We start from the raw sequence: 144,179 nt of genomic DNA on the forward strand, positions 1-144,179 counted from the left end.
CACAGCCCTTACTTCAGCCCTGTGATTCAGACTCAGATACGAGATTCTTTTTAACAGATCTGTTTTGCCCTTGAGCTCTGCCCCAGCAAGCAGTAGGAGTTAATCAATCTTTTCCTTTCTCAGTGCTTGGCTCCAAACTAAAGCTCTGGCTGCGGTGACATTCCTTGTGGGCTGTTGCAGCTGGCACACAGCAAAATTGAAACTATAATGCCAAAGTTACTCAGAGTAGCTTTTCAGATGGAGAAACACCCAGTACCATGTTTCCAGATAACTCTCCTCTACCTCTCAGACTGCTGGCATATATTTGAGAGATTGTGTCTTCCTAATTGGACACATCTGCATTTTCCTGTAGAAAACACACACTTTATGCTTGCAGCTTCCATTTGGCAGTTTTTATTTTAATGCTTTCTCTATGAGTGATACATATGTGTTTACTATAAGCCTACACATTTTATGCTCTGTAATATAAAGCAGACTGTATGCATGTCTACCTACATTATCATATATTGTGCATCTTGTAAAACACCTTTTCTTCCTTCTGTACAAAAGTATCCTGAAAATATAAGAACTAGTGAGAAAAATGCTCTTAGAGCAAAAAAGATGATTATATTTGATTCTCGGCCATTTCACTAAGCACGTAAAAGGTTCAGACTAGGAACAATGCCAATGATATTTTCTGAATGTATAGTTAAGCTCTGAAAAGAAAGGAACTAGGAAAAAGTGAAAACCACATGTTACCATATGGACATTACATTTGTAAAACAGCAGAAATACTGAAAAATGTTTATACACTTCTGCCAAATATATTCTGTGGCCTCAGAGCAATTCCCTATGAAATGTGATATGATAAAGCGAATGCATAGTCATGTGCCACAATATTTCGTAGCTATGTATGTATCTATCAATCAAGTGAAATGTTCTTGATATTGCATTGGTTGAAAAATGTATTAATGTATGCATTCTCCATGAAATATTTTCAGCATGGCAAATATTTTCCCAATAAATATTTGCCCCTTAACATTACAAGCAAGCTGACATTGAATTTTCTGCTAAGTTTGTTGCAGCAAGATTTTAATAAAGTATGGAGGTCATTTATCAAATCGTGTTAGGGCCTAATCATGGACATTTAGGGCCCTATCATCCATGGTAATGCCATAATGCATGCGATAAATAACGCAAAGCGAGACGGTATGCAAAATTGAAAAATGTAGTCAAATGGGAGGAGTAAATGAAAATGAGGGATGCTTAACATTATGTGTGATAACATAATGTACACTATTGTGGGATTTAACTATACTTTTTTTCCCAGTGCTATGCCTGTGATAGCTGTATGTTGCTGCTGAAATGGGATTTATTGAAAATCCCTTTTCAGGCAAGGAGAAGGGAAGGGAGGAAGGAGAGAGAGAGCCTCTAAGGAGGCACACATATTAGTCAATGTTGCGCTTGGAGGTGGACCCTTGTCCTGGAGCAGTGTAGGACGGCTCCCTGGTCGGGCCCAGAGGGCAGAGCACAAGAGGAGACAGAGGCTAGAAGTAGCTTCACAACTGGAAGCCCACGGTCCCCCCGGGTGGAGCCCTTGGGGACCCAGGCCACTTGGACTTAGGTGGGCCTCACAGGGTTTCCCAGAGAGGAAGTATAGAGGTGTGCCCACCAGTAGCAAGGGAGCACAGTCGGTCACTAGACTGTAGGCCTGGAGTATCAGAGAAGGCCAATAAAGCTTAGGCGGTGACAAGGCAAGGGATAGAGCCAGAATCAAGGAGGCATGGTCAATGGCAGCTGGGGTCAGGTTCCGAGGATCAGTCCGAGGGATGTCAGCCAAAGCAGGAGTCAAATACCAGGAATCAGTCCGAGAGTAGTGAAACGAAGCAGGGGTCAGGTTCCAGAGGTCAGACGAGGTCACAAAGGCAGGCAAAGGTCAGAATCCAGGCAGCAATCAGAATGGTCAATGAAGCAGGCAGAGGTCAGAACCAGAGTCAGTACGAAGGTACTACCTGGGGAGACAGGGACAAACAGACGCTGGAACAGAAGGACGCTGGAACAAGACTGGAACAAGACTGTGAACGCTGAGGCAAACTAGTACACATACAGTGCCGACCCGATTGCCAAGGCAAGGAAGTGCAGACAGGAACTTCCTTTAGTACGTTCAATCAGGGTGCGCCGAGGAGCTAGGATGCACCCCATGGTCCTACTAGAGACTGGGTGGTCCGTGCGCACGTAGGGGCGTGGTCGATGCCATGGAGGACACCGAACTATGGTGTGTGACCTGGTGCGCAGTGGAAGGCCCGGCGACCGCCGCTGCGGGACGCCAAGGCCTGGAGGAGCTTGCAGCTGCCGCTGGGGAGGCTTATCCATGACCTGCAGAGGAGCTAGCGAGGTGAGCAGGCCTGTGCACGGGCTCAGCGCAGATGGGATGCGCAATAGTACCCCTTCTAGGCCTCCCTCTATGCAGCTGTGGTTTTTCAGGATGATCCTTGTGGAATGTCCTGAGGAGCTCTTTATCAAGGATATTATGGGAAGGTTCCCATGAGTTCTCCTCAGTCCCATAACCCTCCCAGGATAAGAGGTATTCCCATCTACCTTGACACCGACGGACATTGAGGACTTTTACCTGGAGCGTAGAATCGGGTTCAGTGGAGATCCGCGGAGGTGAGGGGTCTCTGAGAGAGGGCCAGGAGAGGACCAATGGCTTCAAAAGAGACATGGAATGTGTTGTAGATGCCCATGACATGAGGTAGTTGAACTGGAAACTGGCTGATGAACTTGGGAGCCAGGCGATGAGAAGGTAGTCTCAACCTTATGTGTCGGGTGCTTAGCCACACCTTCTGACCAGGATGGAAGAGTGGAGCAGGACGTTTGTGGGCATCTGAAGTGCGCTTGGAGCACTCGGTGGCTTCAGTAAGGCATTCTTTGACTTGATTCCACACCTGGCGAATAGTGTGGGCCATGAATTGTGCGGCTGGAGAAGGAACAGAAAGAGGAACTGGTAGTGGCAACAAAGGTTGTCACCCAAATATCATGGAGAACGGTGATACATCGGTGGCAGCAGCAACGTGGGTATTATGCAACAACTCAGCCCAGGGTAACAGGTCGGACCAGTTGTCCTGATGGTCATTCACATAGGAATGAAGAAATGTTTTCAAGGTCCAGTTGGTCCTTTCAGCTTGACCGTTGGCCTGTGGGTGATAGGCCGACATGAAATGCAAGGCAATGTTGAACTTTTTGCATAGAGAGCGGCAATATCTTGCGGCGAACTGTGGTCCTCTGTTGGATATGATTTCCTTTGGGAGTTCATGGAGATGGATGATATGTTTTAAAAACAACTCGGCTAACTCTGGGGCCGATGGAAGGCCAGGGAGGAGAATGAAGTGACCCATTTTCGAAAAACGGTCAATGATGACCCAGATCACGGTATTATTCTGGGACGGAGGCAGGTCTGTGATGAAGTCCATTGAGAAGCTGGACCATGGCTCAGTAGGTGCTGGAAGCGGTTGGAGTAGGCCCCAAGGCCGTCCGGTAGGTGGTTTCTGTTGGGCACAGACGGGACATGAATCTACATAGTTACAAGAGTCTTGCACCATATTGGGCCACCAGTAATATCTACGCAACATCTCTATGGTCTGGGTACGACCTGGGTGTCCTGCCAACTTGGAATCATGAGCCCATTTCAGAACTCATTCACGTAATCTACATGGAACAACAGTTTTTCCAACTGGAACTGTAGTGGTCATGGCAAGGGATACGCAGGCAGGATCTATGATGTGCCTGAGAACATCAGGAACATCCTCTGGCTCGAAGGATCTTGATATTGCATCAGCATGGAGGTTCTTGGAAGCCGGGCGATAGCGAAGTTCGAAATTGAACCCCTCGAAGAAGAGCGCCTATCGGGCTTGTCTAGGATTCAAGAGTTTAGCTTCTTTAAGGTGCTTAAGATTCTTATGATCGGTAAAAATGGTAAATTTATGTTGTGCCCCTTCCAACCAGGGGTGCCACTCTTGGAGCGCCAGCTTGCCAGCTAGAAATTCTTGGTCACCAACGGTGTAGTGTTGCTCTGTAGGAGAGAACTTGTATGAATAGAATGAACATGGTATCAATTTACCCTTTGGAGAAAACAGGCTTAAGACTGCCCCAACTCCGATTGTGGAGGTGTCAACTTCTACAATGAATGGGCATCTTGGGTCTGGGTGCTGTAGACAGGGACCATAACAGAATGCTTCTTTTAGCATCTGAAAGGCGGCTTGTGCTTTGGGAGTCCACACACGAGTGTTAGCCCCTTTCTTGGTCTTGACGGTGAGAGCAGCTAGGGTAGAGCAATTGGTAATGAAGCTCCTGTAATAGTAAAGGCAGTAGACCAACTGGCTGGGGCCAGTCCCGGATGCCCTGGACTTTCTCTGGATCCATGGAGAGTCCTCGATCGAATATGATGTACCCTAGGAAGGGTAAATGGTTTCGCTCAAAGAGGCACTTTTCTAATTTGGCATAAAGATGATTTTCTCTTAGGCATTGAAGTACAATCCTAAAATGATCTTGGTGGGATTCAAGGTCCTTAGAAAAGATCAAGATGTTGTCAAGGTATATGACTACGAAGGAGTACGAAAGGTCTCAGAGGATTTCATTCATAAGGCGTTGAAAGACAGCTGAGGCATTACATAGACCGAAGGGCATCACGGTATATTCATAGTGACTGTCCCTCATATTGAATGCGGTCTTCTAAATATCTTCAGGTTGGATGCGTACCAGATTGTACGCACACCTCAGATCCAACTTGGTAAAGATCCGAGCCCCTTGGAAGTGGTCAAACAGCTCACTGATAAGGGGCAGTGGATACTGGTCCTTTTGGGTTATGGTGTTGAACCCTCTGTAGTCAATACAAGGGCGTAATCTGCCATCCTTTTTTCTTGACGAAGAAAAAGCCCGCTCCGGCGGGAGAATCGGAGGGTCTAATGAACCCCTTTTCTAAGTTCTCTTTAATATACTCAGACATGGTTTCTGGATGAGACAATGGATAAGTTCTACCCTTGGGAGGCGTCATGCCCGGCAGAAATTCAATAGGGCAATTCAGTTTACATAGCGGAGGTAGCATGTCAGCCTTCTGCTTTGAGAAGACATCTTCATACTCAGCATACTGAGTAGGCAATCCAGATAGGGTGGTAGACTTCAATACGGAATCGGCTGGAGATACTTGACGTTAGGGATGTGAATCGTGTCCTCGATCGTCTTAACGATCGATTTCGGCTGGGAGGGGGAGGGAATCGTATTGTTGCCGTTTGGGGGGGTAAAATATCGTGAAAAATCGTTAAAAATCGTTAAAAATCGAAAAATCGAAAAACCGGCACATTAAAACCCCCTAAAATCCACCCCGACCCTTTAAATTAAATCCCCCACCCTCCCGAACCCCCCCCCCCAAATAACTTAAATAACCTGCGGGTCCAGCGGCGGTCCGGAACGGCAGCGGTCCGGAACGGGCTCCTGCTCCTGAATCTTGTCGTCTTCAGCCGGCGCCATTTTCCAAAATGGTGCCGAAAAATGGCGGCGGCCATAGACGAAAAAGATTGGACGGCAGGAGGTCCTTCCGGACCCCCGCTGGACTTTTGGCAAGTCTCGTGGGGGTCAGGAGGCCCCCCACAAGCTGGCCAAAAGTTCCTGGAGGTCCAGCGGGGGTCAGGGAGCGATTTCCCGCCGCGAATCGTTTTCGTACGGAAAATGGCGCCGGCAGGAGATCGACTGCAGGAGGTCGTTCAGCGAGGCGCCGGAACCCTCGCTGAACGACCTCCTGCAGTCGATCCTCCTGCCGGCGCCATTTTCCGTACGAAAACGATTCGCGGCGGGAAATCGCTCCCTGACCCCCGCTGGACCTCCAGGAACTTTTGGCCAGCTTGTGGGGGGCCTCCTGACCCCCACGAGACTTGCCAAAAGTCCAGCGGGGGTCCGGAAGGACCTCCTGCCGTCCAATCTTTTTCGTCTATGGCCGCCGCCATTTTTCGGCGCCATTTTGGAAAATGGCGCCGGCTGAAGACGACAAGATTCAGGAGCAGGAGCCCGTTCCGGACCGCTGCCGTTCCGGACCGCCGCTGGACCCGCAGGTTATTTAAGTTATTGGGGGGGGGGTTCGGGAGGGTGGGGGATTTAATTTAAAGGGTCGGGGGTGGGTTTTAGGGGGTTTTAGTGTGCCGGCTCACGATTCTAACGATTTATAACGATAAATCGTTAGAATCTGTATTGTATTGTGTTCCATAACGGTTTAAGACGATATTAAAATTATCGGACGATAATTTTAATCGTCCTAAAACGATTCACATCCCTACTTGACGTAGGCATGTCTTCTGGCATTTGGAACCCCACTAAACCAACTGCAGGGAATGCCAATCAAATTGGGGTTCGTGGTCCTGGAGCCAGGGCAGCCCCAGAATGACTGGATGTATGGAGCATTTTAACACATAGAAGGACATCCCCTCCTCGTGGATAGTACCCACGGTAAGACGGCCACTGTTCGATGGGTGATGAGCCCTGGAAGATGTTCTCCTTGGATGGAGGCAGTACGAAGGCTCACCTCTAGTGGATGGAGAGGAATGTATCGACAAGGGGAGTGGTGGTGAAGGAGTGGGACTCAATGCCCAGAGAGACTGGAAGCAGAAGATGGGGGCCAGTGACAGTAGTATCCAAGCTCGGGATCCCTGCTTAGCTCAGGTGTTGCAGTTTTCTGGACGGACCAGACAGGACTGCCGAAGATGTCCGGAAGTGCCACAATAAAGGCAAAGACCTTCCTTCCTCTGACCAAGATGTTCGGTCGGAGACAGTCGTTCATGATTCTCCTCCATGGGTTCTACAACAGGAGGAGGTGGTGGTGATAGAGTCTTGGCTGGAGGACTCTCGACACGCATGGAACATGGTGTAGGAGAGCGAGAGGCCTTTACTTCTAGGCGCCGTTTCCAGAGTTGATGGTCGATCTTCCCAGTGAGGGAAATCAGGTCCTCTAGAGACATGGGAGTCTCACGGATGGAGAGTTCATCTTTGAGAGCACTGGAGAGACCATCTAGGAAGATGGCTTGCAGACAATCTTCTTGCCACCTGAACTCAGAAGCCAGGGTCCTGAATTCCACCGTGAACTCTGAGAGGGTCCTAGGTCCTTGACGGAGGTGGCGCAGATTATGGCTGGCTACAGCTTGGTGGCCTGGGTCTCTGAAGGTCTGCTTGAAGAGAGCAACAAACTTGGATAACATGGAGAGCACTGGATAGGAGCATTCCCACAATGGAGAAGCCCATGCAATAGCCTTCCCCTCTAGGCGGGAAAGGATGAAGGTCACTTTAGTAGTTTTCTTCAGGAACAAGGAGGGTTGCAGTGCAAATTGCATGAAGCACTGATTGAGGAAGCCATGACAGAAGCGTGGGTCCTCATTGTATCGAGGAGGTACAGGGAGCACCAAGGATGCTTTGGGTAGCATATAGGCTGTTAGACCCACAGAATTGGCCAGAGCTGTATTTATTTATTTATTTAAAAGTGTTTGTATACCGTCTTTACAAACAGTGTTTAATCAAAACGGTTTACATAACTAAATAAAAAACAAATGTAAATAAAGATTTAAATTTAAAAGAACATAAAGATTATCAAATTATAAAAGCTCAAAATTACGAAAATATATAATAAAAATAAAAATCTAAAACAATGAATAGTTTACATAAAAAATAAATCAATATATAATAATGTTGTGCCCTGTGTGATGGAGAAGTAGTTATGTTATTTAGTGTGTGATATATGGAAAGCAGATTGAAATAAATGTGTTTTTAGGGATTTTTTGAAGTGTTTGGAGTTGGATATGGATCTTAAAGAGTCTGGTAATGCGTTCCATAAGATTGGTCCAATGACAGAGAATGATCTTTTTCTGGTGATGTCAAGACGGGCCTGTCGTGGTGATGGGATGTCTAAGAGGTTTTTGTCCAGTGATCTTAGATGTCTAGTGGGTTTGTAAATCCGGAGAATGGAACATAAGGTAATTGAATTAGGAGTGTAGATGAGAGAGTGTATAATGGACAGGATCTTGAATTGTATTCTGTATTTAATTGGTAACCAATGTAATGATTGAAGTATCGGAGTGATGTGATTTTTTATGGAAGAGTTTGTTAAGATACGTGCTGCTGCATTTTGGATCAGTTGAAGTGAGTGAAGTGTGTTATCTGGGAGACCTATATAAAGAGAATTACAGTAGTCAAGCCCAGAAAAGATGAGTGATTGAAGTATAATCCGAAAATCGTGAAAGAAAAGTAGAGGACGAAGCCGTTTAAAGAGTTGAAGCTTATAAAATGAATTTCTGGTAATTATGGATATGTGTTGTTTTAATGAAAGATCTGAATTAATGGTTATACCTAATTTTTTTGCAGATTTGGAGATGGGGATAGTGATACCGTTAAATACTAATTGAGGGGGGGGACCTATGGATGAATCTGTAATTGATGAGAGGTGGACTATTTCTGGTTTTTTTGGATTTAGTTTTAGTCTATTGTGAGAGAGCCATGTGTCAATAGTCGTGAGGTATAAAGATACTAAGGATAATGTGTGAGTCCAAGAGGTGTTGTATGGTACCATAAACTGTATGTCATCGGCAACTGGGAACGAAGCTCTTCCACCGAAGAGGCTAGCGATTCCAAGGCTCTGCAATGCACTTGGACTGTTGTGGCCAAACCCAGTAGGGCCCTGGAGGCGGAAGACTCCACTGAGTACATGGCCTTGGCAACCTGTTGCACTTGGAGGTGGACCCTTGTCCTGGAGCAGTATAGGACGGCTCCCTGGTCGGGCCCAGGGAGCACCTGCCCCCCAGGGGGCGGAGCACAGGAGGAGACAGAGGCTAGAAGTAACTTCACCACTGGAAGCCCACGGTCCCCCCGGGTGGAGCCCTTGGGGACCCGGGCCTCTTGGACTTAGGTGAGCCTCGCAGAGTCTACCGGAGAGGAAGTATAGAGGTGTGACCACCAGTAGCAAGGGAGCGCGGTCGGTCACTAGACTGTAGGCCTGGGTTAGACAGACACCGGAACAGAAGGACTCTGGAAAAGGACTGGAACAGGAGGACGCTAGAACAAGACTGGAACAAGACTGTGAACGCTGAGACAAACTAGTATACATACAGTGCTGACCCGATTGCCAAGGCAAGGAATTGCAGACAGGAACTTCCTTAAGTAGTACATTCAATCAGGGCACACCACGGAGCTAGGACCCGTCCCTGCCCCTACAAGAGACTGGGCGGTCCGCACGCGTGCGTGCGAAGGGGCGTGGCCGACGCCATGGAGGACGCTGAACTCTGGCATGACACCTGGTGCGCAGTGGAAGGCCCGGCGACCACCGCCGCGGGACGCCGAGGCCTGGAAGAGCTCGCAGCTGTCGCTGGGGAGGACGACCCGGGACCTGCAGAGGAGCTAGCGAGGTGAGCAGGCCCATGCATGGGCTGAGCACGGATGGGGTGCACAACAGTCAACTTTTTAAACCACTGTAAGAGGGGGAATTCTTAACTCAGGTTGAGGTTTTGTGATGTGATAAGTTTTGGGGGGCAGTTTTACATGCACAGTCAGAGGTACGAACAGCACACTTACCATCAGTAAAGATTTTATGTGATTTGGAGTGATGAAAGGTATAAAAAGATGAGATTTGTACAATGTACTCTTGGCCTAGTTTGATGCATGCTCTACCTAGCTGCTATCAAGCTAGTTTGTGTATAATGTACAAATCTCATCTTTGTGTACCTTTCATCTTGCCAAATCACATAAAATATTCACTGATGTCTACTGTCCTGTTCGTACCTCTGACTGTGAATATAAAACTGATCCCCAAAACCTAGCGCACCACCAAAGCCTTATGCCGAGTTACTAGTTGCTCCTCTTATGGTGTATAAATAGTTTACTTATATGAAAGCCTTATAAAGAGGTTCTCTCTCTCTTTCTCTCTAATCACAGTAAAACCTGCCTGCAAATACCTATGTGGTACCTGAAAAATGAGCCTAACCATGCCCCCTTTTTTTTTTATCACAGTCCCTATTTTCACAAAAATTATAGCAAAATGATAAATCTAGGCCAATGAGCTCATTAATAATAATAAAAAGTTACTTATGCATGAAAATTGATTACAAAATATAAAAGATGTAAGAGTTTGATAATGTTTGTTTTCAGCCAATTGTTTTAAATATATTTAAAACAATTCCTGTTTTATTATTGTTAAAGCCAAAATCTCTGGTGGGAATTTTATGAAAGATGGTTGACTGTGGATTTTTATATTTCCTTAATTTTTGGTGAGAACTTTACTGCCCTGCATACTACATTTTTTAACTTTGCAGCAACTAGATTAGTTGGCTGTCTTTATACACAGGATTCTGTCATAGGAGTTAATAATAGTCAATGGAATGTTAAGATTTTATTCACTACCAGGCCAATGCAATAAGATGCACACTCAAAATGGGTGCTTGCATTAAGCACCTGTTTTCCTAACGTGCACACATCCACTTTCCCTGTGCTTCTGATGCAGTATTTAAATAAAAGTGAAATAGAGGTGGCATAAAAAAGTGGATGCTAATGGGGCAATTGTGTGCTTCTGGTGCTCAAAGGTTTTTATTGCATTGGATGCCCATTGCAACGGGTGCTCAATCGGCCCAATTTTCAAAGGCCTATGTGCATAAAAACCCTGGTTTATGTGCGTGGCTGGGCATTTTATAATGGGCCCGGCCCTTGCATAAACTCGATATGTGCACAAGTGTTGGGCCCTGAAAAAAGGGCGGGCTGGGGAATGGGTTTGGGGCAGGGTGGGGCAGGACAGAGGCTGGTCAGACTACTTCTGCTCCAGAGGAGCAGCAAGTGGTAAGATAAAAAATTATGGGTAGCTAAATGGGGGTTAGGGGTCAGGGTGGATAGGGGAAAGAAAAGGAAGTTTAGGCAGGAGGGCTGGGAAGTTCATAATTGGAGTAGACTGGGTGGAAACTGGGTGGAAACTGGGGGAGGCCCAATTGCATCACTGCACGTATCATTCGAAAATTTGTTCCCTCTGCATGCGCCACTTGATTTTAAAATCTGCTGCGCATGTGCGCATGGCCAACAGATTTTATAACATGCATGTGCCAGCGCATGCATGTTATAAAATTGGTATGTCCATGTACGCACGGTCTTTTTAAAATCGACCCCAATATGAGCATCCATTTTGAGAATGCTTCTTTTTGATTTTTGCATAGACTTTGCTGACTTTAATGTTGAAGTTTATTATATTAGGTGCCCATTGCTATAGGCATCTAAATTGTGCATTTATAACAAGTGTGCTTCTTTGAAGAAACCAGTGTATACATATTTTTATCCATCAGAAGCAATAAATTCAAGAGTCAGGATGATGCTAAGGAGGAGGACAGATTTATTGTAATACAGAGGAGCATATTTTTTTTAAGGTTCTCAAGAGCTCTCAACTGTGTGTTAACTTTACTCTATCTCTGGAACTGGAGTTAAATTCCCTACATTGAAAAATGTATGTTGGGTGGCCAGCCTTTGGGCATGCTTTCTTGCATTGGGCAGTAATAGCGAATGCCTTCATCTACATGGAATTTAAAGGCGAAGGGCACTTTCTGGTATGCTTTTGCTAGGTCATGTATTTCAAATGTACTGATCTCTTTGCTGCATCAGACACTATTATTGTACACTCAAAATGTGTGCCTAACTGCGAGTAAACCCATGCGCTAGGCTGGGTGCACCTCATTGCTTCGGCCTGTAAAATATTTCTGTATTTTCTCTGTAGGCTGTGTAATATATGTGGTGGAAGTGATTGCACATTTTTCAGTAGTTCTTCCAAAGTATAAATGAAACGTCCATATAGTAACTCTTGGTTTTCACTTTTTTCTTGTTCCTTTCTTTTCAGAGCTTAACTATACCTTCAAGAAGTAGCACTAGCATTTATTTTTCTAATCTGAACCTCTTAAGTGATTAGTTAGATGGCTGAGAATCAAATATATACACTTTTTTTGCTCTATTCAACACATTTTTCTCACTTTCCTTGAAAGGCAAATTAATGTTTGTTTGCATACTGTGCAGGTGAATTTCTTGCATTTCCTAATCAGAGGAGCAAAAAATGTTGAATTAAGTACTTTTTATTCAGCTTGTTTCTAGCTATAAGATTTTGCTTATATCTCATTTAATCTCCCTGGATGATCCCCATTCAGTTCATTCATTCCTCCCCCTTACAAACCACTCATTCATTAGGTCCCCCTCTCAACCCTTCACTCACCCTAGGTCACTTCCTTCCTCCCACAAACCCTTCACTTACCCCTTTATACTCTTTCCAAAAAACTTCTCACTCATCCCAGTTCACTCCCTACGCACACTCCACAAAATCCTCACTTACCCCAGCTGCCCCCTCCAACTCAATGAACCTCTCACTCACACCAGTTCACTCCCTCCCCCACCCCATGAAGTCCCCACTTTCCCCAGTTCACTCACTGCCTCTGCCCCATGGTTCACTCACTCCCCCTCCTATGATCCCCATTTGGCACATTCACTCCTCCCCTACCCCCAAGATCCTAAGTTCTCTTTCTTTCTATCCCACCCATATTCTCTTGTTCCTCAGCTTTGATGACAGTAAAAGAAGGTGGAGGAGGAGGGCAGCCTTGCAGTGCATCTGAAGTGTCCTTCCTCCTCCCCTCCCAGGGCCTGGGCATCATGATGCACTTTGAACCTCGTGACATAAAGTGCAGGGCATTGCTCGGGTTGTCTGGTCAGTAACAGATAATACAGATTGAGCAACAGTGAAAACATATATATTGTTTTATTTTATTAAACTAAAATAACAGAAAGCATAGAGAAACATAGAGAACCACTATGGCTGAGAGAGAATAGTGCTGAAGGGTCCCGGAGAGGAACTGAAAGAAGAAATTTGGATTGGGAGAGAAAAGATAGAAACTGTGAGAAGAAGATAGGCTGCTACTGAAGCTGAAGAGAGGAGGTGTGAGGCTGTAAGGGTGAGAGGGGCTGGCAGAAAGCTGAGAGAGGATACACGGACTGTGCGGGAGGGAGAAAGGATTACAGCTGAGTGGGAGGACTTGGCCTATGAGATTTGCTGGGATGAGGGGTCAGGCAAAGAAAAGAGGGAGATGAAGAGGTTTGGAAAAGGAGCTGTACGAGACAGAGAGGAAAGGGTTGATAAGCAAGATAAACCAAGAGAAGGGTTGTGAGAAGAGAGAGGATCATGATAGAGGGAAGAGACATGGAGGGGTGAGGAGATGAATGGAAGTGTCAGGAGAAGGTATTACCAGGATGAGAGATTGCTGGCAGATAGAAAGATGTACATGTGGAGGAAAAATAATAGAAATGATAAAGAAACAAGAGGAAGACCAAAAAATTAAAATTAAAAGAAAAGGTATGAGGAGTCAAATAGGAAACTAAAAGAAAAAGCTGTGCAAGCAGAGATGAGCATAGATTCAAACTACAGATACAAATGTTGGAAAATTAAGTTTGGTGAAGATTTCTGTGCTAGTTGGGATGGGTCAGGGATGGGAAATAGGTGATACCTACACTTTTCTTGCAGTCCTGCAGTCACTGGGGGCAGGGCGGAGAGTGCGCTCGACACTCCCCTACTCTGGTAAGAGGAAGGAGAGAAGAGAGAGTTGCCGGTACCGAGTTGGCAGGATCACCCACCACCCACCGCATGCACTGATTTTATATGCAATACTTGGCGTAGCTACATGAGATGGGTTTTATGCTATCACTTATTGTTCTATTCTCCGCACCAAGCCTCTCCTTCCCATCCCTTGGAGACCCTTTAGTTGTGTGGGTGCATTAAATGTCTCTCCCTAAACATACAGCTGAGAGGTGGAGTTGTGGTCTATATTCGACAGAGTAATGAATATCAAATCAGTGAAATCATTAAAATTAAGCCTGCTACTCACTAATGTGACCCAATTCCAGCAAGTTCCTTGAAACAAGTATCATGTTATCACCCCAACAATAACAACCTTAATTAATCATTCTCTGTCAGAAGGAATCGTACCACATGGGTTAAAACAAAATGAGATAAATCTGATTCTCAAAAATAAAAATGGTAGAATTGATGATTGGGACAACTATCATCCAAAATCCAGTCTGCCTTTTCTATCAAAAGTACTTGAAAAAGCAGTATTAACCCAACTGGTAAATCACTTGGAAGACCAAGATATTCTCTTCTCAAATAAATTCAGATTTAGGAAACAATGTTCGACTGAAACACTCTTTCTCTCATTTACAGACTCAATTTTACGAGGATTTGATGTGGATAAATCTAATTTTCTCATACTAATCGATTTAACAATGGACCATACCCTACTGTGCCATCAGCTGTGCAACATTGGGATTGAAGGTAGTGTTCTCAAATGGTTCTCTTCCTTTCTGTCTAATAGAACATTCCAAGTCAAACTGGGCAATCACATATTTGATTCTTTGAAGATTGATACAGGAATCCCTCAAGGCTCTGCACGCTTGGCAATTCTATTAAATATCTATATGCTCCCACTGTGCAAACTACTGGTGGATTAGGAATTAGATTCTTCCTGTATGCTGACGACATACAGTTTTACATTCCATTCTCCAAAACATTTGAAAGCACAGTATCGACACTTTCAACTTATATGAAAACAATACAGCAGGAACTATTGAATCTTTAACATTAAACCCAAAAAAGACTGAAATCATTGGTTAAGTAGAAACTCTTCAATAGCTAAACCACCGACTCTTGACCTGGGTAATATTCAAATTACTCCCTCAGACCAAGTACAGGATCTAGGGATCCAGTTAGATGAGAATCTTACTATGAAAAAGCACATCAATAAATTAATCAAGACAGGATATGCCAAGCTGCATTATTATGTATTAACTCTCAAAGACATGCAAACTATATTGGAAACTCTACATTTCTCAAACCTAGACTACTGTAACTCCTTATTGCTTGGGCTTTCCGTATATCTCCTAAAGCCATTACAAGTTCTACAAAATGCTGCTGGAAGACTTTTGTTAGGAACTAAGAAATTCAATCACATTAAACCCTCATTGGTCTCATTGCACTGGATGCCAGTACAATCCCAAATCTATTTTAAATTATTAATGTTAATATTCACTCAAATAACACCGGTATGATAAGCATGTCATTACAACCATACTCACCACAGCAAACACTAAGATTGCAAAATAAAGGACTACTGACTGTCTCCACAATAAGGAGCACATACCCAATGAATGTAAGAGATTCTGTATTTTCTATAGCGGGTCCAAAACTTTGGAATTCCCTACCTGAGTGCTCCATTTGAAACCAGACAGAAAGAAATTTAAATGAGAACTAAAAGCATGGCTATTCAAAAATGCTTATAACTTAATTTAGAAACATCAGAATGGAGAGAGCTACAATAACAAGAAGGACAAGAGATACTAATTGAAGCATGAGGAATAAACTTAACGAGAGAATGTAAGAATCAATATAACGTACCAATTAAAATTGAAAAGTTGTTGTATTATTTTACTTTATTGTCTGTAATCCTCAGCTTATGTCCCAGATCTTTAGTCAAATAAATTGGAACATGTAATTTTATAGATGTTAATGCCTGTTATGAATACTACCTACGTAATCCATCTTTATTTGTTGATTTATAGCTATGGATGTTACTTTTGTAAACCATTGTGATCTATACAGTAAACGACGGTATATAAAATATCTAAATAAATAAATATTTAAATAAAAAGTGCACCCCCAAGATAAGAAACGTCGCCCGTATGACATAGTGAGGGCAAAGGTAGCGCCGGCGCCATTTTGAATATTGGCAATACGGCGCGAGTGCAGGAGGTCGCTCCCGGACCCCCGCTGGACTTTTGGTAAGTCTTGTGGGGGTCAGGAGGCCCCCCCAAGCTGGCCAAAAGTCCCTGGGGGTCCAGCGGGGGTCTGGGAGCGATCTCCTGCACTCGTGACGTCGGGTGTCAGGAACCAAAATGGCGCCGGCGCTACCTTTGCCCTGTCATATGGTAAGGGCAAAGGGCTACCGGCGCCATTTCTATTAACGCAGCCGTGGCCCGAGAGCAGGAGATCGCGGGAGATCATGCCGGGATCCCCCCCCACTGGACCCCAGGTAATTTAAAACATTTTGGGGGGTTCGGGAAGGTGGGGGATTTGTTTTAAAGGGTCGGGGTGGGTTTTAGGGTTGTTTTGGTGTGCCGGTTTTCCCGCCCTCCCCCGATTTACGATTTTTAACGATTTTTAAAAACAAACATGATGATCAGATTTCCCTCCCCCCCCAGCCAAAATCGATCGTTAAGATGATCGATCACACGATTCACATTCCTACATTCTAACAAGTGCCATTAAGGTTTGGTTACATCATTTCATAATAAATATTATTTGATGAGTGTGATAAGTCTTGTCCTTTTATACATGTATCATACTTTATTTACAAGTATAATTTTCATGCTCTGTGTATTTCTATTATGTTAGCCGTGAGTTAAAATAATAAACTAATAAAAAAATGCACATGTTGGAAAAAAAAAGTGCTGTGTGCTGATGTTCTTCTGCCAGTTTTTTATACTTTCAATTCTACGTTCTTTTTGTAAAAGGCTTGTTTAAAAAGCCAGGTTTTTAAACTTTTAAAAAAAGTTTTGAGGTCTCTTTGTAGTCTGTGTAGTCTGATCTCTAGTGACATTTTATTCACAAGCCTCCTGTGTGGTATCGTATCAAAAGCTTTGCTGAAATCCAAGTAAATCACATCGAGTGCTCTTCCTCGATCCAGTTCTTTAGTCACCCAATCAAAAAAATCAATCAGATTGATCTGACAGGACCGTCCCCTGGTGAATCCATGCTGCCTCCGGTCCAGCAATCCTCCTGACTGTAGATAATTCAGTATCCCTTCCTTCAGCAGAGTCTCCATTACTTTTCCCACCAATGAGGTGCGGCTAACCGGCCTGTAATTTCCAGCCTCCTCTCTAGTCCCACTCTTGTGAAGCGGGACCATCACTGTTCTTCTCCAGTCACTTGGCACCACTCCTGTTTCTATTGAACAGGTCATTCAGCAGACCTGCCAGCACATCTCTGAACTCCCTCAGTATCGCGGGATGAGCCTCATCAGGCCGCATGGCTTTGTCCACTTTTGGTTTTCCTAGCTTTTCTCAGACTTTTTTCTTCTGTAAACGGAGTTTAATCTACGCCACTTGTTAATTACTGTTCAACAAATTCCCAGGTTAGGCCATCAAATAAAGGAAAAATTGAACTAATGATCAAACTTCAGCAGTGACATGCTGATGAATTTTCTGTGATCAGTGAATCCACGAGCTGCCAGCCAGAGCAGACCATTTTATTCAGCCATTCTGTTCCTTAGACAGCGTAGTTAGAAATGCTTCAGTGGCTTCCACGGATTTGTAGATTGTTACTGTGCTTTTGTAATTGATCCAAAGTTTTGCTAGAAATTGTAGCATAAATTGAATCTTCCTCTCAATCAGCTGGGAACAAATCAATGCAAAGGCCTTGCAGTTTTGCAGACACAATCGGAGAATAGTCTTGGAAAATCATTATATTTTCACCTTCATACTCCAACTTATGTTGTTTGCGATATGCCTGTAAAATATACAGTTTGAGGGCTGAATTTAGTAGTTTAGCAATCACTGGACATGGTCTTATTCTCTGCGTTGACTGGTGAGCTCTTTCAACTCTGAGCTTGCCATGCTTCACTCCCAGTTGCAGTGCATGTGGCAGCCATTTTTCCAACATGTCAGTGAGAGCCGAATGGCTTATGTGTTCTGCGGAATCAATTTTCCAAATCATCTATTTTTTGAGATTGTGAGTCCCGATCGGCTTTTGTTTACTGGCTTTGGCCAGAAATGAAAAAACCTCTTCAAATTTATCATATACATAAGTCCCTTATATATCAAAACCAAGAATACAAACCCACTCATCTTGTTGCGGTCCCTACCGCTTCCCTTCTGTTAGGGCCCAAGCCCGTCTACCTCCATTGTAAGGTTCACCGCGTTCCGCCCGCTCCGGGCCCCAGGGGCTTCTCTCTCTCCATGTGGTGGCTGCCATTACGTGCCTGCTTCTCGTCAGCCTCGCGCGTGCGAGAGGACGTCCCTCTTGAGCGCCCAGCTCCCGGAAGCCTGGCCCCGCCCGCGCTGCTGACGTCACGCCCAAGTCCCGATATAACCGGCGCTCAGACTCTCTCTCATCGCCTTGCAATAAGGTTCACAACTCCATAGTTGTTCTTAGTTGCGTTCCTGGTGATCTTCACATTTGTCTGCTTCCGACCCCGGTTTGCCTCTGACTCCGCTTCTGCCTGCTGCCTGCCTCTGACTACGGTTTGCCACAGACTCCGCTTCAGCCTGCAGCCCGCTTCAGACTCCGGTTTGCTACAGACTCCACTTCAGCCTACAGCCTGCTTCAGACTCCGGTTTGCTACAGACTCCGCTTCAGCCTACAGCCTGCTTCAGACTCCGGTTTGCTACAGACTCCGCTGCTGCCCACTGCCCTGCCTTCAGCCGGCCCTCAGCACTGTGCAGCCGGTCCCCTGCCTACCGGGTACCTTGGACTTCCTTTCCTTCCCCTCACTCTGGTCCCGGCCTACGCCTCTCTCAGCCTCTGGATTTTCTGTCTCACCTCCAAGTCCCGAGTACCCGGGACCCTATGGGCTCCTCCTGGGGGGCCCTGGTTCCTGGGTGAACTCCTCCGGCTTGTGGCTCCGCCTCCCGGCCTACTCTGCCTCACTAAGTAGGTCGGCCCAAGGGTCCACTATCTCTCCAGCAGTGTCCAACTGCAACAGTTTGCAAGGCCATGGACTCGGCGGAGGCCCCAGGCCTGCAGGCCATCCCGGGGATGGCACAACATCTTCAGCAGCAACAGCACTGTATCAACACGCTTGCTGCTACCGTGGAGCAGCTGGTCTCCCTCCTGGAGGCTCCTCCTCCGGAACCACCTCCAGCCCCTCCTCCGGCTCCAGCACCCAGTTCAGCTTCAGTAACTCAGCTACCCATGCCGACCCGGTATGCTGGGGATATCAAGACATGCCGTGGCTTCTTGAATCAGTGCTATGTGCGTTTTGCTCTCCTGCCTGCACAGTTTCCCTCAGACGCATTCAAGGTAGCATATATATTCTCGTTACTGGACGGTAAGGCCCTTGACTGGGCTTCGCCAATGTGGGAGCGTCAGGACCCCTTGTTACAGAATCTGCAGGAATTTGTCCTCAACTTTTGCCTTGCTTTTCATGATCCTGCACGCCAGACCACCGCGGCCTCCAAGCTCTTGCACCTCAGGCAAGGGACACGCTCGGTGGCCGATTATACCATAGACTTTTGCACGCTGGCCGTGGAAGTTGGCTGGCGGGATGATTGTCTTAGGGGAATCTTCCTGGAGGGGCTTGCCAGCTGCATCAAAGATGAGTTAGCAGGCCGGGACCTCCCGGAGGACTTAAATGATTTAATTGACATCGCTGGCAGGGTGGATCGCCGTCTTCAGCAGCGGGATAAGGAGACCCACGCCTATCATAAGACATCAACGCAGTCGTCCACTGCTGCCAGAACCCCGGTCCCTAAGGTTCTTCCAGGCTCTGCCAACAGTGGAGAGCCCATGCAATTGGGTAGATCTCCACTAACTCCCGAAGAAAGGAGGAAGCGCCGTTCGCAGGGCCTCTGTCTCTACTGCGGAGGCAAGGGGCACTTCCTCACCAATTGCCCGGAACGTCCGGGAAACGACCGTGCCTAGGTTATACCGAGAAGCTACACCTAGGCTCTACAGGATCAGCTCCTCTATGTACCTTGCCAGTGACTCTTAAATACCCGGGTGGGAAACTCCAGATCCGGGCTTTCATCGACTCTGGTGCTGAGGGGAATTTCATTGTGGCCGAGCTGGTGAAGCAGCTGTCTCTCCCCACACAACGGATGATTCCTCCGCTACTGATTTCCTCTAACCGGGGTACGCTGCTCCCTGGTACCATCACCTGCTCCACAGCCCCTGTGACGCTCCAGACAGGCCTGCTACACTCGGAAGAGATCTCCCTACTAGTCCTGGAACGAGCTGTACACCCCCTGGTTCTTGGACTACCGTGGTTGTGACAGCATTCACCCATTATTCAATGGGATAACTTTCAGCTAACCCAATGGAGCCCCTTTTGCTTTGAACATTGTTTACGCCTCCCACGCCCACTGAAAGGCGTGGGAGGCGTAAACCTCCCACTGCTTGCACCTCTGCTCCTCTCTCCTGCTGCCCGAGCCATATCGAGATTTCGCCGACGTCTTCTCCAAAGAAATGGCTGAATTACTGCCTCAACACCGGCCTTTTGATTGCCCGATTGACCTGCTGCCGGGCACCACGCCTCCCCGTGGCCGGGTGTATCCTCTGTCCTTGCCAGAGACTGCCGCCATGTCCCAGTATGTGACTGAGAACCTTGCCAAGGGTTTCATCCGTCCCTCTCGTTCACCTGCCGGAGCCGGCTTCTTCTTTGTGGCCAAGAAGGACGGCTCCCTCCGTCCATGTATAGACTATTGTGGCTTGAATGCCATCACTAAGCGAGACCACTATCCGCTTCCCCTGATTCCTGAGCTTTTGGATTGCCTTCAGGGAGCACGCATCTTCACCAAGCTCGACCTCCAAGGGTCCCATAACCTTGTCCGTATTCGCCCCGGGGATGAGTGGAAGACGGCCTTTAATACCAGGGATGGGCATTACGAGTACCTAGTAATGCCCTTTGGACTCTGCAACGCCCCCGCCGTCTTCCAGGATCTCATGAACGAGGTCCTACGCGACATGCTCCACTCTCATGTGATAGTCTATCTTGATGACGTGCTCATCTTCTCCAGAGATCTGGATAGCCACCGTCTCCACGTCGCACAAGTACTGCAGGCCCTCCGAGACAATCACCTCTACGCCAAGCTAGAAAAATGTGTTTTCGAAGCTGAGGCCCTGCCCTTCCTGGGGTACATCATCTCTTCCACAGGCTTCCGGATGGACCCCGAAAAAGTATCTGCCATAACTAGATGGCCTCAACCCAAGGGTCTCAAGGCCCTTCAGAGATTCTTGGGCTTCGCTAACTTTTATAGACAATTTATTCCACAGTACTCGCATCGAGTCACTCCCCTTACTGCCCTGACTTGCAAGGGAGCCGACGCCAAGAACTGGCCTGACGCTGCGGTCGCAGCCTTCACTGACCTGAAAGAGGCATTTCTTACGGACACCTGTCTCCGTCACCCCGATCCAACCAGACCTTTCATTGTCGAGGTCGAAGCCTCCAGCATAGCCGTCGGGGCGGTCCTCAGTCAACACTCTGAGTCCGGACAACTCTTGCCATGCTCTTATTTCTCTAGGAAGTTCTCTCCCGCCGAGACAAACGATTCCATCGGTGACAAGGAGCTCTTGGCAATCAAACTCGCGTTTGAAGAATGGAGACAGTGGTTCGAGGGGGCCAGACACTCGACCACTGTATATACGGATCACAAGAACCTAGAGTTTTTGTCCCAGGCTCAATGATTGAACCCTCGCCAAGCCCGCTGGGCCCTGTTCTTTAGCCGCTTTGATTTTGTCTTGCAGTACCGGCCGGCGGCTAAGAATCTCCGAGCTGATGCTCTCTCACAGACTTCATTGTCCGAAGAAGACCAAGAACCACCCCAGTACATCCTGGATCCTAGTAAGGTTCGCCTGTCGGGGAACCACGGTCCTCTCCCAAGATAGGACCGTGGTTCCCCGACGAGACCTTTTAAAGACACTACGCTGGGCTCATGACTCCCTCACTGGAGGGCAGGCAGGACGCGAGAGAACCGTGGAACTCCTTAACCACTTTTACTGGTGGCCCAACATGCGGCAGGATGTTCGCATCTATGCCGGTTCCTGCCCCACCTGCGCTCGCCAAAAGCCCAGTCCTGGACCCCCCTGCGGTCTCCTACAGCCTCTGCCAGTTCCCACGGAGCCCTGGACCCATCTCGCTACAGACTTTATGGTGGACTTACCCCCATCTCGCGGCCAAACGGTTATCTGGGTTACCGTCGACAGCTTCTCGAAGATGGTACACCTTGTTCCATTGCCTAAGTTACCCTCTGCACCCGAACTAGCTCTCCTCTTCGCCCAGCATATTTTCAGGTTACACGGCCTCCCGCAAGACATAGTTTCTGACCGTGGGCCCCAGTTTGTCGCACGCTACTGGAGGGCCCTCTGCAAATGTTTCAAGGTGAAGCTCAGCTTTTCCACGGCATTCCACCCGCAGAGTAACGGACAGTCTGAAAGAATGAACCGGTCTCTGAAAGCCTACCTTCGAGCCTTCACCAATGAAAAACAAGACAACTGGTCTGAACTACTGCCCTTGGCCGAGTTTGCCTATAATAATCAGGCTCATGCTGCCACTGGACTCTCACCATTCCAGCTAGTCTACGGGAAGCAGCTGAGACTTCCACTTCCCATCGCTACTCCCAGCGCCTCTCCAGCCGCCCAGTTAACGGCCCACCAGCTACAGACCTTGTGGCAAAAAACCCAGAACAAACTGGTCCGTTCAGCCTCTTCCGCCAAACAGGTGGCTGATCGCCACCGACGACCGGCTCCTACCTATCAACCAGGAGACCGAGTCTGGCTTAGCACCAAAAACATTCGTCTCCGCCTCCCCTCACGAAGATTTGCTCCCAGGTTCTGTGGACCATTCTGGATTGCCGAGAGAGTGGGCTCCATTTCTTATCGACTGAGGTTGCCATCCTCTCTTCGAATCCACAACGTTTTCCACGTGTCCCTGCTAAAGCCGGTAGTCCTCTCTCGCTTTCACTGAAAACCTCCGGATCCTTCACCCACTTCCATCGACGATGATCCCACATACCAAGTACGCGAGGTCCTTGATGTTCGCTTCTACAACCGGAGGTGGGAGTATTTACTCGCATGGGAGGGTTGCGGCAATGAGGACAACACCTGGGAGCCCAGTCGCAACATCCTGGACAAATCCTTGTTGCAACAGTTCCACCGGGACCACCCGGAGAAACCCGGTCCTCTCAAGAGGGGCCGTAAAGGGGGGGGGGGTACTGTTGCGGTCCCTACCGCTTCCCTTCTGTTAGGGCCCAATTCCGCCTACCTCCGCTGTAAAGATCACCGCGTTCCGCCCGCTCCGGGCCCCGGGGGCTTCTCTCTCTCCACATGGCGGCCGCCATTACGTGCCTGCTTCTTGTCAGCCTCGCAAGCTTGCGAGGACATCCCTCTTGAGCGCCCAGCTCCCGGAAGCCTGGCCCCGCCCGCGCTGCTGACGTCACGCCCAAGTCCCGATATAACCGGCACTCAGATTCTCTCTCATCGCCTTGCAATGAGGTTCACAACTCCATAGTTGTTCTTAGTTGCGTTCCTGGTGATCTTCACGCTTGTCTGCTTCCGACCCCGGTTTGCCTCTGACTCCACTTCTGCCTGCTGCCTGCCTCTGACTACAGTTTGCTTCTGACTCCGCTTCTGCCTGCTGCCTGCCTCTGACTACGGTTTGCCACAGACTCCGCTTCAGCCTGCAGCCTGCTTCAGACTCCGGTTTGCTACAGACTCCGCTTCAGCCTACATCCTGCTTCAGACTCCGGTTTGCTACAGACTCCGCTTCAGCCTACAGCCTGCTTCAGACTCCGGTTTGCTACAGACTCCTCTGCCGCCCGCTGCCCTGCCTTCAGCCGGCCCTTGGCCCTGTGCAGCCGGTCCCCTGCCTACCGGGTACCTTGGACTTCCTTTCCTTCTCCTCACTCTGGTCCCGGCCTATGCCTCTCTCAGCCTCTGGACTTTCTGTCTCACTTCCAAGTCCCGAGTACCCGGGACCCTACGGGCTCCTCCTGGGGGGTCCCTGGTTCCTGGGTGAACTCCTCCGGCTTGTGGCTCCGCCTCCCGGCCTACTCTGTCTCACTAAGTAGGTCGGCCCAAGAGTCCACTATCTCTCCAGCAGTGTCCAACTGCAACACATCTATACCTTTCATATATTTCTTTATTCTGTTATCAAATTAATATAAACATCCTTTTATATTAAATCAACTTATTTACTCTCACGTACTACATTCATACATCCACACTTATCGTAAAAACTTTAAATATTTTATACAATGTTAGCAATGGAAGTACAATATTAAATGGCGTGCTATAACTATCATAATATGATGATTATGATCATCTTTTTTCAAGAAAACCTCACAATGAACAAGTTGCAAACCATCTATTACAGTCATAGACTTCAGGTCTAGAGCAATATGCCTTTCATCAATAAAATATTTTTAAACAGCAGACACATGAAATAACACCCCATAATTTAAAATTAAAAACATTAATTAAAAAATCTCCAGCTCTCCAGACCATTAAATAAATGAATAAACTGGCATCTTTTGATTTCCCAGAGATTGTTATGGAGTTGGGGTGAAAGGGGCCACACAATCTTTATCCTCTCTATCTCCTTTAGACATATAGGCACTCTCTCTCTCATACACATGTAGGCTCTCACACACACATTCAGGTTCTCTCTGTTTCTTATACACACACATGGGCTCTCTCTCTCTCATGTACAACAGAAGGCCCTCATGCACACATGCAGGCATGCTGTCTCTTATACCATAGGCAGGCATTCTCATGCACATATGCAGGTTCTCTCTTTCATACACACAGGCAGGCTCTCTCTCAAACATATGCAGATGCTCTTTGTCATGTAAGCTGTCCTCACACACACACACACACACACACACACACACACACCTTCTCAGGCATCCTCCTTTCTTCTGGGCCTTTGCCATTCCCGAGATGCTCCGTATTTACTGCCAGAGGGGAGGTGGGAGTAGGTGGCCCTACTAACACCAGATGTGTCCTTCTGTTGACCTTGCATGTAGGCCTTTCTTCTGGCCATGGGGGGTTGGGCTCCATCATAGCCCCGCTGATACCTCCCTCGGGCAGTGATGGGTTGGGCTGATAACTCCTTCAGGCCATGTTCGGTTGGGCTCCAACGCGGTTCCACGAAGGCCTCCGCTGTGATGAGTTGGGCTTCATTATGGCCCCACTGAGACCTCTCTCAGGTCGCGATGGGTAGGATTCCATCACAGCCCTACCAAAGGCCTTGTTCCATGGTAACCCCTCTCAGCAGGAGCTGAGATGAAGACCACGTGACTAGTGCGACCAGCCCACTGGAGAGATGCCTAATCCTCAGATAGGCCAAGCTGCCCCTGGACATTAGTAGCATGGGATCTATTTAATGTGTGGTACTTGCCAGGTACTTGTAAGCTGGATTGGTCACTGTTGGAAAGAGGATGCTGGACTTGATAGACTCTTGGTTTGACCCACTATGGCAACTTCTTATGTTCTTAAGGAATATCAGGAAATGTTTGTCTTTTTGCAGATGATAATAAATTCTACACCAAGGTAGACAGGACAGTGTGGAAAACATGAAGAGAGATCTATTAGAACTCAAGGAATACAGTGTCTGGCAGGAGTAATCTAAGGAAATATTTTTTTACAGAGAGATTAGTGGATGCATAGAACAGCCTCCCTTTGAAGGTGGTGGACACAAGTACAGTATCTGAATTCAAGAAAGCGTGGGATAAACACAGAGGATTTCTGAGAGAGTTCATAGGAGTTGTAAAGTGACTAGTTTGTATGGACTGTTAGACTAGATAGGCTGTATATTCTTTTTCTGTTGTCAGATTTCTATGTTTCTGTCTCCCATTGTGTAAATTTCTTTCTCTCTCCCTATCTGTACCTGTCAGGATCTCCTGAGTTTGCAGAAATCCTGCACCAATACCTCAAAAGGCTCCATTGTGGCCTCATTAAATCCTCCTTACTTGGCTATATTATTCAGTTTTTAATGACAATCTGAAACTGCTGTTAAAAACTGGAGATTGTTTCTTTTTCTTGCAACATGGCTTTCTGAGCTTAGAACTGTTTAATAAATGGCTGCTGAATACCAATTTCATGCTTTCCTCACAGTTATAAACTGCATTCTGGGGGCAATTTTCCAACAATCTGCAGAGTTTCAAACTGTGTGGGCGGTTTTAACGCACATACTTTGCATTCATTTTCAAAGAGAAACTACCCGCATTATTTCTCTTCAAAAGTTATCCCATGCAAAATACATATGCTAAAAACATCTACGTATTTTGCAGTTGCTGTTTATATGAGTGGCAGAAAGGATATAAAACGGAGCACTTACTTTTGGAAATCAAATTTATGCACATTCATTTTCTCCCTCGAAGCCCATAGGAACACCTCTTTTACTCACAACTAAAAGTTTTTGTTTTATGGAATCTGTACACAGTTTTATCCTGCTTTCTGGAGAGCAGTTTTCATTCATGGCATTTTACTTGGGTAAATGCCTTTGAAAATTGCCCTCCCCAAGGGATTTGCCTTTGTAACATACTGAAAGCTCAGCTGTTTCTATTACCTTATCATATTTTTTTCATTTAAAAGCTACTACAGTAGTAAAAATGGCTAGCTGCATGATATATGGGTTAGCTGCATGATATTACCTTGCAATAATTACTAGGGATGTGTAGGGGTAAAAAACTTGTTTCATTTTTCAGTTCATATATGGAGGCTTTTTACCCACAAATTATAATTCGTGGAATATTTGATTAATTCAATTTTTTACAAAAAAAGAAACAAAACAAAACCATCCCCCCCAAGAAAAAAAGGAAACAGGGCCTCCCTACTATACAATCCATCCATCTCACCTGGAAAAAATGCTGGAACCAGGATCCCCCCAGCTCTCACATACCTGTCCAGTGGGGATCTGCTTGCGAGGCCTAGGCCCAGGCCTAAACCTTGGTCTTGCGTAGGCCAAGACCACAGTAGATCTCTGTGACCTTGGCCTAGACTCTATGCAAAATTGAGGCTTGGAGGCCTGGTCCCAACACCATCTGCTAGGGTCACACCTGAGTAAATTAACTCCGGTGCATCCTCCTCAGTGGAGGGCACCTTTTTGCTGTATGGCAATGCTGTACATCAAAATGGTGCTCTTTGCCGAGGAAGATGCACCAGAATTAGTTTAGTCCAGTACTATTCCAGCAGAAGGCATCATTAGAAGAAAGAAGAAGAAGAGAGAAGACTTAAGAAGAGGACCACTGAGGCCTGGATTCTGGGCCAGGCCATGCCCTGGCATCAAGCATAGATCCGGGCTGAATCTCCAGCAGATAGCCACTGGGCCAGACTGCAGCATTGGGCTAGGGCCTAGGCCAAGGACCAGGCACTAAAACCCAACCTCTGGATTGGGCCTGGATCTGGGCTGAGACCCCAGCATTGGTCATTGGCATCGGCCCTGGTTCTAGGCTGAGTTCTCGGCCTTGGGATCCTGCAGGCCATGCTTCAAATACCCAAACAATAAGGTAAGCAATTTTGGGGGGATTCTAGACCATTGCTCAGGTCTCAGTCAAGGCCCCTGCATCAGCCCGGGGCTAGGTCAAGAGACTGGCTTTGCACTTGGGCCTAGACTGTGGCCCTTGCATTGGGCTTCATTCTATGCTCTAGGCGAGGCTCCCGGCTTTGGCCATAGGTCTAGGTGCTGGCATTGCAGTAGGTCATAGGTCATGGCCATTGTTTTGGGCATTGGCCAAGCCCCAGGTGAGGCCCTGGCCTCAGGCCTAATCCTAGGCCTGACCGGAAGTTTTAAAGGAATTAAATAAGATTCATTTAATTTGGGGAGCCCTTGAATTGGTTTTGTCGTCCCCAAATAAAACAAATTGCACCTTATTCGTTGTGTTTTGCAAATTTTTTAAAACAAATGCACATCCCTAATAAAGTCTGAGAAGTTGATATTCAAAAGATCTAGGTGCTTAATTTATAGGTGGCATCAATTGACCACATGCATGGTCTCCACTGGTAACATAGTGGAGTGCCTGACCACCCCTTCCTCTGTCATTACCCCTCCCCACCCACTCCTGCCAGCACACTGGTACTGCGAGGAGGAGGGGTGGATGGCATTCTTCTATCCCTTTTGTGCCACTCCCATCCAGGTCTCTGGAGGGATGAAGGTTTTTTTCCCATCCCCTTTCTTGGATGCAGACTGTGGCTGCAGTTATTTATTGGTCTCCATGGGCATGTGGGAACTCAATAAGCATGACTGTGCTGCTACTTCTGGGTCTGTCCCAGTACGCTGCATATCTCCCTTCTGGGAGGGCACCCTTGGCTGGCCTGAACATTCTCTGGGATTGGCTGGCTGTGGATGCTGATGAAGGACAAGGGTAGGATGGGTGAGGGATTCTAAAGAAGAGGGCAGCATCCAGCCCTCCCCTTTTGCTTCTGTTGACCCATCTCAGGAACCACCATCTGAACAGTTATCCTAGCTCTCCAGCTGTCTCTTAGAGACAAGAAGCTTTAAAATGACATACGGTTTTTGAAACATTGAGTTTCTGGCTGGACCCTCACCGTTTGGGAGAGGATTACATAAGAACATAAGAACATAAGATTCTTATTTTCTTCTACATCTTTCCTGTGAGTGTGGAGGAAGACTTCTTAAAATAACTGAACACAAATAATAATTACTGAATTGTTAGCAAGTATTCATTAAATAATTGAATACATTGGATAGAAGTCTGAGATCTTGCTATGCCAACCTGTCATTGGACTGGGCCCAATGCAGATGCCTCACCAGGACACTACAATCATGAGTATCCCATTGCTCAGTATCCCTTATCACTAGTGCTAGCTAAGTAATTAGGGCAGAAAACTCAAGATTCCTCTCAACAAGCCCTACTAAAGCAGCATGTCTTAGTCAACATTCTTGACTAAGACCTGTCATGCCCCCATAGAAGGTTCGACTACACTGCTAGTGAGTGTAGTCCCATAAGAGCTAATGAAAGTGGGACAGGAATGCCCCAATACAACAGGTTGAAGGCAAGTGGATGCTATTGATCAACATGTTGTCTAGATAGGTCAGAATAACTAATGGATTGGAGAGGCTGGGGAAGGGAAAACACATAGGGTGGAGTAGGCAAGCAGGCACCAACAAGTGGTGCCAAAGGAAAACAAGGTGGTTAAAAGGTGAGGTCATAGTGGGCTCCATTATTGAGGATCCAGCTAGGATGCTACAACAAACAAAGGGTAGGAATGGGGAGGAGGAGGCATTGGGGTATGAGGCAAAGATAAGGATACATGTGAATGGGGCTCAAATGTCAACATAGGCTGTTCAGTTTGGAGAAGAGACAACTGAGGTGGAATATAATAGAGGTCTACAAAATCATGAAAGGACTTGAACAAGTTAATGTAAACTGGTTATTTACTCTCTCAGATAATAGAAGAACTATGAGGCACTCAATGAAGTTAGCAATTTAAAACAAATTGAAGTAAATTCTTTTTCACTCAGCATATAGTTAAGCTTTGGAATTCATTGCCAGAGGATGTGGTTACAGCATTTAGTGTAGTTGGGTTTAAAAAAGGTTTGGATAAGTTCCTAGAGGAAAAATCCATAAATGGCTATTAATTATTAAGCAATAATAGCTTGAGATTTATTTAATGTTTGGTTACTTGCCAGATACTTGCAACTTGGATTGTCCACTATTAGAAACAGGATATTGGGCTTGATGGACCCTTGGCCTGACCAAGTATGACAATTCTTATGTTCTTATTCCTGCACCTCCTGATTTACCTATGGGCCCAAGTCCCTGGGACTGAAAACAAATGGCTATGAAAGATATGATGAGGGGGCCAGACCTTGACCTGGTAAATAACCAAGTGACTCCCACTTAATACCTTATTGGGGTAGTTAAAGACCTCTCGCATAATGAGGACACAGGTCTGAGTGCAACATATGAATATGCTTATGGTCCATTCACTTGATGGTATGGGCTTGATCCTAAGACATTTGGTCTTTGGAATTGTGGCATTAACTTCTGGCTCAGGGGTGTTCCACTGTCCCTGTAGTGACCTCTCTTACCTTCTCTGGCATATTGCAGACTGGATTGACGGTAATACAGCCCACTGTGCAAGGACCAAGGAGAATGGAGGCCAGCACAGTACTGGAGGGAGCAACGATGTTTGTGGTTTAGGACGCAATGGAAGGTGAGGCATCAATAACCCAGGAAATGGGTCAGGATACCATGCAAGTGCCTGTAGGGCATTCCACTGAGATAAATATGTGCAGGAATAAAAGGCACTCCTTCATTTCTAGTTCAGACAGCAGTTAGAGAAGGTCCTAAAGCTTTTAGTCCTTGAGGGATTCCTTAGTATCATAAGAACATAAAATTGCCATACTGTGTCAGACCAAGGATTCATCAAGCCCAGTATCCTGTTTCTAACAGTGCCAAATCCAATTCAGAAGTACCTGGCAAGATCTAAAACGGTAAATAGATCTCATGTTGCTATCATACAGTGATAATTATTTTTTTACAGGTAGATTTTAAAGTGTTGCTTGTGCAAAAATGGCCCCTTAGACGCATATGTGGCCACATTCAAGCAATGCAAATTTTAAGAAACAGGGATATATGTGCATCAAGAATACTTTCTCCTCCAGGAATTTGCCCAAACCTTTTTTAAATCCAGCTACACTAACTGCCTTAACCACATCCTCCGGCAATGAATTCCAGAACTCAATCGTGCATTGAGTGAAATCAGAATTGTTTACTTGCGACAGGTGTTCTCTGAGGACAACAGAATGTCAGTCCTCACACTAGAGTGACATTATCCAATGGAGCTTGACATGGAATTTTGATCTCAAAGACTCTAAAGAGCCCAGCTTGAAAGAAAAGTGTGTTTCATTATCAACCGAGTAACAAGACAGATTGGGCATGCACAGTGATGCCCAAAGTATGTTCAAAAGGAACAGTGGGCATGGAAACCAAATGTCTGCCTGGAGAAGAAGTGGCAAGAAGCATTAGAGTCTACAGCAGACTCCACCTGCCGAACTACTACAAATACAAGGTCTGACGCCAAGGTCAGATTGATTGATTGATTGATTGATTGATTGATTGATTTATTTATTTATTTATTTATTTATTTAAAGTCTCTTATATACCGATGTCCGTTCGCACATCGCATCGGTTCACAAAGAACAATAACTTTTGGGTGGAGCCCTTACATAGAACAGATATAAACAGTTAAATTACATATAAATAGAGATAACACTAAAAATGGGGATGGGTGATATTGGCTAGAGAAAACAATATAAAAGATTCAATGATACAAAAATCGATACAAGGAACTATAAATTATATAAAATAACTATGTACATAATTCTCAATAGTACATTGCACAAAGTAAGAGACATACCATATTTCGTTTTCATACCGTATTCATAGACGTAGTTCGCAAATATACATTACAGATGAGATTTATGTGATGGGGGAGTCGGCTTGGGCGCAGCATATCCCCTAGGGATGTGAATCGTGTCCTCGATCGTCTTAACGATCGATTTCGGCTGGGAGGGGGAGGGAATCGTATTGTTGCCGTTTGGGGGGGGTAAAATATCGTGAAAAATCGTGAAAAATCGTTAAAAAATCGAAAAATCGAAAAATCGAAAAACCGGCACATTAAAACCCCCTAAAACCCACCCCCGACCCTTTAAATTAAATCCCCCACCCCCAAATAACTTAAATAACCTGCGGGTCCAGCGGCGGTCCGGAACGGCAGCGGTCCGGAACGGGCTCCTGCTCCTGCATCTTGTCGTCTTCGGCCGGCGCCATTTTCCAAAATGGCGCCGAAAAATGGCGGCGGCCATAGACGAAAAAGATTGGACGGCAGGAGGTCCTTCCGGACCCCCGCTGGACTTTTGGCAAGTCTCGTGGGGGTCAGGAGGCCCCCCACAAGCTGGCCAAAAGTTCCTGGAGGTCCAGCGGGGGTCAGGGAGCGATTTCCCGCCGCGAATCGTTTTCGTACGGAAAATGGCGCCGGCAGGAGATCGACTGCAGGAGGTCGTTCAGCGAGGCGCCGGAACCCTCGCTGAACGACCTCCTGCAGTCGATCTCCTGCCGGCGCCATTTTCCGTACGAAAACGATTCGCGGCGGGAAATCGCTCCCTGACCCCCGCTGGACCTCCAGGAACTTTTGGCCAGCTTGTGGGGGGCCTCCTGACCCCCACGAGACTTGCCAAAAGTCCAGCGGGGGTCCGGAAGGACCTCCTGCCGTCCAATCTTTTTCGTCTATGGCCGCCGCCATTTTTCGGCGCCATTTTGGAAAATGGCGCCGGCCGAAGACGACAAGATGCAGGAGCAGGAGCCCGTTCCGGACCGCTGCCGTTCCGGACCGCCGCTGGACCCGCAGGTTATTTAAGTTATTTGGGGGGGGGTGCGGGAGGGTGGGGGATTTAATTTAAAGGGTCGGGGGTGGGTTTTAGGGGGTTTTAGTGTGCCGGCTCACGATTCTAACGATTTATAACGATAAATCGTTAGAATCTGTATTGTATTGTGTTCCATAACGGTTTAAGACGATATTAAAATTATCGGACGATAATTTTAATCGTCCTAAAACGATTCACATCCCTAATATCCCCTTCATGCTGCAGCATTCTGGGATAAACCCCAGAATGCTGAGGCATGAAGGGCTACTCATCCACTGGGAGCCCCATGGCAAGATGCTGGGCAGGGCAGTGAGCTGCAACTGAAGCTCAACTAAATGATGCACTTCTTTATCAGGTAAAGCCAGGCAAAAAGGAAGCACCGTGGCCAGGGATCTGGCCCAAGCAAGGAAGGATTGCATAGCCTTCTGTGAAGATATATGCTACGATCACTAACATGTACCCCCTAATTAACTCCTGGACTATTTGTCTGAAAACCAGAAGAAGTAAACACCAGAAGCAGGCAGCCTCCAGGGTTTTGAGAATGCAGTTGAGAGACTTCCCAACCATAGGAACTCTCTGCGAATCTGAGATAAAACATAGCCACAGGGCCCATCTACCCTCAGAAAACATAGGCAACATATACTGAAAGAGTCCTAGACTTCAACTGGCTGAAAACAACCTGAAGAAGTCTGCAAACCTCTCTGTTGAGAGTGAAAACAGGAATGCTACAAGAGGCAGGCCCTATGGACGAAGACATCTTCACCGATCTGGGAACCCTGAGTGTACCAGAGGAGAAGCAGTCTAACAGAGCAGACTGCTCTTCAACCAAGCAGAGATATCAAACCTATGGCTCAAGAAAACATTGTGGCATTCAAGTGGAAGCATTCGCTTGCATAGGGATTGCCTGGTCTGCCCATGATTGCATCTACTAGTACTAACAGGGTCATCTCTGAAAGAGAAAAGAAGAACACAAAATAGGTAAGGATCTGCTTTTGTGAGATCCTCCACATCTGAACCAAGCCACCATAGATACAGCCAGAAGGCCAACAGATCAGTCAAGAAATAGAGGGAGACGAAACCTTCCCCCAGAGGTAGAGTGCCATCCAAACTTGATAGGGATGTGAATCGTTTTTCTGACGATTGAAAATATCAGAAGATATTTTCAAACTTGGCAGAATTCAGGGGGCCCCCCGAACCCGATAGGAAAACCCCATGAAATTTTTCATGGGGTTCTCTTATCGTTTGGGGGGGGGGCGGGAAGAAAGGGCACTTAAAAATAAACCCCAAACCCATCCTGACCCTTTAAATTTAATTCTTTCACATCCCCCACCCTCCCGACCCCCCCCCCCCAAATTTTTAAAGTACCTGGAGGTCCAGCGAGGATCCCGGGAGCGATCTCCCGCTCTTGGGACATTGGCTGCCACTAATCAAAATGGCGTCAATTAGAGATGTGAATCGGAACCGGTATCGGTTCTGATTCTGGTTCCGATTCACATCGTGAAATTTTTATCTTGCAGTCCGATCGGGTTTTTTTTTTTATCGGCTGCGCCCAAGCCGATAACCAAAAAATACAGCTGACTCTTTAAAATGAGTTTGTTAGTATCCCCCCCCCCTCCAGACCCCCCCCCCCCCAATTTTTAAATACCTGGTGGTCCAGCGGGGGTCCCAGGAGCATTCTCCCGCGCTTGGGCCGTCGGCTGCCAGTAAACAAAATGGCGCCGATGGCCCTTTGCCCTTAGCATGTGACAGGATATCCGTGCCCTGTCACATGGTAGAAGCAATGGACGGCCGGCTCCATCTTTAAAAATGGCGCGGGCCATCCAGTGCACCTACCATGTGACAGGGCCCGACCAATGGCACTGATAGCCCCTGTCACATGGTAAGAGCAAAGGGCCATCGGCGCCATTTTGATTAGTGGCAGCCGTCAGCCCGAGTGTGGGAGAATGCTCCTGGGACCCCCGCTGGACCACCAGGTATTTAAAAATTTTTGGGAGGGGGTCCGGAGGGTGGGGGGATACTAACAAACTAATTTCAAAGGGTCAGGTTGTGTTTTTAGGTTGTGTCCTTTCTTCTCCCCCCCCCCTATAACGATAAGAAAACCCACTAAATTAATCGTGGGGTTTCCTCTCGCTATCGGGGACCCCCCCGATATCTGATGATATTGAAAATATCGGATGATATTTTCAATCCTCAGATAAACGATTCACATCCCTAGCGTCAATGGCCCTTTGCCCTTAGCATGTGACAGGGTATCCGTTCCATTGGCCGGCCCCTGTAACATGGTAGGAGCATTGGATGGCCCGCGCCCGTGGGCACCATCCATTGCCATCCATTGCATCCATTGCTCCTACCATATGACAGGGGCCGGCAAATGGCACGGATACCTTGTCACATGCTAAGGGCAAAGGGCCATTGATGCCATTTTGATTAGTGGCAGCCAACTGCCCAAGAGCAGGAGATCGCTCCCGGGACCCCCGCTGGACCACCAGGTACTTTAAAAAATTGGGGGGGGGGGGTCAGGAGGGTGGGGATGCGAAAGAATTAAATGTAAAGGGTCGGGGTGTTTTTTTTTCGGCACGATACAGCAGATTAAAATGGGTAAGAATCGCGGGAATGAAGCTGTCCCACAGTTTTTACCCGAACTCGATACCGGAAACAAGTCTGGTACCGATTCACATCCCTAAAACTTGACACCGAATAGTAGGAGCAGCACAAAGTGAAACCATGCAGGTTGTGCTTAACAAATTTCCAAACAAGCAGTCAATCAATATGAGAGAATCTACCACTGCTACTGGGGAGCAGATTGCTCTGAGGGCTACCCATCCGGGTAGCTCATCGCCCACCATAAGGCATTTCCACTGTGCAGTAGTGCAAAGGTGGAGCGAGAGCTCCCAATGGACAGTCTTCGGATCCCGTGCAAAAACAGAGGTTAGCTGCCATTCAGAGGCTAAGCCAACCCAGAGAATAGGGCATGAAAAACAATCCTTTCCATGAGTGGAAAACATGGCACAGAGAGGGAACCTACCAAGGGCACTCCTCAAAAGGCAATAGTTAGATCTCTCATCCCCAAGGCGAGGGGAGAGTGCACTTCTCAACTGGATCAGTTCAATTCCAGAAACCCTCCTACACTTCAAGTGAGAGATTGGTGTCATCAACAACCTATGAGTTTCTATTGGTGACAAGGACTCTTGCTGATTGCTGCCTAGTTGGACAATAAGGTCAACATGGCAATTTGGTGCAGGAAAGGACAGTGAAAGTGATCTATCAATTCACGATGTGGCACTGATTCTTGTGCATCAAGGGCTGTATCATCGCTCCAGTCGGAGCCATGGACTGGAGAAGGCCAATAAGGGAGGAGGCCTGTAAAGGACCATCCACCTCCTGATAGGGGCAGTTATCCCTGCTATCCACTCCAAAAATAGAGTGAATAGGAATGTATTCTCGGCCAAGACATTTCAGTGCACTGGCGACTTCGACACACAGGTATGTGATGTCCTCTAGCACAAGAACACACAGATACACACGCCAGCGGGTACCTAGTAATGGAAGCACCCCTTCACAAAATCTGCATCCTACCACGTCAGTACTCTACATTGCATCCTACCACGTCAGTACTCTACATTTCAGTACTCTGTTGAGTTGACAGTGACATGAATGCACGTAAAGATGCAATGCAGAGGGCTTAACAGTTCATGCCACATGCCTGAATGGCATAAAAAATGTGACAGTGGACAGTATGTGAGGTGCCTTCATTGGTATCATATAGCAAACCCAGGTGCCAGACTCATGAAGGCACTAGAAGTTGCTCATGGCACCATTTGCAAACAGCTCCTAATAGCAACCAAGAGCCACTGTATTGATGCACTTGGCACAGGCAGTCTGGCATGGAAGGTCTATTTGGTATGATTAGAGATGGTATATCTTGATACCAGAGATGTTCTGTATAGCACCTACAATAGTGTGATGAAAGGAAAGGTGCCCAAGGAGTCTACAGCACCCAAATACTCTCCACAACAGCGCCTGACATTGAATTGCGCCCATGGCTCCAATGGTAACAACTCTGCCCATGGTACCCAGGCACTCAGCAGTGCAGACAGCGATGGTAGTGCCACAAAGATGTACATGGCAATCAGAGGCATATATGACCCCAGCCGGTGGCCACCCAGCCTTCAGGGCTCCACTGTCCCAATGATGCTCTATGGCAGCATCTGTGCTCCCTGCACTCAAGTGAGGGCAAAGATGCCAACTGCATTGGCCTACAAGCTGTAGCAAATAAACACTGCCCATCTATCTCGAAAAGAATTAATCCTTTAAAAAAAGGAAATCAACCTTGGTACTCCAATGAACTCAAACAGATAAAACAAGAACTACGTCACAAGGAAAACAAATGGCGTAAAGCCCCTTCCTCCTCCACGCTTTCTTCTTACAAAGGAACCTTACATCATTACAGGTCTTTAATTTAAAATCAAAAAAAGTTTTTTACGCCTATAAAATCCATGATCTCCAATATGACGCGAAGGCTCTCTTCTCATATGTGTCTCAAATCACAAAGTCACTACCACCACCGATCCCAGACGAACAAGCTCAATCCAAGGCAAACGAGCTAGCCATTTTCTTTCAGCAGAAGATATCAAACTCGCTCTCACTCCTCCCACCCAATAACAACACCCTCGCTTCATTTACCAATACCCATATGCTTAAGGGAGCCAAATTAGTCAACTTCGAATTAACTTCATCTAAAGAGATTGAATCCATTCTCAAGAAGCAGAAACCATCCAGCCACCCCTCAGACAACCTACCAACCAAGTTACTCCTACTCATACCAAACACAATTTCTGGACCTCTGGCCAACATCATAAACTGCTGCTTAACCCAAGGTTTGTACCCAAACATCCTAAAAAACGCCTCTCTCAAACCCCTCCTTAAGAAACACAACTTAGACCCTAGTGAACTAGCTAATTTTCGCCCTTTATCGAATCTTCCATTCTTAGCCAAAATCACAGAAAAGGTGGTTAACACCCAGCTCTCAGAGTATTTAGAAGATTACAATATACTATATCCTTCACAGTATGGTTTCCGCAAATCACGCAGTACAGAAACCCTGCTCATCTCCCTAACTGACCATATTATTATGGGACTTGACAAAGGACACTCTTTTCTGCTAATCCTCTTAGACATATCAGCGGCGTTCGATACTGTCAACCACGCCATTCTCCTGAATCGTCTATTAGACATAGGCATCTCAGGACAAGTCTACAACTGGTTCAAGTCTTTCCTTAGTGATAGAAGCTTCAAGGTCAGAATAAATAATAAAGAATCACCACCAACAAATTCATCACTAGGAGTACCTCAAGGATCCTCCCTGTCCCCCACACTTTTCAATATCTACCTCCTCCCCTTGTGCCAATTGTTAACAAGTCTCAACCTTATTCACTACATTTACGCAGATGATGTGCAGATCCTGATCCCCATAACGGAATCCATTACCAAATCACTCTCGATCTGGAACAACTGTCTACAATCTATCACTAGTCTCCTCAACAGTTTAAATTTGGTCCTCAATGCTAACAAGACTGAACTCCTTCTCATTTCCGCCAACCAAGACAACATCCAATCACAGACCCATCATAACCATGCCCTCACTCATACTCAGGTTAGAGACCTGGGGGTAATACTCGATAACCGTCTTAACCTAAAGAGTATGATTAACACTATCACCAAAGACTGCTTCTTCAGACTACAGGTATTAAAAAGACTCAAACCTCTCTTATATTTCCACGACTTTAGGACAGTTCTTCAATCCTTGATATTTGCCAAAATAGACTACTGCAGCGCTCTCCTCACAGGTCTACCCAGCTCAACCATTAAGCCACTTCAGATGATACAAAATGCTGCTGCCAGAATCCTAACAAGCACCAAGCGGAGTGATCATATTACACCCATCCTCCGAAATCTACACTGGTTACCAATCAACCACAGAGTCCTTCACAAATCTTTATCATTAATACATAAATCCATCTACGATCTCCTTTATCTCGACCTTGAAATTCCATTAAAACTCCATACTTCTAATAGGCCAATGAGAGAAATATCCAAAGGAACACTACAAGCCCCTCCAACCAAAGCCACGCGACTCATTGCATCCAGGGACCGAGCATTTTCAACAGCAGCCCCAGCTATCTGGAACAACCTCCCTGCTGAACTCAGGTTGGAACCTTGCCTGCTAACTTTTAAAAAAAAAACTCAAAACGTGGTTGTTCCGCCTAGCCTTCCCAGAACCCTGGGATACACATTAGACTTTATCTACTCACGAACAATTATACCTCCCCTCATCTGATTCCTGGACAGCATGGATACCAACTCTAACATGTGGACTAATTCTATTCTGAACTATCTCTAGTCCGGAATTTGTTATTTCTCTTTTCTTTACTTAACTTTATCTCTTTTCTTCCAGCTACCTAAGCTTCCAAGTTCACGGTCCTCGTTTAATGTAACTTTGTCTCTTCCTTTACCTAATTATTTTTATCCCTGTTCGATGTAAACCGTCCTGATATGGTATTTAACCATGAAGGTCGGTATAGAAAAATGTTAAATAAATAAATAAATACATGGCTTGGAGGCACCTTTAGATGGTGGCACTCTCTGGCATCGATGGTGTCTACATGTGTGACAATGAGGGCACTCACGATGCTCAATGATGTGGAGGTGCCCCTAGCACCCATTGGCATGTGATTGCAGCAGTGGTGTATGATGGCAATCATGGCACTTGATGGCAACCATGGTGTGTGAATGGCACCATAGGTACCCAATGGTGAACATTGCGCTCTACATTGACCATGGCACCTGATGGCAACCCAGGTGCTCAACAAGACCATGGGACATGATAGGCAGATGATATTGCCAATGGCCTCTATGGTGCTCGATGGTGAGGTGCCTGGTGGTCAATGAAATCGAGGGTAACTCTGGAGCATGACAGCAACATCCTCCATGGTGCAAATCATATCCCCCTCAGCTAATTAAACATCCCTTGCCTCTTTAGATTTCCTCATAAAGAGACTGTTCCATTCCAATCCTTTATTATTTTGCTCACCCTTCTCTGTACATTTTCCAATGTTACTATATCTTTTTTGAGATGTAGCCTCACCATGGAGCATTATGACATTCTCCGTTTTATTCTCCATTTCTAAGAATTGCTTTTTTGACTGCTGCTGCACACTGAGCTGAGGATTTCAAAGTATTGTCCACTAAGATGTCCAGATCCTTTTCCTTAGTGGTAACTCCTAATATGGAACCTAACAACATGTAACTACATTTTGAATTACTTTTCCCCATGTGCTCATTTTGCACTTCTCCGCATTAAATTTCATCTGCCATTTGAATGCCCTGTCTTCCAGTCTTGCAAGATCCTCCTGCAATTGTTCACAATCTGCTTGTGATTTAACACCTCAGAATAAATTAGTGTTGTTTGCAAATTTGATCACATCACTCATTTCCTTTCAAGATCAGTTATAAATATATTAAAAATCATAGGTCCCAGTAAAAACCTCTGGTGCACTCCACTGTTTACCCTTTTCCACTGAGAAAACTGACCATTTAATCCTACTCTCTGTTTCCTATCTTAACCAATTTGCAATCCATAATAAGACATTGCTTCCTTTCCCATGACTTTAAGTTTCTAAGTAGTCTCTCATAGGGCACTTTGTCAAACGCCTTTTGAAAATACAAATACACTACATCCTCTGACTCATTATTATCCATATGTTTATGAACCCCTTCAAAAAAATGTAGTTCATTAGTGAGGCAAGATTTCCCTTGTATAAATCCATGATGGCGACATTCCATTAAACCAGGTTTTCCTAAACCTGTCCTGGGGATCCCCAACCAGTCTGGCTTTCAGGATAACCACAATGATTATGCATGAGATAAATGTGAAAATCATGAAGACTCAGTAAATGCAAATCTTTCTCATGCAAATTCATTGTAGAATTTTCTGAAAACTCGATTGGCTGTGGGGTCCCTAGGACAAGTTAAAGAAGTCCTGTATTAAATCATATCTTTTTATATGTTCTATGATTTTATTCTTTAAATTACATTCTACAATTTTTCTCAGCACTGAAGTCAGACTCATGGATTTATAGTTTCCAGATCAACCCTGGAGTCCTTTTAAAGATCAGAGTTACATTGGCCACCCTCCAATCTTTGGGTTTATTGGATAATTTCCATGATAGATTTCAAATTACTAGTAATAGATCTGCAATTTAAGTTTTGATTTTTTTTTAGCACTCTGGAGTACATACCATCTGGTCTGGGTGATTTGCTATTCTTTAGTTTGTCAATCTGCCTTATTGCATCTTCCAGCTTCACTGTGATTTGTTTCATTTCTTTTGAATCATTATCATTGAATAGTTTCCAGCATGGGTCTCTCTCCATCATCCTTTTCAGTAAACCTTGAAACAAAGAATTAATTTAGTGTCTCCGTGATGGCCTTATCTTCCCTAAGTATCTCTTAAGAAGGATAAGGCCATAAGGAAAGTGATATTGTGCCTGTATAGGGCCCTGGTAAGACCTCACTTGGAATACTGTGTACAATTCTGGACACTGCACCTTCAAAAGGATATAAACAGGATGGAGTCGGTCAGGAGGGTGGCTACTAAAATGTCAGTGGTTTTCATTCTAAAGCAGATGGGGATAGACAATATCTAAACATGTATACCCTAGAGGGAAGGCAAAATAGGGAAGATATGATAGAGACATTAAAAATATTTCAAAGGTTTCCATGCACAGGAAGTGAACATTTTTCAATGGAAAGGAGGCTTTAGAATGAGGGTTCATGAGATGAGGTTGAAAGGGGATAAACTCAGGAGTAATCTTAGAAAATAATTTTTACAGAGAGGGTAGTGGATGTGTGGAACAGCCTCCTAGTGGAAGGGAATTCAAGAAAGCATGGGATAAATATAAGGGCTCGCTAAGGAAGTGATGATAATTTTAATGCTAAATTAATTGGATATATGGGTCAACTAGATGGGCCATACGGTCTTTTCTGCCATCGTATTTATATGTTTCTGTTTCTTTGTTTCATCCCTCATATATCTAACAGTCCAAATTACTCCCTCACAGGCTTCCTCCTTCAGTTATATTTTAAAATGTTTTTATTACGAGTTTTTTCCTCTATGGCCAGCTTCTTTTCAAAATCTTTTAGCTCTCCTTATCAATGTTTTATACCTAACTTGCAATGCTTATGCTTTTTCTTATTTTCATTAGATGGATCCTTTTTCCAATTTTTGAAAGAGATTCTTTTGGATAAAATAGCTTCTGTCACCTCGTCTTTTTAACCATGCCAATAGTTGTTTGTCCTTCCTTCCAATTTTTTTTAATGCATGAACTATATCTGGACTATTCCATGATAGTATTTTTAAATAATGACCACGCTTGATGTAAAATAGTAACCTTTGTAGCTTCATGAAGGGTCATGGGTTAAGGGTGAAAGGTGGTAGACTGAGGAGTAATCTAAGGAAGTATTTCTTTACAGAGAAGGTGGCAAATGCATGAAACAGCTGCCCAATGGAGGAGGTGACTGAGAAAAGAGCAGTATCTAAATTTAAGAAAGCATAGGAGAAGCACAGGGGATATCTGAGGGAGTGGTAGGGATAGGCAGACTTGATGGTCTTTTCCTTCTGTCATCTGGCTATGTTCATCTGTTTCTCTTTTTACATTTAAAAAATCATTGCCATTTAATGAATAAGCCCCTAAGCATTTTCATTGATTAATCTGTGGATGGAAGTATTTCAATAAACTTGATGACCTACTATTTTGTGGAACTTCTCAATTACTATAAGTGAACTTCAGAAAATATGGAAGCTTTTTTGACATTAACACTCTATGCATGACTGCACTGAGAACTGCTGTGTATGTTCACAATCTCAGTGCTGCTATTTTTTAACAAGTAAAATTATCCCTGATTAAAAGCTGGATGCAGCAAATACTAATTATAATCTTTTTGAATTTTGACTGTTCTTGCTGAGATCAGAACATAACAGTTGGGACCTCGGATTAGCTTCATGCGAACATTTATATTCAGTTGCTCAGATATCACATTCACTAAATACAGCTTTTAAAATTATGGTGGGGGAGAGAGAAGAAATAAAAGCAAAAGGACAGATGGAAGGATGAAACAGACACAGAGATCACTCATTTTTTCAACTATAGAAATGCTATCTTGTCACTCATGAATTTCAACTGTGGTCAGATATATGAAAAAAAAAAGAAAACAGGAAAAGTAATGTGTAGTAAAGGAATCTAGTTTTAAGTATTCAGGGAGACATTTTCATAATGGCTTTCCTGTAACATTTCATTTGTCATGGGTTTTAGAGTTCATTAGAACAATAAACACAAGTTCAATTAAATAATAAAGCACGAATCAATTAAAAATAAGCTTAGAAGGTCCTATATACCCCTTGGTCAGACAAGAACATTTAAGACCAAAGGTTCTATACAAAATAGTACATACAATAGCACTATCAATCATATTGCTCTTTATTTATTTAAGTTAGGACACAGTAAAACTTCACATACCGTATCTATGCTTTAATTCTTAACATAAATCAGAATAAGATGGGAACATATTTTATCAGTTAACAAAGTTTTCCATGGTATTCTGGTGACAGTCATATCAACATTTATTGTAGCTGAATGTAACTTGCCTTGAGCTACAATGAAAAGATGTGAAATAAAAACAAAAAGAAAATAAATGGATAGAAAGATAAATAAATAGGATGGCCATTACTTCATGAGGTCTGCTCAATACAGAAGCTCATCCTGTGCTTCTTCATTTTGCTATATAGTAACAGACTTGGGTGGTTATTCCCTTAGGGAAAAATATCATTGGAGTCACAAAGCTATGGTAAAAAAACACCCTGGTTTTGTGAATCCCTTTGCAGGAAAATACTGTGGCAGTGAAAATCCCTCAAAAAAGGAGCTGATGGCCCCCGAGTTCAGCCCCCCCAATAAGAGTAATTCCAAATACTAGGGGTCTGCATAGCCCCCTGTCCCAGCCCCTAACCTACCAACCCTTGAGGTGGTCTATTATGTAAAATGGGGGGTTTGGAGCAGGAAGTCCAGAGAGGTGAGGATATTGGCTCCTCAGCCAACAGAAGCCAGATATTTTTATGGAAGGGGAGGAATTGTGATGGGGGGGGGCATATTTCTCTTTTAAACCTCCAGGGATGGCAGGGGTAGGGTGGGAGTCCATGCAGACTCCCAAGGTTTGGAACTACTCTCAGGGAAGTCCCATACTTGGGGCCCTTGGCCCCTTTAAGGCTAGGCCCTGGGTGCATTGGAATTATGTTAACATCCCGATGCACCTGGGGGAAGTTAGCTACAACTCCCACAGAAATGCCTCTGCTTAGCATGCAGTAAGTACATGAGCTATGAATGTCCAGGCTAAATTGGACAATTTTTATCCAAGCCATTTTACATGGATAGAAGGCTTTGAAAAAATGTCCTCCCTATTTCATTCCAAGATCTTATTTTTGCACAACTTTACTCTTATTACTGGAAATTAAGTTACAAACTATCGTTGAGCTGACTCAACTCTGTGATCTTTAACCAAAATTCCTGCTTCACCTAATGGCTGGATTGTGTTCAAGACTGAGAGCAATAAAAAAATCATATTAATATGATGGGAAGGGGTAATAAAGAAGAAAGCCTCATCATATATTAGATAGATACTGGACGTAATAGTCACTATCTTTCTTTAATTCCATGACATTTAAACATTTTTCTCTCATGTTTGCTATAATGATAAGATAATTTACAGAGCATTTTTTCTCTGTTCTGCAGTTTTTACATTATGAAAACATCTAAAGCTCCTTGTTTCCATGAAAGTTCATTTTTTATTGAACTCTGATGTTTTAACTGTTTAAGTCACGTGTCTGTTGGTATCGCTTTATGGCTGTCTTTCCATAAGACTTTCTTTGTGAAACAAACACTTTGTTTTACACACAAAAATTGAATTTTCAAAAATAAATTAACCATAATTTAATACATATATTAATAACAGCTGCAGCTTGCCCACTAATTCACTAGTTGATGTCTAATGTTGCTTATCAATGTAAATGAATACAAGAAAAGCAGGTGAAAGATGTGGTTATCACTTAATGTATCAACAAATGTTGATCACCTTCTCACTGTACTAAGCCCTGACACCCATGTTAAACAGGAAATTGTTTGAAGAAGAGTTACCTTGGGGGTATAACTCTTCCTCATATTCAGTTCAGATGTTTACAAACTCACCTTACTTCTCTCTTTCCTATCTTACTGTGCACCCTTCTGTTCTTCACCCTTCCATGCATCCCAGTTCATTTCCCTTCATCATTCCTCCTCCTTCTTTTGTGCTCTTTCCCATCCTCTTCTCCTCTGCCTTCCCTTTCCACACACCCCCTTATTGGAAACATGGATTTGCATTTATTTGAGATAAATGGTTAATCCAAAAAATAAACCCAAAGCAGTGCATTTTTGTTTCATTTGGATAAAAATGAAATGAGTAGATGGTGCCTCCCTAAATAACAAAACTATTCGAATTTGGATCACATTTATTTTTTTCTTTTCTTTTTATTAGTTTCAACATAATCAAGCAAGACAACTCTCACTTCTGTAAACAGAATGATGTTACAAAAAATGTAATATGTAATAAACATAGAAGAACATCATCATATCTGATACATCATTCTTTTAAAGGAAACAGAGATTACAAGGGCCAGTAATCATGGGGAGAACTCAGGAAACAAATTTTTAAAGAAATGGCCTAACGTGCACAGTGAATACAACTTATTTGGATCATATCAAATTGTAAAGCACTGTTGCTAATTTCAAGTTATCTGTAAACCGATGTGAAGTTACTAAATGAATGTCAGTATAAAAAAAACCTAGAAATAAATACAAAATATCGGGAACACTATTCCCCAGGAGGAATTGTTGTTACTATACTCCTGGAGTTTAAAAAGGATTTTAGTTGCTCAGGAAAGAAAAATGTATAGCAATCATTTTTACCCCGTATCATACATTTACTTGGATACCTCAGGATACATGAGTAACCCAAAGCAATCGCTTGGGCTCTCATAGAAAGGAAATCACGCCTTCTAACTTGTGTCACCCTAGCAAAATCAGCATATATTTGGATAACTTGACCATGGGAAGTTAAGGAGATATTGTTAAAATACCTCTTCATTAATTCATTTAAATCTTGTTCCATTATTCAAGACACAAGAAGGGCAGATCTCTCAATGACTTCGGCAGTCGAGTCCTCCAAAAACTGAGTTAGGTTGGAAATAACATCTATATGACCTTCTTTAGGAGGACTACCTTTGCTGAGGCTAGGGAGGAAAATAACTTTATTTATAGAAGGTGTCTTATCCTTTTCAAATCCAAGAACTTCATGTAAATATGTCTTGAGGGTGATAACTATTTCCTCACCCAGAACTCTGGGAAAGTTCAAAAAGCACAAATTCAAATGTCTAATATAGTTTTCAAGGTATTCCAGTCTCCGCGAACAGGTCCCATAATTTAACAAGCTTAAAATTACAAGCTTGAGTTTGTACCATGGTCTGTTGCGAGGACGCCATTTGGTTTTTTAAATCTTGAATTTCGCTTTCAAATATAACATTCTGGGAATTCACCTTGGTGGGTAGGGTCTCAATTTTATTCTGACAGTCCTTTACATTTTGAGGGCATTTTCAAGAAAAAATGAAGGTAACCGTGGAGGGGGTTCCTCTGCTGCCACTCATGCCACCATCATGACCCTCTGGATCACATTTCTATAAGGGAAGTTGAGTGGAGGAGTAGCCTAGTGGTTAAAGCACTGGGCTATGAACCAGCTGACCAGGTTTCAAGTCCTGCTCTCACTCCTTATGATCCTGCATAAGTCACTTTACTCTCCATTACCTCAGGTACAAATTTAGATTGTAAGCCCTCTGGGGATAGGGAAATACCTACAGTACCTGAATGTAATCTGCTTTGAAATGCTGCAGAAATATAAATACATTTCAGAGTTCTTTTTCTGCTCCAGGCAAGTCGCTTAAGCGAGCCAGAACAGAGCCAACATGGAAGGAGAAGGACCAATCAAGGTCTCGTATTCTTTAAACCAGCCTATCCCGGTTAACACTTGCATTCATTTACAATGAGTTCCTCATTTTTCTTTTTTACCTGAAATGAAAAGCAACATGTAACTATGAATGGTTACCATTTTGTAACGTTATTCCTCTGCTGCATTTCATAGAGGTTGTGCTTCTGTAGCTCTTTCTAAAAGCTAACAGCCCAATTTTAAATGGGCAGCACATGTAAAATAAAATGGAGGCTATGCGTGAGGCCGGGCCTTGTGCGTGTCGTGTGCATTTTAGAAGGGGCACGACCGTGAGCATAACCATCGTTGCACACACAAGAGCTGGGCCAAAGAAAAGGGCTGGGGATGGGAGTAGGGAGGGCTGGGGCTTGAGGCTCTGGTACAGTGGCCATTTGCCGCTGTGCTGGGGAAGCGCGCACTGGCAGGGTGCTGGTGCGCGTAACTTGCTACTGCTCCTTTGGAGGAGCAACAGGTAAGATAAAAAAGCAAAGGTAGATAGGATAGGGGGAGGGGGAGGGGGAGGGGAAGAGAGGGGAAGGGGAAGTGAGGTTAGGGAAGGGGGGTAGGGAAGTTCCCTCCTTAATTGGAGTGGACTGGGATGGAATTGGGGAAGGCCATGATGCATCACCGTGTGAAACTTGCAAAATGTTACCTCTCCCCTTGTGGACACCGCCCCAGATATTATAACATGCATGCGCTGGTGAGCATATGTTATAAAATTGCAAATCCGCTTTTAAAATCGACCCCTAAAGAAGCAGTTTAAAAAAAAATATTTAGAATGGATGAAGAAGCTTAAAGTAAGTAGGGCTGTGCTGTTACATTGTCACTGTGTGAGAAGGCAACTCTGCAATTTATTCTGTTACAGAATTAAGGTACCATTGAACAGGCAGGAGTAAGAAAGTCTCTCTCTACGTGCACTTGTAGGAGGGAAAGAGAGACAGAGATTTTTATTTTAAGAGCTGCAGTGTCCCTGACCAGTGACCACTGATGAGGTTTGTTGTTTTTGACTTTCTGAGTGTGGGAAAATGATTCATTATACACTGACTACAGTGTGTGTGTGTGTGAGATACTTTTTCCACAACTTGTGTCATTTCCTAGTGGAAGTCTACATAATTACAGTGTGTGGCATATTTTGGACCAAAAGAGATTCTGTGGGTTCTGATGCCAGTCTGTGTGCCTCCATACCACACTAGTATTGCTGTATACAATGCAACAGTTTAATACATTTCTTGTAACACTAAAAGCCCTGGGCTACTACTAGAGACCGAGAGACTGTGTCAAATTCCATCATGGCACAGGGAGCAAAAGGTAGATGTGAGCCCAGTACCAAATGCAATGGCAAAGGAAAAGGGAAGGGCATTTCCTCCAAAGAGACCTAAAGTGCACAAGTAACATGATTGCTGATAGCAATGAGAAGAACAGTACTCCCCAAGACAAAGACATTTTTTATAGGCGGGGGAAATAGCAGGCAAGATTGGGCAAGAAAAAGTTCAAGTTGGAAGCAAATCTGTTGCTTGTTCCCACTCTCATCTCTATTCTTATAGAGCAGGGGCATAAGAAGACAGAATCGGTGGAGGGACAGGGACACAGTGCTCCCTTCTCCCTGATTCCACTTGAACAGTATGCACAGCAGATACATGGAGAAAGTACTGATTCAGATGAGTCATCAGATGGATTCTCAGTCTTCCAAGACATTGGACTTCTAGTAGCTTAGGAGGGTTTGGGAGCATGCAGTCCTCTATTAAGCAACCAAAAGAAGCAGAAAGTGATACTGCCTAGATAAAGAACACCCCCCAGGAAGAGCAAGTAGTGGAAAGCATGAGGGGTGCCCCTGGTCTTTTCCCTCCCTGTCCATCCTCAATCCAAGCCCCCGCAGCAGCACCCAAGGATCTAGAGAGGGGAGAGGTGATCTCATAAGACATTGGCATATTGGGCACACTAAGCTGCAGTCAGACCAGACCTAACCAAAGTGGCTTAGCTTTTCCGCTCCTGTCCACCAACCATTTTGCCAAGTGAATGGATATTCTCAATGGCAGGGGACATTGTGAGTCAAACCATTTATAGCTGGTGTCAGAGACAGTGGACAAGCTGGTCTTCATTAAAAGAAACCTTCTTCTATTGGGTTTCCCTACATTTCTATGCAAGTGAGAAGAGGATTGAGTGCACAGCTACAGTGAACCAATGCCCATATCGTTGGCCCTCTGCACTTCTGTGTTGTTGGCAGTTGCCACTTTTCTTGCTGCTGCTGCCACCATGCCCACTTCTTATTTACAACCTCTTCCCTGATTACTTCCTTCATGTACTGTTCTACTCTTTTACTGTCCAGACTCCTCCTGGCCTTTTCATGGCGCCTTTAAGAACTTCTGCCACAGGTGGTACCATTTTGCCCTTTTCATTGTGCTTTGAGCTGTTCATGCCATTTTTGTTCTGCTTTGCTGGATATTGAGCTGTTCATGCCAATGTATTGGCATATTTTGCTCCTCTTTTGAAGCCTTGGTCTGTTTTTATCACTCTTGAATCTGTTTTGCTACTCACAATGCTTTGGGGTTTTGATGCCTCTTTTTGGGCTGTTTTGACCAGTCATGGTGCCTTGTGCTACTGATGTCACTCTTGATGCCGCTTTGCTTATGTCTTGGAGTGCTCTTCCATTTGTTGTTGATGCCTGTCTACAAGTTTCAATAAACTTGGATAGAAAACTCAGTTTTTGAATAGTATGCATTGCTTCCTCGATTGACTTTAATGGGAAACAAATGACCTAATGACACAGAAAACCCCCCCAAATAAAAGTTCTGGAATAGAACTGAATAAACTTAATGAACCAAACTGACAATCTTCTCCACACAATTTCCTAGAAGCTGGCAGGTAGAAGCCCAAGACAGGGAGATGTTCAGTACAGGAGACTAGTGGTATGCAAAAGTAAAAATGTTGTTTCATTTTTCATTTTGTTTTTGGGTTCTTTTTTCCTCATTAATTTTATTTAATGTTTCTTTCATTTATTTAGTTTAAAAAACAATAAAATAAACATAAAAAAAATAAGAAATGGGTCTCCTGAGGCCTCACGTACTAACCACACATCCTTTTAACCCAGAAAATGAAGGGGACAGGATCCTTGCATAGGTTTAGGCTATGGTAGGTTAATAGTGACCTCAGCCTAGGCTCTGTGCAAAGCCCAGGCTTGGAAGCCTGGTTCCAATGCCTGGGCCTCGGCCTAGGACAAAGCCAGGCCTAGATTGGACTTTGAGGCATGGTCTGGAGATCAGGTCTGATACTTAGGCCTCAACTCAAGCCCAGATCTGATGTCAGGGCATAGCCCAGAGACTGATCCCTATGTCTGGACTTAGGCCTAGGCCTAGGCCAGGGCCCAGACCCTGGCATAATGCCAGAGCCCAGCCCAGAGGCCTGATCTCAGTTCCTGTGCCTTGGAGGTCTTCTTCTAACATGTATTTTATTCTTTCTTCACTTTTCAAATGATACCATCCACTTGGGATGCACCAGAGTTCATTAACTCCGGTGCATCCTCCCTAGTGGAGGGCACCATTTTGATGTATGGCAGCTCAATTAACTCTGGCACATCCCAAGCAGACAGCATCATTTGAAGAATAATAAATAATAAAGAAGACATCGGAAGAGGACTTCCAAGGCTTGGGCTCCAGTCCTAGGTCTGATCCTGGGACAAGGCTCCGGCATCGAGCCTGGGCCCAGACCTTGGCCAAGGGTGAAGCCCAGGTGTGGTGCTTGGGCAAAGGCCAGGCTCTCTGACTTGAACTGTGGCCTATGCCTAGGCGATGTCCCAGCCTCAGGCCTAGATCTATGCCAAAGTGCCAGTATCATGCTTGGGAATAAGCCATGGCCCCTGCTTTGGGTCTCAGACTATTTCCAAGGTGAGGCACCGGCCTTGGGCCTACACCTAGGCCTAATGGAGGTCTTTTTTAAAATTTTCAAAATGAAATGAAATTCCAATGGAATTTAAATTGTTTTGTTTTGAAAAAAACCCAAAACGAATTAGGGAATTTTGTGTCATTTTCTATTTTGTTTCTCCCGAATGTACATCCCAACAGGAAACTGCAGACTTGTTTTGGTGCATCTTGACCTAGCTTGATAGCAGCTAGGGAATGCATCAACTAGGTCAAGAGAACAATGTACAAATCTCATCTTTGTATACTTGTCATCTCTCCAAATCATATCAAATCTTCACTAATGTCTACTGCTGTTCATACCTCTGACTGTGCACGTAAAATTGCCCCCCAAAACCTAGGCTACCACCAAAACCTCACCCCAAGGTATCAGATGCCCCTCTTACAGTGGTATAAAAAGTTCACTAATATGTGTGCATCCCTAGAGGCGCTCTCTCTGTCTCCCTCCCTCCCCTCAATAGGATATGCAATATTTATCATAAATCCCTTTTCCTGGCGTTATGCCTGAAATAAGGTGTAATAATTTCCAGAATTAAATTGTGCATTACGCTATCACACACAAGATTAAATACCCCTCATTTTCAATAACTCTGCTCAAACTCCTACCTTTTGACAACATTTTTAGAATTTGCATATGCATCTTGTGATGCATTATCGCATATGTTATAGCATTATTGCGGGCGTTAGGGTCCTAATGCGATTTGATGAATGACCCCCTCTGGTCGTAAAAATAAATAAATAAATAAAGAACAGTCCTAAAGTTATTCACATAACCAATTTAACAGCTGAAGCAGCATCCCTCTTCCTCCCATTCTCTGCAATATTTTCAAAGAAGTGACAAGTGAGCTCTCTCTCCCTACCTCCCTCCCTTGAATTCCACACCAAACCCAACTATAAACCTCCCACCCCCACCCTCTAGCATCAATTATTTTCCGGATGCTCCTCCTCATTACTAGTTTAGATGCTGACTGCCTCTTTCCCCAGGACGGTGATTTGGAACTACCCCATTTCCTTGATGGTGCAGTGCCATTTTGGATGCATGACTGGGGACTGATGGCTTGCCTTCCAACTGCTTGAAGGGGCCATTGGATCAGCTTGAGGAAACGTTTTTTTTTTTTCAAACCTTTTCCTCTGGCTTTTGCTTTGAGTTACAGAAGAGGGTCCCCAGTCTTCTACTGCCAACCTCTCTTGTTGCCAATGCTAGTAGATGCTGCTTCTGCAGGTGATGCTCATACCAGCATTTGTCAGATGCAGAGGCAGATTGGCCTATTGAGGCTTAAGGCATGCCATGGTGGGCCGGTCATCCCAATCACGTGCTAGGTGTTGGTCGCCGCAACCAACAGCAGCCATGTGACATTTCTTGGTGAGTGGGAGCCTCCCCCCGAGGTCCTCCGCTTAGTGCTGCTTTTGTATTTTCTACGTGGCAGCAGCCCTGTTCCATGGGCCTACTCGCTGCACTTGCTCCGTCCCCCATCATCACCGTGGTAGTGGGAAACACTCCCCCCCCTCCATTTGCTCCTGCCCCGCTTCTGTTTTTTGCTGGCAGGAGAAAGCCAGCACACTTCCTGCCGCTGCCTCACTGCAAGCTCCCACAGTTTTCCTCTGTGGCAGGCTTCTTTCATTCTCATGCTGCAGCAAAAATGCATATAAAAACAAACAACTTTAGGGCTTAAGTGGCTTAACAGACCTCGGACCTTCCCACACCAAATGGCCACCCCCTCCCTCAAAAGCCCACTCAGACTCTCCTCGCTTGGGCCCTGCCTAGATTTTCCTTGACTATCAATATAAATAAAAATGTTTGTTTTACTTATTCACAGACAAAGGGGGAGAAAAGCAAACATAAGTGAACATGACTGAATGTATGAGGCAGTGAGGGCATGTATGTCAGCATGTGTGAGCATTAGAGTGCAAATGTGTCGGTGAGCATGTGTGCAAGGGAGAGAATGACAGCATGTGTGAGTGTGCATAAGTCTGAGCATGTATATGAGCATGACTAGATGGATGAATCAGAGTTTGTGTGCCAGTGAGCATGTGTGTGAGGGAGAGTGAACGAGTCAGCATATCTGTGAAAGCATGCATAAGGCCGTACGTGAGAGCATAAGAACATAAGAACATGCCATACTGGGTCAGACCAAAGGTCCATCAAGCCCAGCATCCTGTTTCCAACAGTGGCCAATCCAGGCCATAAGAACCTGGCAAGTACACAAAAACCAATTCTATTCCATGTTACCGTTGCTAGTAATAGCAGTAGGGATGTGAATCGTGTGCCCGATCATCTTAACGATCGGGTTCGGCTAGAGGGAGAAAAAAATCTGATCGGTGGTGATGTGAATCGGAATCGGTTCCGATTCACATCGTTAATTTTTTTTTAGTGAGGCCCGACCCTTTAAAATTAACCCCTTACCTTCCCCCACCCTCCCGAACCCCCCAAAAACTTTTTACGAGTACCTGGTGGTCCAGTGGGGGCGCGGGGACTGATCTCCCACTCTCGGGCCATCGGCGCCATTTTGGCTGCCACTCAAAAATGGCGCCGATGCCCGATAAAAAAAACAACCCACCCGACCCTTTAAAAATGACCCCTTAGCTTCCCCCACCCTCCCGAGCCCCCAAAAACATTTTAAAATTACCTGGTGGTCTAGTGGTGGTCCCGGGAGCGATCTCCCATTCTCGGGCCATCGGCTGCCACTCATAAAGATGGCGCCGATGGCCCTTTGCCCTTACCATATGACAGCATGGTAGGAGCACTGGTTGGCTGGCGCCCTCTTTAAAGATGCCGGCGCCCATCTTTACGATCGCGGTGGCCATCTTTAAAGATGGCAGCGCCCATCTTTACGATGGCGGCACCCATCTTTAAAGATGGCGGTGCCCATCTTTAAAGATGGAGCCAGCCAGCCAATGCTCTTACCATTAGTTTTATAGGGTCAGGGTGGGTTTAGGGGTTGTTTTGGTGTGCCGGTTTTCCCGTCCTCCCCCCTCCCCCGATTTACGATTTTTCACGATAAATCTGGAGAATTTCTATTGTATCACGACTCTTAATGATTTTTGACGATTTAAAAAAATATCTGACGATTTTTTTAAATCGTCAAAAAACGATTCACATCCCTAAATAGCAGTGGCTATTTTCTAAGTCAACTTAATTAATAGCAGGTAATGGACTTCTAATTCTCCAGTAATACTTTTTATACTTCTAGCCTTCACATACTTCTAGCCTTCACATACAGATAAAGCTAGCCATACCCTCAGTCAAAACAGCAAATTTGACCCAAGTTAGAGAGAGAGCACTATATTTGGCAGGACCATTATTATGGAACACATTACCACTGGAATTAAGACTAATGAAGGAATTAAACTCTTCAAAAAAGCATTTCACAATGAGGTAGCGGAATAACAACACATACACAAAGCAGAAAGTCACCAAGAAAAAGCAGAACTGCTTATTTTTTATTATCTCCTCACAATTAAGTATTAAATGAGAGACAGTTAATCGTAAATGGTAACCACACCCATTCCCCAATTAGAGTATATTATTGAACTATGTAACCGTATAATAATAGCACCCCATGGATAATTTAGAAACCACATATTTGTGCCTAACTGTAAACCGTTGTGCTCTACTATACGACGGTATAGAAAAGCTTTAATTAAATAAATAAATAAATAAATAAATAAATAAATAAAGCAGTTTATTTGTATTTCTGTTTTCAAAGTGTACTAGTAACCAGCTTATTATCATATGATACATGCAGTTTGGAGTCATTTTTATCCTTGTGCTTTGCATTTAAATACATCTGGGGTTTTTTCAGCTTTTACAACCACCTCTCTATCTGGGCATTCTAACATACTTGGAGGGTCAATCATCAAAATATGAGATTTGTACTATGTACTCTCGACCTAGCTACTATTAAGCTAGGTTGAGAGTACAATGTACAAATCTCATCTTTATGTAACTGTCATCACTCCAAATCACATAAAATCTTCACTGATGTCTACTGTACTGTTTGTACCTCTGGTTATGCATGTAAAACTGCCTTGCAAAACCTCATCGATCACCAAAACCTCACCCTGAGTTAATAGTTGCCCCTCTTATAGTGGTATAGTTTTCTTATATGAGAGCACTATAAAGAGTCTCTCTCTTTTTCTCTCTCTCTCTCCCCCTCTCAACATGCATTATGCCAAAATGTTGTGGTATGTGGAAAATTATCTTAACCATGTCCCTTTTTTTTTTTTTTTTTTTTTTAATCATGGGGCACAAATTTATAGCAAAATGATGCTAGGTCTGGGTTTGCTATTATCCTTTGAAGATACTGTACTTCCCTCTGAACTATGTGCTGCTGAATGACATTGGCTTTTCCCTCTGTTCTAATTTAAAAACTGCTCTCTCTCCTCTTCAAAAGTTAATTCCAACCCCTGAGTCCACTCTTGTTAAGGTTGAGCCTATCCCATTAGAATAGGCTCCCTTTTCCCCAGAATGTTCCACACAAACCTCAAACCATCTTCCCTGCACCATCTTTTTAATCATGTATTGAAACTGTGAAGCTTGGCCTACCTCTATGATCCTGCATGTGGAACAGGAAGCATGTCTGAGAATGCAACCCTGGAGGTTATGGATTTCAATTTCCTATCTAAGAGCCTAAATGTAGCCTCTAGAAACTCCCTCCTGCACCTTCCTATGTCATTGCTACCCATATGTACCATGACAGCTGATTCCTCCTCTAAAATCTTATCTAGGTGGCTGCCTTCATACCAGGTTACCAAGCAATTCACATGTCTATTAGCCACTGAGCTATCTACTCACCCAGTGATCGAATCACTCACTACAATGACCATCCTAAACTTTCCTTCTTGTACACGGACTCCTGGAGACATATCCACGGTGTGAGAGGAAAACGCACCAAGTACAACTTCCTGCCACACCAAGGTGATTATCTCTTGCTAGATGATCTTGCTTCTCCAAAGCACAAGGGCTGCTGGAATGGAACCTGGACCACTCTACTATGTCCTTGAAGGTCTCCTCTATATACCTCTCTGTCTGCCTCAGCTTCTCCAGATATGTCACTCTGGCCTCTAGAGATAAGAGTCATTCTCTGAGAGCCAGGGGCTCTTTGCATTGGGTGCACACATACAACCTTTTACCAGCAGGTTGGTAACCATACATGTACCACTTAGTGCAAAGGACAGGATAGCCCCCATCTCGCTTCTGGGATTCTGTCTGCATTTTTATTTGTTGAATTCATAAAGTCTTAAAGGTTAATGAAGGAGTAAGTATATCTAATGAAAGGGTTGTTACATGTGATTAGAATACTTACATTTATTTATTAGGCATTTTAAAAAAAAATCTATGTTCTTTAATTCTGATAACTGGACAATTAATGTTAGTGAAAGACCAGCAGCAGAACTAAAAGTAGTCAACACTAAAATCAGGGTTAATTGAATGTTATTTTAAGTGACTGACTCATTTTGATGACTTTTTTCCTAGTGGGGATAATAATCTCAATGTATCTCAAAAAATAAGAGAGGAATAGGTGGGAGTCAAACTAGTAACTACTTGCCCAGGAACCAGAACTCTCATCTTCTCAGATCAAGAAAATGACATTTGCAATCTCCCAATTTCACTCTATACAAAGGCCATGGAGTCCAAATTTGGCGATGTGCTAAAAAAAAAAAAAAGGATTGTTTAACTGAGAGGAAAAAGAAGGTCAGATAAGAACTGACCAAAACCTGGGCCATGGAAAAGATGTGGATAAAGAGAGTTCCTGTGACCAGGCACACTCCAAACCAATGCACCTTTAAAATTGTTTGTTTGAGGTATTCATAAATGCCAGAGACCACATGCCCCTGAGAATGGAAAAGCTGGAAAAGAGAAATCAATTGTGAAGGAAGGACTGGAGAAAAGTGATAAGTCCAAGCATAACATGTGAACACAATGCTGAAGCTGCAGATAGCGATAATATTGGGAGGCAGGTAAGTCAAATATAGACATCAGTTGGGAGAATGAGCACCAATTTGACCCAGATACTAAGTGGCCAAGAGATCAGATACCAATTTTATTCCAAGGAATCCAATTAATAATGTGTTTGTCATTAAAAAATGAGAGTTATTCCAAATCGGAGTCAAAGAGGAAGTGAACCAAGGAGAAGTTAAATACTCCAAAGTGGATTCTAATGAAATGCTGAGCAAGTAGTATGAATAGTGGGGTAATTGCAAAAATGGGAAAATGATTGAAGGTCTGGGACTGCAAGCAGAGGGAGAGGAGAGACAAATAAATGCTGAATGATGAGCTCTGAAGTTGGTAAAATTTACACCACCTATATCCCTAGGCAGCTTGAGCATGGATAGAGCAATCTGGGGAGTCTTATTCTTCCATAAAAATAGAGAGTGATCTATCCAAACCATTATAACATTTTTTGTCAAAAAAAAAATAGGAAGCATACAGAGTAAAAAAGAATAATGCTAGGCGCTATGACCATTTTAATAGTATCCAATTGTCCTACCAAGAAAGATGTAAAAGGGGCCAGTGATTGGTGAGATCAGATACCATTGCATATATCCGATTTTCAGCTTTAGCAATAGTTTGATCAAATATGAGATAGAAATACATACCTAGTGTTACACCCGCCAGCCGCGGCAACCCGTGGCCAGCACAATTCACCTCCTGCCTCGCTCTTCTCCCAGCTCCTGGTACTCTCCCAGCTGCAGTGACCAGCTGTGGCCATGCTCCACCACGGCCCCGGACTCCACGCAGCAGCTGGGACGCCGCCAACCTGCACTCCAACTCGGCTCTCCTTAGGTGTGCGTGCATGCTACCAGGCCTCCTTTTAAAGAGCCAATGATGGGAACTCTGGAGCCATCCCCAGGTGATGACATCAGACCCCTGGGCTATTTAAGGGTGGCCTCTCTCCCCAACTAACTGACTTGGCAATGGGTTCCCTGGTTTCTGCTTCGGTGGTTCCTGCCTCAGCATTCCTGATTTGCTGATCCTGCTCCATGGGATCCTATTTCAACACTCCTGCTCCATGGGATCCTGCTTCAGTGCTCCCGCTCCACAAGGTCCTGCTTTAGCAATCCCACTCCACGGGGTCCTGCTTCAGTGCTCCGGCCCCATGAGGCCCTGCTTAAGTGTTCCTCTTCCACGGAACCCTGCTTCAGCGCTCCTCCTCCATGGGATCCTGCCTCAGTGCTCCTGCTCCATGGGATCTGGCTTCAGTGCCTATGCTTCATGGGATCCTGCTGCAGCACTCCTTCTGCACTGTACCCAGCTCCTGTATTCCAGCCTCAGCACTTGTCTCTCACCCTCCGGACTACAGCCAGCAACACCGTGGCCCCGGATCCAGGTCTCCTGGGGCCCCAGACCTTGGCCAGAACTATACTCCTCCCTCTGGGCTGCCCAGACCGTGGACCAGACTTGACCACCATGTCTTACCGCCTGTCCTTGACCTCGGACCAGACTTGACCACTGCTTCTCGCCGCCTGCCCTGGACCTCAGACCAGACTCGACCACCACTTCTCACCTCCTGTCCTTGGCCTTGGACCATACCGGACCTCCGTTGTTTCTACCTGCCTCTTCTGGCCGCTTTCCTGGGACCAGCCATGCAGAAGCCCGCCTAAGACCAGCTGGCCCCGGCACCCAAGGGCTCAACCTGCGGGGTACATGGGCTGGTACTGGTATAGTTCCTGTTGGCCTCTGCTTCCCGGCCAGCCTTTCCTCCTAATGGTGGGGACCTGTGGGGCTCACCCCCTACAGGTAACGCCAATACCACCTCGGGCCAAGGGTCCACAATCCCTAACACCTAGATACTTTAAACCACTAGAAAACAGAACGTAGAAAAAAAAAGGCCAAAGAAGCCGCATAGTTATTAAAGGGCATCATCTCAGATTTTCTCCAATGAATAGGTACCCACAAATCAAAGAGAAGGGGGAAATATATCATATGATATGCAGTAGTACTATCTCAGGTTGAGAAATATATAGGAATACGTCATCAGCAGCATAAGCCAATAATTTATGGTCCATGTTATTACGAGTAAGGCCTAAAGATGTGGGTCCTGTCACAAAGCAAGTAATAAAGGTTGCAATGATAGATTGAATAAGAAGGGAGAAAGTGGGTAGCCTTGACTTCTATCTCTTTGCAGCAAAAATGAATCAGAAGGTGCTCCTTCAATTGAGATAGAGGAGGTAGGTGTATAATAAAGAGAGGTAACATAGGAAATGAAAGAAGGGCCACAACTAAACCAACGAAGGACTTCAAACAAAAAATTCCATTCAACATGATCAAATGCTTTCTCAACATCGAGAAAAATGACCACTAAAGAGGAAGATACAGTAGTAGAAGCTTGAAGTATATTCACAAATAAGCGGGAGTTATCTTTAATAAAATGACCTTTCATAAAACCAGATTGAGTTGGGTGTATAAGTTTATCCAGGACTTGTTCCAAACAGATGGATAATATCTTATAACAATATTAAGATATGGGTTGATAATTAGCAGGAGAGAGCAGATCCCGGTTCGGCTTAGGAAAAACTACAATTTTAGCTTCATTATAATGAGAAGAAGTTGGTTCCTGTGTTCCCATATACAAAAATAAAGTATGCAATTTAGGAACCAAGAGGGAAGAGAATGCCTTATAAAAGTTAACTGAAAATACATCAAAACCCAGAGCCTTACATACTTGTAAAGAAAAGAGAGCCTTATTCACTTCAGAAGCAGTTAAAGGAACATACAACTGGTTACTCTGGAGATGCCAGGGTGGAATGAACTAAATTAGAAAGAAATTGTGAAATTATAGTGGGATCATGTTGAGATTCAGAGGAATATAAATCTTTATAGAATCATTATAATTGAAGTAAAATCTCTTTCATCTTAGTGGCCAAGAAACCAGAATTAGACTTAGGATTGACAATCCTATTATGCTCCTTCCACCCCTGTAAATAAGTAGCCAGAAGCTGCCCTGACATTATTTTCTGCCTAATAGCAAAAGTTTTGAAGAAAAATGGATTTACCAGCAGAAGCACTTAAAAGTTTATTGTAAAGATATTTGAGTTTATATAAGGAAGCAAAAATACTACTATTCCCCATAGATACATGCAGAGATTCCAGGCAGCTAATCTGAGCTTCTAAATCAAGTAATTCACTATGACTGGCTCTTTTAAGGTGGGCAGAATACTGATAATCAAACCCCTAAGAGTGGCTTTAAAAGCATCCCAAAAAATGGGTAAGGGAGTCTCAGGGATCTCATTGGTAGCAAAAAAATCAGAAATGCCAGTTGATATATGGGAAATAAAAGCCGAATCTTCTAGCAGACCTGCATTAAAATACCAGCTAGGTGATGGGAGGTCCCAATGAAGGGAGTGAGAAATCAAAGCATGATCTGTGTTATGGTTGCCGGCCGCGGCGGTCCACGGCCGGAACTGACCATCATGGCTGCCGGTCACGGCAGACCGCGACCGGGGCAAAAGCCTACCCACGGGATCAGATGGTCCTTCAGACTCCAGCGAGCGCAGGCGGCCCTCTCCTGCATTTCTCTGGGTTGTTGCTGCTGACGGCGTCCGGACGCATGGCTTCCCCCTTGCCGGGTTGACTCTGCCCCCCTCTGGACCTGACTATGGCTGCGCACGCGGCTGCAGGCTGAAATTAAAGGAACCACGACAGGAAGTTGTCGTGGTTCCCCCTTTGACTTCTTCCTGTAAATTGGGTATTTAAGGTAAGGTCTGCTCCTCAGACCTTGCCTTGGTATTGAGGCTTCCTGTTGGTCTAGTTCTGAGCTCCTTGGGTCCTCCGATCAGCCTGTTCCTGTTAGTCTGTTCCGCTCTGCTCTTCTCTCTCTCCTCGGATTGATTTTTGTGGCTTTGACTCTGGACTGGCTTCCGACCTCTCTCCTGGCGTTGATTCTGACTGGCTGCAAATCTCTCTCTTGGCATTGACTCTGGACCGGCTTCTGACCTCTCCCCTGGCATTGACTCTGGACCGGCTGCCGACCTTTCACCTACTTGGACTATGGGACCTGCTGTCGACCATTCTTCGGCTTTCACTACTGGACAGACCTACGACCTGCTGGAGGCACCAGTGGTCTGGAAACCATGACCTGCAGGAGGCGCCTGCATCCAGACCAATTCTCTGTCTTCGGTGACTATCCTAAGTCCAAGCGTTCCTGGTCCCTATGGGCTGCTCCTGGGGGAACCAAGGATTTCCAGTGGTGAAGCATCTCTTCAACCTTTGCAGTAACAGGCCTCACCTTCTGACTAGAGGGGTCTTCTAGGGTTCTCTCTCTCTGTAATAACTCCACCCCTCCTCGGACTAAGGGTCTGTTTCCAGGTGCATAGCAGAATACCAAGGCCATGGACCCGGCAGAGGCCTCAGCCAGGCAGGACATTCCTGGACTGGCCCAGAGGATTATGGAGCAACAACGATTATTGGAATCTATGGCGTCTTCCCTAGAACGGCTCAATGCTCATCTCGATTCATTGGCGGCGGCTCAGGCAGCTCCACCACCTTTACCTCCACCATCCGTGATGCCAGGGGATGCTCGTCCAAACATTCCATTACCTATTCCTACACGATATTCAGGTGAACCTCGTTTGTGCCAGGGATTCCTCGATCAATGCAGTATGCATTTCCATCTACAAGCTTCTCTTTTTCCGGATGATCTGACTAAGACTACATATATTTTATCTTTGTTGGAAGGCAAGGCCCTAGCGTGGGCTTCCCCCTACTGGAGACGATCAGATCCTATTCTGCAAAATCTTTCTCAGTTCTTGAAACTGTTCCAAACAGTATTTGATGATCCAGGAAAACAAGTGGTCTCTGGTTCCAAGCTTCTTCAACTTCGCCAAGGAGGCCATCTGTTGGCAGATTACACTATAGAATTTAGAACTCTTGCATCAGAACTCCATTGGGAGGAGAGCTGTCTCTGGACCATATTCTTGGAGGGATTGTCATCCAGAATTAAGGACAAAATGGCGGCCCGTGAGTTGCCTCACTCCTTGGATTCTTTGATTGACTTAGTCACCAGGATTCATCGCCGTATACAAGAAAGAGCTTGTGAAGGACGCAGTACCGGAAGACACACGACAGTGCCTAGTCCTTTTCATTCCTCTCCTCCGGCAGCTCAATCTACATCCATCACAGAGGGGTCGGGCGAAGAACCCATGCAGTTGGGTCGTGGACCTCTCTCTCCAGAAGAAAGGCAAAGGCGACGTAAGGCAGGCCTCTGCTATATTGTGGAGGTTCGGGCCATCTCATTGCGTGTTGTCCTACGTGTCTCGGAAACTGCCAAGCCTAGGTACTATTGGGGGAGTAACCCTAGGCATCACTACTCTGGCTCCCCCACTCACACTGCAGATAACCCTGCTTCTAGGAGACCACAAATTTTCTATGCTGGCATTAGTAGATTCTGGGGCTGGAGGAAGTTTCATCCTGTATATTCCTACCCATCTGTGCCCATGACCAGTAATCATCTCATCCATCTACGGATACCCTCTGCCAGGGAAAATAATTCATCACACGATTCCCTTGGATTGACATATTGCACCGAATCATACCGAAAGCATCACCTTCTATATCATTCAGAAAGCCATTCATCCAGTTGTTCTGGGGATTCCTTGGTTGCAACGTCACAACCCACAGTTCGACTGGACATTGCTAAGACTGGTTCATTGGGGTTCAGCCTGCCGTGAACCATGCATTAAAGAATCCAATGTCCCTAGTACTCATATCTGCATCACTCATCTGGAGGGCCTTCCTTCCCAGTATGGACAATTCACTGATGTCTTCTCTAAGAAGGCCGCAGATAGGTTGCCCCCACACCAAGAGTTTGATTGTACTATTAATTTGGTTCTTGGAACTACCCTGCTGCGTGGTAGGTTCTATCCGCTATCTGCATTGGAGACTCGTGCTATGAACATATAATCTAATCAGGATTCGGGAAAGGGATGAGTGGAAGACTGTTTTTAATACCAGAGATGGTCATTATGAATATCTTGTTATGCCCTTCGGATTGACTAATGCTCCTGCAGTATTTCAGCATCTCATTAATGAAATATTTTGAGATCTACTTTATGTATGCATAGTAGTCTACCTCGATGACATTTTAATTTTTTCCTCCAATCTACAGACACATTGGCAACATGTTGTTCAGGTGTTACAATGCTTAAGAGAGAACCGCTTATACGCCAAGATCGAAAAATGCATTTTTGAACAGGAATCCTTACCTTTTCTGGGATACATCATTTCCAAGCATGGATCCCAGGTTGACCCTTCCAAATTAAGATGTATCCAAGAGTGGCCCCAGCCTAAAGGATTACGTGCACTTCAGCATTTCCTTGGATTCGCAAACTACTATCGTAGTTTTATTAAGAACTTTTCTAAACTGGCTGCACCTCTTACCGCCCTCACCCGTAAAGGGACAGACATCAAAGAATGGCCTATTGAGGTTGAACTGGCTTTTCAAGCACTTAAAAACTCTTTTCTCCAACAACCCTGTCTTAGGCAGCCCGATCCCAAACGTCCATTTATAGTGGAGGTGGACACTTCTGCTGAAGGAGTAGGAGCTGTGTTAAGCCAAAATGACATGTCTAGGACCTCTCATCCTTGCTCCTATTTTTCAAAAAAAGTTTCTTCAGTGGAACGTAACTACTCCATTGGGGATAAAGAGCTGCAATAAGTGAGCCATCACCAAGGTCATTAACTTCAACTCTAGGAAACAAAACATATTAGTAGTGTGCACACCAATTATTTCTATTTCACTTTGTTTCATTGTATTTCAGGAGGCTTTCATTTTGTTATTTTGTTATTTTCTATTTCTATGTACACAATTTGTAAATTGTGCATGCAAAATGCGCACAACATGCACAAAATGCATTTGCTGTACTATTTGCATTTTATAGGCATGATGTGTAAATTGTATGCGCAAAATAGAAAATGAAATGAAAGAAAAATAAAAACACATTGGGTCAGTAACTTTTTTTTATTTTGAGATCACAAGAAACAGCATGTTTGGTTGTGTTTTTCATGTTGTTTCAAAATAAATCACATCCCTAATCTCTGCTTTGTATTTTTAAAATGTTTTGTTCTCCTTCTGTACCTTTCAGAGCCTTTCCTCAATTGTATGGAAAATTACAACAGGATCTAGTGATTTCTTACTCTCAGTCTCAGAGCTACGGTTATTGTCTAATTGTAAATGACTGGCCCTAGACTTCTATGTAAAAGCAGAAGCATTTGATGAAGAATAGGTTGAGTGACTATTCAATGTATGTAAGAGTAGAGACCTTTGGCCACAAAAGTGTGGACTCTTTCTATCCATGTTTACTATAAATGCTCCCTTGGTTCTTGTAATAGTGTTGTCTGTGCAATTGTCTTTCCTGCCTCCCACTCATGTTTGTTTTTTTTTTTTGGCAGATGGAATAGATTTGCTGCCAGTAATAGATTGAGACTGACTATTGTCTTGTGATAGTGTTGACAATGATGAAGGCTTTGGAAATGAGGTGGTCTGTGGACTATAACTCTGCTGCTGTACTAGCATTACTGGTAGAAGCAGCCAAGGTGTTTGTAAAAGGTTTTAGCATGCTCAAACAAAACTCAGAGGAAGGGCATATTAATTTTCTTTTTCTTGTCTCAAGCCTGGAGCCATTCACATATGATTTTTTCCCTAGTTCTGCCAACTTCCAATATTACTGTTGTAAGCACATAATGTTACTGTCAGTGTTACTGTCAAAGTCTGCTTCTGTGACTGCTGGCAGTCCAGCCTCTTTTTCAACCACAATAGATTATAGCAATAAGAAAGATTATCTTGTGTAATATATAACACTGTTTCATGGTGGGTACACTTGCACTGCTTATTTGAAACAGCACATTCATACTTGATAGTACATTGTCTGTGATTAACTGCCATCACTGTCTCTTTTCTGCTATACACTCAAAGCCAGAAGCATTCCACAGGAATGCAAGTAATTCTGCTTAGTATAACCCATTTCCCAAAGATCCCCCTAACAAACAAAAAAAAAAAAATCATTTGCCACCCCGCTATTGGCAGAACCTGTAAGCAGGTCTGTTGTATCTTCTGCTTCTGGCTTTGGCACCTCTTCCCTTCTCCCACCTTTAGCTTGCATGATTGAAATATGAGCTATTTGAAAAAAATGGGTCCCATGCATCTCAAATAGCTGATATTTGATCTGTGTAGGGCTCCATAGATCTAAGAGCCCTGTGGTTCAAACAGCCCCTGTTTCAACAACAGAGGTCACAGAAGAGATGAAGGGAGATTAACACAAGCCAGAAGCAGGAGCTGCAGCCATAAGGTGTCAAGCTGCAGGTTAGCAAGATGCTCCATGGGTTGGACAAGAGCAAGATCATAGCCTTGTGATCTGAGGAAGAGCAGAGACTCAAAAATTTGTTGGGGAGGGGGCAAGGGCATGGAAAGAATGGGACTTGGAGACTGACAAAAGCATTTTGGCTTACTGATGTTTCAAGGACTGTCGAGCACAAATGGGATCCATTTGTCAAAGAAATGGTGCAAGGTCTTCCAACACGGATTGGAAAACTACTAAGGAGAGATTTTTTATAAATATATTTTTTTATTGGGTTAACACAGGAAGTATACCAAGAATAATTTGAAAATATAATTGCATTATGTAGCAATATCATACTGCACATATACAACAAAAGAACTCTGTTGCATAAAACATTATCATTACCCTTCAGCCAACCCTTCCAATACCCCATCCATCCCACCTCCCCACAATCCCAAGTAGAAAGGAGTTGACATATGAACATAAGAACATGCCATACTGGGTCAGACTAAGGGTCCATCAAACCCAGGATCCTGTTTCCAACAGTGGCTAATCCAGGCCATAAGAACCTGACAAGTACCCAAAAACAAAGTATATCCCACGCTACTGATGTAGTAATAGAAGTGGCTATTTTCTAAGTCAGTTTGATTAATAGCAGGTAATGGACTTCTCCTCCAAGAACTTATCCAAACCTTTTTTGAACACAGCTACACTAACTGCACTACCCACATCCCCTGGCAACAAATTCCAGAGTTTAATTGTGCATTGGGTAAAAAAGAACTTTCTCAGATTAGTTTTAAATGTGCTGCATGCTAACTTTGAGTGTCCCCATGTCCTTCTATTATCCGAAAGAGTAAATAATCGATTCATATTTACCCGTTCTAGGCCTCTCATGATTTTAAACACCTGCATCATATCCCCCCTCAGCCGTCTCTTCTCCAAGCTGAACAGTCCTAACCTCTTTAGTCTTTCCTCATAGGGGAGCTGTTCCATCCTCTTTATCATCTTGGTCACCCTTCTTTGTACCTTCTCCATTGGAACTATATCTTTTTTGAGATGCGATGACCAGAATTGTACACAGTATTCAAGATGCGATACACAGAGGCATTATAACATTTTCCATTTTATTCTACATTCTCTTCCTAATAATTCCTAACAGTGTTTGCTTTTTTGACTGCTGCAGCACACTGAGTCAACAATTTAAATGTATTATCCACTATGATGTCTAGATCACTTTCCTGGGTAGTAGCTCCTAATATGGAACCTAACATCGTGTAAGTATAGATTGGGATATTTTTCCCTATATGCATCACCTTGCACTTATCCACATTATCTTTCATCTGCCATTTGGATGCCCAATTTTCCAGTCTCACAAGGTCCTCTGCAATTTATCACAATCCGTTTGTGATTTAACTACTTTGAATAATTTTGTATCATCTGCAAATTTGATAACCTCACTTGTCTTATTCCTTTCAAGATCATTTATAAATATATTAAAAAGCATGGATCCCAGTACAGATCCCTGACGCACTCCACTGCCCACTCCCTTCCACTGAGAAAATTGTCTATTTAATCCTACTCTCTGTTTCCTGTCTTTTAACTAGTTTGTAATCCATGAAAGGACATTGTAACCTTTCCCATGACTTTTTACTTTTCCTAGAAGACTCTCATGAGGAACTTTGTCAAATGCCTTCTGAAAATGTAAATACACTAGATCTACCAGTTCACCTTTATCTATATGTTTATTAACCTCTTCAAAACAGTGAAACAGATTTGTGAGGCAAGACTTGCCTTGGGTAAAAACCATGCTGATGTTGATCCATTAAACCAAGCCTTTTTATATGGTCTGTGATTTTGATCTTTAGAAAACTTTCCACTATTTTTCCTGGCAAATGGCCACTGTGCCAGGAGCCCCCACCCCATCCCCGGACCGCCCCAGACCACCCACTCCCCACCCCTTTTTGCAAGCCCTGGGGCTTACGTGCATCCCAGGGCTTTATGCGCACCGCCGGGCCTTTTGAAAATCCGGCCCTTAGTGTATACTAACTGATAATGTTACAAATAGGTTTCAAAGTGTCAAATGGGGGCAGTTTGTTAGCTTGAGCTATGGTTCTGCATTCTCATTGGATGTCTCTTTAGTTACTTGTTTGTGTTTCCAAGGTTGCAAGCTAGGGGGGAGGGGAAGGTGCTACCTGGCTGGTTACAGGTTAAAACAAACAAGTAATAATAGCATCAAGTTCTAGTCAGTATAAGCATGCAATGCAAGTTCATATTTTGAATTTTTCATTCCATGTTCATTTTGAGAAAGGGGCATTTTAGAATATGTATACTTTGAATCACCCAATCCTGCTTCAGTTTTTTACCTAAAGTAGCTGAATGTAATCCACTTTGAAGTGCTGAAAGGTAGAAAATAAATAGAAAATGATTTAAGAAATTTAAAAAAAGATTAAAAAATGATAATTGGTAAAAGTGTATTTTGATTCTGCCAATTATGTGGTTCTTTTCTTTTGCTAATTTGGCTTCAGTGCAGATACGTTAAGAGGGCTCTGTTTGCTGAGGAAACAGCATAGCTCTTTGTTCTTTTGAGAGAGATAGTAATGAATACTTTTTCAAGATTTCAAATTGATTATTATTGTATTATTAATTGGTGATTGATTTGATTTAGTTAGTGTCAGTCTTGGGAGGAAATAGGCCTGCAAGGTAGAGCATTCCGCGTAGATTCTGTAGTATATAACATAGCAGCAGAGTTGTCTTACACTGCAGTGCTTTGTCATTAATCTGACAAAATCTCCCTGTCTTCTTTTCCCTTAGTATGAGATTCTAATATGTAAGATTTCTGTTTGTTATTTATTTATTTTTAATTTTTTTATATATTGCTAAGCAAGCAAATGTACAAAGGATTTGCCAAATAAACATATCACATTTAAATAAGATAGCATAAAAATAATACAAAAATACAGTAATAACTAATTTACATTAGCAAAGTATATTGTTATCTTTGAAAAAATGAAACCTAAGTTATTTTAAAAGCCTCCTGAAATAAATAATCCTTTAATTGCTTCCAGATGTTTTTTATTTCTGCAATTAAACTTCATTCTTTAGGTAGTGCATTCCATATAATTGGTCCAATAATGGAGAATGCAAGAGACCGGGTTATTATCAGTTTACTTTGTTGTAACACGGAAACAGACAATAATAAATCATCTGCCTTTTTTAAATTTCTAGAAAGCTTATATGAGGTAAAAAGGCATATTAAATATAGAGAAGAAACTCCAGTGACTATCTTATATATAAGGACTAAAATCTTAAATTATATTTGTTGCTCTACATGTAGCCGGTGACAAGACTAGAGATATATTTCATCTCATTGAGTTGATGTAATTAAATGAGCCATAGCATTTTGAAAAATTGTTCTGAGCCTAGATGACACTTTGGTAAACTGATTAATAAAGAATTCCTATAATAAATAATTGTCAAAAAAAAAAAAGATTGAACTAAAATTCTAAAATAATTTTAAGGTAGAAAATGCCATACATTTTTTGAAAACCTTAGTTTATAAAATCCTGTTCTCAACAATTTCTGAATATCTGGAATACAAGAAAGAAAAGAGTCAAAATAAAATTCCAAATCATGGGCAATATCAGTAAATTGTACAAAAGTTTCATCAATAGTCAGATCTGGTAAAGTAGGCAGAGGCACAGGTGGGAGAACCACCTGGCTTACATTTTGTTTTTTTATATTTATCATTTGATTAGATGACATCCAAGTTCTAATCTGATTAAAACAATCAGATATTAGATGAAGAATGGTACCAAAATCATTCTGAAAAGGGAAAATAATTGGATGCCATCTGCATATATCTTATAAAATGTATCTAAAATTAAAGTTAAAGGTGCTAAATAAATATTAAATAATGTGGTGGATAAAGCACATCCTTGAGGATCCCTGTTTTGAACGGATGCCATGTGGACTGCTGTTGAAAACTTACAACCTGAAACTCAAGTGACAGTAAATAAGAGGAAAACCAATTATAAACATGATCTGATAGACCAAATTTTTTAAATTTTAACAATAAACATTCATGATTTATGGTGTCAAATGCTTTATTTCCTTCAATTGCCTGCATAAGATAATCAAATACAGAAACTGAAAGAGTTTCTGTACTATGTTTTTGAATAAACCACATTAGTGAGAACTTAAAATAGTGTATTGATCCAAATATGTTACTAATTGCTTTAAAACAATTTTTTTTCTAGAATTTTGGACATTGTCAGGAGATTTGAAATTGTCCATAACTTGAACAAGAATTGGCAAGAAGATTGGCATGCACAGTTCCTCTTTTAAAAACTGAGGGAAAGGTTGGTCTGGCCTCTGCCCTCTAGTCTGTGGCCCACTGACGTCACTGAATGCTCCAGTTTATATTTATACCTGGTGGTGGGTTCACACAGCAAAACACTGTACAGTACCAGTTCTCATTTCTAAATTATAAATTTAAGTGCAGTACTCCTTCTACATATACCAGATAGTGTATTAGAGGTGCACTTGTGGTACCAGGCAGGCAGTCGGTTCTGAATATTAAATTTTCTTGGTGTATGATTTGCATCATTAATTAATTATTGGAGGGAGTATCACACTATCTTTGCTAGGTAAGGTGTAAGTTTGTTCTCTGTCATTTGGCCTGTTAAGAGAGAGAGAAAGAAAGAGGGAGATAGAAAAAGAGAGACTGGAGTGGAGGGTGAATAGTGAGCGTGGTATTCAGGGGAGTGATGGTTTGGCCTCTGTTGGAAACAGGATGCTGGGCTTGATGGACCCTTGGTCTGACCCAGCATGGCAATTTCTTATGTTCTTATTTTGCTTTTTACTTGGAACATTGGTAACCAGAGAATGGATCTCTGCATCCAGTTCAGGATTTACCAGCTCAAAGAAGATTGTTGAGTTTGGTGCTGTCTTATCATTGTTCCAAAGAAATTCTGGCCCTGTTAATCAGATAGTTTGCATTAGTGAGTTGAAGAGACAAACCTCATGGCATAATTAGCAGGGTTCAGTTCAGTGGGAATGTTGTTCCACTGTTCTGGCTGGGTTGATTTTCTGATGCATTCAACTCTGTTGTCCACATAAACTTAAAATCTCCTGTAACATTTGACCGTAATCACATTGTAAGTCTATTTCATTTAGCACCAGTTCTGCAATTTCTACTGCTAACACTGCCCCACACAATTCAAGTCTTGGGATGGTGTGACTAATCTGCGGAGCTAGTTTAGCTTTACCCAGGATACATTTCATATGGGGATTTCCTTCATTGTCTATTAACTTCATATAGGCCACTGTAGCTATGGCTTTCACCACGGCATCTGAAAAGACACAGATTTTCCTGTATTTTGCTATAGCGAGGGAAAGAGTGGTATGTGTACATGGAATCTGGGACTGATCAAGAGCTCGTAGGGAGGCTCTACATGCCTTCCACTCCTCATTCTTGCTTGGTGCAGTGAGGTGCCCAATTCTCATCTGTTTGCTGAAAGTTCATTTAGCAAAGATTTCCCTTGTAAGGTGGCTGGTGATATAAATCCAAGTGGATCACATAGGCTTTTTACCATCAATAGGATCCCACATCTGGTATAAGGTTTTTCCTGGATTGATACCTGAAAGATGAATGTGTCTTTCTTGAGATCCCAGCTGAGACCAAGGCTGTGCAGAATTGATGATGTGTCTACTCTTAGATCGAGGTCCTTTAGATCCTTTGCATGATCCTTAGAAGAGAATGCCTGCATTACCTTTCCATTGTTAGAAGCTATTTTCTGCAGTCTCAGTTAGCGATGGCTTGCATCTATTGTGACCTTTTCAGGAAATCAATGGCTTCTTCCTCTATAAACATAGACTTGAATCCATCGTCCACATAAATGTCACTTTCCACAAATTCTCTGACATCCATACTATATTCCATTTCTCCTTCTTGTGCTATTTTTAGAATCCACAGGTAGCCCTGACTGTTGAACTGTTGCCAAAGACATGCTCTCTCATAAGGTACTTGAAGATGTCATTGCTGATGTTATTGTCACAGTACCATAGGAATCTTAAGTAATTCCTATTATCTTCTCAGAACAGCAAACAGCAGAGCATCTGCTGGATGTCAGAGATTACAGCAACCCACACTTTTTTCTGAAGCACATTAAGATTTCTAAAAGGCTGTTTAAGTCTCGTCTAGTAAGAAGCATAACGTAACCCATATGGGTTAAATTAAAAAAATGTAATTCCCTGGATCTCAGGCTGGGAAATTGGTGTAGGGGGAAAAGCAAAAGAGGGAAAATAAATTAAAGAAGAAAAGTTCTGTAAAGAGGTAAGGGGGAATAAATGGGGCATGTTTAGGTGTGTCTGAGTGAAAGTTCTGTATGCATGTGGCTGTCTCACTGAGCTTGGGACGGCTGCTGTCAGCATTCCAAGTGTGATAGTTAAGCAGTGAGTGGGTGGGCAGCCTTGAGAGAGAGAGGTCGTGTATGGGAAGATCATTTCTCTCAAAGGCATTTTTGTGAGTTTATTTTATGACAGTCTGAGAGTGTGGGGGATGTGAATGTGTGAGTGAGAGTTTTAGTTAACTTAGAGAGCCCCGCGGGAGTTTGGCTCTAGCATGTGGATGTGATAGGGACTCTTTAAAAAAAATAATAATAATAATTTTATTGAAGTTTGTTAGTTTTAAACTGACAGTGGTCTAGTTAATGTAATATAACTTCCTCTCTAAAGCCAGTTGAACTTAAACCTGGCTGATAGGAAGACAGAGCCACTGTTAAGCTGCTGTTACCACCTGAATTTAAAGGAACCCTTTAGGAGTCTGAGGATCCTATATTGATTTCAAGGGAATTTCTTAAGCTTTAGGAAATATTGTATAAAAGCTGAGGCTCAGGTTAAAAATTGGCCAGTTCTGAGCTGTAGACCGAGGGCCATATTTATTGCCTAAGTGCCTATAACTAAAGCTTTGAATTATTACCTTCTAAAGAGGTTCAGTATGGGGCGGATTTTCAGAGCCCTGCTCGCCGGTAAGCCTATTTTACATAGGCCTACCGGCGCGCGCAGAGCCCCGGGACTCGCGTAAGTCCCGGGGTTCTCCGAGGGGGGCGTGTCGGGGGCGTGTCGGGGGGCGATCCCGGTCGTCGCAGCGTTTTCGGGGCGTGTCGGCAGCGTTTTGGGGGCGGGTACGGGGGCGTGGCTACGGCCCGGGGCGGTCCGGGGGCGTGGCCGCACCCTCCGTACCCGCCCCCAGGTCGCGGCCCGGCGCGCAGGAGGCCCGCTGGCGCGCGGGGATTTACGCCTCCCGGAGGGAGGCGTAAATCCCCGGAGAAAGGTAAGGAGGGGGTGTAGACAGGGCCGGGCGGGTGGGTTAGGTAGAGGAAGGGAGGGGAAGGTGAGGGGAGGGCATTAGAGGATTCCCTCCAAGGCCGCTCCGATTTCGGAGCGGCCTTGGAGGGAACGGGGGTAGGCTGCGCGGCTCGGCGCACGCCGGCTATACAAAATCGATAGCCTTGCGCGGGCCGATCCAGGTTTTTAGCAGATACGCGCGGCTCCGCGCGTATCTACTAAAATCCAGCGTACTTTTGTTTGCGCCTGGAGCGCAAACAAAAGTAGGCCTATTCGCGGAGTCTGAAAATCCACCCCTATATGTGCACAAGTAAACTATGCTGATGCATAAAGACCCCCTATAATCTATTTACATTTTTTTAGAGTCTGTCTGGTTAAGGGTATAGTTAGAGGGCTTATAATTATTCATTTATTTGTATTAGATAGGGTTTATGTAAAAAATATATATAGAATAGATAGTTTCTTTTAATTCGTTTTTTTAGATATGTAGTAGGTGTCTGAGGAAGACCTGCAGTGGAGAAAACTGGAGTCTTTGAAAAGAAGAAGTGAAATCTGAAAGAAAGGGCCCCACCCGTGTTAAATTGGTGAGTTCACTAAAGGTTATGTATAAAGACTGAGACATTTGTGAAAGGAAAGAAAGAGAGTTTAAAAAAACAAAACAAAATAGAGACGGAACAAGAAAAAATTTACTTACTTGATGTTTTCATTGAATCCACAAGGAATTTAAAGAACCTATTTTTAGAAATAAAATTATAATTAAAAAAGGTAGGATATATAAGTTAAAGGATAGAGAAAGCAAATTTTGAATTTATATTTTTCTGATTTATGTTGTCAATTCTGTTGAACTTGGGATATTTTCAAAACGTTATGTAACAAACTAAAAAAAAAAAATGATAAAGAAGTTATTTGCTCTAACTCTACCAGTTTGAGTCTGAGTGTTTTCTCCCTAAGTACATTAAGATAGTGTACATTTACCTAGTGATCAAAAAGGTATAAAATTTCAACTTTTGGTTTCTAATTCTTTATTCTTGTAAACCTTTAGCCCCACTGTTAAACACCCTTTATATTAGAAGGCCAGGTTAGCGACTACTCTACCGGGGACTTGGGGTGTGAGTTGCTCCCAGGGGGCGGGGCTTACAATAACATTCAGATAAACTCCTTGAAACTGAGCACTTGAATCAAATGTAACTCTGATTTGACCAGGTCTCTGAGGATGGTACTGTATATGGCAAAGGCAGGAAGTTACCAGCACTCTTCACCTTCCTTCAGTGGCAGAGCTAATTCTGCATGACCATTGTCAAATATATTTTTCATTAAAGCCACAAATATCCTTTATCTCTGGTTTTTTCTCTAAAGTCTAACATTTACATTTATTAATAATTGTTAATCACTTAACACTACAATAAGTCTAAGCGATACACAATAAAACTTACATAGTAAAATAAAAAACTAAAATACACAAACTGAAAATTAACAGCGTAATACATTAAATAGTTAAAATGAACAAACAGGCACTAAAAATATTAGATATAGAAAATTAAAATGTCACATGTATGCCAGCTTAAATAACAAGGTTTTTAAAAGTCCTCTGAAAGTTTTCTTTTTAATGTTTAATATAAGAAAGCAAGCCTGGACAGGGCCTGCTCTCTGGTAAACCACAGCCTAGGCATGTGGAATGGAAATGGTGCAATCTAGCTGTTTGACTCATCTTTGAAGAATTTCTTATTATTTGTCTTCCATTGAAAGTGCAGATATATTGTCATCTCTTCAAATCTAGAACACTGTTCTTCCAAGATCCTCATCACAGTTCTCTGTTGAGAAAGTGTTCAAGTAGGTCTATGCGGCATGACCTGATTGTACTTGTAGCCAGGCATTTCTTTAATGAAGAAGTGATTAGACCATCATTTTCAAAAAGATATACATTCATTTTCTAGCACACTGGTAGTGAATGCACCAATGCTGTCTGGCTTGCGTACTCTGTCATTTCAAAAGTCACCTACTATTACCCAACCAAAATCCATTCTCTGGGTATAAGGAGTTTTGTAAGGACCGTGGCATTGCTGATATACCTTGTGAAGTCTCAGCATATCCCTACCAATTAGAAGTAGGATCTTTGAATTTTGATCTAAAAGTGGGATACAATTGGTTATAGATTTCAGGTGGGGATGATACCATGCAGTCTCTGGTGTAAGAATTTCATTTCTGTTCTCTGGTAATTGCATGCATCTGAGTAAGAGTCATTTTGACCTCCTCCTCCACCCTCATCAGAGTAGTGTTCTCCTACACAAAAGACATCAAAGTCACCACCTTTTTGACCACAATCATCAATTAGAAGCTATATTGTGAGTCAATGTTTTGGAAACGTGATCAAACATATTTTTGAGTGTTCTGGAGATCAGCAGAAGAGGCCATTCTTTTTCTGACTCTGTTTCCTCTATCTGGCTCTCCTTGTCAGGTGCCCGATTTTGTAATTCATGCTAGGCTTTATCTGGTTTGTCCACTTAAAATGCTGGAAATGACCTCTTAGAAATGATAGACCCTCTTTCAGCACAGCTAATGCATCAAGGAAGGCAAAAATATTTTATTTTTATATAAGACCAAAGGAGCTGAGCTACACCAAGCCTGTCCTCTAGTAGTACATCATGTAATCTTTAGCCAGGAAATATTTGAGCAGATGATCAGATAATGAGGAATAAAAAGATTTGAAATGATCTGCAATGTCTGAATCCTTAAGACATAGGGTGGTGTCAGATGAGTGAAGAAACAGTGAATACACTGTCTACATGAGCGTTGCTTAAGATAGTTTGCAAATAATCTCCCACATTTATATTTATCCAAAATATATCTGACATTTTGTAGTAATATGGAATGATCCACCATTTCACTCAGCAACTTGTTGTATTCATACTTGAACTTTAGTAGAGTGTTTAAATAATCAAGTTTCTTAGTAGAAATGTAAGATACTTCCAATGAGTCAATATCAGATTCCAGATGCTTGGCCTTTGCCAGGCGTTCTTTATTTTTAACAGCAGCAAAGTTTTAAACAATTGGCAGAGCATATGAGTGGATTCATCAGATGGGTCATTGGTAACGAAGTAGTATTGAAGTGCAGATTTTAGGAAATTGATGAAGTGATCTTCTTCAAGAAGACCTGTGTTGAATCACCACTCTTTATATTTCAAACCCATTTTGGACCAGTCCAGTGATAAGGTAATGGCAGCATTATCAGAGATAAGTATGAGAGCAATGTAGACTTCCTGCAACTTTGAGATTAAACCATTGGATACCAATAAGGAAAAAGATTGATATGGATGAGAAAAGAAAGAAAAATGTTTCTCAGTAAGGTGAAGAAATCTCTAGGGTTCAAGCATGGTTATTATGGGTCATCATGGAGAGTATAGCTTGATGAGATTTACTGCCTCTAGCTGCACTGGAAGATTTTTTTATCCAAGAAGAGATCCAAAGGTTGATTAAAATCACTGCTTATTAAAACCTAAGTTATCAGGAAGTTCCAACAATATAGTGGAGACTGCATGAAAAAATTAAAGATCATCCATGTTGGGAGCACAGAGAGTGATCACAAGGAATAATTGTCCTCTAAAGTAAGGATCAGATCCAATGGTTGTAGACATCTGCAGAGGATATAATTTGTACATCCATAGAATTTGCTGTAGAGGATTACTACTCTATATTTCTTATGATTCACAGAGGAGAAAACAATTCTTATGCTCTTAAGTAAAAATGAAATGAAAGTGTTCCCAGGGGCAGAGAGAGGGTGAAGAGAAGAATGTACATATGTTAATTATTCAAACATATTCATGTTTTGTGCTGAAAAATTATCCAAGAAGAAAACAGGTGCAAATCTCTGTAATTTTTCACTGGACAATAATGAAAGCTGGGTAGTTGAGGGAAGGGATTGACTTACAATTTTTTTTTCAAATTTTGAGAAGGTATTTTGTCTATTGTTATACGTTTTCTTCCCTTTATAGTCTGATTATGAGAAATTGTGTATGTTACTTGTAAGAATGTTACTATGTCTCTGTTTCTGGGTTATCTGCTTCTGAAGTGTCTCCTCATTATCTATCTTTTCTTCTCTCTCTGCCTACACCCTTTCTTGTGAACTCCATTCATCTGGCAAGTTTCTCTTATCTGTGCCCTTCTTCTCTACTGCTAGTTTCCTATTCCATGCTCTCCACCTTGCTGTGCCATTTGCTTGCACAGACTTCCTGAGTCAGTATGTCATGGTCCCTTAAATCAAATTTAAAAATGCAGCTTTTTGAAACTACTTTTAAATTATAAGTACTTCTCTATAAAACACTTCTTACAGATTTTTGTTCATCATGTATGTTTGACTTGGCTAGACTGCAAGCACTGTGGAGCAGGAACTGTCTCCTATGTCAAGTAAAACTTTAAAAGTTATAGATATTAATATTAATAGTAGCATTAAGTGAGGAAGGTGTGAAAGAGAAGATGAGAGGATGATTGGCAGTGGGAAAGAGAATGAGAGGGCATTTGGAAGTGGGTAAAAAAGAAGTGTCAATGAGGATTAGAGTTTTAATGATGAAGGATTACATAAGATTACATAAGAACATGCCATACTGGGTCAGCCCAACAGTGGCCAATCCAGGCCAAAAGACCTGGAGAGTACCCCAAAACTATTCTATGCTACTGTTGCTAGTAATAGCAGTGGCTATTTTCTAAGTCAACTTATTTAACAGCAGGTAAATTACTTCTCCTCCAAGAACGTATCCAATTCTTTTTTAAACACAGTTACACTAACTGCACTAACCACATCCTCTGGCAACAATTTCCAGAGTTTAATTGTGCTTGAGTGAAAAAGAACTTTCTCTGATTAGTTTTAAATGTGCCACATGCTAACGTCATGGAGTGCTTCCTAGTCCTTCTATTATCCGAAAGAGTAAATCACTGATTCACATTATCCCATTCTAGACCTCTCATGATTTTAAACACCTCTATCATATCCCCCCCCTCAGCTGTCTCTTTTCCAAGCTGAAAAGTCATAACCTCTTTAGTCTTTCCTCATAGGGGAGCTATTCCATTCCCTTTAATATTTTGGTCGCTCTTCTTTGTACCTTCTCCATTGCAACTATATCTTTTTTGAGATGTGGTGACCAGAATTGTACACAGTATTCGAGGTGCGGTCTCACCGTGGAGCGAAACAAAGGCATTATGACATTTTCTGTTTTATTCACCATTCCCTTTCTAATAATTCCCAACATTCTGTTTGCTTTTTTGACTGCTGCAGCACACTGAACCGACGATTTCAATGTGTTATCCACTATGACACCTAGATCTCTTTCTTGGGTGGTAGCTCCTAATATGGAACCCAACATTGTGTAACTATAGAATGGGTTATTTTTCCTTATATGCATCACCTTGCACTTATCCACATTAAATTTCATCTGCCATTTGGATGCCCAATTTTCCAGTCTCAGAAGGTCTTCCTGCAATTTAGGGCCTCATTTTCCAAGCAGTTTACCACGTGCAATAAATGTGCACTAACTACAACCCTTTGATTTGCATTACGGGCCAGTAAAGGGTTATCACAGTCCACACAGCCAGAGAGAGAGAGAGAGAGAGAGATGACGAGAGAGATGAGGAGAGAGAGAGAGAGAGGAGAGAGACGGAGAGAGAGGAGAGAGGAGAGAGAGAGAGAGAGAGAGAGAGAGAGAGAGAGAGAGAGAGAGAGAGAGAGAGAGAGAGAGAGAGAGAGAGAGAGAGAGAGAGAGAGAGAGAGAGAGAGAGACTATAATGCCTATGCCCTAGACAAGTATTTGTATCCCTATGGAGGGCCACCTAGTAACTCGAGGTGGGGATTAGGTATGAGCGTCGGGGGTTGGGGGCCACTTTCACATTCCACATGAGACGTACGGAAAGAACAGTGGTCTCTAGTGAAGATTTGCTGGCCGTCGGAGTGAGGAAACTCACTCCAAGAAGAGATTTGGGCTACGTTCTCTCCACCTAGCTTGTTGTTGCCCAGGTAGAGTGTCCATCAAGCTAGGTGGAGAGAACATTGCCCAAATCTCCTCTTGGAGTGAGTGTCCTCACTCCGACGGCCAGCAAATCTTCCCTAGAGACCACTGTTCTTTCCGTACGTCTCATGTGGAATGTGAAAGTGGCCCTAACCCCCGACGCTCATACTTAATCCCCACCTCGAGTTACTAGGTGGCCCTCCCATAGGGATACAAATACTTGTCTAGGGCATAGGCATTATAGTCTCTCTCTCTCTCTCTCTCTCTCTCTCTCTCTCTCTCTCTCTCTCTCTCTCTCTCTCTCTCTCTCTCTCTCTCTCTCTCTCTCTCTCTCTCTCTCTCTCTCTCTCTCTCTCCAACCAGTTCTGTGAATGGTGAAAACATCACGTGCGGTGATGTTTCCCCACTGCATGAAAAATGCCTTATTTGCATAGGACATGCCCCCTCATGCGTTACTGCTGTGATATTAGAAAATGAGGCCCTTAGTGTAGAAAACTGGTGAGAAGAAAATCAGAGCAGCTGAGAGTGCCACACTTAGATCCCAGTCAAAGGCCAAAGTTTGCAAAAGCCAGGAGGAAAATGAGATATTGATAGAGAGACTGATGATAGGTGTTACGGCTGCGACCTCATGCTCACCTCTTTTTTCCCTGCTCTATCAAGTCTGGGAAGAATGGCGGTCTCTGCCAGTCCCCGCTGACCTCGCCAGTGTTCCCAGGACAACGTGGGCGCTGTCGACTGCCATCTTGGACCCAGGATTACCTAGGCACGCGCGCGCAAGGGCTTCATTTGAACATGTCATGGCGGGAACCTCAGGGGCGTCACCGCCCGATGTCGTCAACCCGCTGATGTATTTAATCTGATCTACCCTTTCCTTCCTTGAGTTAGCAAGGAGTACTGTCTTGCTGATCTCTCCACTCTCAAGGACTTCTTGTTCCTGAGTCGGTCTTGGCATCTGGACACTCTGAGTACCAGCTCCTCGGGTGCTCCCCTGCATTCCCGGCTATCCGCTCCTCGGAGGGCTTTCCTGCCTGACTGCTACTAGATCTTCTCCTCAGATCTCTATCTCTCTCCAGGAGCCATCTACTGTGAGTAGTGCCTCTACAGACTTCTACTATACAGACTGCATTGTGGATTCCACGTGTACCCCGACCCTCGGGCCACTACTTCATTTCTTCAGTGGAAGTCATTCAGCTTTCCTGCTTTACAGAATACCTCAACATCATCTACAGGAGCCACTTCCAGGTTCCAGCATCACTGCCAGTTCTTCAGCATCTACTGTACAGACATCCTCGGCATACCTCTCTCCATGGGCCACTACCGGATCTGTATTACTGAAGGTGCCTACACTCATCAGAGGGGATTCATGGCGTACCCCGCTCCTCGGGTCACTACCGGATTTTCTCAGCTGTGACTCACTCTGGGTAATTCCCATTGCCCAGGACTGTACCTCTTTATCTCCATTCTGTGGACATTACTTTTTCCTTCCAATATAATAGTCTCCACTTCTAGCTGTGTCCCATGCCACTGAGACTGCACCTGCTGACGGTGAGGTTCACAGGGCTCCTCCCTGTGGGCGGATACAACTCTCATCTCAGCCCAGGGTTCATATCCTTCCTTAAACATAGCAATAGGCATGACCAAAGAGAAGTGTTTACCTCACTGGCCTGCCATAAGAACTGTCTGTGGGCCAATATCAGTCAAGATCTATCCAGACTTATAATGTCATGCACAGAGAATTGTAAAGAATGCTTTGCAGATGAGATGAAAACATTGAAAACCAAGATGGGAGCTCAAAGGAGACATGCCAATGGGATGGGCAGATGATCTTCCAGTTTTATAGAAAATGCTGGCAGAAAAAGACCATTACGGCCTATCCAATCTGCCCATCCACACCAACTACTCAGCTTTATGATCCCTACTTTGGTTTAGCTACATGAAAGAAGGAGACATCTCGGCAACTGGCTGTGGGTGGTGTTCAAGTCTCCTGAAAAACCAAGGTCTAACATATCTTCCTTTTATTCTATTGTGTCTTTTGGTATTGAGGATCGCTTCCAATTTTTCTCTCCCTTTTACTTTCCCTCTTGAATTCTCTATCTCTCTCTTTCTCTGCAACAATTGACCCCATCCAGCAAAAATCTTCATAATGACAAAAGGCAACTGTTAGGTATTTAGACCAGAACAACTGGACTGTAAAACAAGGCATCTTAAACTTGTCTTGGTCAATATATTCATAATGAATATATGTTGGAGACCTAATATTTGCAGATTTATGTAATGCATATTATTGTGAATATCCTGAAAATACACTGGCTGGGGGTAATGTTTTTTTAACATGAAAAACATGTATTTTCTGTGTGATAATTTCTTATAGTAAGTACTTAGGGGCGGATTTTAAAACGAGCGCGAATAGCCTACTTTTGTTTGCGCTCCAGGCGCAAACAAAAGTACGCTGGATTTTAGTAGATACGCGCGGAGCCGCGCGTATCCGCTAAAATCCTGGATCGGCGCGCGCAAGGCTATCGATTTCGTATAGCCGGCGCGCGCCAAGCCGCGCAGCCTACCCCCGTTCCCTCCAAGGCCGCTCCGAAATCGGAGCGGCCTCGGAGGGAACTTTCCTTTGCCCTCCCCTCACCTTCCCCTCCCTTCCCCTACCTAACCCACCCGCCCGGCCCTGTCTAAACCCCCCCCTTACCTTTGTCTGGGGATTTACGCCTCCCTCCGGGAGGCGTAAATCCCCGCGCGTCAGCCGGCCTCCTGCGCGCCGGGATGCGACCTGGGGGCGGGTCCGGAGGGTGCGGCCACGCCCCCGGGCCGCCCCGGGCCGTAGCCACGCCCCCGGAATGCTCCCGACACGCCCCGAAAACGCCGCACGTTTCGTGCCCGCCCCCCGACACGCCCCCTCCGAAAACCCCGGGACTTACGCGAGTCCCGGGGCTCTGCGCGCGCCGGTAGGCCTATGTAAAATAGGCTTCCCGGCGCGCAGGGCCCTGCTCGCGTAAATCCGCCCGGTTTTGGGCGGATTTACGCGAGCAGGGCTCTGAAAATCCGCCCCTTACTGAATACATTAACTTATTGCAGGAAAGCCCCCAATTTATTGTGTTAAAACCATTAACACCATTTAATGAAAAGACCTCATGGTATCATTAAGTAATACTCCAAAGAATAAAAAAACTCAGGGCTCAGGAATACGTGGTCAGACAGCTGCTACATTAAAAGCAATGCCTACGTCACCTGATAAGAGAGCTATATTTCCAACATTAAAACTGTGAAAACAACTCTTTAAAATCAAGATTGGGAGCAATTTAACTGAGTGTTGGGTTTTGTGATCTTAGCATACTTGTTAAGTCTTAAATAGGGTAATTTTGAAATAGCCTGCCTAAGTCTAAAGTCTGCAAAAAGCCCACATTTTCAAAGCTGACATGCATATAAATCCACTTTGAAAATCCACAGATGTCTTTGTTATTTGTACAGATATCTGCAAATAAAGTGACGTCCGCTGCTGAGCAGGTGTCATTTTGTGCACCAAATTTACATGCCCACTTTTGAAAATGGAACACATGCACAGAAATCCTTTCCCCATCCCAACTCCATCCCGCGGAATGCCTCGTCCTCCTGCAAGTGAAAGGTTGTGAACAATCAGGTTTCACTTGCTGTTTCACTAGCAGAACCAAAAGGTCATTTTTGAAAGTGTGATTTATGCGTGGTGTCTATGAACACAAAGTACTTCGCAACTCAGCCCCAAAAAGAGAGTGATTTTCAAAGGCATTTGCATACTTAAAAGAATACTTTACACACAGAAAATGACTTTTTACAAAATTGCCCAGCTTATATGTGAGTAAACTTATACGTGTATGTTGTGATTCCGTGTACTTTTACCCAGAGTGAGCAGAGACATTCCCTGGGGGTAGAGTTGGGGGTGTGAGTTTTTGGACTTGTGCACATACATTTCTATTTTCAAAAGTATGCATGGAAACTCTCCTGAAATGTTTTCATGCATATAAAGGCACATATAATTGTGCGCAGGCAAATTTTGTGATTTTCAATACACGGTACATAGGCTTTGAAAACTGGTATAATTTACTTGTGCTATTACCACCTAATATAAGCAATCTGTTTGAAAATTTCCCCCTAAAAGAGTCATTTCTAAAATTATTTCCTTGGGTGAAGCTGACCATTTTGAGGTCCATATTCAATCAGTGGCTGGACTGCAAAGTTAAACAGATAAACTTATTCAGCTAACTTTGGAGGGATATTCAGTGGTGTGGCTGCACTATTGAAGGCAGATGGCTATCTTAAAAATAGCACGATAAGTTTATCTAACTTTATGATACACTTTGGCATGACCAGAGTTAGCCAGATGTGCTATCCAGCTAATTCTGAATATCAGAATTAGCTACTTCTGTGAAATATGCTTTGTATATTTTAAAGAAAAGAATCTTCATTTTTCTGAAACCACCCCTCATTTCTCTCCTCCAGACTTTAGACACTAGAGTATAACTCACTTTTTAAAGCTGATACACATAAAGTAATGTAGCTCTGAAGCAGAGCAGAAGATCCTGGAGAAATTTAATTCTTTAAAATGTCAATTTTCTGCATTTCTATTAACTTTGACCATGTGCCTTAGCCAGGAGGTTTCTTCTCCGTGAGTCCCCAGGCTCTCTCCCTGGCAGTATCACACAATCTTTCCAAGATGATTTAGAATGCAGTGAACTTAGTTATCAGAAAAACAGACTGTTTCCATTGCATAGGGTGTTCACATTTTTAATGTGAGTAATTTTCAAATTACTATGTGGATTACACATAGGTACTATAGGGGTAATGGTGCATATTTACATATAACTCAGCTATCAAATATTTTTGCACTCAATAAATAGCCCACATTTATTTATTTAGATTTTTTATAGTCTGCTTTTTGACACTTCGAATTGTACATCAAAGCAGATTACATTCAGGTACTGTAGGTATTTCCTTATCATACTTCTGTTCACTAGCTAACAGGGTAATTTTCAAAGGAACATGTAAGTCTAACATACTATAGTAGCAATTTTCAAAAGCCCATTTATCTACATTAAATGTACTTAACATAGGGAAAACGTATTGATAATTCAATAGTATATATTGAACGGGACGGTTGTGGGGTGGAAACATTGTGAGCTTGTGGTAGAGCAGGAGGCAATAGGCATATAGACTGATGCAGAAACGGATTTATATTGCATTAATGGAATGACCAATGTACATGTATTGCTAAAGTATTATAATGAACGAGTTAAATAAGAGTAGGAAAGAATGGGAAAACATTAGACAATGGTCATAAGTATTGTCAAATAAGGGAAAGATCATTCTCAGGGACATTGACCACTGCCCCTTTTGTGTGTAATGATTCACTGGTTCATTACTGATAGTGCCCTTCATTTAACTCTTTCAGCTAGGGACAGTGTAGGCTAGAGATAATAGGGGAGTTGCCATTCTGTGCAGCCACTCCCTTTAACGGAGTTGGGATGGCCATACCCTGAAGGTTATTTAAGCAGCTTTCTACTGAGAGACTGGAGGCAGTACTTTTGGTTTTGAGAGAGTTAGGTTTTTCTTATGTGAATTTGTGGGCCTGCTTGAAGGAGTCAGGCAAGCCCTGCCTGGTGATCCTGAGCAAAGTCAGGAAGCTGCCCTACTGACCACTAACTATCTGGCTGGGATTGCCTCCAGGTTTTTTGAGGAGTTTTGGGCATTTTCATGGTAGGAAACCTTGTAGGATCTCTGGGTGTTGCTTGGAGAGAAGACATGGGAAAACCTTTTCCCTGGGGGGCCCAGGATAGGGAAGACCTGCCCCTCTGCAACCTCCAAGAGGACAGAAGAATGGTGGTGACCTGATTCAAGGATCTTCTGGTGTTTTTGGACTAAGTTTTGGGGAACAAGATGTTGTTAGAAAAGCCAGGAAAAAGAGTTTTACTGACCCCTTCCTACCTGAGGAGGAACATCAATGGCCGGTGCCATCTTGTGCTCCTACTATGTGACAGGGGCCAACCAATGGCACCAGTAGCCCCTGTGACATAGTAAGATCAAAGGCTATCGGCACCATTTTGAATACCGGCAGCCGACGGCATGAGTGCAGTAGATGGCTCCTTGACCCCCGCTGGACCACCAGGGAGTTTTGGCAAGTCTTGGTGGTGGGGGGGGGGGGGGGGGGGTCAGGAGGGTGGGGGGGTTGTAGTAAATTAAATTTTAGCTGGGAAACGAATAAGAATGGAATGCATGAATGGATCGGGCCCCCCCCCCCTTGCCGAATGCAACGTATCTGCCCCCCCACGAATACGAATACCGAATGTAATGTACGCGGTTCCTCTGCACATCCCTAGCAAGGAGTTCTCTTGCTTGTTAAATCCGCTCTAACTTGGATCTTCAGTTCCGGACTCTTCCCCTGGCTTTCAGACGCTCTGAGTACCCGCTTCTCAGGTGCTCTTTCGCGTCTTGGCTATCCGCTTCTCGGTGGACCCTCCTGCCTGGGACTTCCTGACCTGCTCCTCGGGTATCTCTGCTGGGACTTCCTTGTGTGAGTACACTCTTCAACTTCCTACCAACCTTACTGAAGATTCCACGGCGTACCCTGTTCCTCGGGCCACTACTGTTCTTCAGTCTGTCTTGGCTACTCTATCTGTGCTCCAGGATACCATCATCTATACGGCGTCTGCGACCTGATTCCTGTATCACCAACCTCTGTCTCCTGGTTCAGCATCCACGGCATACCCCGCGCTGCAGGCCACTACCAGATCTGTGCTCAGAGGTATCTACATCAGCTTACAGGAATCCACGGGTGGACCCCGTGCTGCGGGCCACCACAGGACCCTTGTATTGACATAATCATCCTGACTACAGTATTTTCTTAAGATTGTGTTTTATTACATTTCGCGCTCCAGGGGTTAAGTACATTATTCTCTCCTTAATAAAGTATCTCTCACAGCTGTGTCATATGTCGCTGAGACCATGCATACTGACGGTGAGGCCCACGGGGCTCCTCCCTGTGGGTAGAGACACCTTTCACCTCATAAGAACATAAGAACATAAGAAATTGCCATGCTGGGTCAGACCAAGAGTCCATCAAGCCCAGCATCCTGTTTCCAACAGAGGCCAAAACCAGGCCACAAGAACCTGGCAATTACCCAAACACTAAGAAGATCCCATGTTACTGATGCAATTATTAGCAGTGGCTATTCCCTAAGTAAAATTGATTAATAGCCATTAATGGACTTCTCCTCCAAGAACTTATCCAAACCTTTTTTGAACCCAGCTACACTAACTGCACTAACCACATCCTCTGGCAACAAATTCCAGAGCTTTATTGTGCGTTGAGTGAAAAAGAATTTTCTCCGATTAGTCTTAAATGTGCTACTTGCTAACTTCATGGAATGCCCCTAGTCCTTCTATTATTCGAAAGTGAAAATAACCGAGTCACATCTACTCGTTCAAGACCTCTCATGATCTTAAAGACCTCTATCATATCCCCCCTCAGCCGTCTCTTCTCCAAGCTGAACAGCCCTAACCTCTTCAGCCTTTCCTCATAGGGAAGCTGTTCCATCCCCTTTATCATTTTGGTTGCCCTTCTCTGTACCTTCTCCATCGCAACTATATCTTTTTTGAGATGCGGTGACCAGAATTGTACACAGTATTCAAGGTGTGGTCTCACCATGGAGCGATATAGAGGCATTATGACATTTTCCATTCTATTAACCATTCCCTTCCTAATAATTCCTAACATTCTATTTGCTTTTTTGACTGCTGCAGCACACTGAGCTGACAATTTTAAAGTATTATCCACTATGATGCCTAGATCTTTTTCCTGGGTGGTAGCTCCTAATATGGAACCTAACATCGTATAACTACAGTAACGGTTATTTTTCCCTATATGCAACACCTTGTACTTGTCCACATTAAATTTCATCTGCCATTTGGATGCCCAATCTTCAAGTCTTGCAAGGTCCTCCTGCAATGTATCACAGTCTGCTTGTGATTTAACTACTCTGAATAATTTTGCATCATCTGCAAATTTGTGTAACCTCACTCGTCGTATTCCTTTCCAGATCATTTATATATATATTGAAAAGCACCGGTCCAAGTACAGATCCCTGAGGTACTCCACTGTTTACCCTTTTCCACTGAGAAAATTGACCATTTAATCCTACTCTCTGTTTCCTGTCTTTTAACCAGCTTGTAATCCATGAAAGGACATCGCCTCCTATCCCATGACTTTTTAGTTTTCGTAGAAGCCTCTCATGAGGGACTTTGTCAAACACCTTCTGAAAATCCAAATACACTACATCTACCAGTTCCCCTTTATCCACATGTTTATTAACCCCTTCAAAAAAATGAAGCAGATTTGTTAGGCAAGATTTCCCTTGGGTAAATCCATGTTGACTATGTTCCATTAAATCATGTCTTTCTATATGCTTTACAACTTTGTTCTTGAGAATAGTTTCCACTATTTTTCCCGGCACTGAAGTCAGGCTCACTGGTCTATAGTTACCCCGATCGCCCCTGGAGCCTTTTTTAAATATTGGGGTTACATTTGCCACCCTCCAGTCTTCAGGTACAATGGATGATTTTAATGATAGGTTACAAATTTTAACTAATAGATCAGAAATTTCATTTTTGAGTTCCTTCAGAACCCTAGGATGCATACCATCCGGTCCAGGTGACTTGCTACTCTTTAGTTTGTCAATCTGGCCTACTACATCTTCCAGGTTCACTGTGATTTCGTTCAGTTCGTCTAACTCATCACCCCTGAAAACCATCTCCGGAACTGATATCTCCCCAACATCCTCATTAGTAAACACGGAGGCAAAGAATTCATTTAGTCTTTCTGCAATGGCCTTATCTTCCCTAACATCCCCTTTAACCCCTCTGTCATCTAATGGTCCAACTGACTCTCTCACAGGTTTCTTGCTTTGGATATATTTTAAAAAGTTTTTATTATGAGTTTTTGCCTCTATGGCCAATTTCATTTCAAATTCTCTCTTCGCCTGTCTTATCAATGTTTTACACTTAGCTTGACAATGCTTATGTTTTATCCTATTTTCTTCACTAATTCTTCAAAACCATAACACTGGGGAAAGGAGACTGTGTAGGAGACTGTGTTAGAGATAGCCTGGGTGATTCAGCCCCAAGAAAAGTACAAATACTTTCATGGCCCCATCAGTGTTAAGTAAGCATTAGGAGTTGGGGTTACATGTGGTTAAATGGGATGCTTTTGAGACCACACTAAGGGATATTGATTCACAATCATCAAACTGGGTTTATGCGAGGCACTCATTCTTCAGATTATACCTGTCTATTAGTGTCACTTACTACATAAGGCTAAATCTGTTGATGTTCCCTCTTTCCCCATCTCATTAGATGCAGAAAATGATTTTGATTGGATGGTGGGCTTATCTTGTCAATGTTTTAGAATGGATGGGGATTGGCCTTAATTACTTAGGTATAGTTTAGATATTGTATAGTAATCAACTGGTTTGTTTAGCTATTAATAATTTAATTTATTGTCCATTGTTGCTGGCTCAAGGTACCAGACAGTGTTGCCCACTTTCTCTTCTCCTTTCTCTTCTCTGGATCTCTTGGCTATTACCAATAGGAAGCATCCTCAAATTTCAGGACTGCATTTTTATAAAGTCAAATGCAAACTCTTTATCTATGCTGATGAAATTTTGTTCTACCTTTATTTCATGGAGAAACTTTTCCTACTTTATTTACATTAATTAACTGCTTTGGAGGTTTAACTGGTTATCAGATAAACTGGACAAAGACTAAAGTCATGTCTTAGAATGTCTAGTGTTGTAAAGAAGCCTTTCATTCTTTTCTTTTATTATGGAATACAATGGGATTTAAATATCTGGTAGTACAGTTTGGTGGAGACTTGGAGTCCTCACTTGAGGAAAATGCTTTTTCTTTTATCATGAGTAAAGGACTTCTCTACCAAATGGTATTTGTCCTGGTAAAGGAAGACTGAGTCCATCAAAATGTGTGTTATTCCTCCTTGTTTTATATTATTTAAGTATGTTACCTATTTTATTTCCTGTTCATCTTTATAAGCTGCTTGATAAAATCTTAAGTGAGTTTCTAAGGAAGAAAAGCTTCCTCATATGGCATTACATAAAATACTTCATAATAATTCAGGAAGGGTTAATTTCCCTGATTTCTTTCTGTACCAAAATACTTTAAATTTAAGATTGAATATTACAAAGACAATATCAAAAAATCCACCTGCTTGTCTTTTGAAAAAGCACTTGCAGTTCCTTTGAATTTGCTCTATCGCCCTGCGACTGCCTTCCCAAAAATCCTAAGAGAGGATCCTATTTCGTTTTCTACATATAGGACCTTTGGCCTGCTAGATAAATATTTATTAACTAAGGGGGGTCATTTTCAAAAGCTTTCGCACCCGATAGCTAAATCGGGGTGGAGTCCGCACCGTAAGGGGAGGAGTCGGGGTGGCCTTGGGGCGGACTCTGCAACGACTTCGCTGATGGCGAAAAGTAAGATTCCTTATCGCCGCTAGTTTCGCGCCGAATAACTATACCTTTTATGGTGTAGTTATTCGGCGTGAAAGCCGGCAGCGATCGCACTGCGGAGGTGCGATCGCTGCCGGCTTTCGCAGGCCTGCCCCCCCCCCTTCGCCACCCAGCCCCCCCGTCACCGCCAGATTTTCTAAGGTCTGCGACCTTAGACAATCCAGCTCTAAATGGGATAAGTCAAAGTATGTTCCTTTCTGGAATAATTCCATATTCTGGATTGCCCAGAATCAAGTTTGTTGGCTGCACTAAATGTCACATGGTCTCTTGAACATTAATTAAATGAAGATAAATTTATGTCTTTTCAAGAGCTGTGTAGAACATATGATCTTGTTTTTTTCAGTAAATCCAACTAAAGCATTGCATTTTTTTCTTGGAAAAAAACTTTTACTGATATAGCTGAATCTCCCAGTGTTATCAGTATCTGTTGTAAGGTTGACTCAATAGGCCAGTTTGCTTTGGATTTTTATAAAATTTTAAAGCAAAGTCAAAATCTGAAATGCATGGGAGTGGGAAAGAAATAGTAACATGATCTGAAGATTATACAACCTAAATCACAATGAGAGTACTATTGGTCAAAAGGAAGATCAGAGCAGGAGTCGCCAGCGTGCCGTACTACACACGGCTTTGGCATGGCAGTCTGGCGGGGGGGCCGTGGCACGGCTCGCCGGCTGCGACCGCTGGCTGAAATGAGATTCCCGGGTCCAAGGAGTCGGCCGAGCCGGTAGATGGGGGAGTCGGCCGAGCCGGTAGATGGGGGAGTCTGGCTGCGGTCCCGTTCGTCCGACTTTCGCAACAGTCCCTGATGTCAGGATGCCATAGATGTCCAAATGCCTTGATGTCCTGGTGTCCCGAGGTACTGGTGTCCTTTTGTATCCGATATCCTACATTCCAGTCCTGATGTTTACAAGTTCCAAGTCTCGGTCCTGATGTCCTTTGTCCAGTTCTGATCCTGAAGTACCATCAATTCCTAGCTCTGTGTTCAGCTTTGCCTTGCCCCGGATCTCGTCTCCAGCTAACCTCCCCTGGGAGTAAATCCGTATCTATCCAGTGGCTGGAGCCCTCTTCTGGTTGGATCCTTCCTTGAGCACTTCCCGGATGCCTGCTTCTGCCCTTGACCTAGATCCTTTGTCTTCACCTGAGTATCCTGAGTCCTCGTCGGAGTATCCGGAATCCTCACCTGACTCTCTTGAGTCTACATCTGATCTTCTTCCATGTCTGAGCATCTTGCACCTGAGTTCCAAGTTCCAACCATCCACGTCTTGCATCTGAGGCCTGAGTTCCAAGTGTCCTCGTCTCATCTGAGTCTTCAAGCCTAGTCCAAGTCTGAGGTCCCGTCTTGTTCCAAGTTCCAGTACCATTGTCTGTCGTCGACCTCTGCCATCCTGCTGCATCAGCCGCTCCCTAGTGGCAGGTTCAAAAGGGCTATCGAGTGGCTGGAGGGCTACCCCAGAGACAAGCATTGCATTGCTGGGTCTTTACCGGTGCGTACAGGTTCAGCAGTGGTTAGGGCTCTGGTGGCCAGCAAGTTCTGCCCATGTGGTGCTTCCACGGAGCTCCTCTCTGCAGTCACGCTGTGTTCCTAGGGCACACATCTCCCCAGAATTGGGATCGCTCCCTAGCACTTCCTCAACAGATTGCGAAGGCCATGTGTCTGGTGAGCGTGTTCCTATGATGGGCCTACGCCTTGTTCCAGAGTTCCTGATTCAAGTATTTTTTTTAAACTTTCATGTCCTGAACTTTTGTGTATCCTTCGATCTGCTAGAGGTGCCAGCCTTCTTGAAAAAAAATTTTAACCAGCTGGAGGAGGCACTAGCATCTGTTCATCACCTTGAACTTTTTCTCTATAATTTTTGGTTCCAATTTTCCTAAAAAAAGTTTTTTGTGTTATCAGCTTGTCCCAGTTTCCTAGACATTCGATATCTTGCTTCTAGCTGAACTTTTTCTCATTTCTCTGTTTGTTTCTCCTCAGCTTTCTAGATTCCATGACCTGCAGGAGGCGCCTGCCACTGTTCCAGGGACCATCTCCATTCTTCCCACTGTGATGTTGGCTCATCTTCCTGGGTTCCATATGACCTGCATGAGGCACCTGTGCCCAGGGTTCCACATCCAGTACCATATCCGACTTCATCGCCAAGTATCTTCAAGCTTCTGGGAGTAGATATCCAATCAGAGTGTACTCCACAGCAACTCCAGGTATTTGGGTTTGTATGACCTGCAGGAGGTGCCTGCGCCCTAGACCTGGCTCCGTTTCATCATCTCCAATCTAGTCCCTGCTTGCCCTGTTCTGGTATCTGCCTGTGATCATCTACAGTCTCTGTGTTACGGCTGCCAGGCAGATATAGTGAAACCACAGTTTAGACCGCTTACCTGGTGTAGTAGTATTCGGAATGCAGGAGATCAATAATATATCGGAAGGCAGTCCGAGTCGGGGCAGGCGGCAAGCAGAGTAATCCGAGGCACAGTCCGGGTCGAGGCAGGCAACAAGCAATCAGAACCACAGCGAATAATCCAAAGGTCAGGCAGCAGGCAGAGTAGTCCGAGGCACAGTCCGGGTCGAGGCAGGCAGCAAGCAATCAGAACCACAGCGAATAATCCAAAGGTCAGGCAGCAGGCAGAGTAGTCCGAGGCACAGTCCGGGTCGAGGCAGGCAGCAAGCAATCAGAACCACAGCGAATAATCCAAAGGTCAGGCAGCAGGCAGAGTAGTCCGAGGCACAGTCCGGGTCGAGGCAGGCAGCAAGCAATCAGAACCACAGCGAATAATCCAAAGGTCAGGCAGCAGGCAGAGTAGTCCGAGGCACAGTCCGGGTCGGGGCAGGCAGCAAGCAATCAGAATCATAACGGAAATCCAAAGGGCAGGTGGCAGGCAGCGTAGTCCGAGGCACAGTCCAGGTCAGAGTCCAAGCAGACAGCAACACAGTTCCCAGCGAAAGCAAAACACAATCGTGGCCGAAGCAAAGGGTTGGAGACCTACTCTCTTTAAATAGCCCCAATTTCCCGCGCAAATGACTCCGTCGGCGTCTGACGTCAGGGGGTGTGGCCAGGATCGATCGCGCGGAACTCCCCTCTAACTCGCGCGATACTGGCGATTCCCAAAATGGAGGAGATCTCCCAGCACTGCTAGTCCCGCGCTGCCGTTGCCGCGGAAGCTGCCCGAGTGCGACCCAGACCCCGAACGGACCCTGCCTCGTGCCGTGCCGCTCCGGACCGCGAGAGAACGGTAACAGTCTGCTTGTGCTAGTGGTGATTCCAGCCCTGGATTCTACTCCAGGTTTTCTGAGATGTCATTTATTTATTTAAAAGTTTTTATATACCGCGAACTGAGCAGAATTCTGACCGTCTAAGTGGTTTACAAATAAACATAGCTGTTTTTCCTGTTCCAAGACTTCAACATGGCAAGTCACCTTGTAATTGACAGCTATGCTTCAGTCCTTGCTGTGCATGCAGAATTACCACCATTTCAAGCTCATAAGATGTCATCTTGTCAATCTCTCATTTCCATCATAGCGAGTTGTCCTACATCCTGAACTTGCTGCCATTAGTCCTCAGTGTCCTTCACTCAACGTTCTGAGCTGCTAAGCTAAGACTGCAGTTACTACCCTCCGTCTAGTCTGGTGAGCCTGTATAAACTTGCAGTTTAATCCACTTGGAAGGGTTCTGTCTTCCTTGAAGACCACAGGTGAGATTCAAGCTTCTTACATTCATGAGAGCACTTACAACCATCTTCTCAATAGTTTTCCATCTTTTGAACTGCTGAGAGTTACCTTCAGTCCATCTTCCAAGAGATTCTTCTGGATGGCTCTCTAAGATAACCAAAAACAATTGCCAGTTTCTCTGTGTCTTCCACCAGTGGGTAGCCTCTGCTAGGAGGTACACCTTGGCTGTATTTTTAAACCATCCATCACTGTGGAGAAGTGTTCCTGATTACCTACTGGAATCCTCTGCTGTCCATGAGCCTTATCTCCAGAGCTTAACTGCTTTCTTAAAAAACTCATCTAACTGTAACCTGAGGAATTCTCATCCTTGCTGTCATCTGGGGGATTCCTTACAATGAATTAGTACCTTGCATAAAGTATCACCATGACATCTTTTAGATTATCACGTTCTTCTTGGGAGTAGCTTTCCACCATTTGAAGTCTATGTGAAAATACAGACGTTCCTGAGAAATAATCTTCTCCTTGACCGAGTTAAAGGGACTTCTCTTACCATCCAGCCTTGCCAACACCTGGAATCAGTAACCTTGAAGTTCCTTCCACTTGTCTGTCTCAGCCATGTACCAACCATCATCGAAAGGAATATCCATGCCTCCACGATCAGTTTTCCATCTTTGGCAATGTTCATGGGGTTCCTTGTTCCACTGGGCATTTCTTGTACCCATGCCTACCCAAGGGCATGTGGGAATTTGCAAGTTCACCTACCCATTCTCCAGTGGTATCACTTTCACATTCAAAATTACAGTTTGATGTTCGACTGGTCTTCATCATTGTTATCACCAAAAAGATGATGCTTGTGTGCTTTCTACTTCTCTTGACCAACTAAGAACCAAGTGCTGGACTATACTCCAAGATGTGACCACTCATCCGTGCTTCTTGTTCAATCTGAACTCTCAGTTTTCAACTTTTTCTATCGTTATTTTAAGATTCTGAGATGTTGCCTTGCTATCCTACAATCCCCATATTCTGCCAGATCTGTGCCTTCAGTGTTTATGTTTTCAGCTTCATGTTTTCCAGCCTTTAATTCTTCATCACCTCAGTCCTCCATCAAGAAGTTCCAGCTTCAGTTTGTTGACCCCTCTCTGTTAGAAACAGACCTGGGGAGGGGGTCTTTTGAGGAAGGGGTGCTGTTGCGATGCTGCTTACTGGCTAGGCCCACAAGCAGCCTCTTACCTGCAGCGCGGACTGGAGGCCACTGCTACTGTTGCTGCTACGAATGCTACTGACCGTTCTCCACCTCCGTTGCAGCCTGGAGGCCGCCGGCCATCTTCCATGGCAGTCGGAGCCACCGCTGCTCTTCCTTTGTATCCAGAAGGCTGCCCATGAACTTCTCCTGCATGGCGGGCTGTGCCGCCATGCTTCCATTTGGCCTGGAGGCTGCCAATGTGTTCCCTGTGCTGGCAGGGCCCCCGCAGTTCCATCTTCACAGCCCGGAGGCCACCGCCATTTCTACTGTCTTCCATGCAGCCTGGGAGCTGCCGTCATCTTCGTGGCCTGGAGGATGCCACCGAACACAGCCATCTCTTCGCGGCAAGGTCGCCATCAGCTTTCCTCTTCTGTGACCTGGAGGCCACCCCAAAGCTCCTCTTCCGTGGCCTAGAGGCCGCCATCGACCGGGTCCTCTTCCGCAGCCTGGAGGCTGCTCCGGAGCTTCTCTTTATGAGGCAGGGAGCCGCCATCAATCTTCTTTCTTCGCGGCAGGGAGCCGCTCACTTTGAGGCCTGCTTCCTCCTTCACAGAAGGACTTTGCTCTCCAAAGACCTGCCCCTTCCTAGGCGTGCAGCCGCACCTCTTCTCTTCATTTAAAGGGCCAGCAGTGGGCAGTCCTCCTGGGCTCCTGCTGATGTTCCAAGGTGTTTCCTCTTCAGCCCATAAAGAGGGCCTTCCTTCATTCTGTTGTTGCCTTTGCAAGGAGCCAGTCATGGAGCTAGACTGCTCCTGGATCCTCAGTTCCAGTTCTTCATTGCAGGAGTACTCCATGATCCTTCCTCGCTTCTTCAAGGCACGTTGTTCTTTGTTGGTGTGCCTTGTCTTCATCCGTGGTCCCTGAACCTTTGTCTTCATCTTCTTTCCATGTCCTGGTCTCTTGTCGGATCCTGTCTCCTTGCCTCCAGATGTCCAGACGTCCTTGTTTCCAGAGGCCCAGATGTCTCCTTGTCTCTAGATGTCTTCTTATGTCTTCATCTGTCATGTTCCAGATGTCCCTGAGATCCTCCTCTCTAGAGGTCCCCGATCCAGATGCCATAGATGTCCAAACGCCTTGATGTCCTGGTGTCCCGAGGTACCGGTGTCCTTTTGTATCCGATGTCCTATGTTCCTGTTCAGGATCACCTCGCCAGGGGGGGCAGAGTTATCAATCTGTTAAGGATCACCCCGCCAGGGAGGCAGAGTTAGCAATCTGTTACGGATCTTGCTAGGGAGTTAGCAATCTGATAGGCTTGGCTCCTATAGGAGGAGATGGCACTCTGTTAGTGCTCTGCTTCCCCAGAGGGAAGGAGTAGCAACTGTTATGCTTTGTTCCTGTAGAAGATGAGCCAGCAACCTGTATGATCCCCATGGGGAGATATGGATCAACTTCCGCAGAAAGAGGAGTAATGGTCTGATGTGGGTTGGCTCCCACAGAGTGGCAGATGATAATACCGCTCTATAGTATAAGGAGTAACACATAGTAGAAATAGTGAATCCCTGGGCTGATGGCCGATGACAGCTCCCTCAAGTGGAGATCCTGAGAGGGACCACCGGCTAGGCTGGAGTATTGAGACAAACACAGATAGTTTTTTATTAGACTGGAAGTAGAACCACCAGAGGTGGCAGTAGTGAGTTGATGTGCCCAGCAGGGCTGAAGTCCCTCTGATACTGGAACTATGATCTCTGAGTTGCTGAGCTGTAAAGAGAGACTATAGGTAGTGAGTAGACAGGGTATGCTGGACATAACCAGTGGTAGATGATACACTCACAATAGTAGATATCTGTAATGTCTTCTTAAGCAACAGAGAGTCTTCAGGTTCCGGCTTCATTTTTGGCCCGCCAAAAGAAATGTATTTTTTCCTGTGGTTTGGGCTTTTTTTTTCGGGGGACCCAGATTTTTGGGATAGTGCGCACTAATGGAGTGAGTGTGCGCTAACTCCCATTATTGCGCACTATCCCAAAAAATGAATTTTTCCGAAATTTCGGAAAAATTATGTTCATTTTTCAGATTCTCCAAACCAGGATGAATGCACATCCCAAGTATTTAGTGAGATGTTTTCCTGAGAAAATACAATATGGAGGTGGCAAACTGTCTGATTCCAGCCAGCCATGACTGCTAGAAGGCCAAAAATGTACAGGTGGTAATGACTAGAAATGTGAAAATGAAAAACTTTTTGTTTCATTCATTCATTTAATAGGGGACCTTCATTCATTTAATCAATTTCATACAAAAAAAAAATGCTTACTAATTTTGTTCGTTCATTCATTTACTATTATAGTAAATGGGGAAGGAATGCAGCCTACTTATTTTGAGGATAAGGAAATACCTATAGTGACAGAATGTAATCCATTTTGAAGTGCCGAAAAGCAGAATATAAAAATAAATAAATAAATAGACATCATCAGAAGGGTAAAGGCATGCCAACGAATCAAGACTATGTCAATGTGGTACCAAAAGTGACATGAAGAGCTCAAGGACTTGCAATGAGGTAAACCGGTACCAGCAGTGGCAGAGGTTCTCCAAGGCACCATCAGAGGAGCAAAATAACAGCAAGACTGGCCACCCCAAGGCTTCAAAAGTTGGAAAAGGGTATCAACAGTGGCATGAACTCCCCTAAGACAAAGGGGCAAAGTGGCACCAAGTGTGGCATGGATAGCTCAAGGCACCATGAAGGTGGAAGAAAGCATCAAAAGAGACAAACATCCCCAAGGCATTATGAATACCCCAAAGCATCATGAGAGGTGAAAAGTAGCCACCTAGAGTGGCAAGAACATCCCAAGTCTTCAAATGAGGGGCAAAGGACACCAACCAACTTGATAGAAATCCATAGGCATGAAGAAACCAGAGGAAATCTTGGAGGAGGCCTGATGTCATTGTGAAAGGAGTTAGCTGTTCAGGCTTGGAATTGGTCTTAACTGGAAGTTAAGAGGCTAATAATTAGTGGTTCTATATATTGTTAATATCATATGATTCAGGGAATCCAGGGCACGATTCTTCTTTTGAATCAGTTTTGCAAATACTGGCTCTTTACCTCAGAGGTGGTGATCATGGAGGAGAGCAATACTTGTGGTTCCATGTGCTATACTTCTGTAGCCCTTGCCTTTTGATATAGTATAATCCATCATACCTAAATAGCACATAAGAGCAATAATTGCAAGAACTGTAAGAGAACAAAGTCTGAAGAAAATGTCCAAGAGAAAATGTCCAAGAGAACTATTTGGGACTTTAAGCAGGGTTCATTCATATTTATATTCAAGTGTGTGAAATAATATAAAAAAAAAACAGTTTAAAAGAAAATATATATTAAAAATGTATGCCATGCAATTGAATGGCATATTAAAAATGAATGCCATTCAATTGAACTGTAGTAATTTAAGAAAAATATGGAGGTGGTTGGAAGTTGATGATTATACCACAAACTATCACAATGACGGGGGCACTAATAATTATATGAAACTTACAACCCCTTCTAAAAAATTCTTAAAATTTCAGAGAATATTAGGACCAGAGTTTGCTGGTATGGTAAATAAAAGTTGAAATTGGTTCAAAATAAATATTTGTATAATATAGCGGTGACAGGACATTTTGGTCCAATTTGATTGATATGACAAGAGAACATGAAGGCATTAAAGATTACTTGATGGGAAAGGCTTGTGTAAAGGTTTGGTCAGCCAGGGCAAAGCAAAACTTGGTAAGTAGCTTAAGGGGGTGGAAAGTTTGAAGGAACCTCACAGACAGCTGGAGCAGTGGAGAAAACACCCTAAGTTATCAAGATAGGCTTGGAATGATGGCAGCAGTAGTAGTAGCTCTGGCAATTACTAAAACTTGAAATGGTAGGAGCCAATCATCACAGTGAGAAGAATAGCCATAAAACCCCAAGGGCTGAGGCAGAGGCAGAATGGTATCAAAAGCATCAGGAGTGGTGTAGCAAGTATGCAAAGCAATAGATGGCCATGGCAAGTGCAAAAGCAAGAGTCAGCATGTACCACAGGGGAAAGGTATTTGGAAGGAAACTCATAGACAGAAGGAACAGTGGAGGAAGCACCCTAACGCCCAAATTTAAAAAAATGTTGTTTGTACTAAAAAACCTATATTTGTTTATTTATTTTTATTTTATTTTAAAATATTTATATACCGCAAACAATAAGACATTTGCATGTCCGTCTAGGCGGTTTATTAAATATACATACATAAGTTTTTATTTATTTATTTATTTATTTAAGTTTTTCTATACCGGCATTCACAATATATATCGCATCATGTCGGTTTACAATTAACAAGTGTAGAACAAGAGGTTATAAATAACATTAAATAACATAGATAATAATGGTGATAACATATATAAATAATATATATTAAATAACATAGATAATAAAAGTTAAAAAGTCAGGCACAACAAATTTACCTACGAAGGTTAAAATAGACAAACACAACTAATTTAAACATGATAAAGGTCTAGCGGTATATTCTGTTAGTGTATTTAAGTTATATTGTATGCATCACTGAATAGATATGTCTGGCAATATGTACGCGAGTACATAGGCTATGTGCGAGCGATGTAAGCCAGAAGTTATGCATATATATATGCATGCACAAGTAACAAAAAAGGGATAGAAAATGGACATGGATTTGGGGGCAGGGCATGGGCGTTCTGGGGCAGGTCCAACTGTTATGCACATAACTCCGTATTTTAAAACCAGAGGCCACAGCGTGTGGCAGCTTGTTAGCCGAGTAACTTTACTGCTGCTCTTGATAAGGAGCATTTGTGCAGATCTCAAGTTTTTGGCATTACATAATAGAATGAGGGGTCTGGATCAACTGAGGGGTGTGCATTATGAAGAACCTTAGGGTCTAGATGAACTTAAGATTGACTGGACAAACTGGTGGACTAATATGAAAAACTGGGAATGTCCCTCACATAAGCATGTTTTAAAATCTATTCAAATACATGCATTAAAGCCGGCAAAGTCCCATGGAAGATACGTGAAGAAGGTTTGCTTGAGTAACCTCTTAAAATTAGGTGCATACTTATACATGGTAAGTGTATTTTAAATCATATGTGCGCAAGTGATTTAAAATTCAAGCGAATATCCGCTCATGTGCCAAATACATTCATGTATGGACACATGCATGTTCAGTTTAAAATTAATCTGTAAGGTACCAAATCTGGCTTAGATCTGTGAAAGCAGCAGTGGTGCTGGCAATTATAAAAATCTGAAATAGGGATGGCAGCATAGTAGGAGCACAGAGCGCTTGCTGCTGCTACAAATTTTTTTTCGTGAATTAAATTGCAGCCATGCCAGCCAAAAGAAAAGGGAAGATAAGGATTTACCCTACCGAATCCTTACTTCCCTTAATGCAGCTAGACATTGAGTGCTTCCTGACCCAGTCGGACTTCGAGGGAGCTGGTGAAACTGTTGCAAGTCCCGTGAAGGAGAGTGGAAAGCTCCGTTGGAGGAGGCATCCCTAAGCCCCGACCTGCACCAGCCTCAGGCACATCATGACCCCGGCAGAGACGCAGGCCAGTCGCCTGCCGATGATGCGGTAGGAGCAACTGGGCAGGAGGGAGCTGCCTCTAGCTCAGTGCTGAAAGAGGAGAGTTTCCCTGTCACCAGAGAAGGGGTGGATCTTGGCGATGGAGAAGTTTTGGAAGGCTTCCCATGAGATTCTCAAAGGAGGGAGAGAGCTCAGCCCCCTCTGTAAGGAAGCCAAGGGCAAACAGCATTCAGCACACAGGGTGAGTCTACGCAATTGCCAGCTAGGCTGGAAACGGTGAACCTAGAGGCAATATGGGACCTGGTGGCAGGATTTGGATCCTCTCTGTGTAGGCTAGAAAATAAAATGGACTCATTAGCCTACAATTTTCAGCAGAAAATCTTGGGCATTCATGAACAGACTAATACAATTACAAATAGGATTGTGGAGGCTGAGAGTAAGAATCAGTCGATCCAAGCCCTAAATGTGGTTGTTATTAAGGATCAACTAGCCTGTTCAAGGCGCTTGGAAGTATTGGAAAACAATATCTAACAATTAAACGTGAGGATTTTGAATTTTCCCAGGATCGCAGGGGAAATACCTTATACAACTTTGAAGAGGTTCCTTACTGAAGCACTCGGTTTCCCACAAGATAATTTTCCCTCAATAAATACTTGTTACTTCTTAAATAAGAGGGCTTCAACTATAGGGGCTGTGGCTGCTGCTATCCCCGCAAACCTGACTAGTTTCTTAGAGAATTCAAATACAGATGTATTAGATAGAAATATTTTGTTGGTATATTTCACAGCTGTCCAGGATATAAATAATGTTATGAGATCATTTTTTTAGGAATTTTCCTGTATTGTTCTATGGCCAGCCAGTTAAGATTTATTTGGCCCAAGTGACCCAGATCAGGAGGAAAGAATTTCTATCTATGAGACAAAGTGTTATTGCGTTAGGTTTTTCTTTCGTCCTACATTATCCTTGTAAATATATTTTGAAAAGGGGGAAGAGTCCTTTATATTTTTGCAATCGGATCAGTTACACCAGTTTATTGAAGCTTGCAAACCTACCACCTCTTCACCAATTCCTCAAAATGGGGAATGGGAATTTTCATTTGTCTTCTTAATGGGTTATGTTTCTTTATATTATTTCTTAAAAGTACAAATTGAACATATTCTCATTGTTAGTTTTATTTATTTCCTGGGAAAGAATAATGTAAAGATCAGAGAGAATTTAAATTGTTAAAGGGATTATTTATGTTTCCAATTTGTATATGTAAAAATGAGAAAGAATTAACAAAAAACTGAAATAGTAAGAGCAGAGAAATGCAGCAAGAAGACAAAGAGTAGTCTTAAAATTCCCAAGTAATAACTCAAAGGCTGAGGTGGAGGAAGAATGGCATTGAAAGCATGAGGAGTGGTTCTACAGATTCGCAAAGCAGTAGGAATTGCAGGGGGAAAAATGTTTGTTTTCATTTTTGGTTCATTTTTGTGATGTTTTATTTCCTACTAATTTTGGTTCATGGATTGTTTGATTTGTTTCATTCATAAGAAAAAAAACAAATCAACCAATAAATCCCCTAAATAAATGGCCAAAAAATGAAAACAAGGTCTCCTGGGGCCTCCTGTCTGCCAGCCTGGAAAAATACTGGGGCCAGGATCTGGGGCTCCACCAGAAAGGCCTAAGCCTCAGCCTTGCTTAGGCGGAGGGAGCTGTATGTCACCGCTGCTTTGACCTAAGCAAAGCTGATGCTTCATCTGGATCAGGCCCGAAGCCTAGGCCTCAGTACTAGGCCAGAGTCCAGACCCAGATCCCAATGCTGTGACCTGGCCCAGAGGCTGGATCCTGATACCAGAACCTTGGCCTGGACCCAGGCTCAATGCTGCAATCCAACCCAGAGACTGGTCCTGCTGCCTGGACCTAGGCCTAGGTCAGAGCCAAGACCCAGGCCCACTATTTAAACCTGGCCCATAGTCTGGGTCCAGACAACAGGACCTCAGCCCAGACCGAGGCCCGACGCCATGACCTGACCCAGAGGCTGGATCCTAATACCTGACCTCAGCCTAGGCAGGAGCCCGGACCCAATCCCAATGGTGCAGCATGTCCTGGAGGTTGGGTCCCAACATCTGAGCCATGGCTTAGTCCAAAGCCTAGACCCAGGCCTGACACCAGGACCCAGCCTGGAGACCATATCCAGAAGCCAAGACCTCATCCTAGGCTCAGGAACAGGCCCAGGCCTGGATCCCAAGCTTCACAGCTGCTCCCTTTTCAATCTTGTCTTCTCTTATGATGCTGTCTGCTGTACATCAAAATGGTGCTGTCCACTGGAGTGAATACTCTGGAGTTAATTAACACTGGCATAACCCCAGTGGATGGCATCATAAGGGAAGACAAGAATGACAAGGGAGCAGCTGTGAGGCCCGGGCTAAAAGCCTGGGCCTGGCCCTAGGCTGAGGCCTCAGCTTCAGGACCCATCCTCTAGACCAGGCCCCAGCATCAAGCTTGTGTCCGGGCTGAGGCCCCAGCATTAGGACCCAGCCTCCATTCTGATTCTCAGCTTCATGCCTGGTTCCAGGCTCTGGCCTAGTTCAAGGCCCTGGCATCGGGACCTGGCCTCCAGACCAAGTGGTGGTATTAGGTCTGGGTCTAGGCCAAGGTCCCAGTAACAGGACCTGGCATCTTGGCCCAGTCATGATGTCAGGGTTGGGACTGGTCTCTAGTGTAGGCTAACCTCCCCAGCATCGGGACCTGGTCTTGGCATCAAGCCTGGGTCCAGGCTGAGGCCCCAGAATTGGAATCTGCATCATGGCATCAAATCTGAGTCTGGGCTCCGGCTTAGGCCAAGGCCCATGTGTCAGGATCCAGCCTCCTGGTCGGGTTGCAACATCAGGCATATGTCTGGGCCAAAGACCCAACATCAGGTCCTAGCGTCCAGGATGCATCATGGCATCAGGCCTGTGTCCAGGCTCTAGATTAGGCTGAGGCCCATGTGTCAGGACCTGGCCTCTGGGTTGGGTTCTGGCATCAGGCTGGGTCTGGTCTAAGGCCCATCCTTGCCATCGTATACCTGATGAATCAGGTAAGATGATTTTTGGATCTCAGCTGAGAGCCCAGTGTTGGGCAGGGCTTAGGATGCTGCCCCTACTTTGGGATTTGGCCTATGCCTTAGGTGAAGTCCCAGCTTCGGCCTGGACTCAGGCTTTATGCATTGTTTTCAAACAAATTCAACAAATAAGGTTAGTTTCATTCAAGGGGTCTTCAGTTCATTTCAGGGTGCACGAGTGAAATTAATTTCCCTTATTCATTGTGTTTTTGAAATTATTTTGAAAATAATACACATCCCTATAAAGCATTATATGTCCAGGGCAAGAACACATGTTGGCAAATATTGTAAAGGAAAGAGACTTGGATAGAAGCTCAAAGACAGCCAGAGTGGGGTATGCTTGTCTCAGTAGGAGGAATGTGGTTGATCTTACCAGTAGACTAGCTTATGCTTTTATCAAATTGTAAAGATCAAGCTATGCACCTGTTATGAACATATGGCTGTTACAGATAAACGTCCAATGACTCATTAAATCAATTATGGCTTCATTTGTTATTTGTAAAAGTGTGGTAATTAATTGTAGAGCTACTACATGTCAATGGGTGCTGACCCATAAGACATAGTACAAGGAATCATAAACAGCACATAAGCATCAAAGCTTCTGATGCATATAGTGAAGAGACTGGCAAATAGCACAAAGATGCCAAAGACCTAAAGGTTTAGAGTGTGAATAATCACAAACAACACAAAGGCATCAAAGCCACTAAGGTATAAAGTGCAAGGAATAGCAGACAGCATAAAGGCATCAAAGCATCCAAGGCATACAGTGAGGAAAATCTCAAACAGTTCAAAGACATCAAAGTGCTAAAAGTGTAAAGTATATGGAATCAAAAACAGTACAAAAGCATCAAAGCCTCCATAGAGTACAGTGCAAGGAATCACAAACAGTATGAAGGTGTCTAAATCTGCAAGGCATGGAGTGTAATCCATCATTAACAGTTCAAAGTTGTATAAACCACTAAGATATGGATCGTTGTGAATCACAAACATCACAAAGGCCTAGACAGGCCCTGACAGCAAGATACAAAACCATAAAAGAGGTGAGTTGAAAGGTGAAACACATATTTTTTAACATTTTGTTTTCTGGAAATAAAACACCAAAGTATAACTATGAAACAACAGGATGGGATAACTAGACTGGAATTGTAATAGGGCAGAGAAAAATGAAGAACATTAAAAATGATGGAGTGGGAGAAGAAACATATTTTTTTCTTTTTTCATATTTTTTTCCAGTGATATAATACCTCAGTATAACAGCAAACAACATGGAGGCACCAAAACTCCCATGCTGGTATATAACAGGCATGGCTGGTAGGCATTTTAACAGCATAATTCCCAAGGTGTCATATCAAGAGTAAAGAAGGTGGGCATATATGGAGCATGGCAGGTAAGCAGAGTAGCAGTAAGACACATAAGGTCAGGGGCAAGACAGGTCAGAAAAGTGTAGCAACAAAACCCTTAACATGATATATCTGGGGTATAGCATGACCCCTAAAATGGTGTATCAGGCACTGGCATGTATGCAGAGCAGCAATAAGACTATTAAGGTGCAATATCTGGGGCATGGCAAGTAAGCATGTGGCAGCAAGTCACTTAAGGTGGTATATATGGGAATGGCAGATAGGTAGAGCAGCCCCAAGACCTTCAAGATGCTTTCAGTCATTTTGCCACTTGCATGGGAATTCTGGAAACCCAAGCAAAGGGACATTATTTTTAAAAAGACCAGCCTTTTCATCAACTCTGGTGCCAGCCTTGAGTAATGAGGGCTCACGATGGCATTTTCACTAGGTATGTGTTATTATTTGTGATAATTGTGGGTGGATCCTTGGGCCGGTGGCATGACCATGCCCACGGGTGAAGATCCCGAGAGGGACCACCGGTCAGGCTCAGAGTTGGGAGACACACACTAGTTCTTTTATTAAACGGTTTTAGAGAAGCACCAGAGGTGGCAGTAGTTAGCTGGAAGAGCCCAGCTGGGCTGTAGTCCCTCAGACACTGGAACAGCGATCCCAGGATGGCTGAGCTATAGAGAAACTGAGATAGTGAGTAGGCAGTGTATGCAGAGTTCAGGAACAGATCCTTGATGGTAACACTCACACAATATTCTCTTGGAACAGCCCAGGAGCTGGAATGAAGTAGGCCCTCAAGGAGCGAGTACCTGGTTCCAGGGAAAGCTCTGAGAGAGAAATGGTAACTCACTGGTGTTGTAGGCAGCGGTGACTTCCTGGCAGAAGTTATATTCAGGAGCAGGTCCGGGAACGTGGCCCTCGAGGAGCGAGTACCAGTTCCAGACTGCGACCTGAAAAGCAAGAGAGAGAGCGAGGCCCCCGAGGAGCGGGTACCCTTGGTAAAGTCCGAGGAGGCAGAATAGCAAGGTAAGCGGAGACCGAATCCCATCTGCAGCGATACCTGGAGGCAGCTAGTTAGGAAACCCTTTGCTAACTCGATTAGCTAGCAAAACAAGAGACCTTAAATAACTGGCAATGATGATGTCATCTCAGGGGGACGCCCCTGAGGTTCGCACCACAGCTGGTACTTGAGTCGCGGCTGCGCCGCACGCATGCCCTTAGGCCTCAGGAGAACATGGCGGAAGGCGGCATCTAGTAGGGGTGTGCATTCGGATTGACCGCATTAGTAAAACGCAACTCATATTTTTTTTTTACTTAAAAAATTGATTCGACATAAACGATCGGATTTCCCACATATCGAACATAGATATGTTCGATATGTGGCCAGCTTGGGGGGGTCAGGAGGCCCCCCCAAGCTGGCCAAAAGTTCTTTTTGGGCCGAACGAGCCGTCCGGCGCGAACGAGCCGGGAATCACGTGACGCCGCGTCACTCGACGTGCCACCGACGTCACATGCTTCTCGCCAAGGATTGCAGAAATGACGTCCTCACTCCTCGCTCGATCACCAGGGAGTTGTGGTAAGTCTGGGGGGGGGATTAAGGAGGGTGAGGGGGTTTAAATTTTTTTTTTGCACATATGTACATATACCCAACTCATTGGATTTTTTTTATGTCCATATTGGCCGCAAGTGGGACCCCCTTTCGGACATAAAAAATATGAACATAAAATTTTGCTCTGCACATCCCTAGCGTCTAGCCGGTCCGGGGATGCCAGAGGAGGTCGGCAAAATGACGCCGCGGCAGCCAAACTTCCATCAACCAAACAGGGAGTCGCCAAAGAGGTAAGGTGGGTGGAGTGGAAACATCGGGCAGCAACAGTCGCAACAGTATGCTGGTTGAGGGATAGAAAAGAAAGCACTGACACACTTTGGCTAGGTTTGGCCAGACTGTGGACGTGTGTCTCCAATATGCCAGTGCTTCTTTGTCCATGATAACAATGGGCTTTGTGAGATAGCATGTTACAAAAATTAGTGCTGGGATCTCCTTTGCTGGAGCAAGCCATGGTTCTCTCTTGCCAATTATTTTAACTATAGACTGTATCAGGAGAGATGGTTCTTAGCAGGCAACATGGCTTTAAAGTATTGAGATGGGGGAGGAAGTGGTATCAGGATGCTATGTTGCTCTTCAACGCAATATTCTCTGGCCACTCTTTCCTGTGCTACATCTCTACTGTGCCTCTTTGTGTCTTTGGCACTCCTGTTCAAACACCCTAGTTACCAGTCAGCATCTCCTTCATGAATGTGAGATTCACATCTTTTAAAGTGCAACAAAATCTTATGAGGAACAAACTGGATTATACCTGCTTCCTATGCAGACCTACATCTGTCTTTTGTTTATATTTATTTATATATCCTACATCTGATAACTTAAATTCAATCTACCTAAAAGATGTTTGACAACATGGCCACTGCTGTTTGGATAGTCGTTGTGGGAAAATCCTCAAAAGTACATCTGACACCTGCAATATGTTTTCCTATTTTGTCTTCATCCACAAAGCCTTGGCAGCTTTTTTGTACAGAGGCAGAATGCATAGGAATGGATTACATTACATGGTTATTCATAGCTATCCAATCATTAGATCCTTTCTTTTCAGCATTGCCAAACATTGCCATGTATAGATTTTCATAAGCTTGCCATATTTATAGTCATTTTCAATATGACATAATAAATGTCATCATATCTTCTGATAGTTCTATTTTTTACATTTTCCTGTTATTGTTGTCAGTCTTCAGTATATTGCTAATCTGCTTTTGCTATCTGGTGCTTAGACACATGTAGCTTTCAATCATTCATCAGTTTAGAGCCAGTTTTACTTTTCTTTGTTGAAACTATCATAAAAGCAGTCTTTTCCTTCCAAGCTACAAATAAATGCAAGAACCAAGCAATTATCATCTTGTTCCCCTTATAAAGGTATCATGCAATTACTGAGTTAAAGACACAAGAATACCAATACATAAAAGAATGATTGCTATCTTTCTACTTTTATTAATTAATTTTTCAGAAATATTACAAAATTTCATTTTTCAGTTAGTTTTAATGTTTATTTTTGTTTAGCTCATTTGCCAAACCAAAATAAACATTTAAAAAATTGAGCCTTCTCTGGCACCTCCAACCCCCACAACCTCTAACAATAAGACAGGGTAAGCTGGGCCCAGGGACCTACCTAGCTCACTTACCCCTACTATCTTAGAAACAGATTAATCATACTATTTTTAGATTTAAAATTATGTCATTTATTAACAACTATGAACAACCTATTTACATTTTTAAAGAGGCTTTTTATCCTCTTCCATCACCTCCTGATGTGCTTCCTCTTTTTGGACCCAACGTAATACTTGGTCACAGAAAGGCCTGCTATGTCACACTGCCTTCCAAAGGCACCATAGTATCTTGATGCTATTCTAGGGAAAGGACAGGCCAAGAGGTGCTTCATCTAAAGAGAATTGCCAGAGGGTAAGCAGACATCTGTGCTTGGCTCAAATGATCTATAATGGATCCCAGATCATTATTTACATAGGCTATTTCTACCTGCTTGTTCTTCAGCACCTCTAGCTGCCACAATAATTCATCATTTTTACTAATTAACTTTTTCTCCCTTTTGCTGATCTGTGTAGATGACCTGACTTCCTGTGGACACTCCTCAGCTCTGCTTTCAGCCTCTGGATCCACCTGTACATTGTCCACCTGTACTGTCAGTAAAGATGGGTGGTCACAGATAGGGTCTAAGATTTTCTCATCCTTGGGGGTCCATGACTTCATTTTGGTTAGAAATTAGCAGGTAAACCTCTTTTATTTCTAGTTTACTGTTTTACTCTCCAGGGAATGGATCCTGCTCCTTCCCCAGTTCATGTTTATGCTCCTGAGCTGAAGGCCCAGGCTGAGCATTCTCCATGGAAGCTTTCTCTCCTGAAGTTAAGAAAATGATCATGACATAATTTAATTTCCCTAACAAATGTACTTATGTAGACAATGTTATTTCTTATATGTTAGGCCTCTAGAGTTACCCTGCAGATATAGAGGAGGCACTTGGGATAGGCTAGATAGGCATCTAGGAAGTCACAGGAAATGAAGGCTTTTCCAGAGAGGTGGCTAACACGTTGGAAATTAATTGACCCATATGAGAAATGAGTAGAGAATATGGTCTTCACACAAAGGAGAAATGCAGGAAATGACTCCCATGTAGAGGAAAAGGTAGTAATAAAGACATAAAAAACACAGGAAAGGCCCAAGGAAGTTCTGCTTGAGATAAAGTAAAGGCAATGTTAGAATTCCACTGGCTTCTAATGCCCAGCCTAACAAATAGAAATGAAGGCAGACTACATGGTCCATGGGACCCTTGGCTGAAATGTTTCTATGTTATGATGCTTTGATGTGTGATTTAGATTTTGTGCTTTATGCTCAGGGCTTGTGCAAGGATATTAGATGCCTAGGCAAACCTTCAATCTTGTACCCTCCCCGGTATATTCCTGCCTATTAGTAGCAGCTCTGGCACAGCATTCCCCTCTCTCACTCTGCTCAGCTTCTACCTCTCACTTTCCTTTCACCCTCTGCAAAGTCCTTCTATGCCCCCCATACACATCACTCAGCATCCGTTATAGCTATTCTCTTGCTCAGCATCTCTTCCCCAGCATCCTCCTCTGTTTTCCTCTTTACTGTGCACAGCACACAGAATAACCATAATCTCTTCTGTCCCCTCTTGGAGGATATTAGTATCACTTGATCCAGATGGCAGCTTTAGGCTAGTTAAAAAGATTTTTAATGTGATTTGTCTTCCATCCAGTCTCCTTGCCAGCTTCTCCTATTTTGCCTCTGACAAGATTTATCTATCACACAGGCAAGAACTGGTTGTGATAGTTATCAATTAGTCCATGCCTGCAACTGTTCCATGCTCAGCACAAACATAGACTTCAATGTGCCCTAGACTTGAATGAGAAACATAAACAAATGAAACAAACATTTTTATTTAAATTATTGGGCCCCCTCCACTTGTTTTGACGGGCCATGAATGAAATGAAATTAGTCTCATTTGTTGCATTTTACCCATTCATTTCAAATGAATGAACATCCTTAATTTGCTGCTGAGCACTGAGCCACTCATTGCAAAGGTAGGAACATGGATTATCTGATAAGGACAGAGTAAACCTGTAGGGCCCTAAATGGGATCTCTCTTAAAACACAACTCAGTCCATACCAGAAACTGTGTTCCATACAAAAATAGTTTACTGAATACAATCCAAGGTTCATCACTACAAAACTAAAAACAGTTTAGGGTACAAAAATAGAAATATTCTTTATCCATGAGAAACCTGCACAAAGTCCAAAAAATACTGATACAAAATCCTCAGACAACTGGAATACTGAAATAAGGCTGAGGTATCTCTCCTTGCTCTTCAAACTTATTTTCCCCTTGAAACTCTTGAAGTCCAGAAAAATCCTCCCACTTAAAAGAATTGGTAGCAATCTGTCTGATGATTGCATCACTTCCTTTTGCAAGCCATTCCTTGCTTCCTATAACCTTGGAATCAGTAACCCAGCTTGGAAAAGACACCTTTGGACTCCAAGAGAATATTTCTTCTTCCTGTGAACTGGGAAAGAGAGGCAGCCAACCATATTTTCTCTATAATTCCATTGGTAGCCACAGTCCCTTGGCTACCCTCACTGGCTCATTAGACAAAGCCTATGTAGAGCTTTACAGACTCCATACAACTACCTTCAACTCCTACTAGTGAGTCATGGAGTTACTATGTATATTCCTTCTTATTGATCCACTTTTTGGAAATGGACCTCCCTATAACTCGTAGGTGACACAGCTTCCCCAGAAACCTCCCATTCCTGGAACATTCCCAATATTAACATAGCTGTCCCGAAGATTTGGGCTGAAAATTCCATAAATGTAAGTACAATTCATATGCCTAAATTTAGGTACAGTAAATCTCTCATACCCTGTCAGCCCACAAATAATAGGAGGTTTCCAAAACTGAAAATATAAGAAGATAATAAAAAATAAGAAATACGGCCTGGCATAGAGGGGGGACACACTAATATTACATCACCTATTTCTCATGAGAGATATCCATTTCTAAATTTGTGGTAGAAGGAACAATATCATGAAGGCACTTATCATTAAGAAAAGCAGTCAATTGAGAGGGTATAAAGAAAACATACATTTACAGGGGAAATATAACCAAAATAAAGCCCCCAAACTAGTAACACCAGGTCTCAGCAATAAAAATCTATTTTTCTTAAACTGAGCTGCCTTAGCTACATCAGGAAACACATGGACTTTTAAACCTAGAAAGGAACATCTCTATTACAAAAAAAATCATTTCAAAATGAAATCTCAATGTGATTCAATAGCAAATGTCACAAGGTAAAATTCTCTATTCCTTCCACTGAAGATTATTCTAAAAATGAAGACAGATGAGACAAATCAAGTGGGGGCTCAAGTGTTCCTTCTCTTATGAAGACTTGTGAGAGATGGGCAGGTAGTATGCCTTTGAAACTGGGTGTGTGTGTGGGGGGGGGGGGCGTGTATTTTGAGAAACTTTTAAAATTTACAGAACATATCTGCACAGAATTTCCATTGGATAAATGTTTTTTCTTGGAAAGTTAATAATCAGAATATTGTGTCGACAAACAACATTTCTAAATTTTCCATCTTATTTTGCAGATAAAAATAATCCCTGGATATAATTTCCACTGAATCCTATAGAGCTAACTTTCTAGATTCAAATTGTTCCACTTTCAGAGATTACCCAGTTATTTGTTTTTGTATAGTGTGTACAGTTATTGATACATCTTGATACTGAGACACAAACTAGGCTACTTGAGAGGAAAGCTTCATAATGGCTTCCCATATACCATCAAGTGTAATGTTACAGGGCAAATCTTTTGCCTCCACACACAAAAACAAGAAGTCTGAACTCTATCCAACAGTCAGCTCCTCAGTTCTGGTGTCTCTCATCACCAAGCAATGGCAATATGATGTCATCTAACCGAAATGGACAGAGCAAAACGGCTACCATCAATATAGGTCATAGAAACCCCGGGTTGAGGAGGCACATCGTGATCTTTTGTAATTAATGATGTTTCAGTCAGGGACTTCATCCTGTGAACCATCGTCTAGTACAATAGAGCTCTGGAGAAGATGTCTATCCATGTTGAAGTTCCCAACATATCTGGGAACACTCGAGCCTTGTTCTTTCTCTTACCCATTGAAACAGGAAGAATGTAAGGTATTAGGAAATCTTTTATATGGTAAGAGGGAATCCATGGAGTTCTAGCGTGCGGCCATCTTGAAAACTTCCTATGACTTCCCCGGAGTAGTTCTTTTTGTTGTGTTCGGTGGTCTGCATTCCACAGCCAACTGCACTCGCCTACTCTTCCCTCACAGCAGGCTTCCATAATCCTCACCGACGAAACACCAACACTCCATGCAGCAGGACTCCACTGTCACCAGTTGGCCCCGCTTCTCCTAGGGCACACATGTGCCTGAAGTTACTGCATTTAAAGGGCCCGTGGTGGGAAAAGGCTCAAGGCGCCTCCTGATGACATCATGGGCATAGGCCTATAAAAGGCCTGCACTGAAACTCCATCAGTGCCTCAGCAACAGATCTCTCTATGACCAAGGTGAGAGTTGCTTCAGTGTTTTCAGTTCCAGCTCCTGCCTTTGTTTTCAGTTCCAGTTTCCGTCTTCATCTTCATTTTCAGTGGTCCTTGTCCTAATCTTCAGTTTTGTGGCTCTTGTCTACATTCTTCAGTCCTTGTGGCCAGTTCTTCAGTTCTTTGTCTCCTTATCTGTCCACATGTCTTGCTCCTCACCTTTCTGCCCTGCCTATCTGTCCCACCTTGCCACCTCCTATCTGAGATCAATGCTTCAGGACATCACCAGAGCACCCACCACCACATAGAAAGACACAGAATTAAGGAATTTGTGTATAGAGGACAATGTATATTTACTTGTTTTAAATATGGAAAGTAAATTTTGAAACATCCCCGATGTGTAATTATCCAAATATTCCATAAAGTAAGTAACGATAAAGCTATTAATTTGCCAGTAGAACAAACAGCATATTCTGTAAGATTAAAGCCTAGTTTTTCTTCAAAATAGGCAAAAGGATAAATTTAAGGATTCCAAGGATCAATAAAAGGCAACAATGTCCTATGTCCCAATTTTGCCAGTCTTTGATAAATAGGATAACCATTTCCTGAATAAATAGTGGGTTGCCCAATAATTTCAAACAAAAAGATTTATTATATGGCAGTCCCTATAGTTCCCAGAGAGCCTTCCACTAGGGATGTGCATTTGTTTTGAACAAATGTGCAATCCGCAATATATAGGTCCCTATTCGTTGCATTTGTGGGGTTCTGAAACGTATGGCGAACCCCCACGAATGCAACGTATCACTAATGAATAAAACCCCCACCCTCCTGACCCCCCCCAAGATTTCTCAAAAGTCCCTGGTGGGCCAGCGGGGGACCTGGAGCCATCTCTTGCACTCAGGCCGTCGGCTGCCGGTTTCAAAATGGCACCGATAGCCTTTACCCTTATTATGTCACAGGGGCTACCGGTGCCATTGGTCAGTCCCTGTCACATGGTAGGAGCACAAGATGGCACCGGCCATCCATTGCATTCGTGGGGGTTCGCCATATGTTTCAGAACCCCACGAATGCAATAAATAGGGACCTATATATTGCGGATTGTACATTTGTTCAAAACAAATGCACATCCCTACGTTCGATTCAGTATTCGTATTCGCTGAGACCCAAATCCGTTATATCCGTCTTCGGGGAACCCCGATTCGTCCATTAGTTACATATGGTATTCGTTTCCCATTAAGTTAAAAAAAAAAAATCCCTACCCTTTATATTTAATTAATTACAACACCCCCCCCCCCCACGCTCCTGACCCCCCCAAGACTTGCCAAAAGTCCCTGGTGGTCCAGTGGGGTTCCTGGAGCATTCTCCTGCACTCGGGCCATCGGCTGCCGGTATTCAAAATGGCACCGATAGCCTTTACCCTTACTATGTCACAGGGGCTACCAGTGCCATTGGTCGGTCCCTGTCACATGGTAGGAGCACAAGATGGCGCCGGCCATCCATTGCTCCTACCATGTGACAGGAGCCAACCAATGGCACTGGTAGCCCCTGTGACATAGTAAGGGTAAAGGCTATCAGCGCCATTTTGAATACCGGCAGCCGATGGCCCGAGTGCAGGAGAATGTTCCAGGAACCCCGCTGGACCACCAGGGACTTTTGGCAAGTCTTGGGGGGGTCAGGAGCGTGGGGGGGGGGGGTTGTAGTTAATTAAATATAAAGGGTTGGGATGGGGTTTTTTTTTAACTTAATGGGAAATGAATACCATATGTTAGGGATGTGCAGAGCAAAATTTTATGTTCATATTTTTTATGTCCGAAAGGGGGTCCCACTTGCGGCCAATATGGACATAAAAAAAATCCAATGAGTTGGGTATATGTACATATGTGCAAAAAAAAAATTTAAACCCCCTCACCCTCCTTAATCCCCCCCCCCAGACTTACCACAACTCCCTGGTGATCGAGCGAGGAGTGAGGACGTCATTTCTGCAATCCTTGGCGAGAAGCATGTGACGTCGGTGGCACGTCGAGTGACGCGGCGTCACGTGATTCCCGGCTCGTTCGCGCCGGACGGCTCGTTCGGCCCAAAAAGAACTTTTGGCCAGCTTGGGGGGGGGGTCCCCCCAAGCTGGCCAAAAGTTCCGGTTGGGTCCAACGGGGGTCCTGGAGCGGAGGAGCACGTGACGCCGGCGTCACCGGCACCATCTTGTGCTCCTACCACGTGACAGGTAGGTCATGTGGCAGGAGGTCGCTCCGGGACCCCCGTTGGACCCAACCGGAACTTTTGGCCAGATTGGGGGGGGCCTCCTGACCTTTGCAAAGAATTAAATATTTTATTTATTTATTTATTTATCGAGTTTTATATACCGTCGTTTGGTTTTGCCATCACAACAGTTTACAAAAAATATGATGGTTTACAAAATTAAGAGGTTAACAAGGTTTCCAAAAAAGGTTCAAATGATTGTTAACATAGAGGCATCAATTTACAAACTTGTTTGTTGATCAGTTTTTTACACGTTTCAATTCTTTGTTATAATATAAACTTGTATTGAGTTCCCAGATTTCTTAGGGTTAAACCGGAGGGGGTTGGTGTTATTTTATTCATTGGGTGAGTTGATATGCTTTGGTGAACCTCCATGTTTTTAGGTCTTTTTTGAAAGTTTTTAAGTTTTCTTGTTTTCTGAGTTCGATTGGGAGGAAGTTCCAGAGTTTAGGGCTTCCTAGAGAGATTGCTCTCTTTTGAGTAGATGTGGTTGTTTGGAATGAGTAGGTGGCATCTTTAAAAGTCCTTTATTTGCTGATCTGAGGTTCTGTTTGGAGTGTGCAATATCTAAGTTTAATAGTTATTTAGGTCTATATGAACCTGTCAGCATTAAATCCCTCCCTGAAGTTGGTAGTACTACCATATTGGAATTCATTGCCATAGGATGTGGTTAAGAACGTTATCTAGGCTGGGATTAAAAAAGGTTTGGACAATTCCTGGGGGAGAAGTGCATAAACTGCTATTAGTCTAGATGACATAGTACATAACCACTGTTTAATACCAGCATTAGTAGCATGGTATCTATTTAATGTTTGGGTACTTGCCAGGTATTTGTATCCTGGATTAGCCACTGTTGGAAACAGGATGCTGGGCTTGATGGAAATACAGTTTGACTCGGTATGGAAACTTCTTATTTGCCATATGCAGTGTTTATGGCATTTGCCCCTTTGCAGTCATGGTCTCATATACCTTGCATAAACTTCCTGATAATTTAAACTTCAAAGAGTTAAAAATGAGATCAGTCCATCTGACCCCAGAGATTTAAAATTGTTCAACTTTGATATGGTGAACTCGGTTTCTGTTTGAATTAATGTATTCTAATGGATGTTCTCTACCCTTCAAAAAGAAGTATAATACGTAAGGATCCTTCCTGTCTGGCATATACAATGTTTAATAACATTCTAAAAAGCACTGACAAATAGGGATGGGCATTTGGGAGAAAAGAAATCGGCAATTACACACAATTTCCTATTTAATTTCATTTCGGTCTCTAAGTGAAACGTTTGGAAATCTGACAAAATTTTGTTGGTTTCAAATTTCGTTTTGAAAACAGAATTGATCCTTTGGGCTTAGGTCCAGGTTTGAAGCTGGGGCTTCATCTAGAGAATAGACTGAGGTCCAAAGCAAGGGCCTCAGCCTATGCCTGAGTGCAATGCAGGAACCTGAGCGTATGTCCAAGGCTAGAGCCTCACCTAGGCATAGACTGTGGCCTGATGCAGGAGCTGTGACCTAGGTCTGAGTGCGATGCTGGGGTCTTGGCCAATGCCCAGGACCAATGCCAGGGCCTTGACCAAGATCACAAAAATGGAAAAAACTTACCTGCTCTGTCGGGGATCCAGGGTTGCGTTCCAGACCCAGGCCCAATGCCCACACCAAGGTCTGATGCCATGGTCTTGTCCAGAGGCCCAGTCCCAATGCTGGGACTTCGGCTTAGACCCAGGTCTGACACTGGGATCTGATGCAGAGGCTGGGTCCCAATGCCTGGGCCCATGCCTTATGCCGTGACCTGATCTGGAGACTGAGTCCTAACTCCAGGGCCTCGGCCTGGACCAAGAGGACAATTCCCGAAACCTGGGCTTCTGTCTAGGTCAGGGCCCAGGCCCAATGGTATGGCCCAGTCTGGCGATCAGTTTCTGATGCCAAGGCCTCAACCCAGACCCAAGTCTAAAACTGAAAACCAACCCAGAGGCCATGTTCTGAAGCTTTGGCACAGGAGCAGGCCATGGCCTTCAGGCTGGGTCCTGGCAACAGACCTCGGTCTGGGCTGAGGCCCCAGCTTCAGGAGCAGGTCTCCATAATGGGCTACGGAGTCAGGCCTGGTCCCGGACCCAGGTCTAGGTGGCAGAACCTGGCCTCCATGTCAGGCTGCAGCATTAGGCCTCTCCAAGGCCAAAGCCTAGGTGTCAGGTTCAGGCCTTGAAGCCTGGTCCTTGTGTAGGGCTTAGGCCATGGTAGGTCACTGTGACCTTGGCCTATGCACTATGCAAGGCCCATGCTTTGGCCTGGGCCTAGGCCTCAGTGTTGGATCCATCCCAGACCGGGTAAGTGGGGCCTGTGGAGGATCCTGGCCCCAATATTTTTTTCAAGTGGAAAGGATGGGTGGGGCTCTTGGGAAGCCTCGGGAGGCCCCGTGGGGTTTTTTTTTCATTTTTTTGTTTTAAATTTTAATTTCATTTTTTAACTAAATAAACAAAATAAACATTAGACAAAACAAAATTTGTAAAAAACCTAATCCCCCAAAATGAAATGACAAAGAAAACGATACATTTTTCTTTTTCCTACCCTTATTGACAAATGTCCTTAGTTGACGTTATGATGTTTCCCACCATAATTCTACAATCTAAGCATAAACAGAGAATCTCTCCCTGTTTTAACTGTTTGCTAATATTTTATGGATTTATTCCCATATAGGAACAATTTGTCTTTTAAAGAATATAAAGATGAAGATGCTCTTTGTTACAATTTGTCATTCAACAGTCTTTGAATCATTCAATAATTATCCTCAAGCTGCTTATCTTGAGACCCTCTCATATCTCTCTTAAAATTATCCAAAGACTTGGTAAGGGATAAAATACCTCCAAATCTTTCTTTTTTACTGACACATAACTTATAATTTCCATTCTAAGCACCTCTTTCCCATTTCCAGATAGTATAATCTCTAGAGATGTGCATTCATATATCACAAATTGGGCAATTTCAACGAACTTCGGGGAAAATTTGTTTTCGGGTTTGTGCGGGGGGAAGGGCACATTTATTTAAAAAAAAACAAAACACCCCAACCCTTCAAATGTACTATATTACAACCTCCCCACCATCCCGATCACTCTCCAAAACTTACTAAAAGCCCTGGTGGTCCAGTGGGGTCCCGCGAGCGATCTCTCCCTTCGGGCCGTCAGGCCTGCTACAAATCAAAATGGCGTCGATGGCCCTTTCCCCTTACGATGTCACAGGGGCTGACCAATGGCACAGGCCACAGTCTATGCCTAGGTAGTCCCTGTGACATCGTAAGGGCAAAGGGCCATCGGCGCCATTTTGATTCGTAGCAGGCCCGACAGCTCGATGGCACAGAGAAAGAGATCGCTCGCGGGACCCTGCTGGACCACCAGGGCTTTTGGTAAGTCTTGGGGAGGATTCGGGATGGTGGGGGGATTTTAATATAGTAAATTTGAAGGGTTGGGGTGGGTTTTTTTTCCTATTCGGATTTTTTTTTGATTCGTTTTTCCAGGTTCGGGTAGGGTTCCAGCTTCGTTTTTGCCGAAAAAAGATCCGTGGGAAAAAGAGATTTCCCACGAATCACTCAAACTGAAACCCAGAAAATCGAAACTCATCTCTAATAATCTCTATGGGCAAAGTTATTCTTATCAAAATCCAGTCAGGAAGGAATCCACATGTAGCCAGGCAGGCATCCTCCATCTCTCACCAATCAACCCTGAATTGTCACTATCCAAAACATATAGGGCCAGAATTTCGTATCTATGATGCACAGGCATAGATTTGTGCATGCAATCCCGCGCGCACAAATCTACGCCCGATTTTATGAAATCCGGGGTTGGTGCGCACAAGGGGGTGCATAAAAAATGTACCCCTTATTTTCTCCCCAAGATTGCCTTCCTTCAATTGCAGATCTAGTATGGGATCCCTAACACAATTAAGATCCCCTTCCCCGTTATAATTTTAGCCAGGCACAACTCCAAAACCTGAGATATTATGTGTATAAAAAAAGGCATGGTCACACTGAATGGTCACACTGAATGGGATCATGAGAAAATCTTCATCAAATCATTTTCTAAATACCATCAGAAATCTGTCCTTAAGGTCAACAGCAGATTTCTCCAACATGAAAGACACACTTTTATGAATTAAATTGCCATCCCCAACTCTTAGCTGACTCTTGTGTACTGAAAACTTGTGAAACCTATCATTTCCACAATGCATGTTCTTTTTCAAGCATGTGTTTCTTGCAAAATGCAATTGTATAGTCTGCATAATTAAGATGTGACAAGACTTTTCCCCCTTTTTACTGGGGTACCCAAATCTTTTACATTCCAAGAAACTGTTGTAATGTGGGTCCCATCCAAGACATGAAATGCAAAGTGCAATTTTGAGTTATCACCCCAATGATTAGAGGACTCCATTGTGTCCCAGTGCAAGCAGTGCCTCCCCTAAATACCAGCTTATCCTGCAGAAATCCGATCTTCTTTGCAGGTATGCAACATTCTGGAGAAGCACAGCCTCCCCAATAAGATCTCTGGTTCCCCTTTCCCTTCCTCCTGTATTCGCAAACTTTAGCCCATTTCCCTTTCCTCCTAATCCATCTCTCACCCTGCTACCCTTTTTCCTTTCCCCTTCCCAATAATAAAACCCACTCAGCCTCACTCCAAACCTCCATTTCGGTCCTTCCCATCTCCCTATCTATTTTCCCTCCCTCTAAAAACCCCAGACTAACAATAACATTGTTGTCAGACAAACAAGAGCAAGAGTCATGTTCTCATATGCTCAGGTGTCATCCCCTAGCTTCAGATCCCAAGCAAGATCAGAACCTTAAACCATTACGTGATCAAGGAGAATCAGAACTCCATCTTTAGAAAAGTCAAGCGGCTCAGTTCAGAGTCCTAAGTCCCAATAAACTAATGTGACCACAACTAATTGACCACACGTGGCTTCCCAGTCATGGCGTGATGCATCAGGAAACTCTTTATAAACAAATTATGGTGCCAATGTAACCCATTATTCTCCACCTAAACATTGCATAGTTAAATAAGGGATACATGTGATATCAGAAGTTCTCGCAGCCAGGATCCCTTGGCAGTGGCCATCTTCTCTCCAGCACCATAATATGCCAGAATGTGTTGTGTCCATTGCTTTGTTACTATGCAGAAACACAAGTTGAAGAGTATCAAACAGTAAACAAGTAACTATCACAGAAGGAATCCCCTCTGCCATAAATGAACCAAAATTGCTCATGTGTCTTGGCATTGTGCAACTCTTCATTGCCTGTTAAAATTACTAGGTCAGCAATAACTATACATGCTGCACTCAAAAAACCTTCCATGAATAACAAGAAAACACAAAACAGTCCATCCTGCTGATTGACAAATACCAATCGAAGAGCGCATATCTCTCCCATTCTAAAAGATCTCCATTGGCTCCCAGTACAATTCAGGATTCTTCATAAATCTCTTACATTAATCCACAAACATATTCACCATCAGACCCCTTTTGATCTGCGATACCCCCTCAAACTGCACTCAACATCTAGACCTTTAAGGGATGCCTACAAGGGATCCCTACATGTACCTTCTATCAAAGCTATACAACACTCAAATATCAGAGACCGGACATTCTCCATCACAGGTCCCTCCATCTGGAACACCATGCCTCCGGACCTCAGGCAGGAATCATGCCGTCTAACTTTTAAAAAGAAATTAAAGACATGGCTGTTCTGCCGAGCCTTCACCGACACTAGCCCAACAGCCTGACTTATAACTGTTATAGCAACTATGTATACAAACAAGCGCTAAACCATGTATATAAATTATTAAGAAAACGTTTACAAATTATCATGAGGACTGCTCCTTGCCTCCTTCGCATTCTCCAATGTATATTATAATCTTTCGTCCCCCTTCTTATTTCCTACTCCAAGTTTACACATCCCTGTTATAATGTAACTTATACTCCTTCAAATCGTCTCTACTGTTTGGTTGGTTATAGTTTCTACTTGTTCGATGTAAACCGAGCTGATTTGATTTGTATCAAGAAATTCGGTATATAAAAGCCTTTAATAATAAAAATAATAAATCCCTCACATAGCATTGACATAAATCTTTTCCAATATTCTGCAATGGACAAATCAAAGGTCACCATCTTGTATGCTGTCCATAAATCTTTTTGTTGCTTCCATTATATCAGATACCTAATTTGAACCACCATGCCACACTCTCAGCTATGCTAGGAACTGCAGTGCAAATCAAATCTATTTCTGAGTCAATGTAGGACATTCAGATACAAATTCTATACTCTTTACTGAGACTCTGCTTGTATAACCTTGAAAAATCTGGATATGCTGATTCTGGTATTGCAGGTCTGTTTTTTATGTTAGGCTTGCAAGATGGACAGCTTATGGACATAATTCAGTAACTTCCCAGATAATGTGTCCTCTTGACAAATAATTGTCCCTGAAGATCTATTAATTTGGCAGGGAGCCATGCCATAATTAAGCCCTCCAAACTTTGTTCAGCGATGAACTCAGAGAATCCCACAAAATGTAAATTGTTATGCTGTGGCCTGTTTTCCAGATTATCGATCTTGAAATCATGGGCTATGATCAATTTTTCCAGATGCAGAATTTGACCACTTAGGGATGTGGTCTTATCCTCCACCACTGCCATGTGTCCTACCACTACAACCAGTCTAGGACTGAATTCCAAAATTGAATTTTTAACATTGGCAATTTGTTCTGATATGGCATTTAGGTTACTATTTAATGCTGTGACTACTATGGAGGTTAGTTCGGCCACTACAGACTCACTGAGAGAGCATGACTGCACTTTCTCTTTGATGGTGGCCATTTTAGTCTTTACAGAACGAGCATTTTCTACCTTTGAGGATATCACCACTGGCAAATTTTGCATAAATCTGAAAATAGGCTTTCTAGCAGCAAGATCCTCGAGTTTCAATGTGCTAGGAGTCACCAAAATATTGATCTCTAAGATTAAGTGGGGAATGGTACCTGAAGCCCAGGAACAAATATTTTCCTGGGTTCACCACATCAGATGATTCAACTAAATTATTTTGTACAGCTGATACATGAAATTTGTAAGGAAGTAAGTCTATAGAACTGGAACAACCACAGAAAAGTCTCATTCTCTACTCTGCTAAATGGGCTTGGCACACAGGCCTCTTTGTGACAAATGCAATGCTTGTGATGGGTTGTAGATACCCTAGAAAGTGTACCCAGGGCAAAGAATCTAATACCAGCAATTTATGCACTGGCATTGAGACTTTATAGCTGACTCTTCACTGGATTGGGAGCCAATGTAACTCTCGAAGCACTGGAGAAATATGTTTACTCATTGATTGTCTAGAGACAAGCCTGGCTGCCACATTCTGTAGCAGTTGCAATGCTCTCACATTAGTGGTTCAGAGGCTCATAGATAAAGAGTTACAGTAATCAAGTAAAGGCATAATTAATAGGGATGTGAATCGTGTTATCGATCGTCTTAACGATCGATTTTGGCTGGGGGGGGGGAGGGAAATCCGATCGTCATGGTTTTTTTTTGTTAAAAAATCGTCAAATCGTAAATCGGCGGGAAAACCGGCACACCAAAACAACCCTAAAACCCACCCTGACCCTTTAAAACAAATCCCCCACCCTCCCGAACCCCCCCAAATGTTTTAAATTACCTGGGGTCCAGTGGGGGGGGGGTGTCCCGGTGCGATCTCCCGCTCTCGGGCCACGGCTGCGTTAATAGAAATGCCGCCGGTGGCCCTTTGCCCTTACCATATGACAGGGCAAAGGTAGCACCGGCGCCATTTTGGTTCCTGTCACCCGATGTCATGAGTGCAGGAGATCGCTCCTGGACCCCAGCTGGACCCCCAGGGACTTTTGGCCAGCTTGGGGGGGCCTCCTGACCCCCACAAGACTTGCCAGAAGTCCAGCGGGGGTCCGGGAGCGACCTCCTGCACTCGGGCCGTATTGCCAATATTCAAAATGGCGCCGGTGCTACTTTTGCCCTCACTATGTCATATGATAAATCGGGGGAATTGCTATTGTATCGCGGCTCTAACGATTTTTGATGATTTAAAATATATCTGACGATTGTTTTAAATTGTCAAAAAACGATACACATCCCTAATAATTAATGCTTGGACAACTGGGTGAAATTCAGAGAACCCCAAAGAGGTTTTATGCCATCAAAACTCACAACTTATAAAAAGCAGAGTGAGTCGCTGCCTTGATTTGGTTATTAAAAGTCAAGGCAGACTCAATAATCCTGCCCAGGCTTTTTACATATGAAGAAATCTGTATAGAATTATTATCAATTTGAATAGCTGTAAATCTTACCAATGGAGTGCAACAATTTCAGTTTTTGCGAATTTCAGTGCCATCTTATTATGTGTATGCCTCTGTCTCAAAGAGCAAACACAGCATGATATCACAAAAGAAGTTTCTTCCCAGGAAGATCCAATTTGAACATATAATTGTATGTCATCTGTGTAAAGGCAATAGCTTAAACAGAGGCCAGCAAGCAGTTTTCATTAGAATACATGTAAATATTGAACAGAAAAGCAGAAAGCACTGATCCCTGTGGGGGCAACGGTAACAAGAGGATGCCAAGCAAAGTTACTTATAATCCGATCCAGGCCTGTTACTCACACCCAGACAAATACAATCTGAACCAATTTAATACAATCCCAGACATTCCATACTCTCTGGTCGCTCCCGGACCCCCGCTGGACTTTTGGCAGTCCCAAGCTGGCCAAATGTCCCTGGGGGTCCAGCGGGGGTCCGGGAGCGATCTCCTGCACGCGTGACGTCGGGAGCCAGGAACCAAAATGGCGCCGGCGCTACCTTTGCCCTGTCACATGATAAGGGCAAAGGGCCACCTGCGCCATTTCTCAACGCAGCCGTGGCCAGAGAGAGGGAGATCGCGCCGGGACCCCCCCACTGGACCCCAGGTAATTTAAAACATTTTGGGGGGGTTCGGGAGGGTGGGGGATTTGTTTTAAAGGTTAGGGGTGGGTTTTAGGGTTTTTTTTGGTGTGCCGGTTTTCCCGCCCTCCCCCGATTTACGATTTTTAACGATTTTTTAAAAAAACAACACACGACGATCAGATTTCCCTCCCCCCCCGAGCCAAAATCGATCGTTAAGACGATCGATCACACGATTCACACCCCTAGTGATCAATTGTATCAAACGTGGAGGAGATGTTGAGCATGGCCAGAAGTACTTCTATCCCGCATGCAGAGCTCATCTAAGCGAAACAACAAGAGAGAGTAATAAAATCTCAGTACTGAGGGCTTTCCTGAAGCCAAACTGCCACTGTTTTAACATCTGATTGTCATCAAGGAAATTGATGAGCTCTTTTATGACCTCATATTCAATAATTTTGCTGACAAAGGGAAGAGATAGGTCTGTAATCTTTGAGGCGAAAGGATTCAAGATGCGGTTTCTTTAGGAGCGGCCTCATAGATGCTTGCTTCAGGGATATTAGGAACATGGACCTTCCTGAAGAGAGAAATTAATCAGCTCCATCAGAAAATGAATAAAGGCAGATTTGATTGCCTTTAACACAGTAACATTGCTAGGATTCAGAAGACAAAATGTTGAATTTAAGGCTGAAACTGCATATTCAACCTCAATCTGAGTTATCACGTCACAGGAACACTATCTTACCTCATTGAACTCAGGCAAATCTACAAACCAGTTGGCACACATGAGAAGTAGCTGAAATTTTAGCAACCTTAGCTGACAAAAAAATCATAAAATCATCACAGCTAATAGGATTCGAGGATCCTGGCTACTTTGATGAAACATCATTAAGAAGAGCAGTCAGGTTACGCACAATTGTAAACAATGCTTTCAGATTGTTACCAGCAGTGTGAAGTTGCTTTGAGTAAAATGATTTCTCAGCATTATCAATACTCATCCTATATTCCTCAAACACCTTCTTATAAGAACAAAGAGCCTCAGTGATATGAAGTTGACACCACCGGCGTTCATGCCTGTGCAGCAAGCACCTAAAAGCATGAAGCTCAGGAGAGAACCAGGGCCTCTTTATAACACAGGAATTCTTGAACTTCTTTAAAGGAGCAACTGTGTCCAGAGCACTGGCCACTGCAGTTTCCCAATTAGAAACAGCAGTCAGCTTTGTCAGCTGAACACTCATCTAACTTGACCGCTAACTGATCTCTTAAGCGATCAGTATCAATTTACCCTTTTTAAATTGAGGGTAAGCAAAAAGTTATTTAGAGAAATAAATATAAGCAATTTGTGATCAAAAGATGACATACCTAAAGACTTCCTACTAAAAGTATGGGAATATGTTTAAAATGTATTTCCTTTCAGGCTGAAACTGACTTAGTGGCATTATTGTGTGATCCTGTGAATGGCAGCTTTGAGCTTTGGTCTTTTGTGCTGGAAGGTAAAGCATTTGGATCATGGGAGAGAAGGAGTATGAGTGAATGCTACTGGCTACCAGAGCGCATTGAAGGCTTCAACTTTAAATGAAGTTCCCCATAAAAAATAAATATTAAGGTAAAATATCATATCAAATAATTACATTTTTACTATTTCATAGTCATACATTATTTACTGCTGTAATGTGTACCATTTTTCTTGAAGATACTTGGAATTGATGGATGAGACAGTGTAAATGCTGCTTTATAGTTGCCATATGTTTATTTTTTTCTTCAACCTGTTTTTCACACATTGTTTGGTTTTTATCATCCTGTTCTTGATTGGTTTAAATTTTAGTGTTGGGAATAAAAGAAGCAGACTCAGAAATCTATCTAATTAACTGGCTGCAATAAATGCAAACAAAGGGACAGATAATCTTCCAAGTGTTTGATGCAGATGTTTCAATTCACATTAAAGAGTAAATCGAGATTAAAAGTGAGTAACCAAATTCTCAGCCATGCAAAGGTGTAACAAAATGCATATCAATAATTAAGAAATGGATTAATAAGCCACTCCCTCTTCTTTATTGGACATTTCTGAGGGGGATTCATTACCCCTTACAGGAGCTGTTAGCAGTGTAGAACTGGTCTGTCTAATTTTTAGAGTTCTTTCCTGGTTAGAATACAAATAATTGTAATAATTTGTTGTTTGTTTGGAATTTTTCATCCAATTCAAATATTCTTTATAATAGATTGCTGTCTGTGATTTAATTTCATTATAGTGTTCAAGATTTAAACAAAACAAAACAAAAAAAACTATTACAGCTTTTGTATCTGTTAGAATCTATCTCTTAATTAGATTTAGTGTCTCTAATAATCTCTGTTTAGATATGAATAGTGGGGCATAAAGAGCTGGGTAAACAAATTAAAACAAAGGACAAACTAAATTCCAGAAGGGTCCGGTTGTACCTAGTTTGGGTAGGGAACTAGGGGGGAAGTAAATTGTGCAAACCAGCACATCCATTGCAAGCAGTGCAAGCAGCGCACAGCTTGGAGACTGACTATTGCCTGGGCAGATAAGTTTTTCCTGCTTAATACTTAAATTATTGTAGTAGGCTTCTGTGAATAATAGATTGCTGTCTGTGATTTCATTTCATTATAGTCAGATATAAACAATGTATATTAAGTTGCTTTTTGGGTATCTCTGCTGTTGTGTTCAAGATTTAAACAAAGCAAAAAAAAATTACAGCTTTTGTATCTGTTAGAATCTATCTTTTACGGGCCGATGCAGTAAGAACGCGTAAGAAAAAGTGCGGCAGTGCCGGGCGCCCGCTCATTTGACGTGGGCACATTTTGGTTCACAAGCCGCTCGATTCAGTATTCAAATTAGACACAAATCCAAGTGGTGGTAAACGAGCGTCCAAAGTGCATCAATGAAGCGGTAGGCTTTCGCAGTCCATTTTACTGTATAGAGCGGTGTACAGCACCTATACAGTATCCAGGGTGCGCTCGTACCTGTCATTTCAAATGTCATTTCAAATGTCATTTGAAATGTCAATCTACCAGGTAGGTGGATGGTTCTTTTCTACATGATCGGAGACCCCGCTGCCTTGAGTGCCATTCATGGACGTTCAAGATCAGGGCTTCCGTTCATTGACCTTCCCGCCTGTATCCGGGCATCCATGATCATAGGCCGGACGTCCAAAGTCGGGGCTTCTGTTCCCCAACTTTGGACGTCCATGAACGGACGTCCATGAAAGGAAGCCCCGACCTTGGACATCCATGAACGGATGTCCATGAACGGACATCCATGAATGGAAGCCCTGACCTTGGATGTCCATGAATGGAAGCCGGAAGTCCAAAGTCGGGGCTTCTGTTTATGGACCTTCCCGCCAGTATCTGGGCTTCCAGATGAAGGCGTCCATAAAGGCATCCATAGAGAAGTCCATAGAGGCGTCCCTATAGGCGTCCATAGAGGCGTCCATATAGGCGTCCATGCCTCCACTGGACCACGGAACCTCAGGACGCCTAGCAGATGGATGAAGGCCTGGCAAGCCTCCCATCTCTCTGGCGTCCATAGAGGTGTCCATGTCAGGAGCCTCAGAGATGGCCAGAGATGAATGGTACACTTGAACCCAAACAGAATACAAACCTCCTCCGGTCTTGCTGCTGGGTTCTCCGGTCTTGTTGCTGGGTTCTCCGGTTGGCTGGGTTCTACAATCTGCCAAGCAAAAATAGTGCCAGAGCCAATATATGCATGTTGTCCATGGAGCTGTCCGGTACAAAGCTGACTGAACACCACACTAACGCCAGGGTCAGGGTAGGCGGTAAATATGCAGGTTAAAGACATGGTAAATAAGCGGGTTAAAAAGGTGATAATTTGGGCACACGTTACTGTATCGGAGGGAATAGCTAATCCGATCATACATGCGGCGGGTGGAAAGGGATACGCGTCTTTTTCTGCAAGCGATAAGGATGCGTAAAAGCCGATACTGAATCGCGGGTCCGCCTTACGCTCTCAAAACACGCGTCCAAAGCGGGTTAAAAAATGGGCAACCGCGTCCGCGCTTTACTGTATCGGCCCTTTAGTTAGATTTAGTTTCACTAATAATCTCTGTTTAGATAAGAATATTGGGGCATAAAGAGCTGGGTAAACAAATTAAACAAAGGACAAACTAAACTTCCAGAAGGGTCTGGTTGTACCTAGCTTGACCAAGGGTTAACTGTTTAACTCCCTCCTACCCTACCCCTCTGCCCACCCATACCTAGGTTTGTTTTTCTAATATAGTCTGCCGGCGATCCTCTGCAACCACGACGACCGGACCGAGCGAAGGCCTGCGCGATCGGCGCCACGGACCCACCGGGGTAAGGCCCTTTAAATTCGCTCTTACCTCCGTTGGATCCGGGCCCGACCACGCGGCTACCTGTGCCGTCCCTGCCGCCCTCCGACCGCACGAACGCCGCGAAGGCCCGCCCCCCGCCAGCAGCCAGCCAACCACAAGGGGCCCTGAGGCTCCTTAAAGCCAGCTGCAGCTCCGGGATCCCCCTCTTCACCGGCGATCCTCTGCAACCACGACGACCGGACCGAGCGAAGGCCTGCGCGATCGGCGCCACGGACCCACCGGGGTAAGGCCCTTTAAATTCGCTCTTACCTCCGTTGGATCCGGGCCCGACCACGCGGCTACCTGTGCCGTCCCTGCCGCCCTCCGACCGCACGAACGCCGCGAAGGCCCGCCCCCCACCAGCAGCCAGCCAACCACAAGGGGCCCTGAGGCTCCTTAAAGCCAGCTGCAGCTCCGGGATCCCCCTCTTCACCGGCGATCCTCTGCAACCACGACGACCGGACCGAGCGAAGGCCTGCGCGATCGGCGCCACGGACCCACCGGGGTAAGGCCCTTTAAATTCGCTCTTACCTCCGTTGGATCCGGGCCCGACCACGCGGCTACCTGTGCCGTCCCTGCCGCCCTCCGACCGCACGAACGCCGCGAAGGCCCGCCCCCCACCAGCAGCCAGCCAACCACAAGGGGCCCTGAGGCTCCTTAAAGCCAGCTGCAACTCCGGTGCCGCGCGCTGTGCGTCGCGCGCTGAAGGAGCGCGACAAAGGGGCCCGCCCCTTTGTGCGCCCCTTCGTGCAGCCCATTCGGACTGCCCTGAAGGACCACGAATCTTGATCCAGACCACCCTCGCTCTCTCAGCAGGCCCACTGGACCCGAAGCCCAACTGCCAACCCTCAGCCAAGACCAACCTGGCCTCAGGAACGCCGGAGTGAGTAGGCACCCCCACAGATCCTTTCATCCCCTTGCCCCTACCACGGGACTACTCCCCACCCTAACATCTTAATACGCCCCAAGCCGTATTAACTGCATATTACCTACATGGTCTTGCACTGTTACCTGCATAACCTGCATTGTCTTACCTACATAGCCTTACCATGTCTAAGAACTGCACATTATCTGCATTGTTTTGTATTGTCTAATCAGTACTAACTGTATATTACCTTCATTGTCTAACCTGCAATACCTGCTTTGTTTAACCTGCATGGTGTACTATCGACATTACTCGCACTACTGCACCAGCACTGTACCCTTTCCCTCAGCCAAACTCTCCCTATACCTTAAACCCCGCCCTGTATTGCCCTCCACGCTCTCACTACGGACGCCACCCTGTTTTTATTCTCTGTTAGTCCCCACCACCCAAGTCCCCTCACTTTTCTAGAACCATGTGCCTACTCCCCATCCCAACACGGCACTGCCCACTACTACGCAAACCCCCAACAACACCCCCCCACCCACCCATACTTCGCAAATCCCTCATACCAATTATGACCCCACCTTTCTCACAACTCCTAGGTTTAACAACAATAGCCATTACTCTCTTCAATGCCCAATCCATACAAAAAAAAGGAACTATACTAAATGATCTGCTTACAGACGACAACCCCGACCTTTGTGCCATTACCGAATCCTGGTTAAAAAATACCGACCAGGTTTTCCTAAACCAGCTCCCCACAAAGTCATACGACCTCCTCTCCATACCAAGGCCGAAAAAGAAAGGAGGTGGTCTACTCTTGGCAGCCAAGAAAAGACTCAACCTCAAACTCCAAACCACTCAACCACCACCCAAAATTGAAATTGCACTATTTGCATCCAGATCCCTACAAATCTGCCTAGTCTATGCCCCCCCAGGCCTAATTGAAAAAGATCCCTCACCCATCACTGAATACTTCACCGTCAACCTCAAAACAGACCTTCCTACCATTATTCTAGGGGATTTCAACCTCCATGTAGATACCCGCCCCACCACCCCCGCCTGCGAGACTCTACTGGACACCCTCAAAGCCCTAGATTTCAACCAAATCATCGCCGAACCCACACACAAAGCAGGCCACACACTCGATCTAATATTTGTGAATTCTAAAATAACCATAGCCACTCCACCCGTAGTCACCCCAGTACCATGGTCCGACCATTTCCTCATTAATGCAACCCTTGAAACCAAACCCCTCACACCTTCCACACAAAAACACCATAAAACCATCGCCTTCCGTAAACACTGTAGTACGGAAGAGCTCACCCTAGCTTTCAACAAAATAGCTAACAACATCGATCTCACCAATCCAGACACCGCACAACACTCCTGGAACAATCTCACTACAACCATAGCCAATAAATTATGCCCCATTATTCACAAAGAAATAACCTTTACACAACAGGAGAAAAGGAAACCTTGGTTCTCCGCCAAGCTAAAAACCTTGAAACAAGAGCTAAGAGCCAAGGAACGCGCCTGGCGCAAACAACCATCGGCTTCACTTAAAGCCACATATAACAACACTTTACACGCATACCGTCATGCAATTACCCAAGCCAAGCGTGATTTCCACGCGGCAAAGATCCACGACTACCAATTTAATGCAAACGCCTTATTCACATATGTCTCAGAACTCACCAACCCCAATACACCAACACTCAACGATACTGTCTCCAACAAAAAATGCGAAGAACTAGCCCTATACTTCAAGAATAAAATCGACAATATTCTACTCCGCTTCCCAGACAACACTACCCCCCTCCCCCCCATCCCCAATGACAAAAAGATCACCCTTAAAACATTTGACCTCACCACCAACATAGAAGTAGAAGCAATACTAAAAAAGATGAAACCATCCACACACTCTTCAGACACCATCCCTTCAAAAACCCTCCTTTCCATCATCCCCGCCATCACCAAACATATTAAGGACTTTATCAACTGCTCTATTACTGCAGGCAGTGTCCCAGACCCACTCAAACTGGCTATAGTCAAGCCCCTTCTAAAGAAACCCACCCTCGACCCCACAGACCCAGCCAATTACCGTCCAATCTCCAATCTCCCTTTCTTATCAAAAGTACTAGAGAGGGCTATTAACAAACAACTAACGGAGTTTTTAGAAGACCACAATGTCCTCCACACTCAACAGTTCGGTTTCCGTAAAGACCGAAGCACCGAAACCTTACTACTAGCCATGACAGACACCATACTTAAAGGTATGGACCACGGAAACTCGTACCTACTCGCCCTACTAGACATCTCAGCTGCCTACGATACTGTCAACCATCAGATACTAATGACCCGCCTAACAGAAATAGGTATCACCGACACAACCCTCTCATGGCTCTCCTCCTACCTCACACACAGAGAGTATCTAGTAAAAATCGACAAGCACGAATCCTCACACATACCTATCACGCAGGGCGTACCCCAGGGATCATCCTTATCCTCCACCCTGTTTAATATTTATCTCATACCCCTATGCCACCTTCTCTCCAAACTGGGCCTGAAATTCTTCCTGTATGCAGATGACGTACAGATTCTCATCCCGTTTCAGGGATCCATAAAAGAACCTCTGCAACGCTGGGAATCCTGCCTTGCCACCATAAGCGCCTCACTATCCGAACTCCATCTAGCTCTAAACTCGTCAAAAACAGAATTACTCGTCATTTCTAAGCAGCCTGAATGTTTCACTCTCCCCATGCGACAGAACACTCCCCAAAATACAACCACAGCCACCCCTCAGACCCAGGTTGTAAGAGATCTGGGCGTCTACATAGACCAACACCTAAGTTTCAAACCCCACATCAAAAACCTATTAAAGGGGGGTTTCTATAAACTTAACATCTTAAAAAAACTCAAACCCCTCCTCCACACCCACGATTTCCGCACAGTCGTACAGACCACAATGCTCACAAAACTAGACTATTGCAATTCCCTATTGCTAGGACTCCCCGCCACCACCATCAAACCCCTCCAAATTCTGCAAAACTCCATGGCTAGAATCATAACAGGCACACAAAAAAGGGAACACATCACCCCCATACTAAAAGACCTACATTGGTTACCCATCTCCTTCCGCTCACAATACAAAACCCTCACCATCCTTCACAATTCCCTACACAAACATAATCACACCTGGCTCGACGAAATGCCTCGTTACCGGTCATCCGACCGACCCACAAGAACAACCCATGCAGGTACTCTACACACCCCATCCCTAAAGGCAGCACATTCTACTCACACCAGAGAGAGAGCCTTCTCCATCGCTGCCCCCACCCTCCTACGCCAAGAGACATCCCTGCAAATTTTCAAGAAAGGAGTCAAAACATGGCTATTCCGACAGGCCTATCCCGACACAAACCAAACTTAATTTCTCCCCAGCCCCCCCTGTTCGAATTTCCCCCTCCCCATCCTAAGTTTCCCCCCGCCCCTCCCATGGATACCCTAGAAGAAACAACATTCCCCTACGGCTTAATTTAATTTATTTTTTGATCATGATCGGTTAATGTGTACTTTTGTAAGAAATAGTATGTTGCTCCAAGATTACATTGTTATGGTTTTACTTTATTTTATTCTTTATACATCGTTTTGTTTTAATGTTTTATTGTATCGCCCATCTGAGTTCTTTGTAAACCGGCATGATGTGCTGCACGAATGTCGGTAAATAAAAGTTAATAAATAAATAAATAAATAAATAAATAAATAAATAAATTCATAATTGGCAGCAAAATAAATGAAATGATTCCTGCCTGCGGAGCTACTCTCCGTGAGCAGGCCTCGCCACCTATCTGGTTTCCCTGATGTGGCTGGATGCCGCCAGCTCTGTTTGCTGCGGCCCGGAGGTCTTGGCCGTCTCCGTTCCTCCGTGACAGGACGCCGCCGATGCCATCTTCTGGTGGCCTGCACCGCCGCTGAAGTACCACCCTCGCGACAGGGAGCCGCCGCCCTGGATCCTCTTCAAGCGGCAGGGATAGCCCGCTGCAGCTCCAACATCTTCGTGCGGCCTGGTGGTCACCCCGAAGCCTGCCTTCGTGGCAGGGAGCCGCTGCCGGCCTGTCTTTGCTGCTCGGGCCACTGATGCGATCCTCGGGGTCCTCCTCAGATGGTAGGAGGCCGTCCTGTGGCCTGCCTACTCCTCCTTGCTCCGGCGCATCCGGGTGCCGCTGTCCGCAGTGCTGCAGCCCTTCTCTTCAGTCTTCAGCCTTCTTTAGGCACCGGCGCATGCCTCTTCATGCCATTTAAAGGGCCAACCACAGGAAGTGTCGCTGGCTCCTCCTGAAGATGACTTCCTGCTTCAGCCCTATAAAAGGGATTCTTCTTCAGGTTCTCGTCGCCTTCGGATTGGGTTCCACAGTCGTTGGTGTCTTCAGACCAGTCCCGGTCCTCCGTGGTCTTTCTTTGCTTTGATGGCTTCATGTTCAGTGTCTTCATGCTCCTTGTTCCCAGTCCTGATGTCCGCCTTCAAATCGAGATGTCTTTGTGTTCCTGGTGCCTAATGTTTTGGCTTCATGTTGTCTTGTTCCTGATCCTTATGTTGGTGTCGTCAGATATCTCCGTGTTCCAGAGGTTCCACGTCCAGGCTTCCCGATGTCTCGCTTCCCGGTGTCTCGCTTCCTAATGTTCCAGCTCTTCCTGATGTTATTCTCTTGTGACTTCAGGTGCATTGAGCCTTCTTGTTCTGCCGGCTCCTTGGTTCTCCGGGTGACATGTCTTCGTCATTGGAGTTGCCTGCCCCCTCTCTAAACGAGTCATAAACACCTCTGCGAAACCCTCCAAGCCCTGATACACCCAAGAGCTAAAAATCCTAAAAAGTAATCTCAGACAGAAAGAGAGAATATGGCGCAAGGACCCTACCCCGCAACACTCCTCTAGCTACAAAACAGCATTACACGAATACAGACTATCTACACTCAAACACAAACGTGACTTCTACTCAAAAAAAATCCATGACTATAAATTCAACCCCAAAGTGCTTTTCTCCTATGTCGCCAGCCTCACCTCCCCCATCCCTCCTACCATACCAGACTCTGAGGCAGCCGCCAAATGTGAGGAACTGGCCATCTACTTCCAGAGTAAAATCGCCAACCTCCTCTCCAGATTTCTGTTCTCCAATCTCTGTGCCCCCACCACCCTTACTCCTATCCCCGCCACATCCCAACCCACAATGGCCACTCTTGACTTCACTTCCTCTAAGGAAATCATTAGCCTCCTTCGTAAACTTAAGCCAGCTTCTCACCCTAGCGACACCATCCCCACCAAAGCGCTAATAGCCATCCCAAACAGCATAGCTAGAGCCATAGCAGACATTATCAACTGCTCCCTCACCCATGGGATGGTCCCAGACTCACTTAAGCACGCTGTCGTCAAACCCCTTCTTAAAAAAACCCTCCCTAGACCCTAAAGACCCCTCCAATTTCCGCCCCATCTCCAACCTCCCTCTTATTTCCAAGCTAATGGAAAAAGTTGTTAATTCGCAACTGATGGATTACCTTGAAGATCACGCTATCCTCCATGTTTCCCAATTTGGCTTCAGAAAACATTTTAATACCGAATCCCTACTCCTCTCCCTAGCCGACTACCTCCTCAGAGGTCTGGGCCAAGGCCACAGCTACCTCCTTGCCCTCCTTGACATTTTGGCGGCTTTTGATACCATCAGCCACCACCGCCTCCTGACACGGCTAGAAAGCATCGGCATCTCAGGAATAGCTCTCGCCTGGTTCAAATCCTATCTTTCAAACAGAAAGTTCTCTGTCAAAATTGGAAACAACCTCTCTGCTTCACACCCTTTACAACAAGGAGTCCCGCAAGGCTCATCTCTTTCCTCAACCCTCTTCAATATTTATATCACCCCCCTCTGCCAGCTCCTCACTGACCTTAAACTCAAATTCTATCTCTATGCTGATGATGTTCAGATCATCATTCCCATTCATAGCTCTATATCTGACGCCCTGGAGCACTGGGAAAATTGCCTTGCAGCCATCAACTCCCTCCTCACCAACCTTCAGCTTGCCCTCAACGCAAACAAAACGAAACTCCTCCACATCTCCTCGCAACCGCCTGACCTCATACCTAATGACCCTAAACTTAACCTCCTCTCAGGTCAACCAGCTGTTAGGGACCTCGGAGTTCTCCTTGATCCCAACCTTAGCATGAAACCACAAATCAAATCTATCCTCAAAGCAGGCTTCTTCAAACTCAATGTTCTTAAGAAACTCCGACCCCTGCTGTACACCCAAGATCTCCGCACAGTGATCCAAGCCACCCTTACCTCCAAACTGGACTATTGTAATGCCCTCCTCCTAGGGCTCCCCTTATCTTCAATAAAACCCCTTCAACTTTTGCAAAACGCCACTGCAAGGCTCATTACTAACACACGCATACACGAACATATTACCCCTGTCCTCAAGGATCTACATTGGCTTCCCATCCTTTTCCGTATACACTACAAGACCCTGACCATAGTACACAAATCTATCCACACACACAACTCCAACTGGCTTGACCTCCCTTTCACTGCGCCCCTGTCCTCCCGAGCTACCAGATCTGCCAACAAAGGTAATCTACATGTACCATCCTTGAAGGCAGCTCATCTCTCCTCCACCCGTGACCGCTCCATATCCATTGCCGGCCCTGCCCTCTGGAACTCCCTACCCGTCCACTTGCGCCTTGAACCCTGCGCCATCAAATTCAAAAGAAACTAAAAACATTCCTGTTCAACCAAGCCTACACAGAATAGATCCTCCCTTCCCTCTATTGCTCATACCCCCTAGGTGACTGCCCTTTTCCTTATATTAAGGAATTTAATCACAATGTACATTGTTGTCTTCTTGTTATGACCTCTTGTTGATTTCTTGTTGTTTAATCTATTTTTCCCTACTGCTCTAGGTTAACCCCCTGCCCAGTTCGCCTCCCCTGTTGAAATGTACTTCTAAATCTTTTGTTAATATGTGAACCGGTATGATGTCCCCACTAATACCGGTATATAAAAGTTTCTAAATAAATAAATAAATGTCCTGCGCTCCTGAGCCTTCCTGTCCTGCCAGCTCTTGTGGTTCTCTGGATGACACCGGCTCCGTCATTGGAGTCTCACCTCGGATGGATTCCTTTCCTGCACTCGTCCCGCTCTCCGCGTGGTCCGTGACCAGCCTCCTCAGGCTGTGTAGGGGGTGCAGTGGGACAGGGTGGTCCGCGACCAGCCCATTGGGTCCGCCCGTGAAGGTGGGCTGTGTAGGGCGCCCTGAAAGACATTGCCCATGTCTAACCTCCCCAGCTTCTCGCCTCGTCTGTGATGTCTTCGCATCAGCCCTCATCTGTGATGTCTTCGCATCAGCCCTCATCTGTGATGTCTTCTGTGTTTCAAAGGACTCTGTCTGCCCTCGTCCTCTGTCTGGCCTGCCACCCATTGCCATACCCAGTGGCAGGTCCAAAAGGGCTTGAAACAGTCGGAGGACTGTTCATAAATCAGCATTGCGTTGTTGGTTATCTGGGGCGTGCAGGTCCGTTTGAAGGTCAGACCTTGTTCCCTAGTCCTTGCTTCAGCCTTGTCCTGCTCTCGTTACCCATGCTCACACCAGCTCACCTCCCGCAGTGTGGCTTGGGGCTCCTCCCTGGGTCATGCCATGGCCCAAGGGCTCACTTCACCAGCCATAGAGACAACTGTGCCCCTGTGCCTGTAACCATAGTCGAAGGCCGCCTAGCCCTCGGTCCTTAGCAACTGCCGGAGGGCGCACTCAAAACAGAATCCAAAGGCCATGAGCTCAGTGATCTGTGCCTGGTGGGCTCCAGTTTTCTTTGGACTTTTGCCTTGATTTTTGCCTGGAATTTTTTCTTCAGTCTCTGGATCTTCTTCAGCTTGCTTACGCCCAGAGAAACATTTGCTCCAAACTTGTTGGACAATTAATGCCCGCCTTAGTTTTTGTGATTGATAATTCTCTGTTACACTCGTCTGGTCCACACGACCCGCAGGAGGCGCCTGCATCCAGACCATCTCAGCATTCATTCGTCCTGGAACTCCTTTGACTGGCAGTAGTTGCCTGCCATGGTTCCAGTGATCATCTCAGTCTTCCTACTTCAATGTGGTTAGCTCCCTGGGTTTCATTCTACCTGCAGGAGATGCCTGTACCCAGGTTCCACATCCAATAACCAGCATCTTCGACTTTGAGGATCTTCATGCTTCAGAGAATACCTGTCTTCGAAGTGTACTATTACACCACCTCAGGTCTTGGGATATTCCGACCAGCATGGGGCGCCTGCACCTGAGACCTCTCCTCACATCTTCTCAGTCTATTCAGCTCTCACCTGCACTGGCTTAGTGCTGGCTCTGGAGTCTTCTCAGCCAAGAGGTCCTCCATAGTTCACACCTGGGGTTCTTACGACCAGCAGGTGGCGCCTGCACCCTAGATGCATCTTCATCCTTTTGCTCCTGACTCCACTCCTGCTTGCATTATTCTAGTGCTTGCCTTAGGAGCCATCCTCAACTAGAAGTCTCTCTTCACATCTGCAAGGGAGTTCCCAGCTATAGACTACTTGTTGGTTCTTCGCAGATGTCACCTTCCTGCGAATCTCCTTGAATCCATAGTCTGGTCCAGCTTCCATTCCACTCAGATGAATTTGACTCAGGATCACATCGCGAGCTATCCTGCATCTATGAGCTTGCCACCATGGGTTCTTCAAGCATGCAGCATTTAAAGTCTTCAATCAGGATAGGAATTCCTGATTTTTTTGTCATCTATTCTGCCACCAGTGACTCACTTCTGCAAGTCTGCTCACCAGTGCTTACATTTGACCATCTGTCTGTGGGGGTTCCTCACACCCATTGGAATCCATAGCCATCTTCAAGTCTAATTTCATGAAGCTCCTTCCATCTCAACGTGGCTTCTTGACTCCGTCCTAAAGGAGTGTTTTCCTTTGACTAACAGTTCCTTTGCTAGTGCCACAGTGACACCTATCATCTGGTATGCTCCTTGTTGTAGCTTAAGATGAGTACTACTTCAGGTCATCAGAGCAATTATCACCATCAAACAGCCCCTTGCTTAAATACTGTAGTGACACTTACGGACCACAACCCTGAGCTTCTTAGTCTCCATTCCTGCTCAGCTTCAGACTTCTGTCATCTGTGGACTCCACCTAAGCCCAAGCGGCTTGGATCCTCAAGGGCTCCTCCCGGGGGGATCTCGAGTATCCAAGGGTGAAGATTGTGGGTCTCTCCGGTTCCGACTTCATGTTTGATTCATGTCCTTTGAAACTTCCATCACACACTAATTCCCGGATGTCTACTCCTAAGCCCAAACAGCTCGGTTCCTCAAGGGCTCCTCCTGGGGGGATCTCGAGCTTCCAATGGTGAAGATCTTGTGACTATCCCGGGTATGACCTTTGCTGAGAGTCTTCCTTCAGTATTGAATCCATCATCTTTTTTAGGCCAGTTGCCTCTAGAATTGCTCTCCAGCTTCTGAATACTATATGCCGGACTTCCATTCGAGTCCTCCTGACACCACGACTATTCAAAAGTCAGCTAGTAAGTTGTCTACATAGTCTTCTGAGTTCCATCATTACAGCTATAGAATCCAATTTGAACTTTGCTTCCTGTTACTGCTGTGAACCAAAAACTGGTCTTCAATACAAATCAATACTCAGCTATGCCTTCTGTTAATCTTGGATGCCTTGCCTTGAATTTTGCCTCTTGGACACCAGAACGTGAGATGCAAGCCTGCTGTCCTGCAATCTCGTGCTTTGCTTGTTTATGTCTTCAATGTCCTGTCTACGTCTTGCCCAGATCTTCAATATCCTTCATGTCTTCAGCTACAGTATTGCCATCGTCACAGTGCCTTGCCAAGAATCTTCCAATGTCTGTTCTTGGACCCTCGCTCTCCCCCTGTCAGTTTGGACTGATACCTTGTCTCCTCTAAGCTGTGGATATGAGGCTTGAGGAGGGGGTCTTTAAGGAGGGAGTACTGTTATGATTCCTGCCCGCGGAGCTACTCTACGTGAGCAGGCCTCGCCACCCACCTGGTTTCCCTGAAGCGACTGGACGCTGCCAGCTCTGTTTGCCACGACCCAAAGGCTGTGGCCGTCTCAGTCCCTCTGCGGCAGGATGCCATCAATGCCATCTTCTGGCGGCTTGCACTGCCGCCAAAGTACCAGTCTCTCGTCACCTTCAGATTGGGTTCCACAGTCGTCAGACTGGTCAAGGTCCTCCACGGTCTTCCTTTGCTTTGATGGCTTCGTGTTCAATGTCTTCATGTTCCTTGTTCCCCCTGATGTCCGCCTTTGGATCGAGATGTCTTCGTGTTCCTGGTGCCTAATGTTTTGGCTTCATGTTGTCTTGTTCCTGATCCTGATGTCGGTGTCGTCAGATGTCTCCGTGTTCCAGAGGTCCCTAGTCCAGGCTTCCCGATGTCTCGCTTCCTGATGTTCCAGCTCTTCCAGATATTATTCTCCTGGGTCTTCAGGTGCTCTTGAGCCTTCTTTTTCTGCCAGCTCCTTGGTTCTCTGGGTGACACGTCTCCGTCATTGGAGTTGCCTGCAGTGGATTCATGTCCTGCACTCCTGAGCCTTCCTGTCCTGCCAGCCCTTGTGGTTCTCCGGATGACACCGGCTCCGTCATTGGAGTCTCACCTCGGCTGGATTCCTTTCCTGCACTCGTCCTCAGGCTGTGTAGGGTGCGCAGTGGGACAGGGTGGTCTGCGACCAGCCCATTGGGTCCGCCCGTGAAGATGGGCTGTGTAGGGCACCCTGAGAGACAGTGCCCATGTCTAACCTACCCAGCTTCTCGCCTTGTCTGTGATGACTTCGCATCAGCCCTCGTCTGTGATGTCTTCGAATCAGCCCTCGTCTGTGATGTCTTCGCATCAGCCCTCGTCTGTGATGTCTTCTGTGTTTCAAAGGACTCCGTCTGCCCTCATCATCTGTCCAGCCTGCCGCCCATTGCCGAACCCAGCGGCAGGTCCGAAAGGGCTTGGAACGGTCGGAGGACTGTTCATCAATCAGCATTGCATTGTTGGTTGTCTGGGGCATGCAGGTCCGGTTGAGGGTCAGACCTTGTTCCCTAGTCCTTGCTTCAGCCTTGTCCTGCTCTCGTTACCCAGGCTCGCACCAGCTCACCTCCCGCGGTGTGGCTTGGGGCTCCTCTCTGGGCCATGCCGTGGCCCAAGGGCTCACTTCACCAGCCATAGAGACGATCGCGCCTGTAACCATAGTTGAAGGCCGCCCAGCCCTCGGTCCTTAGCAACCGCCAGAGGGTGCGCTCGTAACTATAAATTAGTAAATTAGTATTTCCTTAAGTGTTATCCATCAAATAAATTACCAAAATGAGGATAATCCAATGTAACTATTGTGGAGCCTTTATTCTGAGGGAAATCATCTGGAAACATAGGACTTGCCCCATTTGTTCAGAACTCTCTTCCTTGGAAAAGGAGCTGGCTGAAGTTAAAGCTGAATTAGCTTCAATGAAGAAAATTCCACCCACTTTACAATATTCAGGAATTAATTCCCCATTACCACAAAAAAAACCCCCAAAAGTCAAGCAAAAAGAGATTTACAGTGGGCTCAGGTAGGATAAGACCTGTGAACCACAGGCACCCGTTCTTGACAGCTGTGCAGCCCACAAGTCTACACCCCCACTCACACAGGGCATGATGGAACTCAATAAACAACAGGAATACAGTGGGCTCTGGTAAAATTAGACCTGTGATGCAGAGACATATGCTGCATCAAGTGCAACAAGCACAAAAGGCCTTCTCTGTATCAAATACTGAAGAAGTTCTTGAGAAAAAGATTGAAGTGTTAACTGAAAAGGAAGAAGAAACCCAATGCATATAGAAATTCCAGATCAGTAACTAAAGGAAAAAGCTCATTGTGCTGGATGAATCTGTCATCAGAGGCACTAATCCTTTCCTGTGCACAAATGCAAAGGGTCACAAAAGGAGTCCAGGAACAGCAATAACGAATAAGGAAAGCTGGAAAGCTATGAGCACAAATGCTCGTAGTTTGGGCAATAAAATCCCAGATTTGCAAGCCCTTATGGTGGTGGTGGACTTGGATGTTGTTGCTGTCATGGAGATGTGGTTCACGCAATTTCATGATTGGGATATGGCAATACCGGGCTATAACTTGTTAAGAAAGGACAGAGAGGATAGGAAAGGGGGAGGATTGGCTCTTTATATCAGAAAACAATATTCAAGAATCTGAGCTGCAAGGAATATGGGGCAAAGAAGAAGCACTATGGGCCAACCTAAAAAAATATGGGGCATCCATTTTTATTGGAGTGGTTTACAGGCCTCCAAACCAAAATGAAGAGCTTGACAGAGATCTGGTTGAAGACAACCAAAAGATGGGGAAGAAGGGAGAAGAGGTGATCATTGGAGTCTTTAATTTGCTGGATGTAGACTGGAGAATCCCATCTGCAGAATCTAACAATAGTAGAGAAATAGTGGATGCCCTGCAAGGAGCTTTGTTCAAATAAATGGTAATGGAACCCATGAGAGAGGGAGCTATACTAGATTTAGTGCTCACTAATGGAGATAATGTCTCTGATGTCCAGGTGAGCGCCCAACTCAGCACCAGCGATGATCAAATGGTATGGTTTAATATCACAAAAAGGATATGGAGAAGAAGTACGACCAAAGTTTTGCAGTTCAAAAACACAGATTTTGATGAAATGGGGAAATACCTGCAGGAAGAACTAGTAGGCTTGGAGAACGAGAGAGAAGTGGAGCAACAGTGGACCAAACTTAAAGGAACACTTACTAATCTATATGTTAGAAAAGTAAAGCAAAAGAAGAATGAAACCTATCTGATCCTCAAAGGAGGTGGCTGACAAAATAAAGGCTAAAAGAACAACGTTCAAGAAATATAAAGGGAGGAACACAAAGAAGAATATCTGGTGGAACTGAAGGAGACAAAGAAAATAATCAAGACGGCAAAAAGTCAAGCGGAAGAAAGGATTGCCAAAGAGGTAAAGAGAGGTGACAAAACATTCTTCAGATACATCAGAGAAAGAAGACAGGTTTAAAGTGGTATAGTGAATTGAAAGTAGAAAAGGATCAATGTGTGGAGAGAGACAAAGAAATGGCAGAAATATTAAACAAATACTTCAGTTCTGTGTTCACTAAAGAGGACCCCGGAGAAGGACTGTCGCTAGTTAACAAGAAATTGGAGGGAAATGAAGTAGATGAAAGTCCATTTACAGTAGAGAATGTATGGGAAGAGCTGGGGAAACTGAAAGTGGACAAAGCCATGGGGCCTGATGAGGTTCATCCCAGGATACTGAGGGAGCTCAGAGATGTGCTGGCAGGTCCGCTGTGTGACCTGTTCAATAAATCCTTAGAAACAGGAGTTGTGCCAAGTGATTGGAGAAGAGCGGTGGTGGTCCCGCTTCACAAGAGTGGGAACAGAGAAGAGGCTGGTAACTACAGACCGGTTAGCCTCACCTCGGTGGTAGGAAAAGTAATGGAGTCGCTGTTGAAAGAAAAAATAGTGAACTATCTACAGTCAGGAGAATTGCTGGACCAGAGGCAACATGGATTCACCAGGGGAAGATCCTTTCAGACAAATCTGATTGACTTTTTCGACTGGGTAACCAAGGAATTGGATCAAGGAAGAGCGCTCGATGTCATCTACTTGGACTTCAGCAAAGCTTTTCACATGGTCCCGCATAGAAGACTGGTGAATAAAATGAGAAACTTAGGAATGAGTGCCAAGGTGGTGGCCTGGATTACAAATTGGTTGACGGACAGAAGACAATGTGTAGTGGTGAATGGAACTTACTCTGAAGAGAGAGCTGTGTTGAGCGGAGTGCCGCAGGGATCGGCGTTAGGACCGGTCTTGTTCAATATCTATGTGAGCGACATTGCGGTTGGGATAAAAGGTAAGGCTTGTCTTTTTGCGGATGACACTAAGACCTGCAACAGAGTGGACACGCCAGAAGGAGTGGAGAGAATGAGACGGGATCTAAGGAAACTGGAAGAGTGGTCGAAGATATGGCAGCTGAAATTCAATGCCAAGAAGTGCAGAGTCATGCATATGGGGTGTGGAAATCCTAAAGAACTGTATTCGATGGGGGGAGAAAGGCTGATGTGCACGGAACAGGAGAGAGACCTGGGGGTCATAGTGTCTAATGATCTGAAGTCGGCGAAACAATGAGACAAGGCAGTAGCTAAAGCCAGAAGAATGCTGGGCTGCATAGAGAGAGGAATATTGAGTAAGAAAAGGCATTTGATTATCCCCTTGTATATGTCCTTGGTGAGGCCTCACCTGGAGTACTGGGTTCAGTTCTGGAGACTGTATCTCCGAAGGGACAGAGACAGGATGGAGGTGGTACAGAGAAGGGCGACCAAAAAGGTGGAGGGTCTTCATCAAATGACTTTTGAGGGGGAGATTGAAGAATCTAATATGTACACCCTGGAGGAAAGGAGGAGCAGAGGTGATATGATACAGACTTTCAGATACTTGAAAGGTTTTAATGATCCAAAGACAACGACAAACCTTTTCCGTTGTGACATATCAGCAGAACCAGGGGTCATGATTTAAAACAACCCAGGGAGGAAGACTCAGAACCAATGTCAGGAAGTATTTCTTCACGGAGAGGGTGATGGATGCCTGGAACGCCCTTCCAGAGGAAGTGGTGAAGACCAAAACTGTGAAGGTTTTCAAAGAGGCGTGGGATAAACACTGTGGATCCATAAAGTATAGAGGATGTGAATGAAGTGAAGATGCATGGGGGCGGCTTGCGGGAATGACGGCTACTACCTGGAGGTTAATATCCTAATTAAATAAACATACACATGGTTAATGCGACTCCAACACTGCTCTATGCTTCAACGGCAAGAGGAAATGGAAAAAAAAGGAAATGCATCCACAAAAAAGCAGGGGAGTAGCTTACTTGATATGGCAATTACTACCCAAACCAAATTAGCCTGATACTTCACTTTCAATGATATCCAGCATAATTCTCTGCTTCAATGGCAGGGGAATGATGAAAAGATGATTTATATTTGGACAACAACCAACAAGGACTGAGTTGCACAGGCTGGATAACATGTGTGGGAGTAGCTTGCTATGACGGCAGTTACTACCCCTAAAAAATTAGCTAGATACTTCACTTAGATGCAGCTCCAGCACTGATACTTCATTTGGATGCAGCTCCAGCACTGCTAACTACATCGATGGCGGGGGTAGAAGGGAAATAATCAATGGCGGGGGTGGAAGGGAAATAGAACAAAAAGTCACTTACAAGGGACAAGTGAAAAAGATAAGTATGGGGAAAAAAAAGTGAAAGCTTGCTGGGCAGACTGGATGGGACCGTTTGGTCTTCTTCTACCATCATTTCTATGTTTCTATATGTTTCTATGTATACTGATAGAATTTCATCACCACCCATAATATTGCTGGGTTCATGTGTGTTTCCAATAAGGCATTCATATCTTTGTTGATGTCAGCATTCCTAATGAAGAAGGAAGAATGATTAATATATTTTTAGCTAACTGAATTTAGATAAACAAGAATATAGCAACTTAGCTGTCAAAAGCCAAAAGAAATTTCATTAGTGAAGCCAAAGAAGAATTAATGAATTCTAGAAGAGCTTGTGACTCAAATACAAAGGTGTGACCACTTCTGCAGAGCTGTCAGGAAGATTCAGACTATTCCACTTTCACAAGACTTCAACTGGTCATCAGTATAGTACAGCAATATTTATTAGGGATGTGAATCGTTTTTGAACGATTAAAATTATCGTCAGATAATTTTAAAAATTGTTCTAAATCGTTAGAGTGCATGTACAATACAAATGCCCCCGATTTATCGTCAGGGGCATTTGTATTGTATCGTTAAATAGGGCACGGGGAATTATTTGGGGGGAGGGCGGGAAAACCGGCACACCCAAAACAACCCATAAACCCACCTCCGACCTTTTAAAAACCAATTCCTTACCCTCCCCCACCCTCCCGAACCCCCCCAAAATGTAAAGTTACCTGGTGGTCCAGTGGGGGGTCCCGGCGCGATCTCCCGCTCTTGGGCCATCGGCGCCATTTTGGCTACCACTGATAAAAATGGCGCCGATGGCCGATAAAAAAAAAACCCACCCCCGACCCTTTACAAATTACCCCTTTGCTTCTCCCACCCTGCCGACCCCCCCAAAAAAAACCTTTTACATGTACCTGGTGGTCTAGCGGGGGGTCCAGGAGCCATCCCTTCAATCATACCCTCGGGTGCCGGTGCCGGTGCTGGAGGTTTCAAAATGGCGCCGATCGCCTTTGCCCTCACTATGTCACAGGGAGCGACGGTCGCTCCCTGTGACATAGTGAGGGCAAAGGCGATAGGGAGGGTGGGAGAGCAAAGGGGTCATTTGTAAAGGGTCGAGGTGGTTTTTTTTTATCTGCTCAGGCCTCACTAAAAAATTAACAATGTAAATTGGAATCGGAACCGATTCCAATTCACATCTCTAACGATCCGATTTTTTTCTCTCACCATCCGAACCTGATCGTTAAAACGATCGGGCACTACGATTCACATCTCTAATATTTATTTATCCAAAGATCTATAACTGAAAACTCTCCAAAATCCAGAAAGAATTGTGGTCCCTGAGAATAATCTTTATCTGAAAAATTACCCTGAAAATTGATTGGAGTCATATGTTCCATTATCCAGAAAACTCCTTTTATTTGACATTCTTATATCAGAAAACATTCATTATCCTGAAAGTCCATTATCTAGCATGGCCTTGACCCCAACAATTTGGGACAAATGGTGGTGTTCTAGTCTCTCAGTTATTTTTTGTTTCTGGTATGGATTTTTGCTAGTTCAAAAAGCTCACCGTGTCCTTCTTTTCTGCACCTGCTCCAGAGATCTTACTTTCCCAGCTACT

The sequence above is a fragment of the Rhinatrema bivittatum genome, chromosome 1 (genome assembly GCF_901001135.1).
Source record: "Rhinatrema bivittatum chromosome 1, aRhiBiv1.1, whole genome shotgun sequence".
Taxonomy (NCBI): domain Eukaryota; kingdom Metazoa; phylum Chordata; class Amphibia; order Gymnophiona; family Rhinatrematidae; genus Rhinatrema; species Rhinatrema bivittatum.